Source organism: Tauraco erythrolophus, chromosome 2 (assembly GCF_009769465.1).
Source record: "Tauraco erythrolophus isolate bTauEry1 chromosome 2, bTauEry1.pri, whole genome shotgun sequence".
NCBI lineage: Eukaryota > Metazoa > Chordata > Aves > Musophagiformes > Musophagidae > Tauraco > Tauraco erythrolophus.
Window position 1 is genome coordinate 8,626,264 of NC_141466.1, and position 144,179 is coordinate 8,770,442.

The 144,179-nt window shown below is 40.0% G+C and overlaps 2 protein-coding genes across 8 annotated transcripts; one reads left to right on the forward strand and one right to left on the reverse strand.

Annotated features, from left to right (window-relative positions):
• Positions 1–11,527: 11,527 nt before the first annotated feature.
• Positions 11,528–56,734, reverse strand: ENPP3 (ectonucleotide pyrophosphatase/phosphodiesterase 3). Its single transcript, XM_086632078.1, has 25 exons — positions 56,591–56,734; positions 53,057–53,135; positions 51,550–51,672; positions 49,222–49,347; positions 46,819–46,879; positions 44,406–44,503; positions 41,740–41,819; positions 41,054–41,173; positions 38,687–38,796; positions 37,279–37,344; positions 36,331–36,403; positions 33,816–33,924; positions 33,528–33,656; positions 32,174–32,205; positions 28,438–28,565; positions 26,521–26,587; positions 24,566–24,653; positions 23,621–23,790; positions 23,459–23,510; positions 22,592–22,746; positions 17,898–18,033; positions 17,310–17,387; positions 15,750–15,882; positions 13,671–13,827; positions 11,528–11,701 (listed from the first exon to the last, which is right to left on the reverse strand). The coding sequence occupies exons 1-25, from the start codon at positions 56,732–56,734 to the stop codon at positions 11,528–11,530; spliced, it is 2,688 nt and encodes an 895-aa protein (XP_086488204.1).
• Positions 56,735–63,992: 7,258 nt separating this feature from the next.
• MED23 (mediator complex subunit 23) lies at positions 63,993–103,910 on the forward strand. 7 transcript variants are annotated; one of them, XM_086631237.1, is made up of 30 exons: positions 63,993–64,083; positions 65,764–65,795; positions 65,905–65,992; positions 66,739–66,863; positions 67,009–67,120; positions 67,898–67,996; positions 68,541–68,642; positions 69,613–69,682; positions 72,175–72,287; positions 73,500–73,595; positions 74,185–74,202; positions 80,804–81,004; positions 82,484–82,627; positions 84,430–84,575; positions 85,131–85,376; positions 85,556–85,698; positions 86,458–86,632; positions 88,303–88,466; positions 89,774–89,898; positions 90,375–90,580; positions 91,555–91,735; positions 92,703–92,873; positions 94,097–94,313; positions 95,138–95,374; positions 96,750–96,915; positions 97,906–97,978; positions 98,975–99,189; positions 100,036–100,156; positions 102,097–102,228; positions 102,938–103,910. In XM_086631237.1, exons 1-30 carry the CDS (start codon positions 64,024–64,026, stop codon positions 103,109–103,111), a joined length of 4,152 nt encoding a protein of 1,383 aa, XP_086487363.1. In that variant the 5' UTR covers positions 63,993–64,023; the 3' UTR covers positions 103,112–103,910. The 7 variants fall into 7 exon arrangements, with proteins under 7 accessions (XP_086487363.1, XP_086487367.1, XP_086487365.1 ...); XM_086631241.1 differs by having other exon boundaries at positions 80,963–81,004; XM_086631239.1 differs by lacking the exon at positions 74,185–74,202.
• Positions 103,911–144,179: the final 40,269 nt, after the last annotated feature.

A 144,179-nucleotide genomic window follows, 5' to 3' on the forward strand; every position in this document is an offset into this window, starting at 1 on the left:
CAAACACAGCTGGAAGTAAAGCAAGTAGGGACCAATTTTCCTATCCAAATGTTCAGGAAGATGATTCACAAGCAGTGAAAGCAGAGCAGGAGCTAAGACTGCTGAAATGGCAGCACAAGCAGTGCTCATACAAATCCTGGCAAAACAGATATTTTTTATTTAAATTGCTATAAACCCAGGTAAGTTTCTCAGGTTCCTGGCCATGAGGACTTTCAGTGTTAATCTCTGTTAAATATCCTTGAGCACTGTCTCAATCAAACAGATCTTGCATTACCTTTCTATAATAAAAATGCCTTTTTTTTGTCTTTCCTTTAATCAGTATTCATTGAGGCAAAGAGCTCAGATCCAATTGAGTCATTGAGGCAGTTCCCTGTTATCATGGGTAACTGTGGTAATTCAGGCAGATTCATAAACTGACCAAGCTTTTTCTTAAAAGTATTCTTGTTTACTCCATGCGATTTCCATTGAGTAGCTGTTCCAGAAGCTTACTGGTGAGAATCTGTCTTCCGATTTCCAGCTGGAATCTACTGCTGGCAAATTTATATATAATTCTAATTATTTGCTGTCAACATTGTTCTATACCTCAGACAGCTTTTTTTTTTTTTTCTCTCCCTGCAGTTCATCACGGCTATCACTCCTAGCAATATAGCTAGAAAAAGTGGGTTTTCTCCTCTCAGATTCTGGGTTTGCTCTGCTAAACAAGACAAGCTTTTAAAATCTTGTGTTGTTTGGGAAGAGATTAGAGTAGGTAAGAATATAGAGACTTAATTTTCCATATCGTAACAGGAGCCTTCCTTCACTCCTGCTCCAAATTGAAATCACCTCTTCAGTAATTGGAATTACAATGTTCCCTTACAGTTTGAAGCCCCCTTCACATACTGAACAGCAGCAAACATGTATCATCAATGCCCTTTAGCCAGCCTTACATCAGCTCTGCTCTGTCTCTACCTGCAACAAGTACCTTTGGAGACCATGTGGACAGCTGTTTGACAAGCTGTTTAGCTACTGACAACTAGCCATCCAAGGCGAGGAGGTGTCACCAGTGACAGTCGCACCCTTTTTCACTTTGAAGCAAGCTTTTGGTTAGGTAAGAGACAGCTGCAGCTCTGGGTGAACTCTTTACAGGCTTCAGGATGAATAAGACCACTTTCTTGGAAGTTTAATTGCCACTGATGGTCATTCCAGGTCTAAAACACAATCCTTGTGCCATGTAGTCTGAGCTAGACAAACCTGTAGGTGGCTGTATGTGAAACCACTCGGAATTAATATCTAAAGAAGAAATTATGTGATTCTTTGTTTCCTCTCCTCTGCTTGGCCATTAGGGCATCACTGCAGTTGTCACTCAGTCCAGCCAAACCCATGTGACTACGTAAACACCAATACACATGGAACACCTCACTTGTGTTCAAAGTGACACGTAGAAGTTGACAGCAGTTCACAAATGACACCGAGTAGTTAAAAAGCAGATGGATTATCACAGACCAGGAGGAAATAATTGTTTTCTTCAGTTTAACCTCAAACCTCAGGAAACAATCCAAGATGTCACACAGGAAAATCCCTGAGCATAAACAGCACACTGGTGCATCATATCCCGTATATCATTATCCCATGCTATAGCTGTCCAGAATGCTGTGCAGCTTGGTTGGACAAGAAGTAGACTGTGGATTCAGTGATTCATAAAGCAGAAGCTTTAGCCAGAACATACAAAGTTTGTCAGTGCTATTTTTCTCTGCAGTTATTCTGCATTAATCACAGTATAGAAACATAGAAACATATAATAAAAAATAAAAAATTCCTATGAGAAATTTTAATCTTTCTTACAGTTGGATTCCTAAAGTTCCTGAGACATTCCAGAAATCAGTTAAACAACTTGCCTTTTGACTTTATGTCATTCATCAATTGTGTTTCACAAGGACCCATTTTTTACAACAATCAATCGCAAAATCTGTCAAGCAATATTACAACAACCTGTCCATGGTTGTATTAGGTTGTTCATGACTGGCAGAGAGGGAGCTTTCCATAACTGCACTAACAGCAGGTATCAATTTCTGCCTGCTGCTTTGAAATATTCACTGCTTGTCTTTGTGTGAGATAAAAAAATACTTTATTTTATTTCTATTTCTAGAAATAGAAAAAGCTTTCACATTGCTTTTATGCGTATCTTTTAACATTTGATAGCTTTTAATAATGAGAATATTTGGTAGTACCACTGACAACATTTCCGCTGGATTATTTCTCTTAAACATTTTGCGTGTGAGAAAGACACTGAAAGAAAGACTATATACTTCTGTAACTCATACAGTTTTACAGCATTTCTCATACAGTGGTGTCTTAGAAGTTCTCACCCACAAGTCATTCAGACCAACAGAAACTTTCTGTCTAAGAGTCTTTACACCAGTACATTAAATTAAATCAGTACCTCAGAGAGTAGTTATAATGATATAGATGTTATCATAAAATCTTCAAGTCTTTTGTTATTGAAAATGCTTGTTTCTGGACTTCTCATAGGTCATCCTATTCCTTTGGCAGAAACCATGTGATTTTAATGACTAAATACAACACTTTTACACTAAGATATCTGAAAGTCCAGCATTGCAGAAGCAGCATTATTTCTGGTCTGAGAAAGCACAGATGGCAGTGATCACAGTCCCAAAGATCGGGCAGGGAGCTGGTTTACATGCTGGTTTTATTTCAAATTGTTTAGGGAGTATGGTTGGCGCATGAACAGTTGGGGCAAACGTGAAGGGCCAATCGGAGAAAGGAATGGGGACTCCTTTCAGGGCAAGTGGCAACAGCTGGAGAAGCTAAAGATCGCATTAAGCCACAGGTGCTGAGGAGGAACATTACTGGGGCTGGGAAGAGAAAAAGACACACGTTGGAGTAAGAGGAACCATGGGAAAAGGAAGATGCTGGGCAGTAGATACAGCTGGTAACACACTACGCAAAAAATAGAAACTGATGTGGTTGCTTCTTATACCCAATGTTGTGGGTCAGCTACAAAGAGGGGTACCACTGGCCAGTCCTTGTGCCCTCCACAGACCACAGTCTCCTAGGGAAACATTACCAGTCCTTTTTGAATCATGTCTCGCTACCATCTCCTTCTCTTTTCTCATTCCTCTGCTTTCTCACCAGACAGCATCCTGTTTGCTTTCGCTCCGTCTGACTGTGCCTTTAGGAACCAGGATTATGGGGAATTATTTGCTGCCAAACCCCCAGAAGCACGTTTGATACACCAAACAGAGCCTGAAAGTTGTTGGCAGTGTTTATAAATAAAAATTTGCTAAAACAAGTACGAAATAATATAATGTGTTTTTTCTAAGCCTATACAGCCAAACTGTTCCCAAAACTGTGTACTACTCATAAGATTAAGTCGCATACCACATAAAAGGTGATCTAACTCATAACTGAGGAAAGGAAATGAGGCGAGATTTCTCATTCTGTGGAAAGAATTAGAGTAAGCAACAGTTTAAACTCACCTTTCCCATGGGTCTGCAGTTAAGCTTTTAAAAATGCCAAGGAACCAAAACTTGAAAATCATATTTTTTTCTGCATTCAGACAGTGCTTCTTTTCTGCCCTTCTCCCTCCTTGTAAGTGAAGGCTGATCTGAAATGCTTAACAGTGCTAGGGAGATATCCAGCATCTGTAATCTGAAAAAAAATTTAGAAGAATATAAACTGGTGAGATGAAAAGATGTGGACAATGCCCCTTAGGGAAGAGTGGAAAGGAGGACTGCAAACTAATCTCTTTGGAATCTGCTGCTGCATGAAAATGTGCTCCCAGATACAGAAAAGGCATCCTTTTGCCTAAAATGGAGTAGAAATTCATAAGAAGAAATTAAAAACAACTATCATTTCTGAAGCACTTTTTGCATTCTTGGATGGGAATATCCTTCAAATGTTCTAGAGATGATAGAAATGATATTCACAGCTGTAGTTTTGGTAGTTAGACACAAATCTATCAGCTTTTCTCTTGAAAACAAATGGCAATGGGAAAAAAAATCCAAGCTAGAACAGCTGAATAGATGGAAATTACATTCATTGACTTGGCTGCAAAGCAAAAGGAGCATTCCTTTCCAAGGTGCTTTTTCTCAGCCATTCCCCACCAGCCCTCTTTCTTCCTCTGGAGAACTGGTTACTTCTGAGATTCAAGAGAGAATTCTATGGCATGTCCTGCATACCATAACAAGAGAAGGTAAAAAAGAGTTAGAATCATTCTATGATTCTAAGAGAAGGAAAAAAAAGATAGTTAGTTCCCATAGTTATGAAAAGGTTTTTTTGTTTGATCAAATTGAGTGGTTTATATTCACAGCGAACGGGTGTAGTTTCCATCTGTGCTGATGAGCGTTATCTGAAATGCAGAACTTCAAGAAAACTCTTTTGTCCTGCCTACAGAATAACAGGTTTGTATTCTGCCACCAAGAAAATTTCATAACAATAAATAAAACCACTGGTTACAAAAAACATTCCTGTAAAAGAAAATTTGAGGCATCCCCATTGCTGAGTAGTCACTGGTGGTCTATGCTGGGTCTGATAGTGCTCAACACCTTTATTAATCATCTGGATGATGAAGCAGAGTGTACCCTCAGAAAGTTTGCTGATGACACAAAATGAGGAATAGTCACATGCCAGAAAGTCATGCTGCCATTCAGAGGAACCTCAACAGTCTGGAGAAATGGGCTGACAGGAGCCTCATGAAGTTCAACAAGTAGAAGTGCAGAGTCCTGCACCTGAGTAGGATCAACTCCATGCACCAGTGTAAGCTGGACGCCACCCAACTGGAAAGCAGCTTGGCCGAAAAGGGCCTGGGGGTCCTGGTGGACACCAAGTTGAACACGAGCCAGCAATGCGCTCCAGTGACAAAGGCGGCCAATAGTACCCTGGGCTGTATTAGGAAGAGTGTTGCCAGCAGATCAAAGGAGGTGATCCTTCCCCTCTACTCAGCACTGGTGATGCCACACCTGGAATTCTGAGTCTGGTTCTGGGCTCCCCAGTACAGGAAAGACATGGACATACCAGAGAAAGTCCAGCGAAGGGCTGCTACAGTGATTAAGGGACTGGAGCATCTCTTCTACAAGTAAAGGCTGAGAGAGCTGGAACTGTTCAGCCTGATGAAGAAAAGGCTCAAGGGGATCTTATCAATGTGTACAAATACCTTAAGGGAAAGTGCAAAGAGAATGGACCCAGGCTCTTTTCAGTGGTGCCCAGTGACAGGATGAGAGGCGATGGGCACAAACCGAAACACAGGAAATTCAACTTAAACATAAGAAGAAGCTTAATCGATGTATTAAGATCCACTATGTTTGCAATGATCTAGAAAATGCATCTAGACTAACTTTCAAGTTACAGGTCTTTTCAGGTTTTTCCTCCATCTTACCCTGTAAGCAGTCCTTGTAGGCACTCAGAGATCCTCCTGAATTACTGCAAATATCCTGCTTGGAACCTGCTTAGAAGAACATGGATTGCTAAAGGGTAGAACTACCAAAAAAAAAGCTGTGTGTTTTGTTTTTAAGGAAATGAAAGACTTTGGCTTGTCATGCCCCCATTAAAGTGTGGAGCCTAACCATTAGCTCATTTCTCTTTCAGCTACACGGCACTACAGATAGTCACGCAAATGATTGAAAAACCCTTAGTTGCCTTTTTCATATGCCTTGCAAGCACAGCTGGAGTTGGTATGGTTGGCATATCTGTTTGTGAATTGCTGATCTTGCTGAAGTCACAATGTGGTCAAAATGCACTTGTCCAGCCACAGCTCTCTTAAGATAGTGGTTTCTAGGCACTGGAACAGGTTGCCCAGAGAAGTTGTAGATGCCCCATCCCTGGAAGTGTTCAAGGCCAGGTTGGATGAGGCTTTGGGCAACCTGGTGTAGTGGAGGGTTTCCCTGCCCATGGCAGGGGGGTTGGAACTAGATGATCTTTAAGGTCCCTTCCAACCCAAACCATTCTATGATTCTGTGATTCTATGATTCTATGATTCTAAATCATCTCCTGCTGTCATTGTAACTGTGAACAACATCTGTCGTTGAGGTACAACCAGCCAGAGAAATGACTTCCTTACTGCTAAATATCAGATTCCTTACTGCTAAATATCAGATTAGTTGAGCCTCTTCTTTGGTAGGAAGGAAAGACTGTGCCCACCAACTGCCCAGATGAGACCATCCTGCCTCTTAGCTTGTAACACCACTCTCTGCAGTCCCTAATCTTGAGCAAAACCACACATGCCTTTGGGGAGTTGTTCCGTTAGACAGCAACTTGACTCGGTGATAAGAGGCAAGCTAGATGGCAAACAAAACTCTGCAAGTTTGCCTTTCCTCAGAGGACCTCTGGAAAGCCAAAGTCCTCTTCTCGCCAGCAACATTTCTCTCACATGGAGTAAGACCTGGAGATCTGCCCTTCCTTGCAGCCAGTTTTGGGAAGCACTTGCTCTCTTTCCAACTTCCAACCATTACAGGCAAAGCAGTCTGTGGCTGAGTTTCCTGGCCAGCCGGCAGTTTGGTTTATGTGCCACATCAGCTGCCAGGTCTCCTTAATATGCATCCATAAGTAATTTGGGTCCTCAGCAAAAGACTCCACCCGCTTCACATCTGGTTGATCTCAAACCCAAAGCTGTCCTAAGCCCTGATCCTGGCTGACGCCAAATCACGTTCCACCCACCACTTTTCATCCTTCTGAGGACACTCCTGTTCTTTGGTTTCTGCTCCAGAGACTGGGAAGGATTCAAATTCCCTGCTATTTCCAGACTATGAGGAGGAAAGTCATTCCAGTAGTCTTCATTTTCCCCTCCCCAGGTAAACGTGACGGGTCAGGGAGGTGCTGCTTGATTAAGAGGACACTTCTGAACCTCCGCTTTTGCCAAGACATCAGGTCCAGAGTCATGACAGATTTGTCTGCCTCCTTAGTGACAACCCTTCACCCAGGGGTGGGAACTCCATGCACTGCACAGAAATGGCACTGTTAGGGTAGAAAAAATCTATACTTATAAACACGATTGCATATTTTGCATATGAAAAATTCCATTATCCTATGTACAAACATTGCAGGACTACTGTGTGAAGTAATCTGAAAAAACAGCCCTTTCTATATCCAGTAATACTATTTTCCTTAAGGAAAAATGTCCAAGGTAGGAGTCGAGGGTGTTCTGTGCCATTTAAATGTCTGCACTCAACTTTGAAGGTAGCCTTCAGTGAGGTATTGACAAAAAGCCAGCAGTCTCTATCAGAATTATTAAGAAAAAAAAAAAAGTTTGTTTTCTATGCTGATGATCTCGCAAAGCCAGGGCATGGTGTTAGGGAAGCAGTAGTGCTTGCTAAAAAAATCCAATAATCGGTTAAGCTTCTCCTTGCTTTGGCTGTAGGACTTTCTGGAACAGAGTAGGCTGTATTTCCCTTGCCTGCTCTCTTTTATTATTATTCTACCTTGCTATAGACTAGCTATAGGTAAGGCCACATTTCTGTATTTGCTTACAGGTTTGGTTTTAATACTCTAAAATTAAAAAAAAAAAATAAAAACAAGCATAAGAGAGGGAAACAGCCAGATCCTCCTGAGTTCGGATTTTCAGTGGCTACAGGAGTGCTCAGTTTCTCAGCTTCAGTAGTGGTCTATGGAAAATCATGTCTTACAGAATTTACATTTTTAATTCTTATATATAAGGCGGCTACGAGAGCTGGGACTCAGCAACGTTTGCTTTTACAATCAGCAGATTGATTTACGCCTATTGCACTCCAGCTTCATACTTATGGGTCCCAAAACTGGCTAAAAAAACCCCAGAAACAAAGGGCTTGCCATTTTTGGGAAGTTACATCTCCTAGGAAATAGAAGAAGTTTTAAACTTTCAGAAACAGCATTATTTCTTAGTTCTCAGGACAAAGCAGAGTGGTTATCAAAGGAGGAGTATGTTTATAAATTAAATATTTGCCATAAGCTGATTTTACCATGTGTTATTGTTTATTCGTTGCTACTTTTACTGTTTCTTTATTTTAACTTGTGAATTTCTCAGCATTTCTGAGTAAAAAAAAATAATTTTATACATGCAGTCGACTGTTCTTGTGTTTTGTATAGTAAAGAATGTGCTCCAAGTAGACTTCTGACAATATCACATACAGTTTCACTGCCATTGAACTACAAGATAGAACTTATTCCCCTCCTACTCTCCTCTACATACCAGAACTTCCCTGTATTTGATAACTTTAATGAAGAATAAGTATTCTTTGCTTTTGAAATGCAAACTAGGACAACTAGCTGAGAGTCTTGAAACGTAAGTGGCTGAAATGTTCCAGGTCAATATTATTTGAGTAAAACACAATTTTTAGATTTTTGGAATGACTCTGCTGTAGTTTGTTGCTTTGGTGGCACATGAATTCTGTTTGAGGCAGCTGTTCATTTCCATCTCCATGCAAATTGCAGAAATTACTCTATTTCAAAAAGGAAAAGATCCACACAAATGTCTTAGGGAACTGCATAAGTTTCAGGTTATATCTCTGCAGGTAATGCAATCATATGTACACAGTATCAAATATCTTCTTAGGAACTGGCAAGATTTTTTTTTATTTTTTATTTCTATGAATGAATAAGGCATTATATTTATTTTCAAATTAGATCAAATAAATTTTCAAATTTATTTTCAAATTAGAATCTATGATTCTAAATTCAAACAAAAATGCCTGTGCAAGCCTATGAACCTGTTAAACATCTTAGATAAGGTCATCAAAGCCCAAACACCAATGAATTTCCCTTGCATAAATCTCCAGGGTTTGAGAGCTGCGCTTCCTCCCATGTGCAACTTTAATTATGTGGTACAAGAGTGGCACACAGAGCCAAACCTGTCCCCTAATCATCATTCCTCCAGCTCCACCAGTTCTCCAAATTCCACTGCAGGCACTGGCTCATGTAATTAGGGAAGGGAAAGCAAGAAACATTAGCCCACAGTTTTGCACTAAATCAGTCAGAAATCCAGATGTGTTCTAAAGCAGGTGATGACTAGGCTCCCTGGCTGAACTTAGTAGTGATGGGGGAAAGAAAACTTCCCATGATTGCTCCCATAGGTAACAAAAAATGCAACAGGTTTAAGGAGGCCGGTGAAACCCCAAGATCAGCAGATGGGCATTACAGCCTCTGGGGAGAGGGAGAAACACAACGCTGACTGTACCAGTTTGTAGCAGAGTTTGTGTCATGAGGTGTGACAGGAGCTGTATGACACTGCATAGAGAATTGGCCCTGGGAAAGCTGGACACTCTGCAACATGAAGAGAGTACCCAGGCATTGGTGCCAAGGGAAGAATAAAGGGCTAAGGCCAAGTGATTTACTTGCAGAAAATTTTCAGTTAGATATTCCTATGCAATCTCCATACTTCTATCTGTAAATGACCCACTACATTTTTGAACGCTAGATATTACGACAGCTGAATGAAGAGCAGGGGAAATAAACGTGACTTTAGCAAGACCACTCTCATGCTTGCTTTCTTAGAGTAACTGTAACTTCAGACTCCATTACCACAAAATTTTATGTAAAACCCAAATATGGGATCAGGATTCTTTTGTGCTAGATGCTGTACAAATACTGAAGGAGAAATGCAGTTTTTGTGAGCCTGATAGACAGGGATCTTTACGCAGAAGGGGCCAACTTTTAACATCAGGGTGGGGTGCTTTTGGAGGGGAAGCTAGACATTTTGATAAAGAAGAATATTAAAGAATCTTGTGAAGGAGGATAGTGAATTAATCTTGCTGCTGTTTAAGTCCAGTAGCTGTCATGTGAGAGCATGGATGAAATTAATTTTCAGAAGTCTGGGCAAACCTCAGAGACATTATTTCATTATGCAGAGATATACATAATTCAAACATGAGCATAACTGTTCACAAAGGCATATCTACACCAGAAATTTGCTTTCATATTTGAACTAGAGTATTGGCCTGAAGCTTGTACTGCTGTCATGGTTGGTGATACAGGGGTTAATACAAATTTAAACATATCAAGTCATAACAATATCACATCAGTCAAGCTAGTTCTACTTTAAATTGCCAATGTAGAGGTAGCAAATATTACACTTCATTGACTAGATTTAGGGTATGATTCACTACGCGGTGAAAAATCGGTTGTATCTTTAATTGAGGCAGTTCAGCAGAAGTCTCTGGTTTAGATGGACAGACTGAGAAGCCACAGTGTTGCAGGGTGAAATACAATTCCATGTTCAAGGAAACGGTGTAATGGTTTAACCAAAGATACAAATCTTGACATTCAGCTTGATCCCACATCTTAATGGAAGATGAATATTGCTAAGCTGCATTTGTAATATATGTGCATACACTGATCATCTAAGACATGGGGAAAAAATGTCCTGTGGTGGTTTTGATTTTTTTTTTTTTTTTTTGTATAGGCTTTTAAAGCTTTCTTTTTTAAACAGGTATATCTCCTTCAGTCGACAGTTAGTTACAGATTGAAACGCTCTTTGACATGTTTCTTTAAAACTCCCCCACTGTGCCTATAAATAAAACAAATGGTCAATTGTCTGCTGTTACTCATACCTGCACTTAGCAGCATTTTCAGTGGAGAAAATCAGCTCAACACTCAATAACACATGACATTTCTCAAATAGCAGAATCTGGGAATTTCCACTGTCCCACTTATCTGCCCTCAGTAGTAACTTGTGTGCAAGCACAGTAGGAGTTAGAGAGTCCCTGTGTATAATGTCACTACAGAAAGGAACACTGACTATTTTTCATATGTCATCACTAATTTTGTGCTCTAATCTCAGGTTTAAGTATTTAAAAATAGACACAAACATTCAGGTATTGCCAGGCATTTGGAAATCATTGCAAATACAGCTAAATATCCAGACAAAACTCTTCTGGCTAGAGTATTTATTTTACCTCTTCATGTCCAGAATGCTTCAAGATTTCTGAAGGGTACAGAACATAGCTCCTTTACTGCACTTCACTTTTTACTAGCACAATGAATTAATCCAAGTGGAAAACACAGGGGATGATCATAGAGGACACTTCAACTATATACAAACTCCTCGAAAGTGTGAATATGTTTTTCAAATACATAGCAGTTTCCACTGAATTAATAGGTGAGAAAGAGAAATTCAGAATATTTCAGGACATACAAGTATTAGATAACCATAACCTCTCTGATAAACACAAGGAACAAACCACATACACTCCTCTCAAACTCTTTCACTTTCCACCTCCTTCATAGAAATATTTTCAACACAATTTACAATTTTGGGGTCTGTCTACTATAAAAACATGTTCCTTTTGCAGTGTTTTTTTCAAACCACTACTAATAAAATATTCTCTATTTTGAAAGTCTGGCTCAGCAGTGATGATTTAATCTAGGTAATTTTTGTTCAGTTGGCCCAAAATACTTTACCAAAGAACACTAATTTGAAAAAAAAAAAATAGCTCCTCTAAGTGTGGGGGTTTTTTTCCTATAGAAGAGTTGTAGTCATGTTTCGTACATGCTTTAGCAAGGAAAAAAGTTAAATCACTTAAATTTGCTTTCTTCTAAGCAGCGACACTTTTTTAACAGATACTCAGTTAATTTCAGTCTCAAATATTGGCAAAAATGTCTTTAGCTGTAAGATGTCAGAGATGGATTCCTCTCTTTCCTGGTAAAAGTCAAGCCCAGTTAGCAGCTCCACATCCCGAACACGTGCAGAATGAGCCTGAACCCTTTCTTCAACCCATTCGGAAAGTGTCTTATTTTCCTGCCAAAACAAACAAGAACAATGTTCAAACACATAAAACACACTGTGTTGTTTGGTGGTGCTGTTAGACAATAGCCAGTGATTGAACTGTTTTGACAGACCAAAGGCCTCCAGTTGGTAAAACTTCATTCAGGTTTTCTTAGACATCTTTACGGCCTTGCATTTAGGGATCTCACTCAAACATAATCAAATGCATGTCTCGTCTCCCTCCAAAGAGACAGAGAGCAAAATTATGCTGAAATGGCAAGTATGACTTTTAACTGCAAAGTAGTTTAGTCATGTTTTAAACACACAAGTAAGGACAGTTTATATGGTATATATAAACTAGCTGCAGTGCTCAGGCTAGCCAGACAACAGGTACCTGACAACCTGAACAAAGTCCTTACAGCAGCTCAGTCTTGATTGTTGGACAGCAATAATAATTGCTGGACAGACAGGGAAAATAAGAGAAATTTAAGCACTACTAAATCATAAATATTATTGTTCAATTCTTTTACTACAAAGTGTTTTTTAGCAAACAGATGGTAATTTGCTTTTCTGTTACCAATATCTGCCTCTGACACAAATGATTCACTAAATTTATATCACTGCAAGACGCAATGAATATAAAGTCCAATGATACTTGGGGTTTGTTGATAAACGTTAGAAAAAACAGATGTTAATTTCTAAACTACAAAGACTAATTCATTCAAATTATTTATTTTGTATATTTAGTCAAGTCTCAACTACCAAACAGATCCCTGGGCAGTTGTGGATTAACCACACCACAAATGAGGAGACACCCAAGTTGTTTCTAAGCAGCAGAAGCTTGCACCTGTCTGGAGTTATGAGTTCAAAGTTATAAATAAACTAAATAAACACAATTGTATTGCTTTGAGGGCCAATTCAAGTCTGTGCTGCTACACTTGTGTGTTGGAAGACACCATAATACACACACTGAGCTAAGGAACCTTCTGCATCCCAGAGGTTATGGAATAGACACTCCGCTGGCTGAACGATACATATTACACTCAGCTGATTTATTTTGTGTGTTGCAAAACAGGAGATTTACACTGTTAGTGGTAAGCATAGATCTTATTTAATTCAAGTATGAATTTCAAGTGCAGAACCATCCATCAAATGCCTACTGTTTAATTTCTGATAAATCATAGAACAGTTTGGGTTGGAAGGGACCTTAAAGATCATCAAGTTCCAACCCCCCTGCCATGGGCAGGGACATCTTCCACCAGGCTAGGTTGCTCAAAGCCTCATCCAACCCGGCCTTGAACAGTTCCAGGGAGGGCGCAGCCACAGCTTCTCCAGGCAACCTGTTCCAGTGCCTCACCACCCTCAGAGGGAAGAATTTCTTCCTTATATCTAACCTAAGTCTACTCTCTCAGTTTAAAGCCATTGCCCCTTGTCCTATCACTACATGCCCTTGTTAGAAGTCCCTCTCCAGCTTTCTGGTAGGTGCCCTTTAAGTACTGGAAGGTTACTCTAAGGTCTCTCTGGAGCCTTCTCTTCTCCAGGCTGAACAACTCCAACTGTCTCAGCCTGTCTTCATTAGGAGAGGTGCTCCATAAAACTGCAATGAAGGATTGAAGGAGTTTTTTTAGCTACACTGAAGGGAGTAACACTCAAAGTCCTCCGGAGTAAGTTTATCCTGCAGTCTTCCATAAAGCTACCTCATCACCCTGTTTGTCCTGTGCTGCTGTTCTCAGCCCTTCGCAGGTGACAGCATTTCCAAGTCCTCTTATCAAACCCTCCTTTCTTCTTCTTTCTTGCCTCCTATCAGCTCATTAGTTTCCAGCTACCTCTCCTGGATCTTCTTGCTCTCTTAGTCATCTCTTTAGCTCTCAGCTCACTCTCAACTTATGGGGAATGAATTAATTAAACATTTAGACTTTTAAAGATTATCCAGATGACTAGATTCCACTCGGAATCAGTTCACAAAGCTCATTGGCACACAAAAGCATAGAACTATACTTACAGCACAGCTTTCAGTATTGTCAGGTCGATGAGGAAGGATAAAAGACAAAGCATCCAAGGAGCCTGAACAGTTCAGTGGTGTGTAGGACTTGTTCTTGCAGCTAGTCAGAACCACAAAGTAATGGGTTGGGACAGGGATTTCTGTATTGTTTACATGCCTACAAAACAAAAATTAATTAAGGGATTTATCTAGATATCAAGTACTGAAGCCACTGATAGAATCATAGAATCATAGAATCATAGACTGGTTAGAGTTGGAAGGGACCTTAAAGATCATCTAGTTCCAACCCCCCGCCATGGGCAGGGAAACCCTCCACTACACCAGGTTGCCCAAAGCCTCATCCAACCTGGCCTTGAACACTTCCAGGGATGGGGCATCCACAACTTCTCTGGGCAACCTGTTCCACTGCCTCACCATCCTCAATGTAAAAAATTTCTTCCTTATATGATGCCACTAGGAATTTACAGAACTTATCTCAGCACAGATCTGTCACTACTATATGACTTTTACTTATTTTATAATCGAAATAAATACCTGATGGAACAGACAGCCTCACTATCTGTTTCATGAACAGTCAAACACAAATTGATGAGTCCTTCTGCTACAAGCAGTCCCACTGAAACCAACAAGATTGCTTAGGCGGTCAACACTCTATTTTGCCAAAGCCAGAGATTTCTATATCTGGAAGAAGCAGGACAGAGCATTGCATTTGCCCTTTGTTAAGAAATTAAGAATTTCAACCACATGAAACTGAATTGGAGAACTGTGACAAGAAAATTAGCTTCTGGTTCCTTGCCAGCAAGAAACGCCAGAATGGTGACTTGTGGCTATGTGCTATAGAAAGCAGTTTAGGATACGTGATTGAAAATGTCTTTGCCTCCCCTTTCTGCCTATTTCTGGCTATTCCACAAACATGATCACTTTACTGTATAAACTTATGAGCAGCTGAATGCTTCCCAAATTTGCTGTGTGTCTTCAGTATTCAACAAAACACCATCACTGAAATCATTATACTGCTTCATATGACTGACTAACCATGCTGAATAAAACATGCTTATTCCAAACTGTAGACAACATTATGTGGTCAACTGGGTATTACAGCATTCTGCTTGGAAGGAAGTTCCAGTCTCTCCTCCCTTCCACCCTCCTACTTCGTGGCAGAGCTGATTTTCCTATTCTCAAACCATTTTTGACAGATGTGGTATTAAGTCTAGCCTTGAATAAAACATCTTCAGTGACAGATTCAGCTCTGCAGATTTCCCAGCACTTTTCTACTACATAAGCATTCTTACCGTCACAAGGCATTTTCCCTATGTTTGGAACAAAGTTGTTTGTTCTTTTTATTCTTATTCTGTTTTTTTTTTTGTCCTTCTGTTGACATTCCCTAACATAAATAATTGGTCTTTATCTCTTATATTTCTCTTCTATAGAATTGTTTTTTGTAAGTCTTCTCTTATTCCTGTTTCTATACATAGATGAAATTTTAAAATGTATTTTGTTATGCTACCAGAGCTCACTAAAATGTACCTGGAACTTGTCAGACCTTCAAGTGACTTGTGTAAGCCATAGCTATGCAAAGATACCACTCAGAAATGTTTCATGTTACATTCCCAGTTACATGATTCAGTGAAGGCAAACACAGAAATCTGATCTTTGATAAAACACATCAGTTTGAAACAACAGGGAGAAACAACAAGCATGTGAGTGAGAACATCAAAGTGAGAAAATAATGCTTAAATACATCTGCATATTTAGATGTCATATATTCTCCCAGTATTTCTGTTGCAGAGGCCCAAAAATCTAAGCATAAGCTTGAGAAGTAGGTTACTGGTCTGTATCTGTCCATGTGTACATGCAACTGCAAAGCTTTCTTCTCTTTACTGGAACTTCAACTTCCACAATGCTCTGTTTGCAAGAGTATTTGCTGTTGTATGAGTAACAGTGGATGTAGTATTGTAAAGGGAATACTCCATTCTCCATGATACTCGTTTCTTGTTGTTTTTTAATAGAAATTTGTTTGTGTGGAAACACATTGGGAAATAATCTGGAGTTTCACTTCTGGCTTTTCCATGTACTTACAGCTTAATTTCGTCAAGAGTATCAAAATGGCCATCGTAATTGTAATCAAACACTGGTCCACTGACAACATTTACTCCATTCCTTTCTCTAGCATACTCTTGAAGAAGTACATTATGAAAATAGTCCCATATATCTGTCATTAAAAGAAAATATAAGCGTACTTAACATAAATTTGAAGTTATTTCCCCTCTAAATAAAAAGAACACACTTCCTTTTTTGCTATAGATGAATAATAAAACTGTCTGTAAAATCAACTCTGTTTCACAAAATTTGGAATTCATCAGACAGGACATACTCTTACTCACCATTGAAAGAGGCATGGTGAATGTTATTATAGCTCTGCAAGGTCCATTGCACTACTGGAGATAATGCACTCGATCTGAAGCTGAAGCTACAGCTCTAGAGCTGAGAGGTCATTAATTTCTGGCCTATCTGCTAGCACCTGCAACTGTGCCAATCAGTAGGAACTGAGATGATGGTTTTGTGAGAGGATTATTCACCATTTGAGAGTTAATCTGATTCTACAGAACTCATGTCAAATATCAGTAGGCAATTTGGCTTATTTCACAGATGTTATTTGAGAAAAATACAATTTGTAGGATATAAGCTAGTGAGACTATTTGAATATTTACAGCTATCATGGGAAAAAAAAAAAAAAACAAACAGATGAATTTGAGAGCTTGAGGGCATCCCCTACTGATTCGCCTCTTGCTTACAGTCTAGAGTAACTTCTTGTAAGTTTAAATCTCTTGTAGAGTTTTCCTTGGAAAATTAGATTTTTCATAATGTCTTTGACTTACTGTGAAGATTAAAGCTACTTAGGTTTGCTGGATCTCTGGTTTTTATATGACATGACTGAATGAATAAATGAGGTCTGAATGCATTAGAAAGGTAGTTACATCATTGCTTTCCATCCAGCTTTTTGCTTACGGAATTCCTTTTGTCTAAGAAAATAAGTCTAGACCTAAGAGTAAAAAAGGATGATAAGCAGTTATAGAAAATGTCTTATCAGTGATTACGAACAAATGTGAATCAGGCTGGATGGAAAGAGATAATGTAGCTTACTGCACTTGCATAATAGAAACATCTGTCTGAACTAAGATTAATATTCTCTGGTTTGAGTTTCTGTTTGATGAAACAGACACCAGATCAGGGCATTGGTTACAAACTTCGGGCAGTCTTGAGACATTGCAAAAGGAAAGAAAAAGTGTCATTCTCATTCACCTTGAGCATTTCCCCAAGGGGATATGTTCATGACAGTTTCATAGCCAGCATTTCATGTTAGGGCAGCACACAGGAGATGAAGAGGATATTTAAAAGCGAACAGGTATGCTTAAGCAGAGGTCAGACAGGACTATATGCAGAAAAAAAATTAGCTTACATAAGTGTGTTTTAAAATTTCACACATCTACTTTTAAAAAGTTTTAAATATGTTTGCACAGGATCTGGATATACTGCAGGCCAAGCATTAATGTTTTTAAATCCTTGTCATAGATTTATCAAATCCAGAAGCATAATTACAGAAAATTAATTAAAATTCATCAAACCTTTGCAACTTACCTCTGAAAGCTCTATACATGGGAACAATATTGCTGGTGAGTAAGGCATCATACTGTTCAACAGCAGATGAATTGAAATCTATACAAAAGAACAAAGTATAAATGAATAAAATACTATACAAAGATTAATTTGATTAATATGTCACTATAAATTGCAGGTATATGCAATTCAATTACATTTTATATTTGAGCACGAGTGTATGATCCTACTGCAAATATATCTCCAAAGTTATTTGTACAATCAGTTCGATAAAGTAATTAGCAAATTTGACAATAGGCAATTAATATTCATCAGAGGAAGAGGGACAGCCCTTCACTCCAACCCGTTACATCTTTCCAACCAGTTTCCATCACATTCAAGCTGTTCCATTTTCTACAGAAACATTTAAATGTTCTAAACTGAAAATACTTAGATACAAGTAGCAGTTGCCCTGCATTTGGTCAGTCTACAAACACTGGAAACCTTTTTCTGCCCAACATGCTGATCCGAATACGTTTGTTTTGGTGTTTGGGTATATGTTTAAACATAAACCCACATCCAGCTGATTAAGACTTTCTAAGCTCTAGCTATAAAAAGAACCGTGCTCACTGGGAGGGTAGAGGAAACTGCGGGTGAAGGTCAGCCCTTCTGGGTAGTTGGAACAATTTTGGCTCTGAGCAACAGGGATTCTAACATCAGCCCGCAGACAGTCTGAAACAGTGGGAGGAAGAGGAGATGTGTCTTCCTGTGAAAAGGGAAAAAAAAAAAGTATTACACCCACAGCTGTGGCTAACCCAATGCTTTGTATGATTTTAACTTTCTAGAACGGACTTCTTTGAATCTTCTCCTATTTTCATAGTGAATCAGGTCAATACAAGTAATGGACACTAACCGATGTTTTCTGCCTAGTGTTTTTCCTCTACTTCTGTTTTTAGGTAATTCAGGGAAATCCTTATGGAGCATGTAAAATTGTAGTAGCAAAATAAGGTTATACCTTAGGCAAAAGAGGTGACAAGTTTGGCTCATTCGTCACTTTTACGTATTTCTGGCAACACAAACTTGATGTCACATCCTCCTGGAAAGGAGGTAGTGTATAAAGATGACACTATCACCTCATCTTAGCATCTGAGGATGCTGTCTCCATAATAAGAGTCTGTGCTGCTGAAGAGCTAAAGCTAAATAAATTAATAGTAAATTCAGTACATTTTACTGGCTAGCTTCACTAACCTCAACGAGACATGCCAACATGCACGCTAGCTAAGATCTGGCCAAAAGTGATTCTGATGAGTATAATTGTTTCTGTAACCTTTACCTTTTTTCCTGTAAACTCTTCTATAACCTTTATAATAATCTTATGATAGCATTAACTAAAACAACAAAATGTGCTTTTATGTCTTTAACTGCATTTTCTTTTTCATACTCATTTACATGCGATTTATTTTCATTTTGGTAAGAATGGAATATATTTAGTTGTTTTATACCTTTATAAACAGTAGTTAAACATCTAAATTGATTTTCAGTAGATTGTTTATTTTGATTGAATAAAACCAAGCAGAAGTAAAGAACTGGAATGTTCTTTTGCCTCTTGATTTAGTTTCTTTACTTACTTTTATTAGAAATCCTGTAGATGCCCATATTATGGTCATGTTGTATATTAACGGAAAATACATGGAATGACATATAAAAGAAAAAAGACTGCCTTTGCCATCTGGGCAGACAAGCTGCCATTGTCAAGCAAATGTAAATGCCAATACAAACTGACATCCAATTTGTTTGAGCAATTTGCCCTTTCTAGTGTCCAAATCAATATGGCAGGGTTACTGGATCAGCATAACGGAAGAAACCAATGTTTTAAACTTAATGATTGCGTTGTGATATTCAACAATGGCTTCAACTTTTTTATGGCCTCTGAAGGGACATCTGAATCAAAGTTCTGAGTAAACACGCCAAGGGCTGTCCTGAAGAGAATTTCATCCTTCTCACTAAATACAGTGGGCACACCTAATGTTATCCAAATACAGCAGGGAATTTACTTTTGGCCTATATCATGGATCTGGGTTATTAATAGCATTCACATTTTCTCCAACCTGAAGCAGTGAGGACACCACTCAACTCTTCTCGGTATTTCACATTTCTTGAAGCTAACTTATGAGCTATAAGCTTGAATGCCAGCACCAAGGCAGGACAGTGTTTTAGAGCTGTCTGTTCATTACATATGTAAGACATCATATAACCTGTATTTTCACAAACAGTCCCATACATTTAGGAGATGAAGGCTGCTCACGGCTATTTCCATTGGACATCACAGGAGAAAATTCTCCAACTGAAGAAATAATGAACCTGTGAACTTTTAACATACTGAAAAATCAACCACTCAAGAATATTTCATCTTGGTTTTTTTTAAGAATCTACAAGTCAGCAAGAAAACAATATCAAAAGCTGCTGAGAGATGAGAAAGGCTATGTCTGTGTCACCTTTTAGTACGAGATCAACAGTTAACGCAACCTCAGATTGCAAGCTGTATTGCCAACGCTCTGAACTAATACACTCACTCTGCTACAACCTCTCTTCATTTCTTTTCCTCAGAATAGAGGAATAAGCTATTTTAAAAAAGATTGTCTATCAATAAGTATAGGACGATTCTCAAAGAAGCTGTTGAAAGTGCTCATTTATTAAGAAATGAGATCTTGACAGTGAGACCCACTGCCTCAAAACTTCAGAACCAGAAAAAAACATTCATCACCAATTCAACAGCTTTAGCCCTTTGGCTCCTTGTCTTTCAGGTCAAAGTGTCTTCTGAAGAAAACAGTTACAACTTAAAAAATGGCTTTGCCTATCACATCATGCATTACCTTTTCTGATGCAGGTAATTGTCTTTCAACAAGCTAGTAATTAATGTCAAGAAGCATGAGTTATTTGCATTACATGACAGACTCTAAGCATCTGCTGTGGTCTTCAGCCACCTCCAGGAATCTTTTTTCAGTAGTCAAGAAGAAAAAATACTAAACCACAAAAAACAGAACTCCCATAATCCCCAGTGCACTGAGCTTTAGTTCAAAAAATCCCAGTGATTTATGCAAGTCTCATTGCTGTTTTCATCCCATTGCAGGATAGACTAGATTGTTATACATTTTAATATATTTTTTATAGTAACCTTCAGTGATTCTATATAGCAAAGCTATTTAAATTCCAAGGTGTCTGCAGGTAGGTTGAGGGACCATCTTCTTGCGAGAAAATCTGCCTTCCTCCCTAGCAGATGAGTATAAAACCTCAAGAAAATAAATGTTCTTCAATCTTAAATTTTTCTTTGACTGAGAATACTAAGCAATGAAAACTCTATCTGATAGAGTTTATTTAAGATCTGTGACTGTATTTTATTCGTAATACCCCTGATTCTGATATCACATGCAGGCACAATAATACTGTGAGGACTTGATCAGCCAGCCCAGTTTGAAAACTTCCAAATCACACAAAAACAGCAAAACTCCAGTCTGTATCATCTATTTTACTGTTTAAGCCCTTCTTTATAGCTAACTAATGTCAAGAAATGCCCTACCTTACAAATCGTGTAAATCAACGCACAGGTTTTATCCACAACATAAATAACCTAGGATACAATAAAAATTCTGTAGTAATTGCAATTTTCTGTCATTGGCAAGTATTGCAGCCAGAGCTTGCAGTCAAAGGCACTAGCTCTATCCCTCTTTCCTTCCACTGCTGTTAGAATTTATAAAGCTTTTTCCTCTTGATCAGTACATGTTGTAATAAAAAATCACGATGTCAGCTAACTGTGTAAGGTAAGTCAGTGGGTGAGCTCTTACACTTACAGCCTTTCACCATTATGTCTCTCAGAGTATTACAGAGGAAATTTATTCTTTCTTATTCAGGTTGGATGGAGCCTTGAGTAGCCTGATCTAGTTGAGAGGCGTCCCTGCCCATGACAGGGAGGTTGGATTAGATGATCTCTGAGGTCCCTTCCAGCCTATGCCATTCTATGATTCTATGATTCTATGATTCTTTCTGTAGAAAACATACCTCATTGTATTAGAGTCTGCTGTGAACTATACCCTCCAGTACTTCAGTCTCAATCATTCGCTCCTTCCCACAATGTTGCATAAACTACTATAAGAAACTTCCACAAATATGTATTTTGGTTGATTAAGATGTTATATTGGGCAAGAACTTTCTTTATGTGCTTTTTTCCCAACAGCGAATTTGGTTTTCAGCAAACGAAAATGTCTGAACAGTTATTTGCTTTTTTTTGAGCTTTTTGCTGCCAGTGCTAAAATATTAAAAAGACTCCAGCTCTGGTGAGACTTCATAATCTTTTAAAAACAAAATCAGAAGAAAAATCTGCCCACAATTAACTGGTTTTCATTAGGGCAGTGGACTTTCATAGTACAGTATAAGAGCAGATCTTTAAATATGACTAAGCAAAACCAATCTTTGTTGAAATTGACATATGTTTCACTAAACTTTAAGCCTTCTTAGGGTTGGACTTGTGATTCTTCACTCAGATTGTGAAAAATCAGTAGGAAGTATGGAGTAAAACTTTCTGAAATACTAACATCCTAGCAGCATATATTTGATTAAAATAATTTCCCCACATTTGTACTGATAAAATAAGAAATCAATAGACATCAATAACAGTTCAGACAGAAAAAAATCAATGTAAAAGTTATTTCCTCAGGGAAACCTGGAAAAAGGTATAAATTTTAGGGGGAATTAAGCCCATGAATGTCCACTAGTTTACTGACCCTAAAACCAAACAATTTATTCCAGAGACATATACCCTTGAACTCTAAGAGGTTCATTCAGCTATAATTATATTTTTCAGAAGTTATATAATGTAATAGAGAGCAAATAAACAGAACATTCAGAAATATGCATTAATGCAAACTGTCTTGCAGAGCTGTACAAAGGTTTGTTAATATGATATTCATAGGAAAGCTTAAAAGCTTCTGATTTTGGAAATGACAGCCTCAGGAACTTACAGGCAAGTTGGAGCACTGTCTTGACAGCTTATCCCTTATACAGAACAGGCTTAATGGAACCAGCTTACCAGCAGCTCTATTCTTCTATATCTCTTGTGCCCCTAACAGATGGCCATTCCCACTTTTTCAAACAACATTTTAAGATAGTTGTAACTTAAAAGACATCAAAAACATTTTTTCTTTTTCAGACATAAGGGCCTTAGTCACATGATATCCATCAGCCCTTAACCAGGATTCCTGATGAACGAGCCACATTTTCAATCCTTTACATTACATATTTAAGAATAGTAAGGACATTTGATAACCTACAGGCTTATTCACAGTGTATGCAGTCCACAGTGGCATCCAGATACCATAGCTGTATCCACTCACATACTGATGATGGGAAAGGAGGCAGTAGACGTTTTCCTTCTGAAGAACTTTAGGTCTCCCATATGGTAAATGATTTGAGTTTGCCACCTTTACTAGAATTTAAACAATAATTATTGATTCATTCTTCTATAATATTTTGGATAGCACAAAGGTTTAAGAGAGCAGAGAAATAAAGTAAATCAAAACATTAATAAATACAAACAAAACCAACAGTAAACATGAGCAAGTTTCTTTAAGCTCTTAGCTTATGAGGGAATAAAAAAATGTAGAAAATAGTTTCTACGTTATGCTTAACCTACAAAAGTCAATGTAATATATCAGGCTTGAAAATTCTTGTTTCTTGCCAGTGGAGTGAAATTTATATCTTATTTAGAAAGGAAGCACTACAATGCTCCCTAAAATTTCCAGAAACCCCATAAAAAAGCACACAAATATCTATGGGAATTTTTGATCAGAGAAAGGCAAATTTATGGTTACAAGGTGGAGAACAAGAGTTGTGGCATATAGCCTGGAAGGGCTCAGGCTTACTCCAAAGACCACTGAAACCTGTATGTTTTTTTCCAAGATTCTAATGGGACTCAGATCAAATTCCTATGAATAAATGTTGCTATAACAGTATCAATCAGCATTTTTTAAAGAAATGCAAAGAAAAAAGAAAAAAAGATATGCTTCTGACTTGGCCTTCCTACTTCCCTTTAAATGGTAATTAACATTGCAAAAATTCCCACTGAAATTAATTATATAAAATCTAAACCAGGCATAGATTTTAAAATATTGCTGTCCTTTTTGTTTCTTGCTACTTACTTTCTTCTGTGGTGAGATTTAACCTCTCATTTAGTACTGAAACATTTGATATCTGTAAAATAGAAGAGAATCATCCAGAATGAATCTGTAATTTAGAAAAAACAAATCAAAAAGGAGATACTTGAAAAAGATGAATGAAAGATCCCAGAAGCCTCTACTTACATGCTGGCATGTACATTGTAATTCATCTATGGGAGTCAGATGGGAAAATGGACATGAAGAAGGAGATGATTCTTCTGTTGCATGTGCAGGATTGTAAAAAGGGTTTTTTAAGAGGTGATTCAAGCTGCCATGTGTTCCATTGTTTGGTGCTGGTGTAATATGCAGCAAATCTGTTGAAACATTTGAAATTTGTAAACATATTTTAAGACTAAAATGGCATTTTAAAAAGTCTTTATCCTTCCAATTCTATGCATTTCCTATGCATTCATTCTAAATATAGAAGAAATATCTTATTCCATTATCTAAACTGTTATGGTAACTACTAGCATCAACTTGCATTTTCTAGGTGTGAAGGTTCATTGCTGTCTTCCACTGCATCAAGATTTGGTAATTATGTATTTGAGTACTGTTGATACAGTTTTATACATTGCCATAACTTTCATAAGATTAGATGATTTAATGCCGAGTATGAATGTGATTGCAAATGCATCACATTGTGAAGAGTACTAGCCTATTGCATTTTTGTGTGATGCCTTAATCCGTATTTTCTGATGCACATGCTTCCTAATTGCTCACTGCCAGGACTGCAATGGTCCATCTTGAGTAGTCAGCAAGAGTGGTAACTCAAAACGAGGTTGATATCCCACAATTATTCCACAGGCATCATTTCAACAGCAAGCCTGTGTGGAAGGAGGGCTTCTCTCTGATTCTTTGGTGGAATCCTTCTGCAATCAGAAACAATCTTCAAAGCAGAACAATTTTGGCAGTTAATCTTTCAGCGCTGTTCAGAAGGCAAAAGAGCATGGCTTCACTGTTTTGTGTGAAAAACTTAGCTTTTGAATGAACTCACTCACTTTTTAGTTACTCTTCTTTTAGCTCTTGCAACACCAGTATTTGAAAACACTATTGGTTTATCATCTAAGGTGCTGGACTGGTTCTACTCACCACAGATAAGGTTGTAAACCTCAATGTTTTCAAAAGCATCCACTTCTGTTTTCTCTTTAAAGCTTGGGCCATATGCTAAGAATATAGCCTAGATTGTAACAAAACAAAAGTTGTTATCTAAAGGAATCCTAATTAAAAACCAATTCAGTTGCATTTTACAGAAACAAGGACACTGGAACAAAATACAGTCTTTTCACAGTCATACAAGTCAGAATACAGGATTGTTCTGATAAAGAAGGCAAATCTCGCCCATTGCAAATAATCTAAAGAAAAATGCAAAACATAAATTCATTTCTCAGGATACTTTAAACTATATAATGAATCCGGGTGGGGGTGTGTTCTTTAATATTTTGATGCATACTTACCAAAATTACTGTTTCCTGTGTTTCAGATTCACACTTTTTTATGTTTTCATTGTAACAGCCAGTAACAATGCCATTTCAACCAATGCAGAATTCAGTGTCCTATAGCTAAACATGGTATGCTTGGTTTACTGTAGTCTCTCTGGCTCCATGGAGTTAAGGTGAGCCCAGATGAGTGCACCCTCAGCAAGTTTGCAGATGACACCAAGTTGTGTGGTGTTGTGGACACGCTGGAGGGAAGAGATGCCATCCAGAGGGACCGTGACAGGCTGGAGAGGTGGGCCTGTGAGAACCTCATGAAGTTCAACAAGGCTAAGTGCAAGGTCCTGCACATGGGTCGGGGCAATCCCATGCACAAGTACAGGCTGGGCGGAGAATGGATTGAGAGCAGCCCTGAGCAAAAGGACTTGGGAGTGCTGGTGGATGAGAAGCTCAACATGAGCCAGCAATGTGCGCTGGCAGCCCAGAAAGCCAACCGTATCCTGGGCTGTATCAAAAGGAGCGTGGCCAGCAGGTCGAGGGAAGTGATTCTGCCCCTCTACTCAACTCTCGTGAGACCCCACCTGGAATACTGCGTTCAGCTCTGGAGTCCCCAACATAAGAAGGACATGGAGCTGCTGGAACGAGTCCAGAGGAGGGCCATGAAGATGATCCAAGGGCTGGAACACCTCTGCGATGAAGACAGGCTGAGAGAGTTGGGGCTGTTCAGCCTGGAGAAGAGAAGGCTCCGGGGTGATCTCATAGCAGCTTTCCAGTACCTAAAGGGGGCCTACAGGAAAGCTGGAGAGGGACTTTTTACAAGGGCGTGTAGTGATAGGACAAGGGGCAATGGATTTAAACTGAAAGAGGGCAGATTTAGGTTAGATATAAGGAAGAAATTTTTTACGTTGAGCGTGGTGAGGCAGTGGAACAGGTTGCCCGGAGAAGTTGTGGATGCCCCATCCCTGGAAGTGTTCAAGGCTAGGTTGGATGAGGCTTTGGGCAACCTGGTGTAGTGGAGGATTTCTCTGCCCATGGCAGGGGGGTTGGAACTAGATGATCTTTAAGGTCCCTTCCAACCCTAACCATTCTATGATTCTATGATTCTGTGGTAAGTTTCACTACAGGATCCCAAGGAAGGATCGACACTACAGGATCGATAGGACAAGGGGTAATGGTTTTAAAATAGAGGGAGGTAGATTCAGATTGGATATTAGGAAAAAATTTTTTACCACGAGAGTTGTAGAACACTGGAACAGGTTGCCCAGAGAGGTGGTGGATGCTCCATCCCTGGAGACGTTCAAGGCCAGGTTGGACGAGGCCCTGAGCAACCTGATCTAGTTGGAGATATCCCTGTTCCTTGCAGGGGGGGTGGACTAGATGACCTTTGAAGGTCCCTTCCAGCCCCTAAGCATTCTATGATTCTATGATTCTATGAAGCAGGCCTTGTACGCATTGATGAAAGGCAATACAAATATGTGGACCCAGTTTGTGCTCACAGTTTACACGACTGAGTGACATAGAAGAAAAAGCACACTACAAAAACTATCATAATTCTATATTTTGGTGGTTCACCTAGCACATCTCGATTGACGTGAATAGAAATCATCTTACCTCCATACTTTTAAATTCATTGTTATAGCCATGGTTACCCCCATCACAATATGTGTAACTTTCATCCCTAAGGAGAAACCGTCATAAAGTGTAAATAAAAATGGCAAAAATAGAACCAGTTAATAACAGTCATTGTGACTCAATGGACTCTGGATCATGTTTTAAGAACTGACTCTGGCATAACGTTGTAGTACTTTCTGCTCATCCAGTGTCCACTTTTACGAAAATCTCTTTCTCTGTAACAGAGATTGCTAGGAACATAAATAAATTATCCTAGGTAGCTACTGAATGTACAGTGAATCAGTGTGTTCAAAATAAATTGAAAAAATGGCTATTTTTGAACTGAGGTCTTCACGTAGCTACATTTCAGAAAAAGTGTAATTTGTGTAGAAGAATTCCTCAGTTATATTCTGTGGGATCTGCACTTTAATAGAAAACTTGTAATGGGAGAACTCTGCTGTTAGCCTCTAGAACAACGTGAATAAGACTGCAAGGGAATTTGCCTTAAAAGACAGTGCATTTTTATCATGGATTCTAAAGGATGAAGGAGAGATGTGGATGTGTGTGGAGGGGTTACAGAATTAATAACATCAGAATAGTTTGACTTACAATGGCTAACACTTGTTTTAATTTACCCGTTGCTGAGATACATGGAAAGATAAAGGGATAGTCATTCCATACTGATTCAATGCACAGCTGTCAAGCATGTGTCCTGTTTTCAGAGGCACAAGAATATTTGAGCACATTTTAAAAAAAGGGTGAGTATGAGATTTTTCAGTGAGCATTTCTTTTTATATATGCAGGACAATTATTTAGTTGCATCAAAGCAAACTGTCAAGTCATATGCTGATTGGACATTTTCCACTATTTGAATAGCCTTGAAATTCCAAGTCACCTCATGCTTCTCCTATTGCAACACTGTAGCTCAGTAAATACAATATTGCTACTAACACCTCAGGCTTTTTGTCGAGTTTTCAAAGCCTCAGGACTAAGGCTTATCTGAACTGCTCTTGACTTACTCAGAGATATTTTTTTGTTGTTTAGCTCTAACAGCAATTTTTTGTGATGACAAGGTGGTTGTGTCTAATTTATTATCTTATCAGCTTATCTTTGCATGGCAAAGACAGTTTTTATACAGATAGCAGTAAAATTAGTTATTCTATGTAGAATGGAGACCTCAAGGCTAGAAACAACTCACCAACAGTCAGTTCAGGAAACGCAGATCTGGAACTGAGCAAAACCAGACTTAGAGATAAGAAAGAGAATAAAGAGCAAATATCTAACACATGTAGAATGCACCATATCTAGTGAACTGAGGTGTAACGTTAACTTGCAAGCCAGTGAAGAAGGAGCAAGCTGTAGTGTTAGCATACTTATGGGAAGGGCTCATTTGCATCACATAGTGAGGAAGAAGAAACCTCGACAACGTATTTCTCTGGATGAAGGACTCATAATGCTGATTACTGGCCATATCCATACTGTGTCCATATAAGCACCAGACTAAAGCCATCAAGACCCAGAAGGTCAGTGGAAGGGTTGCTGTAACACTAGGAAAAGGGCTAGATACTAGGAAGGCTTTGTATAACAATTTAACTGAACTATTTTTGAGACTTTTCCCGTGTATTAGCATTTCTTTCTTCTTTTTTTTCCCTTCCTTTTTTTTTTTTTTCCTGAAAATATTTGGTCTGGAGTAATGATGATTCTTTTATTAGACTGTTACGAGTTGAATTGTACCAATGACACATTCTTGGTTTTATGTATAAGGAGTGTTTCCTTTTTACACACAGTAAGATTTTAAAGGTAACAAACATGGAAATGTAACAAGTCTAAAGAAAAGCAGGAAATGAGGCATCTGTGAAGGAAATTAAAAGGATGAGAATGGGAGGAAAAAGACAGCAGTCACACAAATCATGTTACCTCACAGCCAGCCACTGTCGATCCACCAAAAGATGAACTTTATCAATACGAATGTTGTTGGCATAGTGGAACCGTTTCGGCAAGTCAGGCGTCAGGTAAGGCTTGAAGTGCTGAGGGGATCTTCTGCACTGTGCAAGAGGAAAGAGCCCAGTCATGACTTTTGTTCAGCATCAAAAATAAACCCATCGTTCAAAATTATCGCAAACATCTTAGTGACAGGAATGTAAGCACAAAGCACGTTATTCACAGATAGCTTCTTGGATAAATTACATATCCCATTTTTGGCCTAAGAAGCAATGGAAGGAAGAGTGGCTTTTTGGGAACTGTTTGAAAATATACTGCTATAATATGTATAGCAAGTTCACAAATTCTGTGGTAAAAGTACTCCTAAGGCAAAAAGACTTTTAGTAGTACTGTTTAGCCTGTATGTCCATACTAATATCACTGCCGTCTAGTATGGAAGATTGCACTCTACGAGAGAAAGTTCCCTGGCAGTTTATTTCTGCCATCTTCTATTACTTTACCATTCACTAAACAACAAAGAAAACCAAGTATACATAAGGTAGCACAGTCATAGAATCATAGAATCATAGAATGGTTAGGGCTGGAAGGGACCTTCAAAGGTCATCTAGTCCAACCCCCCTGCAAGGAACAGGGATATCTCCAACTAGATCAGGTTGCTCAGGGCCTTGTCCAACCTGGCCTTGAACGTCTCCAGGGATGGAGCATCCACCACCTCTCTGGGCAACCTGTTCCAGTGTTCTACCACTCTCATAGTAAAAAATTTTTACCTAATATCCAACCTGAACCTACCTCCCTCTATTTTAAAACCATTACCCCTTGTCCTAACTAGTCTAGGGTTTTAGTTGCAAGACTCAACATGCACTCTCATGCCAAGTAAATATCCAGTGCTCAGGTGTTAGATAAAGGCCACAGCTTTTACATCCACATTTAATGCGTTATCGTAACTGTTGTGTTAGCAGGCATGCCATGACTGGCACTAAGAGCCTAATGACAACCACGTGCAATGATTTAACTGCATACGGCCATCAGGAGCTGTTCCAGCTGGCTGCAAGCATCACAGCAATGTTTCAGAAGTGTTGCTCCTGAGCAGGAATCCAGAACTGGGACAACACAGAACATGTAAAACGCTGAGGGAAGAGCTGCTAGGGAGCTGGGTGAGCACACAGGCAGTACAAACTATGGCATGCTTGGAGTCTGACATCTTCACCTCTAAGTACTAGAACTGTATACTCTGCACAGAATGACATTAACATCTGAAATGAGAATAAGTTTCATAGATTTCTAGGTTGGAAAAGACCTTAGAGATCATCCAGTCCAACCGTCCCTAATCTCCCATTAAACCATATCCTTAAGTAGTTCATCCACCCTTTTCTTAAACACATCCAGGGATGGGGACTCAACCACCTCCCTGGGCAGCCTATTCCAGTGGCTGACAACCCTTTCAGAGAAGAAATACTTCCTAACATCCAACCTGAATCTCCCCTGACTAAGCTTATATCCATTTCCTCTTGTCCTATCACTCATCACTAATGTAAAGAGCCCTTCCCCCACCTCCCCACCATCCCTTCTCAAGTATTTGTAGGCTGTAATCAGGTCTGCCCTCAGCCTCCTCTTCTCCAGGCTAAACAGCCCCAACTCCCTCAGCCACTCCCCATAAGTTTTATTTTCCAGCCCCTTGACCAGTTTAGTTGCCCTTCTCTGGACCCGCTCCAGTTTGCCTGGATAGTCATCAAAGAAGCATAGTGGAACACAGGAACATGAAAAATAAGAATTCAATGGGCTTGCTAGCCAAGAAGAGGAGGTCATTCTACATAGAATAGTCTAATTAAAGGGAAAAATAGAGGAAATCAACAAATACTACGATTTTATGTCTATTGATTAGTAATTAATATATAACACACAACTCCCTTCTCTGTCCAAAACCATTGTTCTAAGAACTTAAAAGGTACAAAATACACAAACTCTGACTAGTCATGAATAGAGAAGGAAAGAGAAAGTGTCCTGATACCAGCCTATTCCTGTAAGGCAGAGATCTCACACCTCTGTAACTATGAGTAGTTGCAGTTTTAACTGGGGTTGAGAACAGGCACATTGTGTTATTCCCCTCACGCTAATGGTCTTTGACATGACAGGCTCCACATCATACAATGGAGTAGGGGATGTAGCATTGAAAAAGCTCCCTCTGCTGTTCCCGACCATTGAATATCCTATGCCTGCATCTGCTTTGGATGCTGAGGAATAAAGGATGTGTTCTTAGGTACTCAGAATCAAGAAAAAATTAAACAGGAACATTAACTGCCCTTTGGACTCAGCAGCAGGCAAAAGCTACGTGTAATATTGCACAACTGAGTTGTTCCACAGGTTAAAGGAAGACCTCTAGTGGTGATTTATCAGCAATATATCCAGCTGAGACAGCCCAAAATTTTTTCAATATGAGTGCACTTATTATAAAAGTATGAGAATATCTGTCTGCTGCTTGGACTAGGACTAGTCACAGAATAGAAAACAAAGTGGCAATGAATGGAAGAAGGGAAAATTATGACAATACATAGAGAGCAAGCAGTTTAAATGTTTAACTCACTGTAAATTATAAATGCAAAGAAATACAAAAAGACAACTTTCATACAAGCATTTTAACTTGTCTACCAGATGCATCCCACATGTATTAAAGTGTACCTTGAGCACTAAAAAAAAAAGGCAGCAACAGCGAATTATCTATCTAAAAAAGTATAAAGAGGAACATGCACTGTCACATCTTACCACCTTTCAGTAAAAGAAATAGGCTTGGTCTTCCTTTGTTTTGCACTCGTTCTGCACACCTTTGTTTACACCCTTCAGAGATCAGCTGTCACAGTGTACCCACAAGGAGCAAAGGTCTACATGGGAGACAGACAAGCTTGGACCTGCCTCGAGGTCCTACATCCACACAGTATGGCAGAGATCCAAGCAGAACTATCAGTGTGGGACCCAGTGGTAGTTCAGCATACCTAAAAGCACTACAAGCTTTCAGTGATAAATAAAAGATCCTAAAAGAGCCATGCTGCCTCACGCCAAAGGTCCGTCTTGCCTACTACTCTGTTTCCAATCCCAAAATCAGATACTTAGAGAAAGTGTGCAAGAACAAGCCAAACTATTGAATGAACTTTCTTTCTTGTACCTGCTTAGTTTCCTCTAGGCTTCAGGGATTTAAGTTAGAAGTTGCTTGTGGATGATGTTTAATAGCCCTTAAAGGCCTGTCCTCCATTAATTTGTCTAAAAGCTCCCCTTCTTATTCATATTTCCAGCCTCTACAACACTCCGTAGCAAAGTGCTCTACAAAGTCATTATCTGTTGTGTGGAAAAGTTGCTTTAACCTAGCCTGGGTGCAGTGCTTGTGCTCCAGAGCTGACAGATGCCTGTTATCTAAAGCATCTCTGTGTTGTATTGTGTTCTATAATGAAGATATACCCTACTTGCTCTATGTGAAGTCAGACACTTCTCTTTCAAAGTGAAATACAGAAAACTCTTTTGCTCTGAACAGAGATCCCCCATGGCAAACCTTTGTGCACCGTCTTGGAACAACTTCCAGAACTGCCTCCTATAGTACACCGGAGTCAGTATGTTATTTAAACTGGCGTTGTAGTCTCAATTTTTCACAAATCGTGCTTTTTGACCAAATTCATATTAAGAGGACTATGAGGAAAAATGAAAAATTATTAAAATATTTACTCACTGTGAGGTTTTTAACAATTCCTTCTGAGTCAACTGTTAAAAAGAGAAGAGGAATTAACATATATTCAAACAGCTGACAGTCCAAAGTCTCATGAGGAAAAAATTATTAAAATGCTTTTTGTCTGTAAAATTTAATTTCTTTATTAGCCTGTGAAGATTATAGTAACCATAACCTTCCATGGGTAGGAACGTTATGTGGTAGCCTGTGGAAGTACCTTAGCACGTCAGGTACATCTAGAAAACTGCCGTGGTGATGACTGCCTACACCTAAAGCAGACATATCAACAGAACCAAATTTTCTTCTCCTGCCTAATCCGTTTGAAGTACAACCTCTTTTACATTGAACTACACCTGGGGCGCTTGTCTTGTATTCCACTTCGAGCAACTGTCACAGAGAAAAATCCATTTCGTCTTAGTACTTTCACCTTCCACATTTTCAAAGAGTGACTTTAACCTTTTAACGTTAGCTTTCTAAAAAACAAATCTGAGCACTTCACAGAAGGAAAACTCCTTCAGAAAAATTAAGACCATTAGAGGAAATGAGTCAACAGTTATACTGAGATTTAGACATATACAACCATCATTACTCTCTGCTTACTACTCTGCTCCTGTCTGACTTAGACTGTCTTCTACTTAAATCAAGGAAAGTCAAAGAAAAATAAAAAGTACAATAGGATCCCACCTCTTATTTGAGATCTGCAAGAATTATGTCTTTTAGAATACTTTATGAATTCTATAAACTCACTAAATAGAGCACTTCCATAGTTTTACCCCTCTTTTCACTTTTGCCTGATAGAGAAAGTTTTGGGATGTCTTTTTTTTCACTCAGGTAGCACAGTATCTATTCCAAGCCAGAGTCAGCTCACATGGTTTCAATTCTGTGTTCTTTTATGATACTAGCTAAAGATCTCAACCAAGGCTTAGATTCCACTGTGCTAAAATTCAGACTCCGTAGCTTTGTATACACAGTTAGAAATAGTCACTGTTTCAAAGATTGTTTCTGCCAATGTTGTACAAGAAATCTGTGAAGAAAAATACACTTATGAAAGAACTGACATTCCAGTTCAAAACAATAAAACTATTTTTACTTGATCTTTCCATAAGCCAAGAAATGCAAATCAGAGTCTGCAACAAGCTTTTCTAAACTTCAATTTCATCTAAAGGGGTCATTGTTATGAAAAAAGACCACCTCAACTTCCATGGATGTTTAAGACAGGTTAAGTGAAACAGAAGACTGTTCATTCTGCTGATTACCACTGATTATCCATTTTCCCTATTTATTTATTTATCTATCTATTTATTTATTTATTTCCTGATATATTGATTGTGCAATCCCAGGATTGGTCCACACTTACAGGTAAAATAGTCATTTGGAACATTTCTTGCTCGAATGCGAGCTGAAGGCCCAGCATATATGTAGAAATCAATCTGCTCGAAGTAATCAGTCATATATTCTAACTGTCTGCAGTAGGTGTTCTCCATTCCTAAAGGACAATACAGAAACCGTTATTTTTTATACACAATATATGGCAAGGAAGATAAAGTGGATTATAAAATAGATTAAAACTAGTAAGCACACATACTACACAGAGGAAGAAAATAATGAGTAAAATTTAGATTGAAAAAAGAACTATATACATTACCATGATCAGCTAAAACGATGAGGTTTACACATCTGTGCAGGTTTCTTTGTTTAAGTCCATCCATTAGCATCCCCAGAGCTTCATCTACTATCTGTAAGGCTTTGATTACCTGTGAGATGAACCAGTTTCATTAGAATTTTTATTTCTGACTTCAAGTTCTCACTTAAATGCAATGATCAAAGTCAGAAAAAAGTGAGGTTTTCTGTCAGTTTTCAGGTTCTTAATATTGCTTCTTCTTTTCTTTTTCCATGACCACTAAAGTATAGATGTGCAGAATTCCACTACTCTCCCACAAAATATGTGACTTAAAAAAAGACTCGCAATTAAGTTTTTCTACCTTTGAAAAAATGAATTTTAAAATGTTTATTGAAAGAAAAATATTAACACATTTAGATCAAACTTGATCCTCACTCCCAAATTTATATAAATTTCAGACTTATAACATTAAATACATTTTTTTCTGTAGTTTAAACATGTCACTGTATTAACAAGAAGCGTTTCAAAGACGTTTACACACACATCTGTAAGACCAGTGTAGCATCCTACGGTAAAGATGATACCAAACTGAATCTGAGGACTCCACTTCTGACCACTTGTGCCTTTCTTGTTCCCCTGACTCTGCTGCACTCTCTTGAATGTCTTGCATGCATGGACAATGTACACGTATGCAGTCATGCATACAGTAATGGGGTTTTAAGCCCTTTATGTACAAAGAGAAATGTAGTTCACTTCCCAATTAGAGAGCCTAAAACTATCCTACAAGGATCAGTTTTTGTGTCCTTGCCCACTACAACACTTCTTTTGCTGAAGATCATCTTCAAGTAATTAGAGAATACCATTCGAGGAAGGTGATTCTGCCCCTCTACTCTGCTCTCCTGAGAACCCACCTGGAATACTGTGTTCAGCTCTGGAGTCCCCAACACAAGAAGGACATGGAGCTGCTGGAACGGGTCCAGAGGAGGACTACAAAGATGATCAGAGGGCTGGAGCACCTCTGCTATGAAGACAGGCTGAGAGAGTTGGGGCTGTTCAGCCTGGAGAAGAGAAGGCTCCGGGGTGATCTTATTGCAGCTTTCCAGTACCTAAAGGGGGCCTACAGGAAAGCTGGAGAGGGACTTTCATAGATTCATAGATTCATAGATTTCTAGGTTGGAAAAGACCTTAGAGATCATCGAGTCCAACCATCCCTAATCCCCATTAAACCATATCCTCAAGTAGATCATCCACCCTATTCTTAAACACATCCAGGGATGGGGACTCAACCACCTCCCTGGGCAGCCTATTCCAGTGGCTGACAACCCTTTCAGAGAAGAAATACTTCCTAACATCCAACCTGAATCTCCCCTGACTAAGCTTATGCCCATTTCCTCTTGTCCTATCACTCATCACTAATGTAAAGAGTCCTTCCCCCACCTCCCCACCATCTTTTCTCAAGTATTTATAGGCCGTAATCAGGTCTCCCCTCAGCCTCCTCTTCTCCAGGCTAAACAGCCCCAACTCCCTCAGCCGCTCCTCATAAGTTTTATTTTCCAGCCCCGTGACCAGTTTAGTCGCCCTTCTTTGGACTCGCTCCAGGAGCTCAATATCTCTCTCAAAGCGAGGGGCCCAAAACTGGACACAATATTCCAGGTGCGGCCTCACCAGTGCCGAGTACAGGGGCAGGATCACTTCCCTGCTCCTGCTGGTCACACTATTCTTGATACACGCCAGTATCCCATTGGCCTTTTTGGCCACCTGGGCACACTGCTTTCTACAAGGGCGTGTAGTGATAGGACAAAGGGCAATGGATTTAAACTGAAAGAGGGCAGATTTAGATAAGATATAAGGAAAAAAATTTTCACTCTGAGGGTGGTGAGGCACTGGAACAGGTTGCCCAGAGAAGTTGTGGATGCCCCATCCCTGGAAATGTTCAAGGCCAGGTTGGATGAGGCTTTGGGCAACCTGGTGTGGTGGAGGGTTTCTCTGCCCATGGCAAGGGAGTTGGAACTAGATGATCTTTAAGGTCCCTTCCAACCCTAACCATTCTATAATTCTATGATTTTATGATTCCAGGAAGGAGATGATATGGTAAATCCTAAACTCCTTAGAGACTGAATTTTTTGCCTGCATGCAAGAAAAATGTAATATTTTTGGGTTACAAATAAACAGGTATTGAAGTACACTATTAGGAATAAATAAATGACAGTTCTGATGATTTGCCAGGACACATGCTTCCAAATATAATTTGGCAATAAAAATAAAGTTCAGTCTAAATATAACCATTAATATTAATTCTAATAGTATGATCTGAAATTATTTTCTACCAGTCTATTTGGTTTACAGCTCTTTTGATTCACACAGTGTTGGAATCATAACAATGGGCTCAACCACCAGCAAGAGTTTTTAACAAAAACTCATAAAACAGTCATGGTAATTTTGATCTACTATCCTTTCCAAGTTAATTAGTTCGTTAAGTTCATAGTACAGCACCATTTTTAGTGAGATTTAGTTTCAGAAGAATACAAAAACTACTTACACCACCACTAACTGGTCCAAATGAATGTCCAGAACTATCTGGTTCTTCAATATATAAAGTGTAGAAATCAGGCCTCGAGTTAGAAATAAGCGAGAATGGAATATTATGAGAATTTGGAGATGGCATTTCAAAAGTACACTTTCATTTAAAAAAAATAAAACGAAACTTAAAACGGAATTATAAATAACTTCTTTAAACCTTAATAAAAGTCCATACAGCAAACATAATCATTCAGCTTCTTCTGAGTTTTGTAATTAATCAACATGGACTATTTGAAGTTACATTTTCAGAAACAGTATCCAATGTCTTTAATTATTATCCAGAAACCACTCTGAAAAACTTCAAGATCTCAGACAGCAGAGCAAGCTGTTCCTTTTTGAGATGTAAGTGGAACTGCCACCTAAAGGATCTCTTCCCGATTAATCAGTGAGGCTCTAGAGAGCATCTCCTAACTGCAAATATATTAGGAATTTTTTAACAAATTATCATATAAAAGATTTCAATTGTTTACATGTCACATAGTTGAGCACCACAATCAGTACTGACATCTACTTTTCATCCTGAATTACTGCCTGCAATTGCTTTCATATATTTAACCTTTCTTGTGCAATATCTTTCATATCATATCAAATCTTTCATCCATACACTTAGACTAGAAACTGAATGTTTCATGTTTCCTCTGGGCCATGCACCACGAAAAAGGACACAACAATGAAAGCAAACTTATACAACAGTACATCCATTCAGAGATATGTGCACTTTTTCATCTTTTGTATCTACAATCTTATCCTGAAAATAGCTATACTTATAGAATAGGCTTAAGTTCAGCACATTATCATTTGAGATGGTGAGAGAGATTCCTTGTTTCATGAACACCAACTAAAGCTAAGCATTAAAACCTTTCTAAGGTATGATCTCACAAACCAGCTAGATATTACTAAATGTTACCTCTCAGATTTGGAATAATCAAGCCATTTCAATATTCCAGTAATTCTCTCTTCATATGTAACTGAACTGGTGAGGAAAAAAAAAAAGATATGATGTTAACAAGGCTTTTCTGATAAGTCCTTCTAATTCCAAGACACAGAGAAAGCATCCACTCTCTAGTCTTATAGTAAAGTCACAGAGTCGGATTTCAAGAATGATGCATCTTAATAAGGTACCAGCAATCAGTTTTTTTACTCTCATTTTTGGTTGAATGTAACTCACTCCTAATGGAAAATTAGACAGATCCTGACTTTGCAAACACAAACCTGATGTTGATGGGAGTAGTCGTATATTTCTAATTAAATACATGCAAAAAAGATATTTCAAGTTCAGGACAGAAATCTGAACTACAAGCCAGAATAATTTTTATTCTTTCCAGCATGTATAAACCTTGGACTTTCATATTTTAAAAACAAGTAAATTCCAAAGAAAATCTTTGTGAGGTCATGCTTTGTTTCCTATGAAGGAATTCACCCATTAATAGCTTTGCTTTCCCCCAAAGTCATGCACAAGCTTTATACTAGTTACCTACAGTACTTGGGTGTTTTCTGAGTACCAGTCATAAACATCACTACAAAATCTTTATCTACAGAGACTTACAGTTATACACTTGCTTTTGATTATCTTTGTAAATGTGAAGAATAATGGGAGATTTACTGAAAACATCATGAAAATTTAGAAATAATTTACTAATATCAATGCCTTTCATAAGAAAAAAAATACTGTGAAGGCAATTGCTAGACAAAATGTACAGAACTATGATTCAGCAGCAGTGTGCACATTATCACACACACAAGCAAGACCAGAGGGAATTGATCTAGAGCTCGCCTTCCTTCAGTAACTTCCCTATCCAGCGTCTTCTCTCCAATTAGTTTCTGCCTTCTGTAGCCTCTTCTGTAGCTTCCAAGTTTGTGTTCATTATTTTAGGGTATAGGTTATCTGAAAGCTTATTCTCAAGTACAAGTATTTTTAAAGCGTTATATAGTGTGTGTAGATTGTATGTGTGGAAATACACTACTCACTGGTACAGCTTAGCAGTGGCTACTAATCAGTTATAGGTCACTTTCCCAGTGGGAGATCAGTGGTTTGCATTTGACTGAAACTATCAAAACTGTCTAGGAGAGCAGAATATGCAATACCCTTTGACTTCCTCATTGTGAATCCCCTAAATGGTTTTGAAAATTTCAGCTCTTCATGGTAGTTCCATGGCAAAACCAGGGCAATGTCACATGGCATTTATCTCTCAGACTGTTGTTTAAAACTCTTGTAGTTTACAAATCTGGTATTTCATTTCCTTCAACTGCCATATGGCAATTTGGATTTTTGGAGTAATTTACGGGAATTTACTACAAGCCCTATAAAAACTTACCCGTTGTATATATTGTACAAGGTGGGATATGTTCCATTAATCGGAACATCAGAGCCTGGCCAAAAGTACGTGCCTGCTTTCAAATTTTGATACATTGCTGTCAGCCAGACCTATGGGTAAAGATGCAAACAAATGGCTTTATGGCATTTACACCACTGGAAGACTTCAGATTACCAAAGTAAAAATACATAATTGGATTAGAAGTATGGGCTGCAAGCATGCATTTCTCTTTCTTCTTTCACACATTACATAGTTGCCTAATGACCATATCTGATTTGAAATTCGTTTTCTACATACACATTCTGAAGATAAATTAGTCTTTTTTTCTGTGGCAAATGCCAGTAGAATAGATCATGAGGATGCAAGAACGGTTCAAAGCTGCATCAGGGATGTTCAGACTTGACATTAGAAAGCATTTCTTTACCAAGATGGTGGTCAAACACTGGAACAGGCTTCCTAGAGAGGCAGTTGATAACCCAAGCCTGTCAGTGTTTAAGGGGCATTTGAACTACACAGACATCTATGTGTACACACACAAACACACATGCAAATAAATATGTAAATGTATATTAAGTAGATATACTATATACTACATGTGTATTTTTTTTATATTTTTGTACCATTATTACAGCTTGATATTTCTGAATAATATTAATCATAACGATAGGGCCACGAAGGGCCCTAATAATAATAAGGGCCACGAAGATGATAAGAGGGCTGGAGCACCTTTCCTATGAGGACAGGCTGAAAGAGTTGGGGCTGTTCAGCCTGGAGAAGAGGAGGCTCCCGGGTGACCTTATAGCGGTCTTCCAGTACCTCAAGGGGGCCTACAAGAAAGATGGGGAGAGGCTGTTCAGGAGGGCCAGTTGTGATAGGACAAGGGGTAATGGTTTTAAAATAGAGGAAGGTAGATTCAGGTTGGATATTAGGAAAAAATTTTTTACCATGAGAGTTGTAGAACACTGGAACAGGTTGCCCAGAGAGGTGGTGGATGCTCCATCCCTGGAACGTTCAAGGCCCGGTTGCATGAGGCCCTGAGCAACCTGATCTAGTTGGAGATATCCCTGTTCCTTGCAGAGGGGTTGGACTAGATGACCTTTGAAGGTCCCTTCCAGCCCTAACGATTCTATGATTCTATGATTCTATGATAGGTACAATCAGGGTGAGGTTTTTTTATGAAATGCGCCATATGTTACATATAAGTGTTCATTTTGCTGGAAATTAAGCTCTTTGCTATTCATAGATTTCTAAGTTGCAAAAGACCTTAGAGATCATTGAGTCCAACCGTCCCTAGTCCCCATTAAACCATATCCCTAAGCAGTTCATCCACCCTATTCTTAAACACATCCAGGGATGGGGACTCAACCACCTCCCTGGGCAGCCTATTCCAGTGGCTGACAACCCTTTCAGAGAAGAAATACTTCCTAACATCCAACCTGAATCTCCCCTGACTAAGCTTATACACATTTCCTCTTGTTCTATCACCCAAAACCAATGTAAGAGCCCTTCCCCTACCTCCCCACCATCCCTTCTCAAGTATTTGTAGGCTGTAATCAGGTCTCCCCTCAGCCTCCTCTTCTCCAGGCTAAACAGCCCCAACTCCCTCAGCCGCTCCTCATAAGTTTTATTTTCCAGCCCCGTGACCAGTTTAGTCGCTCTTCTTTGGACTCGCTCCAGGAGCTCAATATCTCTCTCAAAGCGAGGGGCCCAAAACTGGACACAATATTCCAGGTGCGGCCTCACCAGTGCCGAGTACAGGGGCAGGATCACTTCCCTGCTCCTGCTGGTTACACTATTCTTGATACACGCCAGTATCCCATTGGCCTTTTTGGCCACCTGGGCACACTGCTGGCTCATATCAAGCCGGTAGTCAACCAACACCCCCAGGTCCTTCTCCGCCAGGCAGCTCTCCAGCCAATTCTCTTCCTCGCTTTTATATGCCTGGATTTTGTGAGTGTATTTGTAAATGCATATAATTTGGAAGTAGATTTTCAGACTTCATTTTGTAGCTAGTTGTCAAAAGACAAAGAAAAAAATACTCCACGATAAAACCACATCAAAAATTTACTGTGGCTTTCTGTGGCAAGAGATCCATTCCAATACTAGTCAAAATATTTAAGTCTTTTTTACTAACTGCCACATGAAGTGAAATTTTGAAGTCTTAGAATTAACATTTTAAGAATTCTTTTACTTTCATAAAAAGCAAACTGTTTTGTAGGCAGCCTGTAATATGAAGCCTACAGGATATTTAGCACGTACTGCAAATAGATGACACAGCTTTGCATTTTATTCTCTTGTTTTGTTTTATAGTATGGTACATAAGCCACTCGAGACATAAAGGAATAATATGATGAGAAATAAACTTACTGGCTGTCCCTTCCACCATGAAGGTTGGAATTTTTCTGTCCCCGAAAGCGAGAAATGCTTGTTCAAGTCTACGTCATACATGTTGTTGTCAATAATACCATGAGATTCTGGATACAATCCCTGCAAAATGAAAATAAACAAAAAAACCTCACTGAATCTTGAAATCAAATGGAGCCTAAACCATGTTGCAATGCACACTGTTGCAGTGTTGCAATTATTTTTAGGGCTGTTTTATCACAGAAGCAGAACACGCTTTTCTAACTCACATAGATAATATGATTCCTGCCAATGAATTCGGCGTGCCTGTCGAGTTCCCTTCAGTTTGCCTATTTTCTCTCCAGCCGAATTACATCCTGATGTGCTATAGATTAAGTACCATATGTGTCAGGTGGCTGTATATCAGCTGCCAAACCCACCCTAACACACACTCTTGTCAAATGCCTGTGTCCTCACCCGTACTCACCCATTTCCAATTAGACTGACAAAGATCAGGAACAACCAGTTGGCAGGCCGGAATCCGATAGCATACATATAGAGCCACATAGATCATGCCTGTGTGTACTCTTTTAGCATCTCCTTTCTCTCTTTTACTCCTGTAGCTTGAATTCCCATGTCCCACAAAAAGACTGGCACTACAAAATCCTTTCTATGTTGTCCAGATAATGAAAAGGAAAATTCTCACTTACTGTGACAATAGTATAGTGGTTTGGAAAGGTTTTTGTGGGGTAAACAGCTCTCATGTATTTTGAATGTGTACCACATGTTTCTGCAACAGATCATGGAATTAATAAAAATTTGCTTATAATTTTTTTTAATTCAAAACTAAGTTTTAAAACCAAACAAAAAAAAATCGGCACAGTCAGTTGCTGTGGTATTACAGAGGTAATGTGACTCCAAACTAAGACGCATACATTCTGGTGTCTCCTTGTGAGCTAGGCCTACCGTCCCCTTGCAGTCAATGGTCCTGGGACACTCAGTTCAGTTGCCTAACCCCTATACACCTAGGGCCATTTGAGATATCTTTAATGATCCTGCCTGGCCTTCAGATGCTGCTCCTACATCCTGTCTGCCAACCCAAATGAGTGTCTCAGATACTTCCGAGACCCAAAATGGCACTACACATATATGTTTACACAATGAGACTGAAGCCTTAGGTCAGCCCAGGCAAGATATTCTGCAGAGCTGTCTGGTGACCAGATGCATGGGAAGGACTCAGGACTCAGTTGCTTAAGCGCTGGAGTCCGGTGCCATTTGAGATACCCTCAGATATCCAAGACACCTGCATGAAAGTTGGCAGTTTTGAGGCAAGATCACCAGATCTGTGTCCTCCTGACACAGCTGCTGAAGGACACCTAGGACATGCCACAGCACTCTGAAGTATACTAGAAACATAAGTTAAGGCAACAATTTGTCCTGTGGCAGCCTCTGTCTGTCAGTTGAGCTGACTTGCTCTCTAGGCTCTTGGACTGTGCTGTACAGACAGTACTTGACTATAAATGACCTGACTACAATCAGCATGTAGACATCTCGCATGTAGACACTTCCAGGAACTTCCAAGATAAATGTAAGTGTCCTGCTCTGGAGTGAATACCATCCCAGGTGTCCTACCTTTATCTCCAAACATTGCATTGCTTTTCAGCAATCTAAGGCACTTACCACACCTGAACATCTGTAATAACTAAATCCACTGTAGTATCCAACTTATTTGACCACAAAACAAAGGTGTGAAGACCGGAAGACGCCTTAATGCCATATTTAATTTGGCATCTCCATTTTAACTCACATGGAGAAACTATTCTGTATTAAGCCGTAGTCAGATGGTTATTTGATTCATACTCAAACACACTTTATTCTTTGATTTACAGTGTTTCAGTCAAAGAACAGAAACTGATTTTAACTAAACAACCTCAACTAAACAATGAAAGGCTGAAATTATTCAATAAAACTGTTCCAGTATGGTACAGGACAAAAGGCTTAAAGAGTGTTTGAAGAAGGGCTGAATAATTGACAAAGACATGAGAAAATCAGCATAATTTTTAATGGATTTCTCTTGAATGGTAAAGGAGCTACATTAATAGTGTACATATTCTATAACAACTAGCTTGATGAGCTCTACTGAAATCCTAGGTTAAGGGAGTTAATAGAGAGGAAATATTTTATGCCACAAATCAGCATTAGGTTTTCTCTTTTGCAAAGAAAGAGATTTCCCACTGCAGATTTCTGAGAAGCACAAGCATGAATATGCATAAGCAGTTGTTAAAATTGACCACAAATATGTTAAATCTGTTCTCATTTGAAAGGATTTTTCAGAAACATACATATGAACTGAACACTGAAATTCCGCATGCATGATTTCTTCACTGATTCAAGTTTCTGCCAAAGTCAGAATGACATCAAAGAGTATTTGCACAGACGTTTGGTTCACACACTGCTTTAAGTTCAGGCTTCAGGATACCCTCATTATCCACAAACAAGATTGGTAATTATTCAGTAAAATGTTTGTACTTTGTAACATCCATGCGAAGTTTTCAAATGAGCACAATAGAAAAAGAATATGATATATTCAGAACAGATATGAACACTGTCAAGTTAGACTGTCACTGCTGAGCAGAAATGAAAAAATATGCAGACATTTTGTCCAGGTAGAAAGTATCTTGAGAGCTAAGCTCTAAAATACTCAGGAAATTTCAACAAAGCATGCATTCACTTTTTAGAGTCCTTTACAGGACAAGCTAAAGATTTTCAGCTTACTCTTTCTTCCAATATTCAGAAATACTGGGAAACAGTCAACTGAATCTTACTGCAATCATATCGATATATTCAATTGTATCAATATGTAAATTACATTGCATTTAAGTCTAATATAATAATATTCACTAACATACTTTTAAATATACAGCTTCTCTTCAATGGCTTAAAATACCTGACTTGAAGAAGTGCATCTTAAAGGAAAATTTCCCAATAACCCAATGCATTTTCTCTTTGTATTATACTTTAATGATGATCTCCTCATAAGCTAGAATTTTTCAATGAAGTACAGAGAATGCAGGAAATCCTTCTCTGGAACTTTTTTCAGTCTTTAACTGTATTTGAATGTATATTTCATACTATTTATTTAAGAAAAAGCTGCTAACCAGTATTAGAGGCCTTGTTAAAAATGTCATGTTTGCTATGCACTCAAATACAAGACTTAATGTACACTAATAACAAACATATACAACTGATGAGGGAGACCTTGATTGGTGATTTTCTTATTGCTGAGCAACACACACGCATGACAACAGCAAAAGGGACTGGAGAGGTTGCGTGCACACTTTTAAAGAAAATAGTCAAAGCACTCTTGGTAACTTACTGAGTTTTTCAATATTTGGCAGCAAAGAACTCCAAGTTTCCAAGTATTCTGCTCTGAACCCATCCATTGAAAAAAGGATAAGTGGTGGCAGATCAAACCTACAAGAAAACATGAGTTTGTCATTGTAAAGGAGTTTGGAGAGTTGGTGTCGTGTTAAGATCTTTGACAACATAAATTCTACTTTTAAAAGCAGGATCCAGAATTTCCATGTACTTCCCAGAATTAATATCACAGTGTGAGATAAATAGTTCAATTTTGAGAGCAAATACACAATCATCCTGAAAAAAAACCTCACAAACACTAGAGGAATAAAATACAATCTACTTGGTATACATAGAACCTAGAAAAAGAAATTTGGGTTAGTTAATATTTTAATTACCAATATTTAATTACAAATGCATACAAATGCTGGAGACTAGCATCCATATACAAACTCAGGGTACAGAACAGCCAAAGTACCTCTGTACATAGTAATGGGTTGAATTCTGTCTCCTGTCTCGTAATGTATCTTAAAAAATCTCCCAGGGCAGCTGCACAAGGACTGTAAAAGTACAGCAGACACCCAGCAAGCAGTTAGGGTCAATTGGCCTCTGTGCTGAGAAACGTAATTTCTTTGCAATGCCAGGTTTGTGCTAACTCCTTACCTGACCACATTTCCTTTGTGAAGAACTCCCTAAGCAGTCCATGTTCTTTGTGGATTCTATCTTTCCAGTTTCCCAGCTCTCACGGAGCTGGAAAACACTTCTCTCCCTCAAGACCTCTGACAAACTGCGCTCAAAGCTACAAAAGGAATGCAGTAGCTGCTAATGTACCTAAGATAAGACTTTATATAAAGAAACAAGGATAAAAGCCTCAGATCTGGGTTCATACAGTAGGTATGATAAAGTAGGCAATAACTGAAGCTGATCTCTAAAGCAGTGTTTACATTCTTGTTATAAAAATTCTAAGTAGAAGGTGATAGCTGTGAAAATAAACTTCAAAGTTATTAAACATGCTTTCTCTTAACCAACCTAAAAGGACTCCTAAAGAAAAATGCATTAGCAGTTTTAAAGTGCTGGTGCTATAGCACCTTTTTTCATAACATCAGGTGACAAAATCAGTAGGAGCAAGTTGTCTAGTTCTGCAAATTCAGTGCTTTTGTTAACCATCATTATATATTCCACAGTATCCTTAGAAACATACAAAGAAATAAAACTAAAAAAAGTTTACAAAAACTATAAACATAGAATTAAATTGAAAATGTAGTTTAAAGTAGGCGTCACTACACCTAGTATCTTAAAAAAAAACCCCAACTATTTGTAATTTATAGGAATGATTCACTACATAAGCCTGGAAAATATTTGGGGAGAAAATGATTGATAAAATGCAGTTACTAATAACTACTCCATTTTTTGGACTAATACTTTGAGTGATAACTATTAAAGAAAAAGTTATATATTCACATCAGGTGATAATCACTATCCCAAGTTGTTTCTCATTCACAGTCATCTTTCCAAAACAGAGAAGTACACTGGCATCGACACTTTGTATAAAAACAGTTTGTACAAAACAGCTTCCTGACTTGAAACTGAAATTAAATGGAGCTTTATACAGCAATGCTGTTTACAGCACTTAAAGGATCCCTTCTGTGATTCTGTTAACTGTGTTAACTCAGCAAGTTACCTGTTAAACCAAAAAGTATATTTTTATACCTGTGTTGGGACGTGCACGCAGGAACCCGTGAAGAGGCCACAATGCTAAAGGTTTAATTGCTATAATTAAACTAAACTGGCAGTAAGATAGATAGAACAATGGATAACATCACAAATAGCATAACTGAACCAGAAAATAATCCATTTAACAACTTCTAAACTGTGTTTCTGCCTAGACTATAATTCTGCAATACTGCACAAATAGCAAAATATCTACAGCTGGACATCAGAATTACTATGTAGATACACGGCTACTTTCATAGCTTCACTTTTAACACACCTTTCTCCCCGCAGATAACTCAAGAAAAAAAAAACACCCTGTTACTTAGAAAAATAATTGCAGTCACAGATTCTAACAGTTATTACAGCTTGCATAAGGTGATTTATCTGAATAGTCACAGATATAATACAGTAACATAAAATGGACTATGAACAATTCATGACATATGAACCTTGAGACAACTCTAGCAATTCTTCCAGGTCTTTGCAAATGGACTTTCAATCTAGATTTGAACTCCTGTACTCTGCTCTAAACTGTAAATGATAAATGAATGTGCAACAAAATGACAAAGGTTTTAGAAAGAAAAAACATTGCTAGCCACAAACCACTTCTATAGAGTATTCTTCAGGGCAGGAACCTTATTCTCAGTAAATATGCTTCAGGCCACTAGCGTATTTCTGACCATCACAATGATTTTATTTGCTAAATTATTTTATCCTACCCATCTGGACACTGAGGAGTTTCAAGTGATACACATGGTTCTTCTACCCAAGGTATTTCACCTAAAAGGACAAAAGAAAATACTGAGTCAGTGTGAAAAAGTCCCACACAAACAACAAAGAGGTTTACTAGCTGACCTTTATAGAACTTTTTCTGTTACCTTTTCTGCTTCAATACAGAATTGCAGAAACGTCAGGCTAAAGATATCTGTAGAAATCATTTAGTGTAACCTATTAGGCCCTCAAACCCTGAAAGGTCTAATGCTTACAATTGTAAGTTAAAGACCAGTACATATCCTACATAGACAAGCAAACAAGTAAAATAGAGAAGAAATCTCTATAGAATCATAGAATCGTCTGGTTGGAAGAGACCTGCAAGATCATCGAGTCCAACCATTCACCCTGCACTGTCAGAGTCCCTAAACCATGTTGCTCAACACCAAATCCACACGGTTTTTAAACACCTCCAGGGATGGGGACTCCACCACCTCCCTGGGCAGCCTGTTCCAATACTTCACAACCCTCTCTGTAAAGAAATTCTTCCTGATATCTAAGCTTAGCCTCAGTTTTATCTGGTTTGAAATGGAAAATATTTAAACTGTATTCTGTTCACACCAGATTACTGCCTTCTTTTTTTGCAGATACCACTTACATATTTAGAGATGATTGTCATGGCTCCCTTTAGCCTTTTTTTTTTTCTCTGTAAAGACCTCAAACTCCTTCAATCTTTCCTTGTTAACCATGGCTTTAAAGTTTCAATTCCTTCTGTTCTCCTTTGAATATTCTCCACCTGCTTCACAGCTATACTCATTTATGATAATGTTTGCCCATCTCTTTGGAAGAAATAAGGGAAGTCAACAAGAGAAGAAAGAAGGAAAGTATCCGAGGAAGCAAAAAATATAAAGAAAAGAGAAGAAGCAGTGGCTGTTGAAGTTCTCGGCTCACCATAGCTTCTCTCCAGTAAGCAGCCAAAGGCAGGGATGTAGAGTGACGTTAACGATATCAGCTCAATCAATTTAACACCTAGTCAAACTTCTGACTGCTTTTAGGTTTAATTTGCGTTTAGGTGGCAAAAATAATTTTGCAGGAGTTGCCTTAAATGTCTGCCACTCCACAATATAAAGGAATTCTGATAACAGATACCATGTTTTATGCCACTGTATACTCCTCAGGTATCATTCCTGCAATTTGATTTTACCAGTCATATTCTTTACATGTTTAGCTGGAGTCTGTAAGAAACAATCTGTCATGAATAAAGATATTCAGAAATAAGAAATCCAATCTGAAAATTGATTTCTAATAAAAAGGAAAATCATAGAATCATAGAATGGCATAGGCTGGAAGGGACCTTAGAGATCATCTAATCCAACCTCCCTGTCATGGGCAGGGATGCCTCTCAACTAGACCAGGCTACTCAAGGCTCCATCCAACCTGGCCTTGAACACCTCCAGGGAGGGGGCATCCACAACTTCTCTGGGCAATTTATTCCAAAGTCTCACCACCCTCGTACTGAAGAATTTCTTCCTAAGATCTAATCTAAATCTGTTCTCCTTCAACTTAAACCCATTTCCCCTTGTCCTATCAGTGGACACTCTCGTAAAAAGTCCCTCCCCAGCCTTCCTGTAGGTTCCCTTCAGGTATTGGAAGGCAGTTATTAGGTCCCCCCGAAGTCTTCTCTTTTCAAGGCTGAACAATCCCAGCTCCCGCAATTTGTCCTCATAGCAGAGGTGCTCCAGCCCCTGGATCATCTTTGTGGCCCTCCTCTGAACATGCTCCAACAGATCTATGTCTCTCTTATGGTGGGGACACCAGAATTGGATGCAGTATTCGAGGTGGGGTCTCACAAGAGCAGAGTAAAGGGGGAGAATCACCTCTCTTGACCTGCTGACCACGCTTCTCTTGAAGCATCCCAGGATGTGGTTGACCTTCTGGGCCGTATGAGCGCACTGCCGGCTCATGCTGAGCTTCTCATCTATAAACACCCCCAAAGCCTTCTCTTCAGGGCTACTCTCAACCCACCTTGTGCCCAGTTTGTATTTGTGCCTATTTAATCTTAAATTAGAGATGATTACTACAATATGTACTTTGGATTGCACGACGTTTGAAGCAGAAAACATGCCTCCATTGATTTTGGGAAAAAAAAAAAAAAAAAAAGAAACAACCCCAAAACCCTACATTTGGTATACTGCTACAATATTCAAAATATTTTTATGAATGACACACATTCACTTTTCCCATCCAAAAATACCAAAAGCTTCACCTCGAAACATCTTCATTTTCCAAAACGTCACTGTAAGACTCTAATCTGCAGAAACAAATGTATCTACATTTATACTTGCCATGATTGCCCATCTATTTATTTGACTGGGCAACTTACATATAAATCTTTTTTACTTTTAATTTACCTTTGCAAACGCTATTGTAGTTTACACAGCAGTCTTTTTTCTGCAAGCAATCATCAGAACAAGAGCAGTAAGTTTCAGATATCCGTGTCTCACCACAACGGAAATTAGTGCACCTCCAAGACCGGGCTGAAAATTGGAAGAAAAAGATTATGATTAGATTATGATTCAGTTCACAGAATCTTATGTAAACTCCTTTGTGTGGAAATCCCCCAAACAGGTAAAAAAAAAAATAAAAAAATTGTTAAGCTATGACCTGCTTGAGTTACTTTAGAAGTTTTACCTGAAAGGAAAACTCAAGATTTCGTTTAACACATAAAGCCTATTTCTGCAACCATCGAATGGTAACACAGAGTCACAGAATAACTTATTTTACAAAGGTCTCCCCAAAGTCACCCTCTTCAATGCCTTCAACCCTTCCAGGAAGTTTTCTTAAAAAATAATCAAACCTACATTTGTCCTACAGAAGAGAAAGAGAAGGAAATGGATCTTTCTCCTGCTCCTGCATGTGATTCCCAGCAGACAGCAAAAAAAGAGATTTAAGGGCTGAAGTGGACAGAAAAAAACGATAAGGATGAAGAAACATCTGAGCAGCCACCAGGAGAGCCGAGAGAGCAACTGGAGAAGAGTCTGGCCTCGACGCAGAGCCAGGCCAGTTCCCTGGAAGATGAGCACACCCCTCCGACCCCAGGCCGTCATGGAGCGCTGCACGAGGCCGGGAAACAACCGCTCATTTTCAAAAGCGCAAGAACTGGCACAGTGACATTGTTTTAGGGCCAGGTCAAAGATAACCTGCGATTTCCGCTTATGTTCTTCCACAGCTTTATCTGGGCCAGGAAATACGCACTGCAAATGCTTTGGTTATCCACAGGGGACGAAAATACAGGGATCTGACTTGAGAAAGACGCAGGAAGATTGCGTGTCTTGCCAGGTCCCCAAGTGATGTCCCTCTAGCCATGTGAGTGCAGCAGCAGCTCCACACTGCCACGTCCTTCTCACCCTGAGGGAATGGGACATAACTTCCATATATCTGTGCAAATACAAGAATTTTTCCTTTTCCTATTACTATCATGTGAAAAAACAAACCCAAAATAAAATGGAAACCAGTGAGCACTGCCTGTAAAGGAATGTTGTCATGGTTTGATGTGGAGGGGGTGGGGGTTCTGGTGGCAGGAGAGGGGTTTTGGCCCCTGTGACCTCCCCGGTTTTGGAACCGGGTCAGACCTGGTTCTGGCCACCAGATCGGACTCCTGTCCCCCTCAGGGTTGAGCCAATAGGGCGCCTCTGCGAATTGCCCTATTTAAGTCGGGACAAAGGAACCGGAAAAGGTGCTTTGCCCAGGATCGAGGAGAGGAGGAGGGCACTGCCCCTGCTCCCTGGCTCCCGGCCGGGCGGCTGCCTGCGTCGGGCCGGCGCCACTCACTGAGGATGGCGGTGGCGGAGCCGGCTGGGGAACTCGGGGGCACCCCACTCCCGGGGTGCCCACTGGGCTGAGTTCACCTGGAGAGGACTGAGATCTGAGAGAAATGGCCACATCGACAGCAGGTCAGTGAGGATGGAGCGGGAGGAGGTGTGCCGGAGCCGAGTTTCCCCTGCAGCCGGTGGTGAGATGGCAGGTGGCCCCCCTGCAGCCAGGACGGCCTCGGTGGAGCAGAGACCCACTCTCAGCCCGTGGAGGGAAGACGCCTGAGCCTGAGGATGGTCGTGTTGGGATGCACAACAAGGCAGAGAGGCATCTGGAGTCTGCGTGACGACCCACGCCGGAGCAAGTGGCTACAACTCCCTAAGAATCCGAGATTGTGGTAAAGCCCACACTGGAGCAATCTGTGGGGAAGGATTGTTTCCAGTGGGCTGGACTCATGCTGGAGAAGTTTGTGGATTTTTCCTCGTGGGTAGGGGATCCACTGGAGCAGGGGAAAAGGGTGTAAGGACTCCTTTTCCTTTAAGAAAGAAGCAGCAGTAACAGCACGGAATGAACTGACCTGCACTCCCCCAGTCCCTGCCCCCTGTGCTGCTGGGGGGAGGAGACAGAGCCGGGAGGAAAAGGAAAGGGGGGGGGGAAGGTGTCGGTTTTAAGATCTGGTTTTGTTTCTTTCTGTCCTCTCGAGTAACCGGTTTTGTTTCCCTTTGTCCTTCTAAGCAACCATTAATAAACTGTTTTGCTTTGAGAAAGCCCTGTCTGGTTTGCCCGGGACCATGGTTGGTGGGTGCTCCCTCTTGTCTCAACCCTCAGTCCCTTTTATTTTTTTTTTCTCCTCTCTACTTTACTGGAGAAAGAGCGACTGTGTGAGTTTTAGTTGCTGGATCAGCCTAAAACCACGACAAACGTACTTGGCTCCACGCAGGTGTCCTCGTAGTCCCAGCAGCAGTCCTGACGTTCCCTGCAGTCACTGTCGCACCGGCAGCCAGACGCCGCTTTCCCATGCGGCTCATCGCACTGGTGTCTGCAGCTGACTGTAAGGAGAAGGCAGTGAGTCTGAGCGCTCGGATAACCCTGTCCCAGACTGGTCAGCTGAATGGATCATGGGCATGGGATGCACGTTTAAGGAGAAATGTGCTGAATAATTTCACAAATCCATTTCCCCAAGTCATCTCCCAACGCAGTCACTAGCCCACAGGTTGCCAAGGCAAAACGAAAGCCATAGGAAGTCCTCTGGATGCTGAAGGACCTGGTGGGTGTTTGTGCCCAGGGCCTGTGGCAGGGCTGTTCCCGCAGCGGGACAGGTGGCACAGAAGGCAATGCCCAGGTGTCTCACCCTCCTGGCACGAGGAGGGGAAAACTGGCATCGGCCCTGCTCATTTCTGGGTCTGGGATGCAAGAGGAAGAGCAACTCCTACTTTGGACATTTCCTAGCGTTCCTGCCAGGGAGCTGAATGGGATGGGGGCTTCCTCAGGGCCGGGTGCCCAGGGCCATGGGCTCCCTGGGGGCGGTGGGCAGAGTGGGCAGCCAGGGCCTGTCCCACTGCCCTGGCTGGGAGCAGGGCAGTGGGGGGCACCAGGGCAGCCCCAGCCTAGGCACCAGGCACCTCCCAGGGGACAGGGACGGGCCAACGCTGTGATGTTGGCTGCGAACAAGCTTGGCTCGGCGGGACCCATGGCCAGTACAACGTTCTGTGCAAAAATACATGGATATCCACAGCTTTAGTCTTCCCTGTGACATACACCTGAGGAATTTGGTCATATGAAAAACCAGGACAGTTGATTAGGAATGAGAAAGAGACTGTGCTTCCTTGAATTCCTCCGGTATGAGATTACGATTGTTTCGATTTCTAAATGAAGTGATTTAATTAATTCACCCTGTGGTTTGTTTATTCTCACCTGGCTTGACCTCCTGATATGAAAATGCTACTTTGTTTTTCTAACTGAAAAATAACCTTCCACCAAATGAAAGCACTATTCCCTTTTTACCATAGTTTCACAGAAACCAAAGTTTTCAGAGAAAATTTATAATCGGTTTTGACATTGTCCACCTGAACTATGCCAAATGGCCTGAAGTGTGAGTCCCGAAGATGGTCCAATGATGTTTCATCTACAAAATATATTGCACTCCTATCTCAAATTTCCTAAAAGTGTTATTATAAGAAAATTTCCAAACCTGTTGTGATCTAGGTTTAACACTTCTGGAAAGAGAAGCACGGCACTCAGTGGTTTAGGATACGTTTTTCAAGTAGATTGCAAGAGTACAGTTTTTATACAACTCAACCTGAAAAACGCAAGATCTTTATTTTCAGAGGTGATAAGTTTTCACAGAGCATTTACATCATGCTATAAAAGAGTCTCTGCTGAAGGCCTTTACCAGACCTAGCCTCAATTATGCTGAAATTATCATAAACATACCTCGCTCCTGGCCTCCACGGTTTAGTCCTAATCCTAAGCCTAGTCCCAGGGATACAACCACCAAAGCACACAGCAGAACCTGTCACATAGACACACAAAAATTAAAGTTCACAATTGTGGTAAATTGTTACGTTTGTTAGAAATTAATTGTGTGATTACTTCTATGAACGTGTGATGTCTTATGAAGTATTCATTTCTCTGAATTTGTTCATCAAAAAATTGGAGACATTCTGAGCCTGAAGATAGGAGAGGCACAAGAATGATAATCCTCTGAACTGCTTACAAGCCAAGGCCTTAATATTGCACTTTTAACCTATGGCCATGTTGCAATCTGGCAGTCTTTGCTGGGAAAAAGATAGCAGGAAGTAATCAATATATTTCCTCATTTTGCAAACTCTTTGTCTGTGTAAAAAGAAGGCAATTCATTTTATTTAGCATGTGTATTTTCCTGAAATGCTCACAGGGATTTCTTAAGAGACTGAGCTAGATTGAGGCTGCAAGTGTCACATTTTCATCCACATGCCAGTTTCTCGTAATAAGTCACTCCACTAGTGAGGTTAAGAGGAAATTGGGAAAAGACAAACCGCTGAAGGAGATCTCATCACAGAAAGCAGCATAATGTTTGGGAAAATAACTGAGGAGACCTCTATCAGCTTAACAGACACTCAAGAAGAATGGCGATGTACGCTGGCTGAAGGGCAGAGTGAAAAGTGACAACCCTCTCAGAGTACTTCGCACTGTGTGCGCTCTCCCCTTCACTTAGGCAACGATGGGAAAGAAGATGCGTATCACAGAAAAGTACCATAAACCAGACCAGTTTTCTTTCCATTTTTGCCTCAGAGCTTTCTTTTGTCTTCTGCCATTTCCAGGAACCACCAGGCACTAGCAAATACTAAGATTCAAAATAAAGTAGAAATAAGAGATGCTTACCCTCATGCCCAGTATCACTGTAATGGAGCCTCTTAACTGAGACTACAGCAATTATAAGGAGCTGAAAAAAAACTGTACCTATGGGTAGGATATAATCAAGTGCACATATGCTGTCCTGTTACATTTTGCCCATCTCTGCTCACAAAAACACTCTAAAAACCTCTCTTTTGTTACCACCCATCCTGCCTTGCAGGTGCCGGGCAGCAGTGTGGCTGCAGGGAGGGCTGTGCAATTCTCAGCCATGGGTGTACAATTTATCCATGGAGCAGCTCCACGCTGGGACAGTCTTAAGCGCTCATTATTCCTTCCCATAGACCAAGAAGATCCAGGCGTGCAATCCAGAAAGTCAGGAGTGTGGCATGCTCCAACTAGCCCTCTAACAGGGACAACCAGGAGAGCTAACTGTGAGTCTGGTGCAGCACATACCTCTTCCTCTGGACAGGAACAGTTGGAAGGGCTCCTCCCAGATCCCACACTTTTTCTTCCTGCTGCTATGATCCCTGCGATCATGCTCAAAAATTTCCTGTTTCTCCCTTGCTGCCCACCTTCTCCAGCCTTACGTCACTGATTTTTTCCCAAGCAACACCAAACACCAGCAACACCAAAGCTACTTCCTTCAGACTTTCTCTCTCCTACTTCTACTATCTTCTTGCTGCTCACTCCCTGTTTTTTGTACAGGAAAAAGTAGGAATGGGAATGGAAATGCTATTGGTGAGATAACTGGGTAGGATAAATAGATGGGATAAGTGTGTTTGGAAAGTTTGTCCAAAAAGGCAGAAATACTCAAGTCTCTTGAAGACAGACCCCAGGTGTGAAGGCAGCAGTTTAATCCTACATCCAGTCAGCAAGGACTGAGAATCAGGGGGTGCATTTGGGCTAGGACAGTGGCCACTCTTTCTGGGCAGGGACGATAATGCTGCCAGGGTAACCTAACAGGTCTTGTTTCCCTGAGCACAGATCAGCCCAATCACCAGGACATGCACTTTTCACCTTAAAGTCCACTACGGTTTTACCCTCCATTTTCATTAAAAACTCATATTTGTAATTGAAATAAACAGATGATACTAAATTGAAGGTACAGCTAATACAGCAGCAAACGTTTCCACTGCTGCAAGCAATGAGAGCTGAAGTAAAACCCCAAAACTCATAGCAAGTGTACAGATGAGATGCTGCATTTATTATAGCACTTACACAAAGATCCCTGATTTTGGGATATTCATCCTCAAGGTGAAATAACATTGCTAGTACCTACTCAAATCTTCAGACTCTCCACAGCTAACTTCTATGTCTAAATTCAGGACTACAGCTAATTATTCATAAAAAAGTTGCTCCTAACGCATATGCTCTGTTCTGTGGAGGACTTATTAGACACTGTGACTACTGTTTGTGAATATAAAATTCTCTGCCTAAGCTTTCAGGAGAAAGTTGCCAAGGAAGTACTTCATGCATACAGTTTATCAAAAGGGCAGATAAACTGTGTAGAACATTAACAGTTTACACCTCCATTATTTAGATTTTGATTTTTCACAGGCAGGCATTTGAAAACTAGTGCTTTTGGAAGAATGAACCTGTTTTAGGATACTTAAAATTCTCACTTCACTCTTCCAAGAACCTCTTAAAAGTATAATTTAATTTCCATAATAGTTAGGTATTTTCCCACATTGTTCCTCATGATTCATTTATTTGTACTCAAGACTTAAGGAAAAAATGTCTGTTATATTATCTTCTCTTTTTTTTTCTCAATTTCCAATATTTCCCTTATATTTTACACAATCCTTGCACAATGCAGCACTAAATAGGAAGTTGTGCTATGTGAATTGTTCTGATGACACAGAGCTAAAGAGTATCATAACCTGACTCTCTTTTTCATAAAGCTGTTTTCAAAATTAAGTTTTAAGTCATTCAGTACCTGTTTAAATTCCAATTTACAAATGCAAGAGCTTGTGCAAACATATACACGTTCATATATATATCTCCCCCCATTTAATGTTTCTTCTGTGGTCACGAACAGAAGCTTTAAACTGTGTACTGGCTACAACAAAAGATTTAAAAAACATAAGAAAAGCCCTACACATTATTATTTACAATTAAAGCCCTACGGAAGACAGAAAGAGTTGACACAATGTTTGAGATGTGGGACTGACAATACTGTACAAAATGGTTCATTAGACTTTTCCCACGATTTGATTCCTGATTGCTTTTCACCAACGCTTTGCCTACATGTTCTGTTTTGTTAATGACAAATCCAAAGGTTAAAAAGTAAGCCAAAAGGAACTGTGGCTCCTTTGGCCACAAACACACCTGTTTTAAAAAAAAAAAATTCATAAATTAAGTATTGAAGCAATGTCTTTACTGCACAAAAGAACTGTCAAGTTATTGTAGCAAAACAAGAAGTGCAGTTAATCTCCAGAAAAAAAAAAAACCCACACAAATTTGCTTGATAAGTACTAGAAGAACTTTAGAAATCTGCCAGACAAGTTAGTGCATTCATGCTGTAAAACTTCAAGTGCCCTGAATGATGATATAAATACAATGAAACTTGTAAAAATTCTGCAGATTTGAGAATTGCTAAAATAGCAGCCCTGAAGAACAGCAGCTACTTACAGCACAGATGGCTTTGTATTTCTGGAGGTGTTTTTTCTTCACATACTCTGCTGGTTTTAAAGACACCTCGTCCAAATGTCCGCTTTGATGCCTGATGATATCCTGAAGCTCCATTTTGCCGAGATCTGCCTCGTGGCTGCACATATGCTGCATTCCGCAGCCTGCCCAGCTGGGTTAGCTGCGACTAAGACGCTACTCCTGCTTCAAGTGTGTACATACCTTGTTCACAGGTTTTTTATGAGATCCTAGCTTTTGCATCAGTGATAGGTTTGCAGGAAGCCAAAGCAAGCAGAAAGACGACTCGGAATGGTCAAAGGCTGAAAAGCATATCTGTGACACTGAACCTGCCTGTCATATTTCGAGATAAGGATGGCGTTAGGCAAACTCTTAACTGGAGATTAGGAGTAATATGTTGCTAAGCAATAAAATGCAAAAATGACACAAATTCAAGTACTCAACTATTTGGTTAAAAGCTTGTCATCCAGAGTATTTCTTATCTTCAAAGAAAGTGTTAAATACATTAAACAAAACCAAAATGAAAGTAGACAGTTTGGTAACTCCTGCTCTGTTTCACGACTATGTTTTCAGGTCCCTTCTCTTAGCAACAGAGGATTCCTCCTGTTTAGTTTCAAGCCTTCCTTGTCACATATTTCTTTCATCTTGTTACATGTTTTTTAAGTAGTGGTAGATGTACTCATTAAAAACAAACGATATACAGCCAAACTAAATTCAATAAAAAATAGAAAGGTTTTGTTCAAGTACAATTTGAAACCTATTTGGTTTTCAATTTGGTGGTTAATGGAAGGGTTGTTTGTTATGAAAATGTACCTTCAGAGCCTACTAGAGTTATGCAAGTGTAACTACAAAAATTTGATCTGATTCTAAAGTTGAGCACCGCATGAGCTGTAATTTATAATAAATAAATTTATAATATTTATAATTATAAAAAGAAATCCAAATATAGTATTATACGAGCTGGTATGAAGAAAAATAACTACATCCCAGCCCAAATCAGTACAATCTCTACCCCTTATTCTATACCATTTGTGTCAATGCTTGGGTCCCACATTATCCAATATATCCCCACTAACCACGTCCCTTCCCTTCTTTCACCCTCCCTCCATCATTCTCTTAGTCTCTGGGCCACCCCTGTAAAATGTCCTTTGAGTTCACTTCTTCTGTGACCTTGGTTCCAGCTGTTACAGTGGTTGCTCAGGACAGGAGAGCCAGTGTGTTTTGTGGAGTTGTTGACTGCCAAAACCTGTTCAGGTTGGGTCGCACTTGCAGGGCTTCTTGTGAGGCTTGTCCCATGTTCAGCTGGTTTCTGCTATTGTAATTCCTATAACATGCAACTCAAATAACAGGTTACAACAATTTAAAGTTATACCCATTACGGTCTCCACAGCCGGTCCCTTTGAACCAGGCTATAAGGTTTAATATTGCAATGAACTCCTCCCCTTGCCCGCAGTCCAGTATTGAGTTAGCCACAGGCTGCAGTCCCTTTCCATGGCTGGAAAGCTGCCTGGTGGAAAAGGACTGGGTGCCTGGTTGACAGCCAGATGAATACAAGCCGGCAGTGTGCCCAGGTGGCCAAGAAGGCCAACAGCATGCTGGCTTGTATCAGAAATAATGTGGCCAGCAGGACTATGGAAGCGATGGTGCCCCTGTACTTGGCACTGGTGAGGCTGCACCTCAAACGCTGTGTTCAGTTTTGAGCCCTTCACTACAAGAAAGACACTGAGGTGCTGGAGCGTGTCCAAAGAAGGACTATGAAGATGGTGAAGGGTCTAGAGCACAAGTCTTATAAAGAGTATCTGAGGAAACTGGGGTTGTTTAGCCTGGAGAAAAGGAGGCTGAGAGGGGACCTTATCACTCTCTAAAACTACCTAAAAGGAGGTTGTAGCAAGGTGGGTGCTGGTCTCTTTTCCCAAGTAACAAGCGATAGAGCAAGAGAAAATGGCCTCAACATTTGCCAGAGGATGTTTAGATTGGATATCAGGGAAAATTTCTTCACTGAAAGGGTTGTCAAGCATCGGAATAGGTTGCCCAGGGAAGTGGTTGAATCACCATCCCTGGAGGTATTTGAGAGACATGTAGATGTGGTGCTTAGGGACATGGTTTAGTGGTGGACTTGGCAGTGTGAGGTTCACAGTTGGACTTGGTGATCTTAAAGGTCCTTTCCAACCTAAATAGTTCTATGATTCTGTGATTCAGTGGTGTACCTGCTCCACTGTGGACCCATCCACAGCCACAGATGCTTTGGAGTGTGTCTGCTCCAGCATGGAGTTACTCACAAGTCACAGACCCTTCAACTGGAGTTCAGATTGTAGTTACAGCATGCCTTCTACAGCAGCACAGGAACAGCAGCAATGTCCTGCCCAGACACGTGGCCAGTGCTGTTATCGAAATGTTCCCAGGCACAGCAAAGTAAGATGATAAGCAGCACAGCAAACAGCAGCCACTAACAATCACTAGACTCTAAAAAACAGCAAAGCAAGCAAGTCCCGCGGCCAGCGCAGGAGCCTGCCGATTAACAGATAAACAGCTGTAGCAGCTATAAATCTGGTTTAGCACATTCCGATCATATCTGTCACCATCTCGAACCTCTCTGGCCCTGCACTGGGTGCTAAAAAGCACTCTTGTGGGATAACTCCAGTAGGCAGCTCAGCCCCACACTGCCCCTTGCTCATTTCCCCGCAGTGGGATTGAGGAGAGAATCGGAAGGGTAAGAGTGTGAAAACTTGTGAGTTGAGACAAAGAGAGTTTAATAGGTAAAGCAAAAGCCGCACATGCAAGGTCAAAGCAAAATCAGGAATTCATCACTACTTCCTACGGGCAGGCAGGTGTTCAGGCAGTTCCAGGAAAGCATGGCTCCATCACGCGTAACAACTACTTGGGAAGAAAAATGCCACCACTCCGACAGTCCCCCCTTCCTCCTTTTCTTCCCCCAAAGTTTTATTGCTGAGCACAGCGTCATACAGTGTGAGGTATCCTTTTGGTCAGTTGGGGTCAGCTGTCCCAGCTGTGCCCCCTCCCAACCTCTTGTGAACCCCCAGCCTACTTTTGGAGAAGGCCTTGAGGCTGTGTAAGCACCATTCAGCAACAGCTAAAACAAGGGGGGGTTATCAAGACTGTTTTCATCACAAATTCAAAAGATAGCACCAGACAAGCTACTATGAAAAAAATTAACTCTATCTCAGCTAAAACCAAAACATAAATTTACAGAAGTAGAAAAATTGACCTCTGAGAGTGTGAATCATCGGTGTAGGCACCCAGGGTGAATTTCTGCTCTTATTGATATAAAAGAAAACAATTTAGCAAATAGAACAGGATGTGATCTCACATATTTGATTTTGCTGCTTTTACCTAATCATTGCTCTGATTTTACAAACATCACTGCTCACATGATGAATTTCTATGAAATTTCTCGCTGATAAAATAAGAGTAGAAAACTTCCTGAACATTGACCAAGAGCCCAGACTTTTCTGTTTAAAGATCAAGGGCCTCATACATTTAAAAATACTTCTTTTCATCCTTATCAAAAGACAATTCACATGAAAAAAGCAATCCATATGATCAATACTTAAGAGAAAAGAAAACAACACGGAAGAAGGAAACAAGTATCAATTATACTTTCTGTTCTCAGTTACTGAATTGTAAATTTACATGACCTCTTTGTACAGTCTGACACTATACCAATGCATGGCGAGGAAAAAATTCATTCCCCTATAGCCAAATTGCAGTCCTCAGTTCATCTGCCACTTCCAGAAACGGGCAGTTTTAGAGAACGCAGGCAGGATACCTCTGCCATATACGTGGTAACAAGCACCTTTGGGAAATAGGGAGAGCGTTTGTGGATAGCATTGTGTTGCAGTCACTTTTAATTTTCACTAAATTTCCTGTCATTTTAAGCTATAGATACAAAGTAGCTGAAAGTCCTCTAAGGCCGGCAAGAACTAGGCAGGACTTACATAGCATCAATTAACAGACGCCTTCATACTCCTTTGTCATCCGTCTTCTAAAATGAATGGCACTCACTTGGGGAAAAAGAAAAACAACAACCCGAAGCTTAACCATTTCTCTCATAAATGTTTATCATCCTTAAACAAATGGTAATTTTGATGAAGGCTTTTTGTCAGAGTAACATGACATTTAAAATAATTTTGAGAAGTGCATTTCCTTTTCTGTCTCTGGATGAAGAGGCTCATTTCTTCCTCAATACAAACTCTGCTTTTCTTCCTTGTTTGGTGAGGCTTGTGGCTCTGTGTTCCCTAATACAGAGTCCGACAGGGCTTTGTACCTTGGCAGAGACACCTACGTGCAATCCCTGCACACAGGATCTGAACCGTTCCTTCTCTGGGACATTCGGTTCCCTTAGGCGAAGCAGGATGACCATCCTTTAGGCCTGATCTGCTGTGGCATTCCTGGCCCTCAGCTCCACCCCAATGGCCAGATTCTCTGCCAAAGGTAGGATCATACATAGTTGAGTTTTGTTAAAATGAGATCTGTTTAGACGAAGTGTTAATCACCGTTGAGAGGTCTTAGGGGATTCAAGGCTATCACATGGTCCAGTTTTAAAACTCAAAATCAGGTATAGTATTTGGACCAAGCTGTGGACCAGGACCCTAGTTAAGGTTAGACTAAGGCTGTCTAATAAAGGTAACCAGCTAGATTTGGGCTGCCATGGTAAGTACGGTCTAGAATTAATGCTGATTAATGACCTAAAATCAAGATAAAGTCATATTAGGCACAAAGTTGTGGACAGATTGTGGCTCGGTACATACTAAAGTTGGATCAAGATCTGAAACCCAAGGCATGGTTAGGAATGGCTGTTACCCTGTGAGCATGACTGAGCACTGAAGCAGATAAAAATAAGAATAGTGGACAGGTCTTCAAAATAAGGATAAGATATAATGATAAGTAAAACGACCTCTTTCAGGCTCCGTTTCCAGTCCTGTTATGGGTTACTATAGGAATGGATTAGGAGCTTGGCATAGAACTACAGTAGACACCTATCCTGGCTGTTGCCATTTTGATAAAATGAGCTGATCTGCCCAGGGTGGACAAGTACTGACACTAGATGTTGACTGGACATGCAAGGGCATGTCAGATAGCACCGCAACACACTTTGAATAAGCACACAGTGGGGAGTATAATGAACATTTCTTACAGAATAAATAGTTTTGTGTTAAGACTGAGGGCAACCCAATTATAAGAGCAACACAAGCAAGTACAAATAGACCTTCAGTTATATCCTTTTTCCAATGATGATTCACTCCATGTATATGTAGGTAAATAATATACAGGTATGCACTATTTGTTTCCCAAGCAGGTATATCCTGTTACTGACAAAAATGCACTGACTTCAGTCATGTGTACTACCACCTGTTGGCTGGTGGCCAACATATCTCAGTTCCCTGGGGTACTTCCTAAGTTTATTTATGATATTTCTTATTGCTTAAGTTGTTCTTAACGCCTGTATCCTTCTAGGCCTGTTTACAGAAAAGCTGTTCACGTCTACAACAAATAATCCTCTACCCAATTCCATGTGAGCTTTTCCCCTATGGGTACACCCTACTATTTTTCACCCAACTCCACGCCTGAAAATTAATATCTTGCTGTGCTCTGAGGCCTTCATCTATCAGCTAGAATTTGGGATGATCACCTTTATTTCTCTCCTGTAGACCTCAGTTTGTATCACCAGCACTAGCTGAATTTAGGTCCAGTGCTCTTCCAGGAAACTACGTGCCCAGACAGCCACAGACAGATTGGAAAACACACTGTCAACGTCAGAGAGCCACAAAACTTTAAAACTGACTCGATTTGGCATTTTGCATTTATTTGTAATCTAAAACCCACTGCACGTTTATAACGTATCCTCAGATGTTTTCAGCTAAATGAATTTTCAGTTTATTCTGCATTTATGACTTTCAATGGGAATAATTCTAATTTTATAGTAATTACAGCAAACTATAGTCCCATAATGACGTAAAGGATCCTTACTGTAAGAACCAGAACATGTAAGCTGGAGAGGGACTTTTTACAAGGGTGTGTAGCGACAGGACAAGGGGCAATGGATTTAAACTGAAAGAGGGGAGATTTAGATTAGATCTAAGGAAGAAATTTTTCACTCAGAGGGTGGTGAGGCAGTGGAACAGGTTGCCCAGAGAAGTTGTAGATGCCCCATCCCTGGCAGTGTTCAAGGCCAGGTTGGATGAGGCTTTGGGCAGCCTGGTGTAGTGGAGGGTTTCCCTGCCCGTGGCAGGGGGGATGGAACTAGATGATCTTTGAGGTCCCTTCCAACTCAAACCATTCTATGATTCTATGATTTTGTCAAATTATTCTAATAATAGATATTCAAAAAAAAACAAATAAGTTTAAGCAAATATTTTCGTAAAAAAACCCTAACTGTTACTGATACTTAGAATTTTAGTAATTAGAATTTAATCAATAGTTTGTAATTAATATAGTTTGCAATTCATTTTAATAATATAAAGCTATAATAAATATTTCAATGAAAAGTATGCTCGTACAGTAACCAGATGCTGCTATGAAAGTCTTTGTATAATCCTGTACCAAGACCAAAGGGATAAGTTAGAATCATGTAGAAATTAGATAACAAGTACAAGTTGACCTACCAATTGATTTATGATACTTACATAGAACTAGAAGAATGCATGTAGCTATCAAGGTTTGGGTTAATGAGAATGAAGGCCAGCCTTAACGAGTTATGGGTACTTGCCAAGAAACCATGAGGTAATTACCAGAAACCGTGAACTTAAGCAAAATGTAATTCCGGCAGGGGGAGATCGCGACCACCGACTCATAGACCACCTACCCATATTATACCCCAGACTCATTTCCAGATGATTCTAAATTTTATTGCGCAGAATCGGAAATAGGGGAAGAATATGCTAATGATTTTCGGGAAATAATTTGTTTATGCATGTGTAAGCTCTATATAAGAAGTTTAATTTTGGTGCAAGGTGTGCACGCTAGGAGGAGATATCCCCCGTGCACCCGGCGCCGCAATAAAGAAGTGTCTGCTTCTCTACATCCCATTGGTGTTGATAAGTTTTTTATTCCGGATTTTCGGTAACATAACGACCCCCCAAAACCCACCAAAACAAAACAAAACCACACACACAAAAACACCAGATCCCAAATTTTAAATGGCAGTTGCTGTCCTCCTTTCGCCCTCGGTCCCCGCTTTCCCGCTCCGCAGGAAGCGCCGCAGCCCGCCAGCCGCCGCGCCCCGCAGCGGGCCGGGACAATCCCTCGGCGCCGCCCGGAACGCGGCGGCCGCCGGAACGGCCGTGCCGAGCCGCCGCCATCCGGGGAGCGGGATCGGGGACGGCGCTTCCGGCGGGGGAGTTGGGCGCCGCGCCGCCGTCTGCGCCGGACAAAGGGCCGGCCGGGCCCAGCCCGGCGCCATGGCGATCCCCATGGTGCCTATGGAGACGCAGCTACAGAGCATCTTCGAGGAGGTGGTGGTGAGTCCGTCCTCGGAGCGCCGCCGCGGGGTGGGGGCGGGGGGCAGCGCCGTGGGCGGGCCGGGCCGGGCCGGGCCCGGGGCTTGGCTGGGACCCCGCGGCCCGCACTGGGGTCTGGGGAGGCATCCTGAAGAAGATAAAAACGGGAGTAAGAGGTTTTTGGTTTTCCTGGCGCGCTTGGGGCGTTGAAACCCGGGGCGGGGGAGGGGGGCCGGGGTGAGGCAGCGCCGTCGTCGGCACTTCTGCTCTGGGCACCGGCGGGTCCATCCGGGGTGCGCCCGGGAGATCTGTGGCGGGGAGGTGGTTTCTCGGAGCCTTCTCTCTTCCCTTCCTCTCCTGAGTCTTTATAGGAAGCTGACGCGGAGTAGGACTGGGCATAAAACGGGGGAGGCAGATTGCTTACCCCAAACCAATTTATAGTGCGGTGAGTTTACTGTAGAATAAACAGTTCAGTATCAAGACAGTATGAAAAGCTTTACTAAAATCCAGAAAAATTACATCCACTGCCTTCCCTTCATCCGCTGAGCTGGTGACCTTATCATAGATCCAGAAAAATTACATCCACTGCCTTCCCTTCATCCGCTGAGCTGGTGACCTTATCATAGATCCAGAAAAATTACATCCACTGCCTTCCCTTCATCCGCTGAGCCGGTGACCCTATCAAGGAGGATATCAAATGAGTTAAAACGGGAGAACCCAAGTCATAGTTTTGTAGAGCAGGAAGGAGCGAGCTTCTTGGTAGGTATGAGCAGTTCGTGGTCTGAGACACGGGAGTGACAGTAGGTGGTAAGGTCCTGCACAGAAGCCTGATGGACGTGTTGGACAGAAGAGACTGGTCAGACTGAGCTGGAAAGAGTATGTAGGTCTCCTAGAGAAGTGTAACTGAAAATGATGTCCATCTGATGAATTTCAGTAGAGGGAGGGTTGGTTGTTTTTTTTTTTTTTCCTGTTTTAAGTTTGTATTATAGAATGCACAATGTACTTTTCTTTGAATGGTTTAAAGTTGCTTGTAGCATATTAATTGCCCGTACCTGATGGATTTCTCATTTTCACAAGAATAATACGAAATTCTTATAGAAGGTAAAAACAGTTGTAGGATAGTATTTTCCAGAACCTCTTTGCTGGTGTATTGGAATAGTGATGTAGAAGCCTTTGAGCAAAACGGAGATTCAAAAAAAGGGAATGTTTTAGACAAGATAAATTGGATGTTCATATATAGTCTTGCACCTAGTCAAAGACCGGATAGTTGTTCAATGGAGTTTAAAAAGCCATAGATCTAAACTCAGATGAGAAAGTAACTGTATGTAGTTGATCTGTGTAACTGAGTATCGTGGAACATAAGTGGGACAAAAACTTAACAGGATTCAAAAATATTAATTTTTTCAAAGTATGGAAAAAAAAAAGCTGCAGTAACAGAATCCAACAAATTCTTCAACTTTGCAAAGTAAATTAATCTCTAGGTGTTTAGAAGAAAAAAACAATAAAGAGCTTTAATCACGATCCACAAGGTATGTTGTTTATATGAAAACAAAGCAATCTCAACCTCGAAAGTCTAGTGTAGCAGAAGAAATACATACCGTCTCTGATAGAGTCCCATAACAATACGACTGTTGTGCTTTTGTGCTTCATCCTGATGGTGTGATACCCCACAGTAGCTCACTCATGGTTTTTCTCTTACAGAAAACAGAAGTAATTGAAGAAGCTTTTCCTGGGTGAGTGTAACGTTAGTTTATTTGTGCAAGACTTTCTGTATACATTTATTTTTCTACTTGTGCTCTTTCACTGGGTATTGCTAATAACTAATGTTCTTATTTGCATCAGTATGTTTATGGACACCCCTGAAGACGAGAGGACCAAACTGATCAGCTGCCTGGGCGCTTTTAGACAGTTCTGGAGCAGTCTTTCCCAGGTTAACATTTAATTTGTTGGTTACATGTACTTATATAGTTTTTTAATACAGTGAAACCTTGTCTAGTAGACAAACACTTAAGCTACAAGGTCTGTGTCCAGTCATTCAGAATCTAGTTTCAGATATGGTGCAGTAAAAAATATAGGAGGACTTTGCAAGAAAAAAGATTGGTTTTGACATTTATAAGATTATATAGTCGTTCAGTAGAGGTTGGTGTGCAGTGCAAATAAGGATAAGCAAATGGAAGCGTAGCAGTAAAAAAATAAACAAAAAAAGGTAGTTTGTTACAGGATTTCTGGTAGAAGTGAATAAGTGGGGGGGGAAGTAGATGTTTATGTTCAAAAATTACCTTCCAAAAGTTACCTCTAGGCACTCTTCTGTAGCTGGAGACCTGGTCATCTTTGTGTTCACTGAATTTGAGTATAACTGTGAAAAGGAAAGAATAATATAGAACAGTTCTATTTTATTCTATTCTGTGCTGAGTTAGATGTGAAAAACAAAGTTGACTATAGAAATCAAGGTTTCACCTAGGAGGTGTTTCCAGTACTGGACATCTTCTGTTAAACAATGGACTTCAAAATAAGATCAAAAGACTTGTAGGGAAAACTATGTGTTGGACAACTTCTACCATTTATAATTTTGTTCTTTCGTTAGTTTAATTTCTTCATATTAGGCTAGTATCTGAATTTTACAGTTTGTTTCACTGCCTGTAAATGCATTCTTTCTTCTCTCTACTGCTTTTTCAGGAATCCCATGAACAGTGTGTCCAGTGGATTGTAAGATTCATTCATAGCCAACATAGTCCTAAAAGAATTTCTTTTCTTTACGACTGTTTAGCAATGGCAGTAGAAACTGGACTTTTGCCACCCAGGTGAGCTTTACTGGAATAAATCAATAAACAGGATGCATGGAAGTTGTAATATTGGAGGGTGTTTTACGATGACATTGTAATGTTAGTGCTGGAGAACATGTGCTTATTATCTGTCAGTCATTCTTGCATTGTCTTCTTCTGCTAGGATGGTTTGTGAATCTCTGATAAACTCTGATACGCTTGAATGGGAAAGGACACAGTTGTGGGCATTAACATTTAAATTGGTCCGGAAGATTATTGGAGGTGTAGACTACAAGGTATCTTCCCCTCATTCCTTTCTTCATGACAAGACATTTTATTTTCTGACTTTGTTTTTATGATTTTTTATCAGAGACATCTGGTGTTTCAAAGACTGCTTTGATTATGAAAGAAAAAAATAATTCAGTGACATCAGTTTTAATGCTTTTTCACAGCTGAGCTTTACCTTAATAGATAATTCTGTATGGACAATGTGACTCCTGTTGTTCTTTTCTGTATTACACAGTCATCTTCCACTCCTTTTTCAGTTACCGGCTAAATTACCCTAATGCAGTTGCGGAAGTGGTACACATGGAAAAGTAGTACTTACTATCAAGCATTAAGGCTGAAGTTCTCACATCTGCTCTAACCACTGTTGCTACGTAGGAAAAAGGTCCTGAGAGCTGAGTCTTTGGCAGGGTACAGCTCTAATGGACAGAGTAGGGAATGATGCATCCCTTGCAGAGAACCACCTCACCAGCATTGGTGAGCGTGTTAGAGCAAAATACGTAAGATTCAACATTGTGCTTTGGTCAATCTGCATTCTAGGTTGGATGCCTCTAGATGCACATGAAAATTTCAACAGTTGCTTTCCCATCTAGGGGATCCTAAGATTGAGAAGTTCCATAAGGAGTTTAATGTCATTAGTGTTCACTTTCTCAGTAGCAGTCTGTCTTCTGGCACTTAGCAATAAACAGCAAATTTATCTGTCAAAATGCTGTCTGACCATATTGTGTAATCTTTCTGCCAGAAATAAAGAATATCTGAGAACTTTAATTTTGTGTGCTTTCTCTTAGGGTGTGCGTGATCTGTTGAAAGTGATCCTAGAGAAAATCGTGACAATTCCAAACACTGTGAGCTCAGCTGTTGTACAGCAGCTTTTAGCAGCAAGAGAGGTAACTATCTGAATTTTCTGTTGTCATGATAGAGGAAGGTATGTCTCACTCTTTTGTCATTAATGAGTTTCTAGTAACTGGGGTAGCTCTCTTTTGAAAGTTAGTACAGTTCAACAGCAAAGACTTAACTCTTTGTGCTCTTCATTCTTTTCTGTAATTGCATTTTATATAGTAACCAAAGAGATTTTGGGGGATATTGTAGGTAAGCACTAAAGTCTGTAACAGGAGAGTCAAGCCCAGTGTTTGACTTACCTCAGGTAAGATGTATGAGATGAATTTCTTTATTTTTTTTCTTAGTGGATAAAAATAGTAATAGGCAGACATAGAGGCATAGTTTTACTTAGGCTTAAACAGTGTAACTTATGCTTGTACAGTTAAAAACAGGTTCTAAACTAATGTAATGGTATCAGAATACAACTTAAGAAGAAGTATTTTAATTCTTATATCTGTTTCCATGGGCTGCCTCAGACTAGTAGACAGAGTACACCTTTATTTACCTTATGCAAAGTCTTTTACACTGATGTATTTTTTTTTTTATTTATAGGTGGTAGCCTACATTTTGGAAAGAAACGCATGTTTGTTACCTGCCTACTTTGCGGTTACAGAAATCAGAAAACTATATCCTGAAGGAAAGCTTCCCCATTGGGTAATGATTTGATATCAAAGCATGTCATCTGGAGTTTTGTTCCACACAAAACAAAATTTCTTTTTTTTTTTTTTTAATAAAATTTAAATAAAGATTTAAAATCTACTGTTCAACAGTAAGCTGTATTTAGGCATATAAATTAAGGTACAGGCTTGATGTGATTGCAGCAGCAGCTCTATGTGTTCTTGCATGAAATTGATACAGTTTTGACCTATGGCCTGATGTTTGAAATTCTTGAAGCACTGAGTTTGTTTTGTTGAATAAATGTAGAAATGCAGTAAGTACAATAAGGTTGCACTTACCTACCGGATTGTGCTTTCTCTATGAGTTCAAGATAAGAAAAATCACTTTAAATTGCTGACCAGTGTTTTCTTTCTGTTCAAGTTCAGTTATGCAGAAATATTTGGGGATCTGGTGCAGTGAAAATGGTCACTGTTTCTAATGGATCCAGTTTTTAATTTTGTATTCTGTTAAAATAACTAGGTGTCAGGAAAAGGATAAAATCCTGACTCCCTTGAATTAATAGGAAAACTGTTACTGACTTCGTTTGAGCCAAGAGTTAATTCCAAGTGTACTACTCTAGATCCTTTGTCTTTGTGGAATTGTTACCCAGAGGCAAACACAGTTTTGTTAATGAACAGAAATTCTAAAGCCTGTCTTAAATCATCTGTTATCTAGTAGTATGTACTGAAATAATATAGTACGCATAGAAGAAACACTTATATAAACTCTCATGTGAGTGCAAACTGAGAAATGTGCTTCCTGCCCCTTTATTTTATAAAGTCACGTTTTTCCCTTTTGTAGTTTTAGGTTCTGGGTGATTTTTCTGACTTGTTGAAATGTGTAGGAAGTGAGTTATGTTAGTAGATTCCTATATATTTTATTCAAATGTATAAACTGTTTTTAATTCTTAAATATACCTTATCAGTATCTGCAACTTAAACCACTTTTTTCTCCTCTTCTCACCCAGTTACTAGGTAATTTAGTATCGGATTTTGTGGATACCTTCAGACCTACAGCAAGAATAAATTCCATTTGTGGTAAGAGAATGACTTCATGAATGACTTCAAAATAAATTAATTTATTTTGAACTATTTTGTTTCTTAGAACCTTTTGGGGTGTATATTCATCTAAGCAAAATGATTCAGAGCTTATGTTTCACGTGATATCTTTACTCTTGTCACTTTGTTCTCAGACTTGCTTCTCTTCAGTTTTTGCTTTGAAGGGGAAAATTCGTATTGATGAGATCAAGTAATTTTATGCTACAAGCTGGTAGTGGAAGTGTACTACTTGTTATGTGGCCATATGGTTTCTAACTACAGGAAAACCATGGAGTTTCTGTGCTCAGGGGTTTTGAGTTAATACAGATCCACTGGTATGCTAGCCACGGAGTGTTTTCTGCCCTCAGTTTGCATTGGGGCTCTTGTAGCTGCTCAGCCTTATCCCTATTGTTGTAGGCTTCTGTGTGAACATTGCCTAGTTCAGATGAGTACTAGCTGTCCCCTTCTGTGAAAGAAAAACTCACCTTTTTTATTGCTAGAGATCTGAAGATTAAAATTTGGCTGTTTTAATTGGGATACCTGTTACATTTTTCTTTAAAAAGATAAAATGTCTTATGTTTGCTTTGAGAATTACGTAGCTTAATAACAGCTGCATTTTATCTTAGACTTGAGCAAGCTTTATTGCAACTGAGCTTCTTCAATGCAGAGATTAAAAAATGTAAATTCCTCTGTAGTGCTCCAAAGCATTTCGTGTTTCAGAAGCATGTAGTTATTTTTCTGTTGAAAGTGTGGCGTAGCTTTTATGAATATGACTCACAGGGATCACACACAAATTTTTACAAGTCTTGTATGTAAAAAGATACGTGTATGTATCACGAAGATGATAAGAGGGCTGGAGCACCTTTCCTATGAGGACAGGCTGAAAGAGTTGGGGCTGTTCAGCCTGGAGAAGAGGAGGCTCCGGGGTGACCTTATAGCGGTCTTCCAGTACCTCAAGGGGGCCTACAAGAAAGATGGGGAGAGGCTGTTCAGGAGGGCCTGTTGTGATAGGACAAGGGGTAATGGTTTTAAAATAGAGGGAGGTAGATTCAGATTGGATATTAGGAAAAAATTTTTTACCATGAGAGTTGTAGAACACTGGAACAGGTTGCCCAGAGAGGTGGTGGATGCTCCATCCCTGGAGACATTCAAGGCCCGGTTGGACGAGGCCCTGAGCAACCTGATCTAGTTGGAGATATCCCTGTTTGTTGCCGGGGGGTTGGACTAGATGACCTTTGAAGGTCCCTTCCAGCCCTAACCATTCTATGATTCTATGTGTAAAAGACCTCTATAGATACAGTTGAAGGGAAGAAAGAAGTATTTGTTTACTTCTTGTTTTATCTGTTAGTAATAGACAGGCTGAGAGTGTTCGGGCCGTTCAGCCTGGAGAAGAGAAGGCTCCGGGGTGATCTCATAGCAGCTTTCCAGTATCTAAAGGGGGCCTACAGGAAAGCTGGAGAGGGGCTTTTTACAAGGGCATGTAGTGATAGGACAAGGGGCAATGGCTTTAAACTGAAAGAGGGGAGATTTAGGTTAGATATAAGGAAGAATTTTTTTCACTGTGAGGGTGGTGAGGCACTGAAACAGTTTGCCCAGAGAAGTAGTAGATGCCCCATCCCTGGAAGTGTTCAAGGCCAGGTTGGATGAGGCTTTGGGCAACCTGGTGTAGTGGAGGGTTTCCCTGCCCATGGCAGGGGGGTTGGAACTAGATGATCTTTGAGGTCCCTTCCAACCTGAACCATTCTATGATTCTATAATATGTCCAATCTGGACAATGGAAGTCATGGATTTTGAATTGACAGGGAGATCTAGGTCAAAGCTGAGGCACCTGAACTTAGATGCTGATACACAGATGCGCTAGGGGCTCAGTTCAGATGCCTATGTTTAAGCAACTGAAATAAATCCCAGATGTCTAATCTACACTGAATAAGAAGTAAATTCACCCTACAGGAAGCTTCATATGTGATTAGCTGAATCACATTGGCCTACACTGACTGAATTGAGTAGATGTCCATTGACTGTAATTGGAGTGCAGATGCTTGTATTTCACTAGTTTACTGGACAGAATCCTGCCTTCAGTTTGTCTTACAAGTTGAATGAATTGAAATCAAAAGACTAGACTATATACTTAGGTTAGTAATACCAGTTTCTTTGTGGAAAGGGTCAGTGTACTAAAACTAAATCCCTAGGTCAAGCAATGGCAATGGAACAGTCTTCTGATAACCTAAAAGGGCACTTTTAGATTAATATTTGCACATACTTCTGATACTTCTATGTCTGAACAAATGGGGATTTTACTCCTTAGGTATTTTATTACTTGAAAATTAGTTAGAAAAATAAAATCAACCTGAAGCAATCCTATGGTAAAAAGCTTTAAACAGTGGAAGTTTAAGAAGAACATAAAAGTGGCTGAGGCCAGTTTTTGCATCAGAATGATTAAACAATAGGCCAGTTTCACTGTTTTAGAATTTATAATGTTTCATTGCATGTAGGTCGCTGTAGTCTTCTTCCTGTGGTAAATAACTCAGGTGCCATGTGTAACTCATGGAAGCTGGATCCTACAACCCTTCGCTTTCCTTTGAAAGGTCTCTTACCGTATGATAAGGTATGCCTTACTAAACTTCCTAAAAATGTTACATTCAATAAATACAAAGCTTTTATATCATTAAGGGGAAGAGAATCATTTCAACTGTGAATATCCAATTGTTCCAGCTAGGCTAATATTGAGGATGTAGATGTTTTCACTGTGTTACGAATTTCAATGATTCCAAGTTACATGCGAAGGACCTTTAAATTTGTGTGTGGTGTAACTGTTGCCCGTGACGCTTGAGGAACATGAGATGTTTGATGTGCTTTGTGGGTGTGTGTGTGTGAGAGAGCAAGAGAATTAATTGCAGAATTAATTTAGCAGTGGGGAGATGAAAGAGAATGAGAAGGTAGTTTCTTCTTTTCTGTGCTCCTTGCTATTCCATAGAAAAGATAATTTTACAATTCAAATGTAAATGTAAGTTATTTAAACTTAAAACTCTGAGTGTGAAATAGTGGTGTACTGAAAGAATTTAAAAACTGTAAAGGATCAGGACAAAAATCCACATTGTCCAGGATCCCATTCCCCATATCCTAGATGTCTAAGGAAGGATACAAAGATGTTATATCTAATGACATACATAGCGTTCACACTCTACAGCCATTACCATTTTGAGTGTTTCCTGAGACAGATTTGGTTTCCGTATAGTTAGCAAACCTTCCTCTTCCAAATATTTCTTCAGTCTCCTCTTGAGACCGTGTAAGCATTTAGCATCCTCAACATCCCTTTGACAAGGAGTTCCATATTTCAACTTCATGTTGCATGAGGAATCAGCTCCTTCTCTTTGTTTTGAACCTAGCTTTGGATAACATTTTTCTTTATTCAGTTATTGGAAGATAGAGTGAGCAGTCATTCCATAGCTGCTTTCTTCATACTACTCAGGATTTTTATGCATCTTGGTCATGTATTTCCTCAGTTGTCTTACCTGGCTTCCTTTGAGTTCTTGATAGTCTTCCAGTATTTCGGGGCTGTTTCAAAGAGTGTGGCATCCTTTTATTGGATGAAGAATGTTCTACTTGGTCTCTGTAAAATCTGTCATTTCCTAAGAGCTTTGATTATTTCTTCCTTTCTTTTGGGTAGGGGAAGGCAGAAGGATTTGCCAGACAATAAATACCTGTGTAAATTAAACATTCATTCTTACATTGTTTAACTCAGTTAAACATAAACTCAGTATTAAGCATAATCTTGAGGCAATATATGTTTGTATGTGATTGCTTTTTTTTTTTTAAGGATCTATTTGAGCCACAGACTGCTTTGTTGAGATATGTGCTGGAACAACCGTATTCAAGGGATATGGTCTGCAATATGCTAGGTCTGAATAAGCAGGTACTGTACTATGCTGTAACACGTGGTTTAATTCTGCATAGAATCTGCACTATTCTTTTTCTCTTTTCTTTGCTATAGCTAACTAAGCAAAACACTCTAGGTCCAGAGAGTGAATTTTTTATTTTTATTTATTTTATTTTTATTTTTTTATGAGATCATATTAGGTTAATTGGACACTGTTGTTCCTATCATTTGTATATTGCTTTACGAATGTTGAATTGAAAAGTAGAGATTTAAAATATGATTTTTTTTTTGCATTGCTTTTTTTTCCTATAAGGCCAGCCTCAAGTACACCTTTGACAGACAGTAGGAGACTGCTAGCTCAAGCAATAAAAATGGTTATTGTTCATGTCATTAGTTTTTAAAGCATTGTTGTACTCTGTTATATTGACATGTTATAGTACTAGAATAGTGAAAAGCTGGGTTTTGTTTTGTTACATTTTTTCTTTTTATACCTTAGAACGGGAGGGCTTAGTCTGACTTGGGGATCCTTGAGGCTGGCCTCATAGTCACTGTTTTGTCTTTTCTTTTTTTCTTCCTTTATTTTTGTTCTGTCCTGTCTTGTCCTGCCCATCCTCCAATGCTCTAGACCTTGAACATTGCTCAGGTATGTTCACAACCTTACTGTTGTATTGTGACTAACGATACGCTGGCCGCTTTGTAGCCACTGATTCCAGTTAGAGAATACATGTACAGTCAGGGCTTGAAATTGGCAGGACTGTTAGTCAAGGGCAAATTCTCACTACGAATCTCTAGAGATACGAGAAATGTAGCATATAGCTGACAGTCAGTGGTCCATTGGTCCTAAAATTTTTGTTGGAATGGACTGCTGTCGTTTCCCTTACCAGTCATAAGAACTTCTACTTTGTCTGCTGGAATTTTCAGATGAGGAGAGATTCTTAGTTCAAAATTTCTTTCCTTATGCCAGTGTAAAAACGTCCACTGCACTTGATTGTAAAATTATAAAGCTTTAAATACTTCTTTCCTTTTTATTTTTTTTTTAAAAAAAAGCTTTACTAGTGGAATTTTCTTACCATTAGGAAGCCCCTGTAACAAAAGTCCCAACAGGCAATTATAATACTCTCCAAGCTAAGTGAAAGAAAGGTAGTGCAGAATACCATATGAAAAATAGTTCCTTAAAATTTGACTACTTGTTTAAATAAATAAACGCCTGAGCAGATCAACCAAGTGGACTTATGCTTGAAATTTGAATTATGAGTGTGATATTTACAGTCGATTCCTGTTACGATAATCAATTCCACACCTACTTTAAAAAAACATTGTTTAAGATTTATAAAATAGCGTTGCTGTTTGCAATACTATAGTGAAGGTTGTGTCAGTGTTTCCATTTAAGAAACTTTTTTCAGATTTGTAACTTGACTATAAAATTTACGAGATCCTGAAACCTTGTGTATATTTCTTATTGCAAGTGAAATACACCAGTGCTTTTTCTGGATTGGGACAATATTTTTGAATGTGCAGATTCCTACATCTTGGAACACTACTCTGTGTTGTATATTACAGTCTTTTGTAAGACTTAAAGCAGCTGAAATGTTAAACCTTGGAAACGAGCTGCTAGGTTTAGTGTTGAAATGAGTAATATTTGTATTCTGTGTCTACATTCAGTTAATAAATCAAACTCTTCCTCTATGCATCTTGTAGCTGACAAATAATACAAGATCTAGAAAAAAAAAAAATTGAACCCATTTTATTCTTCTAACTATGAATGCTCTGTGCCTTCAGGCCAAAAAAGCATTGATGATAAAAATGCTTGGTTTTAACTCCTACTTTACTGTCCTCTAAAAGTAATCAAAATTTAAATGAAGTAATGAAATATATTGAACTACACTAGTTAAAATATGTTTACTAGTATATAAATTCCTACACAAAGTTTCAACCTGGCGTGAATTTTTATGGCCGAGCAACAAACTTGAAGAATGTAGCTTATAAAGGAAATGCTGACAGAACATGAACTATAGCTGTGCTACTACAATTACACCAGCATAAAGATGTTTGGACTGTTTAAAATTTGTGAGTTAAAACTATAAACATAGAATAGGATGGCGTAGTGGTATAGAACAGGAAATAATGTTCCATTTAAACATTAATATACTCGGTTTAAAACTGTGGAAAACATTAAAATTTTACTTGCTTTTGGGTACAAATTAACTTCATGTTATAGCTGAATTTGTTAATGCAGCCACCTGGCGAGAAGTAGTAGCATGCTTTTCAGATGTTGTGTAACTGTATCGATGCTTTCAGTAAAATGGTGGATAATTTTATATTTCATTATTAGAACTGAACTAACCTGCAGAAATGAATTGTCAGTATAACAGAAGACGCTTAGAAATGCAAATAGTGCCAAGTTTGTTTTAAAAGAAATACAGAAACACCTCAAAGCAATGATCATTATTTATTTATGATCATTAATTATTTACGTGAAGCTGCTTGTATGCCCTGTCAACTATTTATGCAGATCCAGTTGCAGGATTGGAGCCTTCATTTGAATCTTTTGGCATCACAAACTAGGTATGGTTCAGCTAAATTTGGCTTAGTTCTCAAATATTCTTAAAGATGAACAATGAAATTTTCTGGTTCAATCTTAACTAAGCAGATCTATGTTAGAAAAATTCACTCAAACCATCTCTGAGTTGAGAAAAAAAAAATTACAAATCTAGCTGTCTTGTTAAGCTTGCAGAGAGAAAAATGAAGGTAAAATTTCATATATTTATGGATTCATATGTTCCTTTCAGGATTCTAAGTTTTGCTGTGGGATTTTGTTGTGGGATGAGGTTTTCTAATACCTTTATCAAGTATATGGCTTTAAGTCCAGATGTAATAATAAGGACTTCAAAACATTCCTTCTGTTGGATCCCGGGGATTTTTATCTTTTACTACTGTGTACTTCTGTGTGGGACAGTACTTTCTCTTGTGTACCTGTTTGAACTGGTCTCTAGGGAGTAGAGATTTAAATTATATTTTATCATGTACGTTATCTTGGTTTGTGGTTGGACTTGATGATCTTAAGGATCTTTTCCAACCTAAATAATCCTATGATTCTGTGTCAATTTATATTCTGCTGAAAGCTGGAGTGATACTTTCAATAATTAATTATCTTTTAAATAATTTGTTGAGGTATGTAACAGTCTGTTTTTTGGAAAAGGATTGACAGTTCAAAGCGTCTTAATACACTGATGCCAAGTTAAAATTCAGTTTAGGGGTCTTACAGTTGGTTCTTAAAATTGAGCTTTAGTAATGTCTTAAAGACATGAAGTCACTTTGAGTGTTTTGATTTATATCTTTACCTTCTCTTTATGTGCAGTCTTGCATGAAGAATAAAATGCCATTTTTGCTTGCATAAGTGCAGTCAGGATTGTGTTGCAGTCCTCTAAACAGTGAAAAACTGTTAAACTTTGATTTCTCTGGTTTGGGGAATATTTGAAAGAGGAGCTAACTGTCAGGTGTCTTGTTTCTGTAACGTTATACAAACCTTTAATTAGCAGCTATTATATTAATAGATTTACTCTTTAAACAGTATATTTTGGCTGATCACCTTTTAAGCCAGCAGTGGTGATCTGCAGCTTGAAGTAGGAAATTACCTATGCCATACTGTTTGGGTGGATGTGTAGTTGTATTCTCTCCTAGCAAAAACCAGGATAGTTTGCTTGGGGCAGATGTTTATTTCATGTCCATCCATGCATTGTGTAAGCAGAATCATTAAGTGAAAGGAATGACACAATGCAATATTAAAAAATTGTCTTTCCTTTCTTTTTTATTTTTAAAATATGGTAGATTGATGCTGGGAACTAACAATCCAATATTATTAGTGTTAACATGGCAAAGTACTTAAAAATTAAGGGATGTGATTATTTGTTATAGATTTGTGACTGTGAGAGTGTGCATTGAGAACACTTGAGTGCAACTTCCTTGTTGAAAGCTACTCCATTGTTTAATGAGAAAAACTTGAGAATGCCCACCAAACTTGGTAGAGATAGAATGAGGCATAATAGAAACAACAAGCTTTAAGGTTTTGTGTCTTGGTGGGGTGCTGTTTTCAAAAATGGAACTGAGGGGGGTGGCTAAAGTTCTGTCTTAATGTATTAACTCCTTCAGGCATTTGACTTACACATTTTGAATTGGACTTTTGGAGACACCGTTTACTCTTGCAGGGATCTTGGGCTCCGGAGTTTGGTCTTCTGAATCCATTTCATAAGTGTAGATATTTATTAAATATTTTTCAGCTAAATGTGTTTTGCTTAAAATATTCAAAAACTGTAACAGCTTGCAGCTAGCCTTACTGACTTCTTAAAATACTTTTCTTTAGGGAACACTTTTAACACTACCCTCCCCTCCCCAAAAAAACCCGCAAACCCAATTGAAGCTTTGATCCACTTAAAAAAGTATCATTGGTCCATCAGAGGGCTGATCTCCACATTTTACTATCAAGTTGTCATGGTAGCGCTTTTTTCCCCCCTATATTCTTTTATGGTTTAATAATGTTTTCAATGAGATTATGTGTTTTTCAGATCTTTAAAACTTATTTTCAGGGCAAAATAGAGAATATGTATTTACATAACCAAATTACAAACATTTGAATAATGTTCTGTCTAGGAAAAAAAAACATAGTGATTTTGAATGCTCTATTTTTCCATAAATAATCCAAAAGAGTGGTTTTGGTTGGGTTTTTATATTTATTTTGTTTAACTCATACCAAAACATGAATTCCTAGTTATTTGTGAGAGGAATCAGCTCTCACCTACATTTTCAGTCATCTCAGTATATACTGAGATATTCTTTCAGTTATGAGCAATTTAATAAAACAAGACCCCAATCCTGCAAATTTTTATGCAGCACAGTATTTTATTTCTGAGTGCTCCCAAACCGTAGATACAAAATTTGTGCAAAAACATATATTCACTGAAAATACAGAAAAAATGCCAGAAAAGTAAATAAATAAAATGTGAAGTACTGCTATATTTCTTATTGAAAATCGTTCTTAAAGCAATAAAAGCATGATTTTCAGAATAAAAGAGTGAATTTATTTCTTCCATTTCCTGGCTCGTAAACTTTTTCCAATCTTAAAATTATTCAGAATTGTGAAAATTCCTACTGGAAATTCTGGCTTTCTTTTTAACAGTAATATTTTCCTGTTGTATTCTCTGAATAACTTTATTCTAAATTAATATAGCCTAACGTGATTAGGCTTTTGGACATTAACGCAGTGCTTAGCAAACTATTAAATTTCAAGCCCTGTACATAGTAGTTTTGCATGCTGGATTATAAACTAGTCTGTAGTGTTGTCTGTTGCACCTTGCTCTGCTTCATAAGTAGTTGCTCTGGGAGGGGGAAAAAAAACGAAAACCACAAAAGCCCCGAGGTATTCTCCACTGGTGATGTTAATTCCGCTCTCTGTAAACCTGTCACGTGGTTGATCCGTGGTAATGGCGTTGCGTACTGGAGGAGAAGGTGAAACTGTAACCGGTGCTCTCTGTCCCAGAGGTTTGTGTGAAGCATGCTTCAGGAAAGCACAGCTAGAATTGTAGCTTTCGGCAGTTTCGAGCTGGTGAAGAGCATGCAACAGGGGATGCTGTTCGCTCTATTTTGTCAACTTTTCCCATTCTTGCATTTTGTTCTGAATTGAGGAGAATCTCTTTTTTTTTTTTCATGGCAAAAGAGTTCCATCGATGAAGGTAGAACAAGCATCTCCTTTCAGCATCTCTCTTTCCTATTATTATTTCTTTCTTTATTAGTTAAAAGGGTTTTTTTAGGCTGCCTGGCTAGTAAGTCAAAGAACTCATCTAAGGCATCCCTAAATCATTTTACGAGTATTTGGGCGATATTTTCAAACTTTTTTACATACACCTTTTTGCCTCTAGAAAGGGATACTGCATTTTCATGATTAGTGTTTGAGCAGCTCAGTTCCTTTTCTTTTGAATCATTAAAGTAATAATGTTTTCTTTAAGGCTGCATTATGTTACAGGCATCAGGTGTTAAAAAAAAACCAAAAAAAAACCCCGAAAAACACACACACAAACCCAAACCAAACAAAAAAAAAAACAACCCACAAAACAGAAAACTCTGATCATTCCTGAGTAGAGATTGTAATGAAACAAACAGAGGTTAGATATTTCCAAAGTGCTCGATTTCTGTTTGAAATAAGTTTAAATTCCACGCAGCTTTTTACCCTTAGTAATAGTAATTTATACAAGTGTAACTATGTGAATGCAGGGTAGTAAGAGGTTGTTGCACTAAAGAACTTGTGATATGTGACATCATACTTGATGATCTTCAATTTAAGATTTATAGTCTTGAGTTCCAAACCACTGGTAGTGAGCCTGCTTTACATAGATCTGTACTAACATTTCTATCTGAACATACAATGCATTCCTTGATCATTATTAAAAGTCATCAGGGAAGGTGTGTATTTTAAATTATTTCTGTATTTGCATAGCTCAATGTGGAGATTGTGGCAATCTGAACCTAAACTCTAAAGAGCTCATCATTATGATATATAATTTCTATTCTATTCAAAAGATGTAGAACATACCACTTTTATCAGGTTAGTTTCAAGTCTTTTTGATCTTGCTTTGTACCAGGTCATGCTGTGTCAGCACCTAATTATATTAACCAGATGTTAATTCTGCTTCTAGTGTAGGTGAGCTCAAAATGAGAGAGAAAAAGAAAATAGTCATTAAACCCTTACATATTGGGATATTTCCTCTCAGTTTGGTGGTTTGATTGATACATGTTTTTCTTTATGGTGATCTCTACTTTTGAAATGAACTTAAAGGAGGAAAGAAGGAAGAAAAAAACAAAAAACAACCCAAACCAAACAACTTCCACCAGTGTGTTAAAAGAACGGACTTGATTTTCCATGAATGCAAGATCAGAGAAATAACATTCTGCGTGAATTTAAAAAACAAAACAAAACAAAACCACAAACAAAATCCGCCAGATGTTATTTGTGCATTGATGATCTGTGTTTTGGAACTGAGTAGGGAATCATGTATGTGTGATAAAATGAGAAAATCGTTGTGACCTGTAACATAGTGCAGCTTTAATACACTGGCTTATCCTTAACTTAAGTTCAGACTTCATTTCATGCTTCCCAGCCTTCTGTCAAAATACTGTACTGTAACTGCAGCTGTGTGAGTTCTGAAGTTAATGGCAAGGCTTTTGGAATACTGTATCTGATTTCTGCCTTACAGCACAAGCAGCGCTGCCCTGTGCTAGAGGACCAGCTGGTGGATCTTGTGGTGTATGCCATGGAACGGTCTGAGACTGAAGAGAAGTTTGATGACGGTGGAACCAGTCAGCTTCTGTGGCAGCATCTCTCCAGCCAGCTCATTTTCTTTGTGCTCTTTCAGTTTGCAAGTTTTCCTCATATGGTCCTGTCACTCCATCAAAAGGTAAATTGTTTGTATCACTCACATGTGGTAAGAGATTTTAAAAGCAAACCAGAACAAGTTTAAAAGAAAAGGTCTCTTGCCCCTGCAAGAGGTACCTTATGTGTAAGAATTAAATTTTTGATCCTTGTGCTCTGTAGTAAGTCAAATTCTCAAGTTACGTTGCTTTGAGCTAGGTCTGTTTCTAGTGTGATCAGTCACAGGATGTTGCATTCCATTTGGATTGAAAATGTGCTAGTAACTAGAATAAGGAGATAAACTGACATGATTCAGAAGGTCTGAGCACTGTACTGTTGCATCCAGTTTACAACCAACCTTCCAACAGAGCAAAAGCCCCGTTCAGTTTGTGAGCTAAAGAAACAGGCCGTGTAAATGGATGCAAGAACTTACAGTTTATTTGTCTGATCTAATCAAAGATCAGTTGTGCAATTACAGTGATATTGGCAATTACAGTCCAAAGTTATTATTACTTCCTAATAGTAATTACATTGAAACTGGTACGCTTTCTAGTATTTACGCTTTTCGCTGGTGTTCAATGCCTCTCTGAACTCTAAGGGTGGTAGTGCCAGTCTTCCATAAGAAAGGAGGGGTTACAGTAAGTCAGCAACATCCTGAGCATTTTGTTGAGAGAAAGTGTGACGTTGATGGTAGGAGAGGAGTGTCCTTCTCCTCAATATAGAGTTGGGGCTGTTTAGATACAGTTTCTAACACACACTACACATGACTCCGTCTTCATTCCGCAGTTCCATGTTACATCAAAATTTACCATCTATGTTATATTTTGTGATACATTCCAGTTCTCTGCTCTCTCTGGTATCTCTGAAATAGTTTTACTAAGGTTACACTCCTTGAATTATTAATGAACCATTGAAACAATAGACACTATGCAACACAGTTGCTCAAATCTAGTCTAAGACTAAAGCAAGCTAGGTAAGAGTCGAGGTTAAGAGTAGAGTACTGGTTAGTAGAGAATTGCTGTTACAGATAAAGAAGTTAAATAAATAAATAGATAGATAAATAAATAAATAGATTAATAAATGAATATCCAGACAGGTCCAGATGAAGGAAGCCCAAGTTGTTCTGGTTCAGAGACTTCCTTTATAGATAGAGTTGATAAAACCCGTGGCCTGCTGCTAGCAATGGCAACGCTGTACTTGTACTACAGAGCTACAATGTGACAATTTAAATCCAATATTTAAGAGTTGCTAATTTTTCGAAACAGTGATCCTCAAGAGCTAAATTAATTTTAAATCTTACTTTTAGTTGTTGTGGCTCTCCCGGAATCTGTTTCTATGTTACAACTAATGTACCTGTGGCCATCTTTCTGAAAACACAACATACATTTCTACTTAAGTCCTGCTATAAAATTCTGAGTAATCTCTGATGGAACTGTTTTAGTCTGCCCTTGTAATTTAATAGCTATCTTTGCAGTGATTTTTCTTCCGCATGCAGTATTTGTCTGTTTCTGAGTGTTTTTGACAGTTGGCAGGCCGTGGTCTCATTAAAGGAAGAGATCATCTGATGTGGGTGCTACTCCAGTTCATCTCTGGCAGCATCCAGAAGAATGCACTGGCTGACTTCCTCCCGGTTATGAAGCTTTTTGACCTCCTTTATCCTGAGAAAGAAGTAAGTCTTCTCTCTGAAATTAAAAGTTTTAATTTAATTTGAGACCTTCATATGTCAATATTGCTGTTGTTCTTGAGTCATTGTTACAGCAGTGTGCTGCATGGTTGGAGAAAGATGTTTCACAATTAAATTTTTAAGGATTTCCTAGCTATATTTTCCCAGTAACCATGTTTGTGCATTGTTTTTAGGGGCAAAAAGGACTTCTGTTAAATGTCTCTTCCTTGGCTTTGGTTTGACTAAGGTTTTGAGGAGTTTATGTTAGAGAATTGAGGACACTATTAAGGAATAATATGGAATTTTATTGTTACATCTGGGTGGTAACAGAATAATACACTGAGAGAGGCTTTTAGGTGCAAAGAACTGAACAAGACACTTTTAAAATTTGTTTTGTATTAATGGTTACTTAAAATTCATTCTGTGATAGCAAATCAAATCCTGGTCATGCTTTGTACATTCTTCTAGAATGAAGGTTCCTGAGGGAAGGGGGAGTTAGAGGAAGTTCTTAAACTTCCCTTGTGTCAGCGTGAAGTTCTGATTGCTTGCTTTTTTATCATAGTGCCTTCTATTTTGGGTCAGTAGACATGTTAACATAAATTTGTGGTGTACCAAACTGATATGTACCAATTTTTCCCCCACTTAAGTTAGTTTCGACCCACAGAAATTCTTCAGTACAATTTGTTACATGAGCTCAGAATTGATTTCGTCAGCACAAAATACTGGAAGAGTGATGGGACTATTCACTTTAACTGTAGTGATGGGCTCTGAGTTACACTTCTTTCAAGTGCTTGTGGGACTAGGGCATTTCTGAGGATTCAATTTCCCAAGCAGCCTAAGTGTTATCTGTGGCAGTTGATCTTTGAGAGAATCTCTCTTGCTATCCCCTTGATTATCCATTGCTGCTGTCTCACTTGTGCTGTCAGTGGTGCTCAGCAGTAGTAACTGTACCAAAGGGAAAAAAAAATGCAAATCTTGGCAAAAGGAGAGAGCCAGAGTGCGTTTTCCAATGGCAGTAATATACTTGAGTCTGTAGCCAAAACCTTTTGAATTTGAGGGTGTACCAGTTCCTTTTCGTAGGAAGTGTATTCATCTTTAACAAGTAACTTAGGCAAGTTAGATTTTTCAGAAAACGTTGGTGAACCCATGTAATGATAGGACAAGGGGCAATGGCTTTAAACTGAAAGAGGGGAGATTTAGATTAGAGATAAGGAAAAAATTTTTCACTCTGAGGTTGATGAGGCACTGGAACAGGTTGCCCAGAGAAGCTGTAGATGCCCCATCCCTGGAAGTGTTCAGGGCCAGGTTGGATGAGGCTTTGGGAAACCTGGTGTAGTGGAGGATTTCCCTGCCCATGGCAGGGGGGTTGGAACTAGATGATCTTTAAGGTCCTTTCCAACCCAAACCATTCTATGATTCTACTGTGGAAGCACATACCATAACTGATTTCTGAATAATGTATAACTTATTCTGAATAAGTGTGAGGCTGAGAGTAAAACTATATGCTTTGTAACTATATATGTCTTGAATTTGTATACTCTAAGGATGAACTTCCATTTGTTGACGTCTTAGATTATTTGTTCTGTTTGTTTTGGGGTTTTTTTGAGTAATTACTGAGGTTCAGGTCTCTTCTAGAGCTCTTGATTTAAAATTGCATACACAGATGAGGGTAGAATCTGTTCCTTAAAATTGTTGCTTATGGTGTTGCAAGTCAGAAAAAGACAAACTAGACATTGTGAATGCTGACTAAGTTGGTTTTCTGTTCATTAATACGTGCAATATGTCACATTTCTGTGTTTTTTCTTTAGTGTATTCCTGTACCTGATATTAACAAACCCCAGTCAACTCATGCTTTTGCAATGACCTGTATTTGGATTCATCTGAATCGGAAGGCTCATAGTGACAACTCCAAGTTACAGATTCCCATCCCTCATTCTCTTAAACTTCACCATGAGTGAGTTTTGGGGGTTTTGTTGTGTTTTGATTTGTCTTCAGACAGAATGGAGTAGGAAGCTCCAAGTCTGTATTCAGAATGTATTGTGTGATGGGATGCTGTGTAAGGGTTATCAAAGGAATAAAGCAGGACTATAAAAGAGCTCATAGTCAAAATACACTGTTGTTGTACAGCTAACAGAAATAATATATTACTTCTAAGAATAATAAGTCTTTTTTACTGACGGAGAATCTGAAAGCAAATTGACTGTTTTGTTTTATTATGCTGTGGTTTGGAAAGTGTGTGTAAGCAGGACGTTGGGTTATGTTGTGTTCAGAAAGGTGATTTTTAAAGTGTGTTTTTGTCCTGAGATGTTTCTCTGATACAGGAAAATTGTAACACAGTGTAACTGTGGCATAAGATGTAGTCTTTTTGATGTGATGCAGTTAATAATTTTTTTTCCTACTATTTTACAGTGCCTTTTTGACTGAGGTTATTGTAGCTGTAATCTTGGAATGCATGTATATTCTTCCGCTTGTTTCTTTCTACTTAATGTTTAATCTCTTTGTCATACAGGTTTTTGCAACAGAGTTTAAGAAATAAAAACTTACAGATGAATGACTACAAGATTGCCTTGTTGTGCAATGCTTATTCAACCAATTCAGAGTGTTTCACTTTGCCAATGGGTGTACTAGTAGAGACTATTTATGGAAATGGCAGCATGAGGATGCCTCTTCCAGGGACTAATTGCATGGCATCGGGGTCAATTACCCCGTTGCCAATGAACCTCTTGGACTCACTCACAGTTCATGCCAAAATGAGGTACAGTATGCAGCTAGCTTTTTTTTTTTTTTACCTGTGGACCTATGTGTAACTAATTATCATCAGGAGAGCTTTCCTGTGTCTGGACATGTCATGTATTACTGTTTATTTACTTAATAACTTACTTAACTTTCAAGTCCTTGTTTTTGATTGAAAAATACTTTCTCTCTTTCCTTCAGTCTGATTCATAGCATAGCTACAAGGGTGATTAAGTTGGCTCATGCAAAATCTAGTGTGGCCTTGGCTCCTGCTCTTGTGGAAACCTATAGTCGCCTGTTGGTTTATATGGAAATAGAGTCCTTGGGCATCAAAGGCTTTATCAGTAAGAAAGAAAACTTCTTTTTCTCCCCCTTCCTTTTGTTTAGTAGCAGTTTCTTTTAGTGGCAACTAGACACCATAATAAAAAAGAAAATCTAATGATGCAGCATGTTGAATACATGTATAAATTATTTTAATATGAAAGAAATTGTAATAGTTATCCTAGTGCTGCAGTAAATTTCAGATGTGTGCTGCTGTCCCTTTATGCCATCACTTTGATGATTAGTACCTTCCTAGTTACGCGGAGTTGTGCAAAAATGTGCTTAATGGAAAATCATAAACAAAGTTACTTAATTAGGTGCAAATAATACTTCATTGCACTCATTAAATTAATTTGCATGTCTGCTGTATCATAGAATCATAGAATGGTTAGGGCTGGAAGGGACCTTCAAAGGTCATCTAGTCCAACCCCCCTGCAACGAACAGGGATATTTCCAACTAGATCAGGTTGCTCAGGGCCTCGTTCAGCCTGGCCTTGAACGTCTCCAGGGATGGAGCATCCACCACCTCTCTGGGCAACCTGTTCCGGTGTTCTACAATTCTCATGGACAATGTATATGTCCATTCAAAAGATTATTGAGCTCTATACATTTACATTATCTTCAGACAGTGCTTGTGCATGCACTCTTTGGGGGTAGTAAAATTTTCAAATCAACTATCTGACTTGCAGCCTAATATAACCGCCTATCCACAGTGTACTCTGTAGTTGTATTTTAAAGTGTAACCACTTGGAAAACTTACTTCACAAACCCTTTTTCATAAGGTCAGCTCCTGCCAACAGTGTTCAAATCTCATGCGTGGGGAATTTTACACACTCTGCTAGAAATGTTTAGCTATCGAATGCATCACATCCAGCCTCATTACAGAGTCCAGCTGCTCAGCCACCTTCATTCCTTGGCTGCTGTGCCACAGACTAATCAGAACCAGCTTCATCTGTGGTAAGTGGTGGTTACCATCTTTAACCAAAAGTTAGATTCCTCCTTCATTCTATGTTGAAAGCTGTGTGAGAACCATGTTTAAATGGGACATAAGTACTTCCCAGTCTTAGTTCTGTGGCTAAATTGTTTTGTGGTGTCTCAGTAGGTCATGTTTCAGAAATACAGTTAGGCATTAGTAGCATGCCTCTTGCAGCAGTGTCATGGGTCAAAACACGAGAATGCTCACCAGAACCGTCATGTCAGGAAGTGCTGGAAAACTGTTGAGCTCTTTGGACTGGAGATAAAGGGCAATGCATGCTGCTTGTAGTCACAGTGATGGGCTTGTCTGCCAGTGGGACTGTGCATGCTTAATCCGGTAGAGGTGGTTTAATTCCGGTACAGGAGTTAAGTTAGTTCCACTTAATTCTGTAGTGAAGTTAATTTTTCTGGAAAACTTTCTGGAAAATTCAATTAGTCAGATCAGAGAAATAATCTGATTCGTCCTGCAGCTGTAAAGGAGTTGGTGCAAAGTTATGGTGGCTGTACATGAAGCTGAGTGGAGAAAGTGTCACTTCCATCGTGTGTGTGTCTTGTATCAGTGTAAACCACTTATAAAACAATGGCTAATTTGGATACAAGAAAGATGGAAAAGCTGGTTAAATAAGCTCTAGAGGTGATACGCAGATAATTCTAGGGAAAAGCTTTGAGTTTAACTTACTGTTAACAAAGTTGAAGGTTATAAGATTCAGTTTGCATGTAGAATCTGGGGTTTGTTATAGAAAAGTTGGGGAAAAGAGGTGTCCATTCAGTCTTAGAATAGAATACATCTCGTGGGGGTATGTGAAGGAGACAGAGGAACCTCATTATTTATCAGTTCATATCAAGAAAGCCTGATTACACAGTAATTTCTTAGTCCAAATTCACATTGCTTGGCTGCTTATCCTTTTTCAAGAATAAAGAGGAAAGTGAAGACCAGTTTCTCCTTTAATTCAAGGTCTTGCTCTTTTTGTTCACCTAAATCTTGTTTTGCCATCTTAGTCTGTAAAATATAGTTGTTAATCAGTCACTTTTGATAAGCACTGCATGCAGCTAGATTGCAGTAAACTAACCTATGGCGTTGGCATTTTGAAGACACAAGGTTATAAAAGTCTTTTGAATTACTTTACACTACACGATGTGGAAAGCGCTTGTGACTAGAGCACTGGAAAATAAAGTGCTTTTAATCAAAAGCAGTACTTCCTCATTTCTTTAATAAGGACAATTTAGTGCTGTCTTCTTCGAGGTGATAGGTAGCTTTGAAACTTCCCATGCATTATTCATGCCTTTTTTTCTGTTTTTGCATGTATTTATCTATGTATCCTTGTTTAGACAAAGATGTTCGAAAGATAACAAAAGGTGGGGGGGGGCTCTAAATTGGAGAGACTTCAGGCTCTTTTTCAGGGGCTCTGCACTTGGAATTTTCATTAAATCAACTTTTGAGATCTTTATTGGAAAATGAAGCACTTAAATAGGTGATAACATATTTGTTAAACAGTGGGGAAAAGTAAACTTTCCATGTTAAGAACATTGCATTCAAAACATTTGTTTTTGTATTATCTGAAGTGGAAAATGGAGGAAAAATAGGTATTTTTGGCATCTTAGAAGCAGTAGTATAAGCATTATTTGCTAACTGGACTGTTTCCTTCTTTCAGTGTTGAGAGTACTGCTCTAAGGCTCATCACAGCTTTGGGCAGCTCAGAAGTCCAACCACAGTTTACACGATTCCTGAGTGATCCCAAAACGGTTCTTTCAGCAGAATCAGAAGAACTCAACAGGGCTTTGATCTTAACACTAGCAAGGGCAACACATGTGACAGGTAATAGCAGTGCTGTGAGGTAACATCTAAGTGAAAGCTTTAATCAAGCTATTTCTCTAAAATACTGCTAGAATACTATCAAAATGACCCAGTCATAAAACATACCCTATATGCTTCTGATTTTGAAAAAAGTGTAATTTTAATTTCTTGCTTTTAGGTGGAAACATTATTAAAGCAATAGCAAAATCAGACATTGTTTAAAAGTTTATTTTTATACAGGAATACAGTGTGAGAATATTTTTTAGTGTCTTATTTTCAGTTTTGTTGTTTTAAATTTAAATCACAGAATCATAGAATGGTTTGGGTTGGAAGGAACCTTAAAGGTCATCTAGTTCCAACCCCCCTGCCATGAATGGGGACACCTTCCACTACACCAGGTTGCTCAAAGCCTGTTTGCTCAAAGTCAAATGTTTGGATTGATTACTGATACATGCCATTGAAAAAAAAAAAAACCACAAAAAAAAACCAACCAACAACAAACAAACAAACAAAAAAACCCAAAAACATGGGATGTTCACAGCAAGGATGTTGCTCATGTGGAAGCCACTCCCTTTACAGCTTACCTTTGAGAAAAAGTAGCATGTGTTTCTGGGTTTGCTTTCTTGGGGAAGGGAGAGAGGGAAGCTTTTATTGCATGTTTTAATGTTTTAGCAACGTACAGTGACATAGGTCAGGTTTTCGTTAGCTTTGAGGGGCATGTTTCCTCTGTCTGCTTTTTTTTATGATTCTAGTCTAGGCACTCACTGGAGAGTTAGAACAACTGATTTCACATAAACTGGTGGACGTGATTTGAAAGGGAAAGGACTTCTTTGTGTTAGTTTTTTTATTTTTTAACCTTTGTTCAACCTTTAATGTTAAATCAGCACTGGAGTTGGGAGGATGAGGCTCGTGTTTTATTGGGAAAGGTACTGCTGAGCAGCCTTTTTTAAAGCAATATAAAATGTCATCCGGGAATTTCATCATCATTATCTTCCTTGGGATTTTTTTTAAGTCTAATCAGTTAATCAGCAAAAGCTGGTCTTACTGTCATTACAGGAAAATAAACATAAAATCTAAAAATCCTGATTGTTTTATTTCTATCTGAAAATCTAAAATTTATTTTGTTTTTGTTAATACTATAAAAAAGATAATATCCTGCTTGTTGTATAGAGTAAATAAGATCCGGAGAAAGGAGATGGGAGAAGCTGGCTAAAAAGAAAACCCTGTTGAACTTGAGAAGCCTTTGATGCATGTGACTACAAAAGAAACACGAATAAGAAATGAGGCTTTTTGTCTGCAATTCTAATACCATCAATCTATTTTTCTAGACTTTTTCACAGGCTCTGATTCAATTCAGGGAACTTGGTGCAAGGATATATTACAGACTATCATGAGTTTTACTCCACATAACTGGGCATCACATACGCTAAGCTGTTTTCCAGCTCCTCTGCAGGTAATAGTTTCAAATTGATGGTTTTATAATTGAAAAAAAAAAACCCAGAGAATTTACTCTCTTTACAAGATCTTTTGTGTTTTGCTAGTTGGTGAGATTCTTCCCCTGTTCAGACTACATTAATCTCGAGTTCTTAAGGAGTGCAGCATGATTGCAACATTGCTATTTCTTCAGAAATGCATTAGCTTCTCCTAGGGTATTCTAAGGCCAAGTGTGGCCAACTGGTACCTCCAGAGGAAGGTAAATTAGATCTTTTAAAAGTGAAAATTAGAAAAAAAAAAAAGTAGGAGAAGCCTTTTTTTCTTGTGGCAATTTGTCATGTAGTTTTGCTAGTGGCAAAACAGTGACCAAAAAAGTGGTAGGTTTGTATTGTACACAGAAGTGGGAACTCATAACATGCCAAGTCAGGCAAAAGTTTGCTTGTTCAAATGTTTTGTTCTAGGCTTTCAGTCACAGCAAAGCCTACTTTGTTTCAGGTATTCTTCAAGCAGAATAACGTACCTCAGGAAAGCCGTTTTAACTTGAAGAAGAACGTGGAAGAAGAGTATCGGAAGTGGAAGTCCATGACCAGTGAGAATGACATAATCACACACTTTCCTGTGCAAAGTTCACCCCCGCTTTTCCTTTGTCTCCTGTGGAAGATGTTGTTAGAGACAGATCACATTAATCAAATTGGCTACCGGTGAGCTTCGAAGATGTGCTATTTCAAAGTTATTACAGCAGCGTTCTCAGTTCTGATGATGTAGGCTTTGGGCATTAACAGCTTGGTTTGTACTTTTTTAAAATTAATTCAGAGCGTGCAGAGCATGGGAAAAAAGAGTGGAGCTAGGTCTTAGCAAGCATATCATAATAGTTGTTGCAGTGTTTAAGATGGATTACACCACACAATGGTCTGCAATGCATATTCTTCCTGGAAAGAGACAGGATGTGAGGTGTTTAAATTGAGCAGTTTACTTGTAACGGGAGTGTTTCAGGCAATCTGAAAAAGCAAACAGAAAATATAAAGCGTTTATTTACTTGGCCTTTATACAGGAATAAAAGCCAAACATTTTTTTAAAAAACAAATGTTGCATTAAGACGAAAATTCATTATAGAAGCAGTAGTCCTACAATTTTTTTACTTGTTCTCAGTAGTAACAGCATCAAGTCCAGCTGTGAAAAATAGATTTTTTTTTTCTTTTCAGTCCTTGTTAGATCTGTTGAAACAATTGATATTTATGATAGCATGTGTTATTCTTCTGTGCAGTGAGGAAATACAAATGTTTTAATGCTATGGTTATCTTAAAACACCTACTGCAGGAAAACAAAGTTGAGTTGCAGAAGGTTGTCCTAAGAGTTGTATGACTAAAAATGCATGCCTAAAGCATAGCTTCTGGGCAGAATACTGTACCTAAGAATTGGTGAACTTGAAGCATTTCTTCTGATTAGTGTTCAGACTTTGGGATTTTGTTGCTCTTTGAGGTTTTTTTGCTTTGCTTTGAGGTTTTCTTCAGTTTGTTTAATAAAGGGAAGTTTTTTGTCTTTTCTTTAAGACAGTTGTATTAAAACCCACTGACTCTTACAAAATAGAGCAGTTTAAAATGTATTAAGAACAGTAACAATTGCTTGTTGATTTGTTTGTTTTTTTTTTTTCTTTTCTTTTCTTCTTTCCTGCTAGAGTGTTAGAAAGAATTGGGGCCAGAGCTCTGGTGGCACACGTCAGGACGTTTGCAGATTTCTTGGTGTATGAATTCTCTACCTCTGCAGGAGGCCAGCAGCTCAATAAATGTATCGAGATTCTCAATGACATGGTGTGGAAATACAACATCGTAACACTGGATAGGTTGATACTGTGTTTGGTAAGTATTGCCTTAAAAGATTAAGATGCCAATTCTTCCTACAGAGTCTGCTTTCTGAATTGCTTTTGTAGGAGCAATCTGTTTAAAAATGCATTGGTTTTAAATAGTGACTATTTGCTAACCCCATATCAAGTAAAATAATAGATTACTTCTGTAAGCAACGTAAACCTCAAAGTCTTGCAGTTCTCTGAGTCTTCAGGGGAAGCTCTTCTTGATTATTTAGTGGCAGCCATTGAATTGGTATTGTTAAATGTTGCTATTGGTGCTCTGGTTCTCTGACCTCAGAGCTATGCAATTATTTTTGCAGCCTTGAAAGGTAGAAGGTGTATGGCATGCCATGATTCAGAAGCAAATGGAAAATCTTGTACCCATTACAGAGTATGCTTTCTTTGCTTAGAATTCAGCCTGTTTCATCAGAAAAGTAGGAGAGAAATGATGTTCTGTGTCTTTTTAGATTATCTTAGAAAATAAACCAGAACTCACCTGAAGAGAAATACATTTTCATTCAGTAATTATCCTTTACTTATATTTTAAAATCTCATCTTAATGTAGAGCTGGTTGTTTGAATTTTAGTTTGGTTTTCAAACTGAAGTCCAAACATGTCAGAGTGGCCAGAAGTTTGAAGCAATCTTAACTTCGTTATCATTAATTGGTTATTTTCAGTAAGAGAACTGACAGCTAGAAGAGAGCTAGAATTCTTCGAGAACATGCTATTGCTGGAGAATTTGTAAGACTTTCTGCCTATGGAATAAAGAATGTGATGGGTACTTTTCACAGGAGATGATTGAACCTGCCTCTTAGGTGTCTTCACTTGAAAAATAAGAGTTGAAGGACCATATGTTCAGTGTGAATTTGTGTGCAGATGTACCTAATGTGCAGCCAAATTTTCTATCCGATGTTTAGGAGTTATAAAGCAGACAGAAGTGTCAACTGTAATTCCTTGTTTTTCTGATCCGTTTCGTTTAAGGCTATGCGTAGTCATGAAGGAAATGAAGCTCAAGTCTGTTATTTCATAATTCAGTTACTCTTACTGAAGCCTAACGATTTCAGAAACAGAGTGAGTGATTTTGTGAAGGAGAATTCTCCGGAGCACTGGCTGCAGAATGACTGGCATACTAAGCATATGAGTTATCACAAGGTATCAAAGCTAATAAAATTCTTTTATAGTAATACTTTGTCTGGAGTTGAGATCGACCGGAGAGTCTTTTGTCCCATAAAGAACATGATGGCGCTGTCAATTTTTGGAGTTACTTAAAAATAAATCACTATGTTATGTAATAACGTTAAAATTACAATGCAATGATATTCAAAGATAGAAGCAGATGAAGAGTTGGTTGGAAATTCATTCTTGCTCATCTAAATTGATCATTTTAAAATCTTGGTTTTACTGAAATTCATTTAGAACAGAGCTTTTGCGCATCAGGGAGAAGATATTTCCTTCTGGTGTTTTATGACTTGAACAATAGTTAAACCTATGTTTTCTCCTAATTGTTAAAGCTCCTTCCATCTCCTCTGTGGTGAGGACATGATATCCTGATATGTTAGGGAAGGGAATGGCTGAGATTTTAATGCTGCTGTAAACATAGTGTCTTCTGCGGGCTAGAAAAGGCTGTACCAGTGGAGAGTTCTGTCAAAAGATAAATCAACACTGAGATGAAATAGGTACAGGCAAACTCATGCAGCTAAACGCATACATTCTAGTTCTGATGCAGAAGCTTTTGGTCTGTATTAGCCCTCTGCATTAGCCACAGAGTGTCTCAACAGTGCCTAAAAGCGTAAGGGTAGCAGGGAAGCAAACTATGTTAGCCTGGGAAGTGCTCTGACACGGCTGCACAGTTACTAGACCCAATCTGGCATACAGACATGTCAGTGACAGGTAAAACACTAACATCAGCCTTCTACTGTGCTCAGCTGATATTTGAGTACACTCCAGTTCTTTGCCAGGGAGTTACTACGTGCCTATTATTTCTAGTGTTCTTATTCAGATTATGATGCAGAAAATTTCAGTAGTCGTAATTTCCCCTAGGTTTTCTCTTAAAATACTTGGCAAGGGACACATAAGCGCTGGCTGCTTTCAGCTTTGCCTTGGAATGCTTAATGTTCTCTTATGCCCACTGTGAGTGGTGGTGAAACTTTGTTTTGTTTTTCTCTGAAGAAGTTCTCTATTAGTCTAATAACTAACTAGTTTTACTCAGAGTTGAATTTTCTTCGGTAAGCTTTATAGTGAAATCATGTCACTGCATTCATATGTGATAACGAGGGTTATGAAGTGTGATTTTTAAAGCAATGTAGATGCTGAATGTTTAATGCACTGCTTTTAAGGAAAGAGCTTTTGATTTTGTTGGATTTCCTTCCTTCCAGAAATATCCTGAAAAGCTGTATTTCGAAGGCTTGGCAGAGCAAGTCAATCCCCCGGTTCAGATCCAGCCCCAGTACCTGCCAATTTATTTTGGAAATGTATGCCTGCGCTTTCTGCCAGTGTTTGACATTGTAATCCATAGATTTCTGGAATTGCTTCCGGTGTCCAAATCACTAGAAACTTTATTGGATCATCTGGGAGGTTTATACAAATTCCATGGTAAGTTATCTGAGAATACAGACTCTTATTCCTATTGCGATCATTCTATTCTTCATCTCCTTCATTCATAGTTTTCGTCTACTGCCACAGCAGCATTTTAATCCTTTCCTTTTCTGTAAGCCCTGTGTACATTTTCACAGAGAAGTACAATTCCCATTTAGTGAATTTAAGCCTACTAACAGTGAAATCGCTTTTATTCAAGTAGCTCTTGCTAATTCTTGCCTCCTTCTCACCTTTGCCTTTCACTCTGTTCTAGCAGTAAGTACTTGGACCTGTGTCCTAACAAGCTTTCCGTTGCCAAGACTGAAACAGCTAAAAAGCAGTTCCTCTGTCTGTCCTTCTTTAAGATTCAAATAACTTCACCTGATTTTTTTTTTAACACTTTTATAACTACGCTTATTATAATAAGTTTTTGTATAGATGCCATTGCTATGTTATGTCTAGACAATTTACAATATTCTTTCTTTACTGTGGCTTCTTACCTGGATTCTTCCTATTTAATGTCTTTTATATGAAGAAATGATTTAAACAGTTTACTTACAAATATGTTAGTATTATTAAGATATGTACTGTTAGTAATACTGACTTTCTTTGCTCGAGTTCTACCCTTGTGCACACACGTTATGTACAAGACAAAGGAAAACCAGTGTTGTAGAGTGTAGTGAAATAATGAATGTGAATCAATTCCATATGCTTTGTTCTTAAATACATACAACTTAGTCTCATAGACCCCTTGATTTTAATTTTATGTTTGCCACCATAAACATAATAGTGATGTTAGAAGTTATTTCTTGTTTTTATTCTTTTCCTTTTCTTCTTGGCAGACCGTCCAGTGACTTACCTGTACAACACTCTCCACTATTATGAGGTGCATCTCAGAGAGCGCACAAACCTCAAGAGGAAACTTGTTCATGCCATAATTGGCTCTCTCAAAGATAATCGCCCACTAGGCTGGTGTCTAAGTGACACTTACCTCAAATGTGCAATGAATGCCCGAGAAGAGAATCCATGGATTCCTGATGACATTTACTATTGCAAGCTCATTGGAAGACTAGTAGACAATATCCTTCTTAAAGTTTACACTAAGAAAGTTGTGCCAATATCTTGTAGCTTAATTTTTTCAAAATATAAAGTTCAATTACTGTCTATTTGGATATGGAATAAAGCTTGGAGTCTTTATTTAGCTGCATATATCAGTTTAAATTCATATTAGATTACTTCAATGTCCTTTTTTTTTATTGTTCTTCACAGGGACTGTGCTGCTCTAGTAAAAACATCTTGAAAGATACAGTGAAAATAAAGTACAGTACAGCTGTATAAATATTTCACTGTTGCATCACTTATAAATACAAATACTGATATTTATGCATTCTGAATTGAATTCTAATTGCCACATAAAATCAGCTTGATACAAAGCATGAGTATTTTAAAAAAATGTAGAAAATTAGGTTTCTTTTTCTAATGCCATCAATGAAATTATAAAAAATATTGTAAGCAGTGCCACATTTAAGATGGTATATAACTAGCTGTGTATAGTTGAAGATGGGTATATGTGCTGTTAGTAACTGCTGAGAATCTGATTTTTAGGAGGGAGAACTAGAAATTATGTTTTTAACACAAACCTACGTTTTCCTAATTGCTACCTTTTTATTAGTTTTTAGAATTATGACTACAGCTGATTTAAGTTTCTGTGGAAATAGCTGGTAAACCCATGCAGCTATGTTCTAGAGAATATCCCTAGTGGAATTTTCCTGGCTGTTGTCTTCTTTCTGGGTCAGCTTCACTGGAGTTGACCAATTTTCTGGATATTATCTGTCTTCCTTCACTGTGTAGCTTTAGAGAGACCTAATAAACTTTGTTCAAGAAAGCTAAAATTACACAAACCCCTTCTTTTATGCAAATGTTAACTGTGTTTGGAGATCTTTTCTATATATAGCTCAAATGAGTTAGTCTTGTTTGGGAATGTAGAGTCTTTTCAGAGACTAAGCAAGTGCTCGTTTTGCATAAACTGTCACCCTAGAAGTCTGCTAGAAGATCTTATATTGAAGCAAATTAATGGTTTCAGGTTACACAGAGTAGAAAATTCTTGTTATTTTCATCTTCTTGTCTTGGAAGCAGATGGTGAATGAGATGGTTGGTGGTGTTTTATTCCACCTCTTAATTGGGGAAATTTATCCTCTGCATGATCTTGTGTATGTGGTATATTTATAGCTATGCACTCATGCAGTCCTTCAGTGATTGAGTATCATTGCTTTATATTCATACTTTTGTCCATATGTCTTGTTTTTATGAACTGTCATTGATTTATTTGTTCTCAATAGCTTATCTTTTATTTCAGTTCAACTTAATATGTGTGCTGTATACATATATTTTTAAGCAGTGTGCTGCTTACAGTAGTCTGTGTTGAGGCATCTTTTTTTCCTTAATCATTGTCACCTATGGCAGGCAAATCACCTGGTCCATTTCCGAATTGTGACTGGAGATTCAACGAGTTTCCTAACCCAGCTGCCCACGCTCTCCATGTTACCTGTGTTGAGCTCATGGCTCTGACTGTTCCAGGGAAGGATGTGGGCAATGCACTACTGAATGTTGTGCTGAAGAGGTATGTTGGCTCTCTGAAACCGTTTTCTGCAATATATAATACGTAATTAGAGATTGCTAAGGTAGTCTGTGGTACTTATTTTCTTAGGATTTTGTTAATTTTTAATTTTGAATACTTTGTTTCATATATGAAATACTTTTGGAGGACAAACAAGCCTATAGGGATCAAGCAGAAAAATTACATGTTGGATTTCTGTACTGTAGTGGATTGTGTGTGCTTCAGGAACAGTTGATTCAGCATGGTCCTCTTAAAAGATGGAGGGAAGAACTTGCATGGGCTAAGAACTTAACCAGTGAGTTCAGTGACACAGAGCCTGGAAAAAGTCTGTTCTTTCAGCTGTGCTGGGAGGAGGACTTTTCATCAGTTAATATCACAGGATCTTTGAATGCAAAGAAGAGATAGAAGCATTGGCAGGACTGATGCTAATGTAAAATTGGAGGCACTTCGAAACAGTGTTGTGCCAAGGTGTGCCAGCCTTTTGCCATGATGCATTAAGTTTGACCCATGGCTCTGTTTCTTGCTCAGTCACTGCGAAAAAAAATGATATGAAGGAAAGGACCCAGTATTCTTGCAGTGACTCAGATGTCATCTTTGAGCAATGACGAACTGAAATGATTCGATTCCAGCCTCATTCAACTTATAATATATTATTGCTAGCTCTATTTGAGGCCCATGGAGGGAAGGAGTTAATAATGGGACAAGCAGCCCTTAAGCACTGAAGCCTGTGTGGAAGGACGAACAGTGTGATAACAGTCTTGGAAGAAGTCATGCTGTTAACACAAAATCATGCCTGAACAAAGTTTTGCAAGCAACATCACAATGACATTTATACTGTCTGTTGGCTCTCTCAAATACCTCTATTTGTTTTTTATAGTTCTTTCAACTTGAGAAATATTCTTTGCATAAGTACACCTGGTCTTTAGGTGCACCAGAAGCACAAATTGCAATTGTGAATTTCAGAGCTTTAGTTTTCTTTTTGTCTGTCTCTAGTCAGCCCCTGGTGCCAAGAGAGAATATCACAGCTTGGATGAATGCGATTGGACTAATTATCACAGCCTTACCAGTGAGTCAATATGTTGCATTTTAAAATAAAAAAATCTCTTCTTCCATGTAAGGTTTATCATCTTACTAGACTATGTTGTAAAAATTCCACAGCTATTCAGAAGTCTCCTTGCATGTTTGAGAAACATCTACTCCTCTAGTATGGAAAAAATGACCAAGTTTTCTGTTTTTCTGTTATTTTTTCAGGCTAGGATGAAATGAAGTAAATCACTCCTATTTAAGAACATAGTTAAATGCCGTGTGTGCAGTATTGAGAACTGGCACTATGAAATAAGATCTGTGAGGGTTCTGATGCAAAACTAATTTTCTATTAATGCTTGCACATCCTGTGTCTCTTAAACCATGTAAATGAGATGTGCCCAAGACTGTAAAAGCAAATATGTGCAGTGTTAAAGTTCGCCGGAGACTGCCTGACTAATTTTGATCTTGCTTGCCTGTTGCTTAATGTGCAGCAGTTATCCTTTCCTTGCGACTTCTCTTCCCCAACAAAATGGTTCCTTTTCTTGGAAGAAAGCCGACATGGATTTAATCCTTATTATTTTTATAATGCTTCTTATTATTCTTCCTATTCCTTCTCCTTGCATCTTTATCTGTATCCTTTGACTTTCGTACCTTTTTTTTTGTTGTTTCCTGTTTCCATCCTGGATTTTTGGTCCGTTCATGCCTGCACTCAGAAAACTTGGAACATTCTCAGTCTCCTTCCATTAAGGCTTTCTACCTCTGCTCTGCTTCTTTTGGAGACCTTTATATTAGCTATCTAAATAATTAAATTAATGAATTATGTCTTGATAATGCCACACCCTCGAATGTGCCACATCCACTAACGTGGATGCTTTCTGTATTATGCTTCTTAATTTTCATGTTTGTCAGACAGGGTTATAAACTACCATGTAGATGAAAACATTTTAGAAATGCAGTAACAGTAGAAAGAGTTGAGGAAGCATTGCCTTAGATGGTGTTCTTTTCAGAAGCAATTCCAGCTTTTTGTTTTTTCCAGGAGCCGTACTGGATCGTTCTCCATGATCGTATTGTGAGTGTTATCAATAGTCCCAGCTTGACGTCAGAGACAGAGTGGGTTGGTTACCCATTTCAGCTGTTTGACTTCACAGCATGTCACCAGTCTTATTCTGAGATGAGTTGTAGCTACACTCTGGCTTTGGCACATGCTGTCTGGCATCATTCTAGCATTGGACAGCTTTCTCTCATTCCCAAGTAGGTGTAATGATATTTGGTGATTTAATTTGTCTTTTAAATTCCATGCATTTTGTAGGTAACACAGCTGTACATGTAGCACTTATACCAGCAAATATGTACAGGGGAGCTCCAGAGAGATCACAAGTTTTTTTCCAGCTCCCTCTTCCACTGATATAACTCTTGTTATCTGTAAGCTTTGGGGCTTTCGTCTAGAGTGTGACTGGCTTGAATGACCCTTTTTTACCTTGATTAGCTTTTATGCTTTTATTAATGTCAATTTTTCTTAAACTATTGACTGTAGCATATTCCTAAAGCATCAACTGTAATCAATAAGTAATTAACTCTAGCAAGTACTCTCTACAAGTTGATATGCTTTGCTAACTGCAGGATGTGGTAGTGGTCCACTTAATCGTTAAAGCAAGTAAAAAATACCATTGCATTAAAAAGTTAATTAGACTTCCCCTAGTGCCCTGTTAATGAGAGAACTAACAGACTTCACTTACTAAGTCTTAAGACTTTGAATAAAAATGAAGGTAATATGATGTGTTTCTCTCAATCAATCCTGATCTTGATTTAAGGCTAGTTTTGAAAATGCCAGAGGATGGCTTTTTGACTGCGTGTAGCATTCTGCTGAGCCTAAAATTGTTGCCTGTTATAGTCCAGTAATAATGCCCAGAGATGCTCTAGAGCTTCACTGAAATAACTAATATTTGAAATAACTAATATTGGCAGAGCTACACTGTATTTTTTTAAATGCAGGCCCAAATCTGTGAGAAAGAATGGGGTATTTCGGCTAGAATTTGGGGTAGGGGAAAGAAGGGGGGGAAAAAAATCCAGTTGACGTATTAAGTGTCTCTACTACAGGTTCCTCACAGAAGTATTGATACCCATAGTGAAAACAGAGTTCCAGTTACTCTACGTTTACCACCTTGTTGGTCCTTTTCTACAACGGTTCCAGCAGGAGAGGACACGATGCATGATAGAGGTAAACTGTAACTCTTGGTCTACTTTATACATTATATATTATTTTAGCTTTGCAATTGTATTATAAAGGAGAATCTGCTAGAGATCTTTGATAAACATTCAGAATTAAATTCTGTACAAATTAAACAGTATTTTCAAGGGTCTGAATTGCTGAGTTGGTTATTCGGTTACTGAAATCTTGTCAGCTTAGTTCAGGATAAAACACCCAGCACTTCTTTTAAAAAAAAAGAACAAAAACATCAAACAAACAAATAGTACAACCCCAAAAATAGCAAGCAATACATGCTTTCTTTGGCTCTCAAACTGCATGCAAAACACGCATCAGACTTAGTGCCTGTTTTAAAAGCTTCTTTGTAAGAGAAGGAAGTATGTAAGAGCTGAATTGTGAGGATGGAGGAGGATAAGGGTAGGGGAGGAGGAAAGAGATGGACTGGCCAGTAGGCAGATGAGCTGAAAAATGGCTGGTAGCAGAGACCCTTCTAGAAAGAAGAGCTTAACTTGTGTATCCTAAGTCTTTAAATATCTGTGCTGTCGGTAAATATACACAAAGCCTGTATGTCAGGTATGCATCTTGTCTCCCTCTAGAGTCTGGCCAACTAACATACAGGTCTACCACCACTACTGATTACTTTTCCATCCCCAGTTACCAAAGTCTGTGATGGGGACTTCACTCTTAACGTTCTTAGGTCCCCATTAGTTCCTGTGCTGCAGCTCTCCCTGCCCCTGCTCCCGCCCTCAGTTCTTTCTAAAATGCTTAGTTTGCATACATTGTTTTGTGAGGAAGTCAGAAAGTGTAGGGATGTGCACACAGTGGGAGAAGAGCCTTGAAACTTTTATTCCCCTTTTTTTTTTTGATATATCACAAACACAGGATACTGTAAGAAACTGTATCAGGTAGTTAAATAATCATATGGCAGTGTTTCTGTATGCTTGTTTACGTATTTCCTTCAGTTTTACCCCTAAGTTATGGCCTTTTCTGATTCTTTTTAAGGGTACTTTGGAAATATGAAACAAAAAATACATACATAATTCTTTAGGAATGCTTTTTTTTTTTTCCTGTGTCTTAAAGCTACAATAAAAGTAACTCCAAAAAGTTTTTCATAAAGCAGTGTTTAAGTAAAAGTGTTGGAGAGCAACAGAAAGTACTGTTTAGGCAAGGATCAGCATCATCTTGTAGATTCCTGTGTAATACTATAAATTGCCAGTAAGTATTGCTTTGACTGGTTTCTTCCTTCCTCAGTCAGGAAGGAAGTTTTTTCTGTGCCTGCATTCTCTGTATTGAACCAAAATACAAGAGAAGTTAAAACGCTGTCGTCTTTCCGTGCTTCTTAACATTCCCATACCACTCCTTTTTCGTTGCAAGGAGTGGATCTCAGTGTGAGGAAATGGTGAGAAGTTGCTACCCTCAGAGGAGGCAACAACTATCGTGTGGCTTAAACAACCAAGCACAAAGTTCAAGTTTCACGTTGCCATCTTTAAATCGTCATGGGCACACGTGTTTGTACACAACACTTTCGTAATAAGTGTACTCAAACATTGCAGTTGTAAACTCTTTGCAGAGAATACTTGAACCTTGAACTTTGAAGACTCAAATCTTGTGCTAAACTTTTCCTAGTTATTTACTAAGGTCTACTTTTGCCGATTTTGTAGGCACTTACTCAAACCATGTTGCAGTCAATGACGTTTAAGCATTAATTATGTAGCATGTACCAAAATACCATCATTACGCTCACTGAACGTTAACTTTGGAAAATGGGATCATTTAGTTAAGCTAAAGGGATGAGTTAAACCTGCCCATTTGTCCTTGTAACTAACTAGTTAGGAATCACAGGTACTTGAAGAGCAGCACATATGCTTGTTACACTGTTTAACTATATTTCTACTCTAAAGCATTTTAAAACCTGTTTTCCTTTGGGGTGCTTTTTGTGTCTGTGGAAACAGATTGGAGTGGCATTTTATGAAATGCTCCTGAGTGCAGATCGGTACAGCTCACACTTGAACTACATGGATCCTATATGTGACTTCTTGTATCACGTGAAGTATATGTTTACAGGTGACAGTGTGAAAGACCAAGTGAGTAAACAGTAGATATTGATGCTTTAATTATCTATCTTCCCATATAGCAATTTAATCTTTTTATGAATTATTTTCATACGTAGCAGTACAACAAAATGCTCAACAGTTGACTAGTCTCTATATGCAAATTTGGAAGTTGGTGCACTTCTGCATATTTAAAAGCTTCAGATGCAGTAGACTAGATATCTCAGATTTCAAGATTAATTTCTGTAGTCTGAAATTTAAGATGTAACTTGAGGGTGCTTTAAGTACTGTTATTAAAGCAATCACTAGAAAGCTAGCTAATGGATGTTTAATAACTTTTCCTCATTTCAATCTATATCTTTTAAGTATTTACCTAATTTTTGATTCATTCATATAAGCTGATATGTGACAAAAGCAAGAATGCATCCATATTCAGTGAAAAATTGTTCACCCAATTTAAGTTTAGTTTATAATGGAATGCACTTTTTAAAAAGTGTTAGTTGTGTGAATTGTTTTGCAAAGCTTTGGTGTACAACTGTTACACCAGGAAGGGTATTTTTTTTTTAAGGTTAGCTATCAGAAGAGGTCCAAAAGTTAACATGGTAAATAAAATATTAACATAAATACCACTATTTACTATATCTTTTTTCCTTTTTTCATTGTGCTAATGTGCTGTTTGTGTACAGTAGTGGCATATGTCAGAATACTCCTGTTTTACCAAATGCGTTTCTGTCTTTAACAGGTTGAGAAAATAATTTGTAATTTAAGACCAGCTTTGAAACTTCGATTACGCTTCATAACACACATCAGCAAAATGGAACCAGCTGCTGTTCCACAGCAATCTCTCAATAATGGGTCACCAGCACAGCAGCCCAGCCAAGTGCCTGTTAATGTTGCTTTGCCAGTAACTCAGTGAAATGAGATGTTGGGCTGGCCTTGGTGTGAAGGCTTCTTTCTGTTGCTGATCAAGGTGAAACGTCATCTGATCTGAAATCTGGTATGCTGTATGGATACACGTACAGATTTCTGCTTCGTTTTCTTTTGCATAATGAAGCTGTCTAACTCCTGTGCATGCCAGTCATCTTACCTATTTATATCAGACACTAGATGAGGTATATGTTGCCTTTCTCTGGAAGGTATATGTTGCCTTTCTCTGGAAGCACAGAGTAAAGATTCTCTGCAAGCAAATACATGGATTTCTGAAGAGTTTACAGTATCCTGCTTCGTGTCCTGGTTTGAGACATCTGAATTTTTCCTTTCTTTTTCTGTGTGATATGAAAGGACATTCAATGTATGTAGCCTGGTAGAAAACGGCCTTTTTAAATTTGGGTTCCACCTTATTAAAAATTTCTATTCTTTTTGTCCAACAGAAGAATTTAAATTGTTTTTGTCTTTTGGGGAGACAAATTAAGCCCTTATACATAAATGCTCCTAGACAGAGAGATTGCATCAATTGTTTGGAATCAATTATAACATCTTTCTAACGACTGAGAACGAGCCTTTGAAAATATCTATAAATTTTGTATGTACAGTTTACATTCAACACTTGAGCAGTGGATTTGATCTAGCATCAGTTACAAGACTGGTAGATTACTACCCCGGAGACTGTCTCCGATGAATCTGCTGGAAGTCTGCATATTCAGTTCAAGCTGTCCTGGTTCATATTTTATCTTTCCTGTTTGGGAAATGGTGTTGTTTTTATTAAGTCAATCACATGAATTTTATGGATATCTTACTATATTTTAGATTTGTATAATATTCTACTTAAAGTTTTATGTGTACTGTGTTCAACTGGTTTTGATAACAGAATTGAAAGGCTCAATGTTTTGTAAATACTCATCTAGTTTGACAGACTTTTTTAATTAAAAACCCCACTTTAAAAGACTATGTTAGTAATGTTAAGCTTATTTATTTTCCATACCCATTACCTTAAAAATAAGAATTGACCCTAGCAAGTATACTTCCATGTCTGAAGTTCTCTGTCAGCTTTACAATAATGCCAGTTTTAACCTGTTACAAATAGAGTCCAGGTTAGTAAGGTCAGGTCTGATTTGTATCTCTGTAAAAGGAGTTGCTGATTCAATGGGTGGAAGTTTCTTTCGTCTATTTGTTTTTGAAGGACAGCAAACCTGGATTGCTGAAACTGCTGTCATTTGTATTGTACTTGGATCCTAAATTCTGCCGAGTGTAATGTGAGTAACAGAGAACTGTGAGTGCTCTTCAATGAATTTGTAGTCTGTTTGCCCATCGTGTGCTCTAGCTTTGGTTTAAAAGGCCTCTCTATTCTGTTCCAGAGTCAAGTGACTCTGATACTGTTTGGCTTGATTTCAACAAGAAAGCAAACATAGTTGGTGTCCAAAAATCCAGTGAGTTGTTCTGCAGAGGCCTTCCCAAGACTTTCTGGGGCAGCCCTGAGAAGGGAAATTCTGGTGTGGCTTTGCAAACTTCTCTCGGCAGTGAAACTCTGTTAAGACTACTTCTCTTCCTAAACAGTTTTTGGAGCACACCAAATAGAAAAGCCTGCAGAAACAGCACGTTCCACAGCTATTCCGCATGCGTGTTCCAACAGCTAATGCTAACACCACGGGCATCTTTCTGAATTGTTTTATTTCGTATTGAAGTATGTTGTGGGACACCCAGAGTACCCCTTTAACATGTAAACTAGCACCTGGTTTCAGTCACTGGGGTTTCAGAGAGAGCATTGAGGAAGTTGGTTAACTCTCTTCAGAAGCAAATCATGAGAGCTGTTGGGCTTCTTTAAAGCTTTGGGTGTTTCTAGTTTTGGTTTGTTCATTTCTTTTGTAGGTCTGGAAAATTAAATACTTTAGTGCTATGGCAAGCACCAGTGGTGTACAGAAACAGCTCCCTCCTTCAGCTTTGTGTCTTCACAACATGCCTGGTTCCGTCAGGAAGCTGACTGCAACACGCTGGCCTTGCGCTGTGTGGGTGACTTGCCACAGCTGGGCTGGCACTAGCAAATCACTGGAAAAACTTGTGTTTCGTCCATACTGGACTACATTTGCACTTCTGACGTAGGGCTTAAAGACTGTATGTCCCACTAACACTGCTGCAGCTCGGGACCCTGAGCCCTTACTTACCTTATAGAATTAGTGATTTAAGTGTTTTACATGTTACAAAGTGGAAAAGGAAGACTGTCCCTTCCTCTGAGCATGCACACTTGTTCTCTGCAAAACTCGACAGCTTTCTGAAGGCACTAAACCCTCACTAGTTGGAATAAGGTGTCTCTTCTGCTAAAATCTACACTTGCATCTTCAGCAGTACTGATCTAGAAATTAATTCTTAATGGTGCTTTCTTTGAGTTAAATAATTTACCCTTTAAAACCCAGCTAACCAAATTCACTTTCTAAAGTACTAGTACAGCAAGGCAAGATTCCAGTGTAATTCAGGCTTATGTTTGTAATTGATTATGGCTGTCATATGGCTGGTTTTTAAAATTCAAAGTATTTACTGCATTTAGCCCTCTGCTGGAACTCAGAGCAGTTGTGAGTAGGAGGGGGAGACTTAAGGCTGAGGTTTTGGGTTTGGCTTTAGCGTTTTTTTTTGTATTCCAAATTGCAGGTAGCCAGTATGAGATGGACACAATAGCACCAGGCTTCCCCCACCTCGTCTGACTTTATATATGAGAATATTTTTTTAATAAGATTTGAAGTCTGTTATAATATGGATGGCTGGCTGAGTCAACAGATGGTGAGAAAAGATTTGATGTCCCGCTTTAACCACCAGAGGGAGATTTCTTCAAAAATTTAATCCGATCTCAGCTGATCCTGTGTATAATGCAACATCCTGAACACTCTGGTATTCCTTGGATCTACCAATGTTTGATCCAAGATTTAACAGCTTTAGAAGCCATATTACATCGTTGTCCTTGATGTTTAAAATATGCTTTGTTATTTCTCTTCCTCATAAACAAGTTTGCTGGAGAACTCCCTAGAGCTGCGGGATTTGCAAAATCTTCCAAACAAATACAAAGATTTTTAATCTTTCAAAATTGTCACAGATTTTTTTTTTTTTAAGCCAGTCACTTGATGCTTGCAACAGTTACCAGAGTTGATGAGAAGTTTTGTACTTAATTTTTTTTTTTTTTTTTTGAGGTGATTAATAGAGAAGAACAGTGTATTTGACTTTGACTTTTAGCACTAAGACTTTTTAGGACATAAACGAGTGCTTGTGGCTTGGTAGACCATACCTGAAATCATGCAACCTTTTCTGAAGGTGCACGAAATGAGGATAATATCATTGTAAATGGCTGTTTTCACTGTTGAGTTCACTTACTCCTGCGACTCTCCACAAGACAGCCTTACCCCCACCATGCCTCCTGCTGAAAGTGATCTTACAAGAATGAATGAATATTCAAATAAAATGATCATGCAATATTTAACTTGTAGCACCCTCTGCAACCCCAAAAGGTGGAGAATGTCTTTGGTTTCCACCGTGCCTTTGTTCTTTCAGCAAGCACAAGCACAGTAAGGCACAAACTTCTTCTGGTTTAGAATTCAGAAACCCCATGTGGAGACGTTCCCATCAAACCCCCCTATTTCTTCACTTACGCATCTGCTATGAGCAGCGGTCAGAGGGACACCACTGTGTTTCTGCATCCATTCTTCTGATCATTTGAATCAAAAGAAAGGTTGGGGGTTTGTTGGGTTTTGTCTCCCCCCCCCCCCCCCCTTTTCCTTCCCTCCACATATGTCTGTTCTGTATAAACCCTTGTGAATTGTAGTGCTATTCAGGTCTGGTCCTCATTAGTGTTCCACACACTCTATGACTTGGTGGTGTGCATCTGATGTCAGATTTAATAGGAATGAGTTGTTTTAAAGATAAGCAGGAACCTTCTAATATTTTTTTTCTCCTGGAATGTGAGGGAATCCTGTCTGTAGCCTGGTGAGGGAAACGCGGTGGGTTCCTGTCAGCCATCAAAGGCAAAGGATCTATAGTTCTGCCCTAACCCTGTTTCAGCACTGAGGGGTCCCAGGCTGCTTTATAGTTTAACTTTTAATTAAAAAGCTGAAATGCCCCCACACCTAATTGCCCCCACATCAGTGCTGCATGGGAAATTTTTAAAGCAACACAGGTGCCTTTGGAGCAAAAGGCTGAGCTGTATGAAGGAGGAGAGACTGAGGGAGGCTGTGCAGGCACAGGGTAAAACCCCAACGTTATTAAATAGTTCCTGGGTATGTAATTTCTTCATTCTATACATAAATTGGAAGTTTGGCATTCCAGATTTAAGGTGGGACTCCTATTAGTGATTTTTGTTTATGAGCAGAGCTACATAGACTAACATATAGCAAATTGCAGTTGAGTGACATCAGGATTCAAGAAAGAAATTGGAAAAGAAAAAAAAATCATTTCATGGTAGTAAAGCTGCTGGTTTTTATTAGAGTTGCATCCATAAGCTCTACCTGGGGATTTATGCCCAGCTGTGGTGCTGTGAGCCCACAGATGCGAAGTGATCCTCTGTCACTGTACGCTGAGCCAAGTCAAACCAGCCTGCACAGCAAGAGCCGTTCTCACAGTCACTGCCTCTCAGGTGCCATTCCTTCATCACGTACATGAACCAAGATTCAGATGGTTTACATTTCTATGGTCCCCACGAGTATGGAATTTGGACACCTCCACCTCTTTACAGCATGTCTCTGTAAGGTGGGGGAGCTGAGAGGGAATGTTAAAGAGGCAATAAGGAGGGTGAGTAATGTGTTGTGGCTCCTCTGGAGCTGGAGGAGAGATGGTTGCCAGCCTCTATAGTTCAGTTCTTGCTCTGAACTGGCCTCTGGGAAGGAACCTGCCACTTTCCATTGACTGCTCACTGAGTCAAGGGAGACGGGCTGGCCAAACTAGGTGCTGGAGGCTGGACTGTATGAATACCATCCAGTCTAGTGCTGATAGGATAAAACACCTAGTGATCTCTAAGACACGTTAAATACAGCAAAACAATCAAGGAGAGGACGTACAAGTGTCCGTGAGTTCCATGATTCATGTCATTACAAGTAGATAACTGATGGCTACAAGCAGTGAAAAAGAAGCAGACAAAGAACTGTCTGACAGTCCTTCTGTGTAACACTTGTACTGAGATACAAGACTTGCAGGGCCTGCTCCACGCTAACATGAAATTATCTGTCATGACATTTCCTTTTTTTTTTTTTTGGATGAAGCATGTTTTCCCAATGCTACTCTTGAAAGCAACGGCAGATACGTTTAAAATTAGTAAAGTTCTACTGGAAGTTGTATAAAACACAATTAGCATGTTCAGTGTGAAATGACAGCATAGTATTATCTGTATGATTGCACTGGAGTTGAGAAACTTGGTGTTGATTCCCACTGCAGCTATAACTCAGGCATGCCATTAGTTATTAAATACTGTCAAAGTGAAGAGCACAAAACAAGGTCCTGAATGATCCAGTCCCTGCATTGAAGAGCTTGCAACCTATAAATGAAGGTGTGCAGAAAGAGAAAAATTGTATAGCTGAGAAAAAAATAACTTGTAGGGTTTTCTTGTTAGCATATCAATTTTCCTGTGAGTGCTGCAAAAGCAGGATGCATGTGTGATATCTTTGAATGACTTTATGGAGGTGTTTGGCAAATGGAGAAGGGCCTTAAGAGGTGACGATGAGATAAACAGATGGGAACGGAAACTGTTGATGTTCTCAGAAGAGTTGTGAGGTTGAATTCTCTAAGAAAATCCCCGTAGGCTCCTTCCTTCCTTGATGCTGTTTCTGCTAAAACATAATTTAGCAGAAAGGAGACCTGGCTGTAGCTTATCACATCATTATCTTTTTCTGTTATTTTTTTGTATTATCAAGCCCCAGCTGAACCAGCCTTTAAGGGCCCTTACAGGAGTAAATCCCCTCTTTTTTTACTTGCTTTCTTTAAAAACATAGATGAAATTATTAAAGGAGTGTAGAATAGATTGACTCCACACATGGCAGTAGAGGCAGATTGTCATCTGCCTTCAGCTGCTGCGTAGCTGCTTTTAATCAACAGCAGTGCTCTGACCATAGATAAAAAGGGGGAAGACAAAGAATGTATCCCCTCTGCCACTGCAGAATTAGCATTGCTCCAGGAGAAAAAGCCATGTTAAAATACATGATAACAAGAGTTCAGCAGTAATACTGGCTTCCACTTCTCCCTTCCAACCGATTCTACTTGTTCTTCCACTTCTCCCTTCCCACCTATTCTACTTGTTCTTCCACTTCTCCCTTCCCACCTATTCTACTTGTTCTTGCCCTCACTGACTCCCCTCGTCCCTAATTGCAGAACTTCCCTGTGAAAATAAAAATTATTTTCCCCTACAGGAGTGGATCTCGACTGGCAGTGGGCATGGGAGAGGCTTGGTGGGCACCAGGGCCGGGGGGAAGTTCAGCATTGTGAGCATCTCCCAGCCTGTGTACTGCAGGTAGCTGATGCAACTTGTGGTGAACGTGCTACCGGAGGGCTATCAGCATGAAACGAAGATGTAAGTGTTGAATGGGTATGTTTGGGCTACTTAGTAGCTTCAGAAGTAGATCAGTGATGGCGGAAGCTCTGCGAGGTTGGAAAGAAAGATTTGGGGTGCAGTTCTCCGCTAACTGAGCCACAGCACGGGCTGTAATTTCTAGTTGAATTGCAAAGGACCAAGCCCATGCTGGTAAAGGTTCTCTAGGCCTGGATGTGCCGATGCTTTGGAAGTGTTGTGCCACCTCCTCTTCTTTGGCGGCTTTATGCCCACTTTCCTCACGAGAGCTTGGCTGGACAATCAGAGCTTTCCAAAGAAAGGCCTTTTTTCAGAGGCGTTGAGTGCAAATGCTTAGAGCAGCTGAAAATAGGGCTCTTCCAGACCCTTTCCCACCTGTGATCTCAGATTAAGACCTATGGTGCCTTGCGAGTACCCTGGCCCTCCTGAGGACAGGATGGCAAGGATTTCACCTCTCCTGCTTCCTCCAGGCTGTTGGCCCATCCCCTGCTTGTCCCTTGGAGGGTACTCACTGTAGGTGTAGGAAAAAGGGTACCGAGGGCTCACACCTCACAGGTCAAGCTGAATTTTGACAGTGTGCAAATGAACTTGCACAATAAAGGCTTTCTGAGCCTTCCACCTCTATAATTAAAGGAACAACTGAGAGAAGTCTGAACAGCACCCAGACGTGGGCAATATGGTCTGGAGTCCCGTGGGCTTCAAATTTAACATGTCAGAAGCACTGTATGTGCTGTATCTAGATGAAGAAGTAACCACAAATAAGTTTTTTTTACTAGATTAAGGCAGCTGTGTGCCAGTTTCCACTCTTCAAGATAGTATTAGGATGAGTAAAACTCCCATGCTACAGATGCAAGAGAACAATGACCAGAGTAATTTCATTTTAACTCCTCTCTTTTTCTTAATAACAAGGCACATTTTAATATTTAGATTCAGTTTTACACATTTTAATAGCTGGTTTTGAGCTCTGCAAAGTTTGGGGTTTGGAGAAATAGGCCAAAAGAGGGGAGTGAGATGAGACACTGCTGAGCGGCCCAATCGCTCCGAACACGGGACAAAATTGACTCCTGATTTTGCCCGAACAATTTCTGTGTTAAGTTCAAAAAAAGGACAACAAATGTCAATCCTGAAAATAACATATATGAAAACCCCTTTTCCTCTTTTGCAGAAAAAACGTGGCTAAGAGTTTTCTATGTTTTCCACAAAGCTTCTTTTCTTTGCACAAAAGGAATGAACAGCCTTGGAGAAAGGTCACAGTCAGTGGCAACTTCATCATTTGCAGCCCTGCACACTCTGAGCAAAAGCGTTTCCAGATTGGTCTGACAAAAGCCAGAGATGCTGTTTACCTGTCCCTTTGAAAGAGGAGCTCCAATTATTCCAGCTCATGGCTTCAACTTGACACTCATAATGACACTTGTGACAGAGGTGAAGTTACTGTGAGGAGGAAATTTGATTTTCTTTCCAGCCACAGGAAAAAACAAATGCACAAACCCAGCAGCAGTTACTGCTTTCTTGTCCTTGAGCTTCTTGCAAGGCAGTAATTGTTCTACTGTTTTCTTAGACTCTTTATTTTCAGTCTTTCCTATGACTAAAATGCCTCTTTAGCAGTTTTTGAGAAATATATATTTCCATGACATACAATGCTGGGCAGCACCTCTTGGGTATCTTTGAAGGACAGAGCTTTCACAGAATACATCCTATCTCATGTTGTTATTTATAATTTAGGTCAATTCTTTTTGTTTTTCTTTTTTTTTTTTTTTTCCAACAGCTTCATTTTACTGTAGACAAAGGCCTTTAGAATCATAGAATGGTTTGGGTTGGAAGGGACCTCAAGGATCACCTACTTCCAACCTCCCTGCCATGGGCAGGGATACCCTCCAGTACACCAGGTTGCCCAAAGCCTCATCCAACCTGGCCTTGAACACTTCCAGGGATGGGGCATCCACAGCTTCTCTGGGCAACCTGTTCCACTGCCTCACTACCCTCAGAGTGAAGAATTTCTTTCTTATATCCAATCTAAATCTCCCCTCTTTCAGTTTAAAGTCATTGCCCCTTGTCCTATTACAGATATCACCCAGCTGGCTTGTATTGGTAATTACCTAATTAAGGTTTAGGCCCTGCCTACAAAGGGCGGGCCATTTCCTCCTGGCTGTGGGAGATGCAATGACATCCTTGGAGCTGCAGCCTGGGCTGGTGGGTGAGCAACATCTGGTGACCCTGACGTGATCCTCACGAGAGACTCTGAAGTCCTCGACCCCCGACTCCCTTGCCAGAGCCAGATCCGGAGCCAGAGCCGTAAGAGGCGGAGTGAGAAGTCCTTCGATAAAGAAAGTAAGAGGGAAGTGTGCTGGAGTCGGAATGAATGAACTGGGTCTCTGCTCACTGTAAAGCCTTCCTGAAAACAAAAAAAAACTGTAAAACAAAAAGGGGGAATTATGGATGTCATCCAGCTGGCTTGTATTGGTAATTACCTAATTAAGGTTTAGGCCCTGCCTACAAAAGGCGGGCCATTTCCTTCTGGCTGTGGGAGATGCAATGACATCCTTGGAGCTGCAGCCTGGGCTGGTGAGCATCATCCAGTCACTACATGCCCTTGTAAAAAGTCCCTCTCCATTTGCTTTAAAAGGATGGATAACCCTTGGCCAATAATAGCTCTGTCACCTCTGTACTCGGGCAACTATTTAAAATCCCCTTGGAGATTTCCTTGTGTTTTTCCTATCACCTTTTTTTTACTCAGCATTTTCTGACGGAAAAGAGAGACAAATCAAGGCCAGAGGATTCTCATGATTCCCCACAGTGCATTGGCATGTTTCAGAGAAAAATTCCTATGCTTCAGTATTTCCAAGAAACTCTATCCCAGACGCAGGGCACAACTGGGACAAGCACATACAGAGTGGGGACACGCAGCTCCTTTCCATGCCTGCCTTCCCAGGCTCCACCGCGTTCGGCTCCTGCACCCCTGAGCTTTCTCTTCTCTCAGTGAGCAAATGGAGAGATTTCAGACCAGCCCATGAAGAGTGACCCTGTCAGGAACCACTGCTGTGGAGTTTCTTGGTTTTCTGCAGTCTCCATGCCAGTGTTATCCCATTTCTGTCACTTTTCCATGATCCCACTCTCGCTGCTGTCATCACTGCTTTCCTCTGCAGAACCATGGCCACCGGCCATGGCTTCCGCTGGTTTCAGCCTCCCCCAGTTCTGAGCTCCTCAGCCCTGTGAGCACGGGAAGCAGCCAAGAGCTGAGCATGCATAAAGCCAATAGAAGTAACCGTTTGGTGAAGGCACAGGACTCTTTGCCTTTAAAAGAGAACAAAAGAAATGATAATAATCAAGAAAATAATAAGCACGTTCATTTTAATTTCTCATTATTATTTTCAGAGGAAATCTAAAAAAGCCCTTGAGAATTCTGGAAAATGAAAATAACCATATTTGTCACGCAGCTTTGATAAAAATTTATTTATTTAGGTGTTTTTTTCTCTGTCACCCTAACACGTGAGCATGATTAGGATATTTGCCACCTGCAAAGGAATGTCACTATGTAATTTTATTTTCCATAGCTTTCGGAGAGATGGGCTATCACATCAGCTGTGGCAACGGTCCAACATCCCAGCCTGCAAAGAGTTTTACTGAGCTTGTTGATGGTCCTTTCGCCTCTCTCAGAGGCAGTTTGGACCAACAATTTCTTCTCTTCAAAATGAATGTTTTAGCCAAAATGAAAATAACAGGGTGCTATAATTATATTCTCTTTTTCTCTTGATGCATGAAATCAACACTCAGGAAGATGTTGGCTTGATAACATTTCCAGCCAGTGTACAAGCAGAACCTGCAGTACTGCAAGCTGTGAAACAGATTTTTATACACACATTCCTCATCTGGGCCTTATTTACATTAAAAACATATGTAACTGTATGTAGTATATTCAAGCTGTCATGCACAGCAGGCTTTTCTAGTGTTGTATCCCAAAATACTGGTAAAGCCTTTAGGATAGTCCCTGCTCGAAGCACCTGCCCAGTGTTTCAGCTCATGTTAGAAAGCCTTCAAATGGAGACATTGCTCAAACATGTTCCTTCAGGTCCTTGGTCAAACTCTGGTGAAGGCCAGGGAAACCTTGTCATCACTTCACTGGGATTTGGACCTGGGATTTGGCCTTATCCTGGGACTGGCACCCACACCCCAGCCACCAGGTCTCCCTGGTGGGGTTGTTTAGCAGCCAGTTGCGAGCAAGGGGTGGCCCAAAGCAGGTTACATGACACGAATGTTCCATTTAAAACTTTTCAAATGTGTATCATATCAGCCCTAAACATTTAACTCGTGTGTGTGTGTGTATATATCTATTTTTTTTCAGCTTAAGCCATTGGAACATACGGAGTTCAGCTAACTCGAGGAAAACGCAGGATGGCTTGTTGTATGAATTAAAAATAGAGACGATCCTCTGGAGCATGTGCAATGCTTCTGAAGTGGCATCCTGTGCCAATCCTGCCAGAGAAAAGAAAGCCCTTTGAAAGGGATGGGACACCATAAAAATCCAATTTCCGAGATCCGTCAGCAAACTATTTCTTCTGCTGCAGCAGATGACAAGCTGACAAAGCTTGTTTTAAAGAACATTTTCAACTTGCTTAATAAATTATAAAAGGCAGCTTGCAAATGGCATATTTCATTTGCAGTGACATAAATCCCAAACAGATTTTTTAGTAGTGTTACGAATTATATTAAGTGATTTATAGGTTTCCTTGGCATCAGTTGTCTGTCTTTCTGCCTGAAATTAGACAAGCTAAAAGACAGAAAAGTAGGGCAGCATTAAAAAAGCATTAGGAGGAAACATCACAGAGTGGGAGAATTTGAGAAATTATTATATATTTAATTTCTCAAATTATTATTATTCAAATTATTATTATTATCAAATTATTATTCTTAATTTCTCTTAATGCTGACAAACCACCAAGGAATGATGAGCTTGTGGCTGAGGTGCAAGAAGGGACTGCAAGAACCTAGATTCGTTCTTCTCTGACACAGTCTTCTGAAGTCACTTTAGTCAAAGCTCTGAGATGCACTGTGCCTTTATTGTCCATGAGTAAAACGTGGCAAATAAGGCTTCCCTACCTCCCAACTGGGCCACGGAGGCTGTAAAGTACACATATATACGTAGCAACAATCAGGGCCATGTGATGGCCACACGAAAATAACAGGAAAAATCATGAACTAAACTGCTAAGAGCATCCTTTCTCTTGAACACTGTGTGCTTTGTCTTTGTGGAGGTTCCCAAACTTGTGCTCCTGTGCTGTCACCATTGTCCCTGTCATCAACTGCTGCCCTGGTTCCTGCATGTTACAGAAAGTTTTCAGTTGTTTGGTCAGCGTCTGTAGGATCTGAAATAATAGCTTATGCACTCCATACCAAATCTACCATAATTCGTGAGTCTCAGGACAAAATATAGAATGATAGTTAAGATGGAGGTGGATTTTGTTTTCCCCAGAGAAAGGAGGATAGAAAAGGAAGTTAGAGACAGAAACATAAGCATTCAAGGGACAGGACCGTATTTATGTTACAGATTTTTTTTTTTTTTAAATGAACTGTTCTATACGTCCCTTGTTTAGCCTAGTGGGTGACGTTTACTGCTAAAATCACTGTCCACAATCCTAGTTATCACCTCAGGACATGTGCCACCCTCTCTGGACTCAGATTGTGACAAGGAACCTCCCTCAGCAAGACAAGCAGCATGATGGCTCTTTTGCTCTGGAGTTCTTCATCCTGCAGCCAGGTGACAGAGAGAGAACAAAAAAAACACATTAACAAAGGTATGGGAAGACTGTTGACAACCCCCCAACAATTAAATTCATCTCCGTAGTAACTTAGTCAATCCTCTCAATTTGAAACAGTCAGAAGGTATTAGTCCAGAAGAGAACTAAGAGCTTGTATCCTTTGGCCAGGCTTGTGGGTTCCACATCTCCATAGCATGTACACTAGCGGATAAGTGATGCCCTTCATTAAGCTCTTCCACCTTGCAGCGAGATTTCTGTGCTTGTTCTTCCACGTGTTGTGCCAAGGCGTTTTTAAGCTTCTTTCAGCTCCTTGTTTACAAAGTGGTGAAGCAACATCACAGCTGTAAATGAGGAAAATTGGACTCTCATCATTTGCTCGGCTGTAGGTCAAGCTGTTTTTCCTGTAAACAGCACCCCTGCGGTACGACCGGGAGCCTGGTGAACAGGATACACAGGGAAGCAGGTATGAACCGTGAGCGTGGGCAGGCTGGGACTTAGCACTGCTCTGTAATCCCTGCCTGACGTCAGGTGTGGGGATGGTGTGAAGGCTCCTGCTGCCGCCAGAACAGGCACAACCTGTTAGTTACCCCTTCAAGTGAAAGGTGAGATGGGGGGTCTTCCCCTTCCCCTTCCCCACTGCCCCAGGTGGTGTGTCAGGCCTGGGCAGAACACTGATCACTCCATCCTGGTCCCCGGGCAGCCAATGACGCCCGCTGCAGTGCTGCTTGCACTCAATGCACTGAATTTTGGGATGCCCCTCCACGTTGCTGTCATAGCCCTGGCTAGTCTGGCAGGTCTCATGCAGGGCCAGTGAGGGTGCAAGGAGGAAGGTAGAACAGGGGCACCTGTGCCCACTGCCTCCCGCAACGGCAGGACCTTGAGCTCTGCTCTCAGGAGCCTGATGCTCTGAGGACAAAGCAATCCAGGCAAATAGACGACAGCAGGAATACAGCCCTGACTTTTGTGGTCACAGGGAGGTTTTCATGGAATAAAATGAAAGCTGAGATGTTTCTCCATCCCTGCTAAGTCCCAGGAGCACTGAAAGCAGCACCCTACTGAGACATGGGGAACCCAGGCTTTCACTCAGAAGCGTATGTAAATCCTATTATTGTAGGTTTATACATACAGATCCTAAACTTGCAATAATGTGCCTAGCTTAATGCATTGCAGCTAATCTCATTGCCTTCAGCACTTCAGATTAATATATTGAGTTTACGCAGCCATCACCGAGAACCAGAAGTGACAGTTACATCGGTGACAGCAAACTTCAAACCCTTTGGGCAACTAGAGCTTGTGTTTTTCCCCTATGTGCAAATATGCAAGACCACAGTGACCTGAAAAACTTCTCTTCTGATCGCATGAAGAGATGAGACTTGATTTCCCCAGTGTCTGCAAATTGCCTTCTCACCTCACTGTTACCAGTTGTTCAGAAAAAGGTATTGCTGGGTCTGCAGAGAAACCTTCTCTTCCACCACGTTAGTTCTCCTCCTTTCCTCCTCCCCCTGTCATAACAAAGACATTTTCATTATTTCTGAACATTCAGAAGAGCTCATTCACTTAGAACTGGGCCTTGCCAAAGTTCCTGCTTCCAAACCAGCAGCTGCTTGTATCAGCAAGCAATGAAAGGAAAAAAGGTTTGGGTGGTATCATGCAAACTTTGCGTGGAGGATCAGGAGTGTGTGAAGGAAGACAGATAACATATCGATGCTTTAGAAGTCCCAGTAGTTACACAGAAAAATTACAATCAGCTTTGCTATTCCCCTCAGTTTTCAAGTGAGATATTAAACTATCTTTCAACTTCAACCAATGCTCATACTAAATGTGATCATTTTACATTGGCCAAATTCCCCATATGTTTAGTGTGTTTGTCTATTGTGTCTCATCACATACGAGATCTAAAGCTCCCTGGGACAGAAACTCTCTTTCTTATTGCATCTATTCTCAGGAACTCATAAAACAGAGCTTTAATTCCTCTCAGAGGGGCTTTTAGGCACAACTACGCTGCCACAGTATGTGCTCTGAAGCCCTAGACCTTCAAAGTTGTAGAAATCTGCAGATTCTGACATTTACTTTTACTTGAGACGTCTACACAGTGCCTCTCAAGAGCTTTGCTTGTCCTGCTGGGGATGCTGTGAAATAGTCCACTGCTGTTCATATTTTTGGCTAAGATCCTTGAAACCAAATTGATAAATGGCAATTTAGAAGAATCTTTTATAAATGCCTGAGGAGGGGGAACTAAATGCAGGTATTTATACTAGCGTGACAACATTCATCACAATGCTGCTGCTTCAATGGAAATTCCTGACTTTCAGGTGACTGGATTTTGCCTCACTAAGAACATTTTAAAGGAATGAAACTGGGTACATGCTCCATTTCAGAATGCATGCTTTTTCAAAATGTTTTGCCCTTGTCATATAAACTCCCAGCAGATTATAGACGACAATTTAGACATAGAATCATAAAATCATAGAATGGTTTGGGTTGGAAGCGACATTAAAGATCATCTAGTTCCAACCCTCCTGCCATGGGCAGGGACACCTGCCACTAGATCAGGTTTCTCAAAGCCCCATCCAGCCTGGCCTTGAACACCCCCAGGGATGGGACGGGCACAACTTCTCTGGGCAACCTGTTCCAGTGCCTCACTACCATCAATGTGAAAAATGTCTTCCTTAGATCTAATCTAAATCTCCCCTCTTTCAATATAAATCCATTGCCCCTTGTCCTATCACTACATGCTCTTGTAAAAAGCCCCTCTCCAGCTTTCCTGTAGGCCCCCTTTAGGTACTGGAAGGCTGCTATAAGATCACCCCGGAGCCTTCTCTTCTCCAGATTGGACAGCCCCAACTCTCTCAGCCTGTCTTCAAAGGAATGGTGCTTCAACCCTCAGATCATCTTTGTGGCCCTCTTCTGGACCTGCTCCAACAGCTCCATGTCCTTATGTTGGGGACCCCAGAGCTGGATGCAGTACTCCATCCATGTGGGGTCTCAGGAGAGCAGAGTAGAGGGACAGAATCACTTCCCTCGACCTGCTCGCCACACTTCTTTGGATGCAGCCCCGGATACAGTTGGCTTTCTGGGCTGCCAGTGCACATTGCCAGCTCATGTTGAGCTTCTCATCAACCAAGACCCCCAAATCCTTTTCCTCGGGGCTGCTCTCATTTTAGGTATTCCAATGATCACTCATCCAGGCTTGGGTGTTCACTGAGTAGTGCTGTAGCCATAATAAACCTCCATGTGATAGTGCTCCAAAACCACATGGAATTTATTTTATCAAAGTAGAATTGTTGCATGGTATTCAGTAATACACAGAATTGTAATTTTATGCGTTAGAGTAAACAAGAGAATGAAAAAACCCCACAAAAGTAACAACTGCAAACCTGGAGTTTGTTCCAACAATGCAATTACAAAGGAGGAATGTCAGATGCATACGTTGAACAGCAGTCAAATTGTGACACAACGTAAAAATCCTACTTTAAAAATAAGAAAGTGTTTCACATGCAAGGTTTCGTACTCATGAGTTGTTTTTCTTGGTTTTATTTTAGCAATAAAGATCAGTGATGTTCTTTCCTGATTATTTGTCAGCTAGGGAAAGACTATTATAATTTTTCCAACTCCTAAAATGCTGCGATAGCACAGTGGGGGATTCACAAGTGCTTTGATTAGGATATAAAATGGCAAGGAAATTAAAAAAAAAATAGAAAAGCAGAAGGTGGCTTTTTGTAAGTGTGGTTTAAAATGAAACAGAGAAGAAGGTAAGATGCACTCTAGTGTTTTCTTGCTATGCAGAGACCTCCCCTGCAGCAGCTGGGGTCGGGAGAGCAAGGTGAGTAGAGCAGACCTTACAAGGCACTGGAGATGCTGTGGGTTAGTCTGCAGCCCACCTGAAAAACGTTTGGTCTGCGTAGCCTAAATAATTTCTCAGGCCCAATGGGAAGAAACATGTCTTCAAGGGAGACAGGCAGAGGGATAGGTAGTGCCTACCAGTCTCCCCAACCTAAGACAAGGACGGTGAGGTGGCACCAGGGGACCCGGGGTGAGAGACCACCCCAGTAAGGCTTAAAAAGAGCTGAGTTTGGTGCTGTTCCTTGCAGATCTAACCTGCTTCTGAGAGGCAGGCTGGAACGCCACATGGTAGTGCAGGACAGACAAACATGTGCTGCAGAAAACACAAGGGCAGTGCTTATTCATGCCCCTGTGACCCGCTATGCTTAGGGTCAACGACTACACGGCACATTGCCTGGTCCTGCCAAGCAGCACAGCCATAATGCTGCGTTCAGCCTACACCGGGTGAGTTTAACCGAGCACATCTTCCCTGCAATGTCCCCTGTACCAACCAGGAACTTCTGCCTTTTTGCCCTGACAAATGCAACGTAGCTTTACCAGGAGCCTTTTCTGCTACAGTGCCACTGCTACCGTACCCATCTCTGCAACGCTTCAATTCCCTATCAACAGAAAAGCTGTGGAAGGCAGAGTATGGAAAAGCTTTTGGAGGGCAAGAGAAAATTCTGGATTTTGAAGATCTTGTGATAATGTAGCAGGCCACAGGATGATGTCAGGATAGCAAAAGCCATCTCCAGAAGGGTTGTTTTTTTCCCCACCAACAGATGGACCAAAGTCAATGGTTTTAATACAGGCTTCTATCAGGAGGGGAAAAAGTCATATTTGTAGTAGAACTGAAATCCTATTTAAATATTTTATACCTTTATTTAAATAATTTAATAATTACATATTTAATATACAATATTAAATAATTCAATGTATGTCAATACTTTAATATATAAACAAAAAATCCCTTTAAAATATATATTCTACAGTGTTGCTGTGCAGAACAGCAGTGTAATAGATTAACATATGTTTAGACTTTACTTCTATTTTTGAATATATTAATACTGGGTTTGTGAGGGTAAAGTACTTCTCTATGTCCTCTTGTCCAGGATTGCTGCTGGCTCATCACAGAAACAGAAAGAGCCAGACTCTAGGAGACAGTAAAACAAAACATGCTCCTTTCCTTAGCGTATCCTCCTAGCATTCTTAATCTGCAGTTTGAAAATTTGCTGTTGAAAGTTTTGTTCATAGAGTTTTCTATAGTAATGATTAATGAATCGTGTCCAGTCCCTCTCCAAATCTATTTGTACGTCATGTAGACACATTCATATAGCCCTCAGTGTTGGAGCATCCTAGAACATCAGAAACAGCCCCAGATGCACCTCAGAAAACTCACATATAAATGGATCAGTTCTGTGTAATCTCTCCACCCGTAACATAGATCTGTAAAATGCCTCAACAGTAAAAAAAAAAAGGGACATGAAAACTAAGTCTTGGTTTGAAAATGTCAAAATGCTTCATGTTAATACTGTTGGACTAGAACGGTTTGATGTTTCATTCAAAACAACAGGTTTTAGTATAGAAAGGAAGCAAAATTAGAAAACAACATTAAAAGGAGTTTAATTACGCACAACATATTTTGTTTTAGTTGAATGAATCATCGATTTGTTTAGGTTACTTTCATCTGAGAGGATAATATTTGTTTTGGCTTAATTAAAGCTGTTTGTTTCCAAGAGTGGGGGAGGACAGGGTAGTTCCTACTGTTCACCTGTGGACTTAAATCCCTGCATTTATGCACCTGGTTCACTCTTCCTCTGTGCTCTTCCTGAAAACCTTTAAAAAAGCCTGGTTTTGGCCTCCTGGCCCTCTGGATCCCAATACCTCCCTGTAGTCTCTCCCTTCACTTTGGCTCTGCCATGCTTTCCATGAGTCCTACATCTCACCAACATGTTCCCATAGCCCTCACCTTTGGCTAACGGGCAATTGCAAACATGCAGAGTGTCCTTGGATTCATCAATGGTTACTATCCATGCAGCTTAAGAGTTTGTTTTAGCAAGTTTGTTTGCACAAAACTAATTCCTTAACAGTGGTTTCTGTGTATTTCTCTCATCCAAGCAAGATTAACCCCTCTGAAACCTGCCTGGGAAGGTCATTTTACCATCTAGCATTCTCTGTGATGCAACGTATTTTTTTTATTTGGCTTTTGGCAAAGAGGAGCAGGACAACAAAAGCACTGGTTCCAGTTCAGCTTTAAAAAAATGCAAGTAGGAAACTGCCTTATTTTTATCTTTGAATAATTTAGATCACAAACAGAGCAAATTATGTCAACAAGCAGCTACCTAGTGTGTTAATTAGCTGTGAATTTTCTAGTTTGAATTTATCAGCAGTCACACCACCATCAGCCAAAGACAGGAATGAACCTTTTATGTTAGTGTCCTAATATTCACGCTTTTTGCCTTAAATGAGAGAGAGAGATTGATTGACCTACTGACTGACTGCACCACGGTCTGGTGGTGAAGAAAAGCTATGAGGCTTTTATCGCTGCTTGGGAGTTGACACCAAATGCCAATGGTGTCATTCCCATTTGAGCTGGAAAACTGAAATCGCTTCATATGGACACAGGTACAGAGGGGAAGAATTTCACCTCTTTCTTCATAAGGTCCAGCAAAGGCAGATCAGGGATGACACTGGAGCTGTGAGTGTGAAAATGTACAGCACGCTAGGGAAATAAAGCTTTAGCGACTCAAGTGCTCCTGTAAGTACAGCATCTGAATGAGGAAAAAGGAATGAGGAATGTCCCACACAATCATTATAATGGCTCTTCTTTCTAAGTAGGTGGAGTTTTTTAAACTATTCTGAAGTCACCCAATAATGCCTAAGACTTGCTCTGTTACAAGGAGCATATGTATATATATTTTTTTTTAAATACTGCTGAAAAAGCTCTGCTTTTTTGCAAGACTCAATAAAACTGAAGTCTAGTTATGAAAAATATTTTCTATGGAAGTTCAGGAAGAATCGAGTGATAAAAAGTGATTTTTCACTTTCTCACAAACAATACATATATATTTCTTCACTCAGCACCTTTGAGATCAGTGGGATCAGGTGTAAATTGCCTTCTTTCCCGAAGAACTTTAATTCTTTAGGGCCTTCTGTTGAACATACCACAAAAGTTGGGAATTTTCATTGCATTAACCCTACTTGCATAAAATGCTAAGGATCTCCTTCAACATCTGGGTGGTAAGACTATTTCATGCTTTGTCAGTGCTGTGCATCTAAACGGCATCAAGTCTCATAGGAAGATGGTAGCTTCGCTGTGAAAGCTTTTGTGCTACAGGTTGGAAGGGGGTGGATCATCTTGTATTAAGGCACTAGATCAAAACTCAGAAGAGAGAGTTTACAGGTTGAAGACGTCGCTAGGAAACTTCCTAGCCTGGTACAGCCCACAGACTACTATCCTTTACTACTCTTCCATGTGGGTGGAGACGAAACCTAAACACGGAGTCCACGGTCAATCAAGAGGGATTTCGGGACCCTGGGACAGCTGGTAAGATGATCTGGGGCACAGGTAATCTTTTCATCCATCCTTCCAGTTGCGAGCAATGACACTGGAAGAAGCAAGTCCATTCAATCAATTAATAAGTGGCTCCATGGCTGGTGTCATCGCCACAATTTCGGCTTCTTTGACAGTGGCATGGGTCATATGGCACCAGGCCTACTGGCACCAGACAGAACTTGTCTTTCTCAGAGGGGAACGAGGGTCTTAGTGCAAAAGCTAGCAGGGCTCATTGACAGGGCTTTAAACTAGATTTGAAGGGGGAGGGGGGGAATATCAAGAATGATAAAGATATGCTGGAAGTACCTGTAGAACAGAAGAAGGGAATTCCAGCCGCTCCAGCCAGGAAGTCAGATTCATCTGGGGCCCAACTTAAATGCCTTTATGCCAATGCGCGCAGCATGGGGAATAAGCAAGAGGAGTTAGAAGTGTGTGCGCACCTGTCGGGATATGATCTTATTGGCATCACGGAGACGTGGTGGGATGAATCCTATGACTGGAGTGTCAGAATAGAAGGGTATAGGCTCTTTAGGAAGGATAGGCAGGGGAGAAGAGGAGGAGGAGTTGCCCTCTATGTCAAGGACCAGCTAGAGTGCATGGAGCTGCACCTGGGGACGAATGAGGTCCCGACTGAGAGCTTATGGGTTAGGATTAAAGGGAGAGCAGGGACAGGGGACGTAGTAGTAGGGTCTGCTACAGACCACCTGACCAGGAGGACTGGGTGGATGAGGCCCTCTACAGACAGATAGGAGCTGCCTCACGTTCACGAGCCCTGGTCCTCATGGGGGACTTCAACCATCCTGATATCTGTTGGAAGGACAACACAGCAGGGCATAGGCAATCCAGGAGGTTCCTGGAATGCATGGATGATAACTTCCTTCTCCAAGTGGCAGAGGAACCAACGAGGAGAGGTGCTTTGCTGGACCTTGTTCTCACCAACAATGAAGGGCTGGTGGGGACCTTGACAGGCTGGAGAGGTGGGCCTGTCAGAACCTCATGAAGTTCAACAAGGCCAAGTGCAAGGTCCTGCACGTGGGTTGGGAAAAGCACAAGCACAAGTACAGGCTGGGCGGAGAATGGATTGAGAGCAGCCCTGAGGAAAAGGACTTGGGAGTGCTGGTGGATGAGAAGCTCAACATGAGCTGGCAATGTGCACTGGCAGCCCAGAAAGCAAATCGTATCCTGGGCTGTATTAAAAGAAGTGTGGCGAGCAGATCGAGAGAGGTGATTCTGCCCCTCTACTCAGCTCTTGTGAGACCCCACCTGGAATACTGTGTTCAGCTCTGGAGTCCCCAACACAAGAAGGACATAGAGCTACTGGAGCGAGTCCAGAGGAGGGCCACGAAGATGATCCGAGGCCTGGAGCACCTCTGCTATGAAGACAGAGAGAGACAAGCTGAGAGAGTTGGGGCTGTTCAGCCTGGAGAAGAGGAGGCTCCGGGGTGATCTTATAGCAGCTTTCCAGTACCTAAAGGGGGCCTACAGGAAAGCTGGAGAGGGACTTTTTACAAGGGCGTGTAGTGATAGGACAAGGGGCAATGGAATCAAACTAAAAGAGGGGAGATTTCGATTAGATATAAGGAAGAAATTTTTTACATTGAGGGTGCTGAGGCACTGGAGCAGGTTGTCCAGAGAAGTTGTGGATACCCCATCCCTGGAGTTGTTCAAGGCCAGGTTGGATGAGGCTTTGGGCAACCTGGTGTAGCGGAGGATTTCTCTGCCCATGGCAGGGGAGTTGGAACTAGATGATCTTTGAGGTCCCTTCCAACACAAACCATTCTATGATTCTATGATTCTACATTGTTTACTCTTTCTCTGGAGCTGTATCTTGTCTCATACACCTCTCTTCTACAAGGGTGTTGTGAGGAGGGGTGCTTCACATGTTCGATCAGACACTGTATAAGGATTTTAAATTCAACTGAGTAAAAATTAGAACTTCAGCTAATTGACTCAATTGCCTTGAATTGGAAATTCAAGGTTTTCCTATATTCTTTCTTTGCACCTTCTACTCCAGGCCAACCAAAAATAACAAAATCAGAGCAATTCTAGTTGATGTGCTGATATTTTTCCTAGCTGAGAGGCTAAACTACTTTTTTCTTTCCCTGGAGGAGAAGCATTGAACAGTATTTAACTTGATCTATTTTCACTACATTTCTTTTATCCTTAAGTTAGCTAAATAGAGAGATTCTGTCTTCATCATTGCCAAGGCAGGTGTTCAGTAAAGACTCAGTCTGATAACTAATAAAATTCACAGGAGTCTCTCCACTGACTCTGATAGGAGACAGTGACTGAAATAAAAAACATCCTCAAAAGTTTCTGTATCCTCCAGCCCAGTGTCCTTACTTATAGGCAATTGGTCTTGCTGCCTAAGCTTGGAGTCAAAAGAAGTAGATTTCAATGGGACATTGAATGTCTCATACATGTGCTAGATATTTATGAGAAGCCTAGCACAAAGTGTCCAAAATACAGCAGCAGAGAGTAACAGAAAAATAAACTCTGAAATAAGTAACCAGTAATGAGCAGTACTCAGAATGGTAAAAAATTTATGGCGGCAAAGTAAACAGAGTCTGAAATTAATCCAGCCTGTTACAAGATGCAGGATTTACTTTCCATGCTAGACTTACTTTTTTTTTAGGGTTCGATTTTAAATGGCTCACAAAACACAAGAAAAGGAAAGCGCCACAACAGCTGTCATTTATACCTGGTGTGCTTTGTGAATACACGAGAAATACGCTTCTCTGAAACTCTTGTGCATCCCTTACAAAGAGAAAAAGATTAGTCTATTTCTCAAATTGTTTGTTTATTCACTCCTTCCAAAGGAACAACAACTTGCAGTCCTTCCCCCTAGGCACATCTCAGATCTCGGGTTGCAAATGCTATGATTCCTTCCCTGAACCTCCCAAACATCCCTCTTTCTTCTCCTCCAGCTACTCCTTTCTCTTGAAGGGCATAGCACAGAGCTTGGGGAACACCAGAGCAGTACTATGGCTACCACTTATTTGCATTTTCTCCTTGAAGCTGGGTGTCTCTGTACTTCTAGTGTTGAACGTGAGTCCCCTTTTGCCCTCTGCTATCAATGGTTTCTTGACAATCTACCTATAGAAATAATAATGAGCAAACCAAACAGTAAGAGTTCAGCCATCTCTTCACTGCTTCATGGTTTTGTTTCACATCCTCTGTTGACTTTGACAGTAGGACAAGATGTCAGTATCTTCCAGTTGTCTCCACTGCATTCTACTAGAGGGAGAAAGCTTCAAAATTGACAGGAGGGTTCTGCAATCTGAAACCAATATCCTTCTTATATTTACAAAAACTAAATTATTGTAAAAATAGATACCTAAACTGTAGCAAAATACTGAGAGATTCGAGATCAGGAACCCTAGTTTCAGCTGTCAAAATTTGACAATACCAATATGTAAATTCATAAATCCTCAAAAGTTTCTACTGAAGCCTGTTCCCTTGCATGCTTTATATGTTCTTTAGATAAATTACTCAACTGAGAACATTTTCTTTCCATTTTACAAAGGATCAGACTCCTTTCCAATTGTATAACTGTTCCCCTCTGCAGATGACATGAAAATGCAGAGAAATTTATTATTTACAGAGAACAAATATTAATAGTTCATGATTAATTTGATATGGTGGTTGTGACAGAAAGGTATCTGGGTAAAATAGCTACCTGACAACATCCTTTTTTGTTGCTTATGCTTTCACTGCTTAATATTCACTGTGTGACTTATACTCAATGGGAGTCGAGGAGGTTGGTTTCATTTTGACACCGGCAATGACTCCTAACGCACTGATTAACTAAAAGCAATGGCATCATTACTGAGTGTGTCATTAGCATCCTCAGAGAAGAGCATTAATGAGGAGGGAAAAAAAACAATTGCATAGAAAAAAAACACAAAGCACATGATAGAATATTTTCATTTGTTCAAAAATAGTTACTGCTTCCCTGCTCCTATAATTAAGGTTTTATTAATTTAGAATGGGAACAGATGAGAGCATGAAGTTTTGTGTGTCTGCGTCAGCTTGGGTGCATCTTGTAGCCCTGAAGAGAGACTCCAGTGAATCACAAGCACCACAGCCACTTCCAGGGGCAGAAGTTCCTTGGTGGTACAGGCTGTGGGAGAAATGAGTGCCAGCCTTCTCTGTATTGATGCCTATTTCTGTATCAGCTTTTTGCAGCATGCCCATATGGACAATGAGCAGACCTCAAAACTCTGACAGTTTAACCATGTTCAGTATAATTTATTTTCTGTAGGCTCCTAACAACAACCTACAAGTAATGAGCAAAAGAGGCAAAATTCTGTTCCTCTGCTTGTAAATGGGAATGGGCATTGGAGTATTACCAGGGTATCAACCATAATGTAATGATCTCCCAACGCCATTTTGAGTATATCTGCGTTGAAATTACCTCCAGAAAATTCTGACACAAAAAGCCACTGAAATTAAGGATGGATCCAATGTATTACAATTAATGAGGGCTGTATAAGGCTCCAAGTCTGGGCGTGGCAAAGGGATTTTTTTTTTTTTTTCCAAAAGTCTGGATTGACATCTTGAGATTCTCTGCAGAAGCACTGTACAGAAATTCAGAAATATAAATTTTCCTGGTTAATTCCACTGGGCATATTTAAAGGAAATAAAGCATGACCATGTCTTAGATTGTCCACTGTGGGGACACTGAAAATGACTTGCATGTTCAACATATCCAGAGAGGGATTATAACAATGAGTGAGCAAAGACTGAAGGCCCATCCCTGCCAGGTTCCATGTGCCTTGAATCACAGATTTAGGAAATCATAGAATAATTTAGGTGGGAAAAGCTTTCCTGAGGTCTCATGTACTCCAACCTCCTGCTCAGAGCAGGTCTAGTCATATCACCTTTCTCAGGGCTGTGTCCAATCAGATCTCCAAGAATGGAGGTTCCTTAACCTCCCTGGGCTCTATTCTAGTACTGGACCACCCTCATAGCAAAAAAAGGTTTTACGAATATCTAACAGGAATTTCTCATGTCTTCTGTCTTTTCATACCCTCCGATCAGGCAGCTGCAGACAGCCATAGCATCTCTCTTCAGCCTTCTCTTCTTCAAAGGCTTTTAAACAAAAGTACAGTGCATTCAGCTGCTACAGATTCAGGCTCTGCACTGCTGCCTAATTTCAGGCAGCGATCCATGTTGTCGGTAGCCAGACTGTGACATTACTCATTTCTACCCACTTTCCTCCTTTGTTTGTACCAGGTAATCTGTCTCTTTCAGAAATATTATTTTAAGGGAATCATGACTTTTAATCTAGTTGCTGCCATACCTGCCTCTACCCACAGGAAAGCATAGTAGCAACTGAGACAAGCACAAAAAGGCTGTGCCTGCTATTCTCATCCTATATTCCCCTGTGTGATGCTTGTCCGCTCCTGTGCGCATGGGGTTAACATCTGCAGAGAGACTCCTGTGAATCAAAGTGGGATTTGAGTCCAGCACCTTAGGTCCAGATTTAAGAAGCCTAAAATCCGTGTAAATCCCTGGGTCAAGAGTTTCCTATTGGCTCACTCTGCACTGTCAGGGCAAATATTAGGCCTGGGGATTTGGCTGAAAATAAAGTGTGATTTAGGATTTTGATCTTTTTGTGGCTAAGGCTTATTATGGGCTGTCCTGTACTCAAATCTCAAAAATTCCTGCATATTAACTACAATGATGTCTCAGTCCACGTGTGTTGAAATCTCAAGAAGAGAGCTATCTAGAATAGCTAATGAGTGGTACTCATCATTCCTTATCCCATGCAAAATGGTACAGTTCAAACCAAAAGGCTTGAGGAACCTTACCCCAGAGTATCTCACAGCTGCATTATCCACCAGTACATTGGAGATGTAGGTCTAACATCACTCAAACAGCACAGAGAATAACCCTGGTGTTCCTGTCTCAGATGAGACTTCTAATACATGGTTAAGGCAGTAAATAGGACAGGGTCCCAGCTGTGCCATTGTTTTTGTTTGCTAGATGTGGCAGAGTGATGGGCGCTCCGTACCAATCCCAGGGCCCAGATCAAGAGTGAGGAGGTAAGTCACCTCCCTGAGAAGAGGGCTTTGCGAGCCTTCGATGCCGCAAACAGGAACCCAAGGACCTTGTTTAGAGGGAGCACTAAAACCCAGGAACATAAGGTACTTTGAAGGTTGCGGTGATGAAGGTCTTTAAGAGCATATACCTTTTGGGGACAAGTAGGTAGCTAAATCCATCTGTGAAGTTAGTCTCCTTGTTTGGAATGGGCCCTCTTGGGCCCTCTTTATTATATTAATCAACAGATGAGTAAGTAGAATGTTGTTCTTCAATTACACGGCATAACATAAAGGGCTGGAGGGGAGAAAAGAATAATCTATCTCATAGCTTTTAAAACTTGCATAATTTTAGTAGAATCATATTTAAAATCCATTAATCATTTTATTGCATGATTGTCTTTTAAAGCGCTGGGTAATTTCCAGCATGTTGTCACGTAGTACTTTTTTATATTTTTGATACAAGAAAAAAGCATGTAAGTACTAAACCCAATGATTTTAGAGAGTAAAAGAGAAAGAAAGAGGAAGTAAAACCATCTCATCACTTCTATCCCTGAACATGAAAGTAGTTCAAACTGGTACCATTTTTTCTGAAAGTTTTGCAGACTTCTGTTTACCTTGAACTCTGGAACCCTGTACATTTGCACTTCAGTTTAGCCAACAGAAGCCTTGCTGTTCTCTTTGTTCAGAAAGGTTTAGTTCAGAATTAACACACTAATAAAATACTTTGCAATAAAGTTTTATAAAAATCTACGATGGGTCACTTTGCTACGTTGTCATGGTGATGAGAAGTGCCCATGTCAAATGCAAACTAGAAAGTGTTATATATGATCGTTTGATTTTGAAAAAGATTTTATTAAAGCAGCTTTCAGGGGGCTCAGATGTTCTTTCTTCCAACAGATTACTCAAACTTCAGTAGCTAGAGGCCCAATCCAGAGACCACCACACCCAATAACCCTCAGGCTGTGGGTTTCAGTGGGCTGAAATGGCTGTGGACATGGCCATTAGGAAGGTATCGATGTGAGACAAATGCATCAGTTTCCTCTTTGCACAGAGACAAATCTCTCCCGCACACTGAGGCCCTACAGCTGCCCAAAGTACATGCAAACGTGGTAAGTATTATTTTTAGATGGTTGTGTTTGATATATGGTAAACGGGGTGTTACTCTTGGTAAAGCTTTCTGTGATCTGAAGGGTATTTTAGAATGAAATCAAAATTAAAATTCTAATTTACTTAACCCAAGCGTAGAGTAAAAAGGTAACTTCATGTACAAATTGCCAGCGTATAGTACAAAATATGATGAGTGGCAATTTAAAAAGCAGCACTGATTATAATGAAGGCGAGGGAGAGCGGCCGCTGGTAAGTAGTGGCGTTGATCAGGGATGGAGTCCTTAACAAGGATGACAATGCCAAAGCCATTCCTTTCTTTCTGTTCTGCCTTTGTTCACATTTTTTAGTACTTTCTTTTTATTTCCTTTGTGCTCACACCACAAAGAATGTTTTCATACATGCGTTTGATATATGTTCTTTGTTTCTTTAGTTGTGACATAAAATTTGTGTTCTGTTCAGCTCTCAAGGTTGTATCCCTTCCATGACCTGTGCTTGTCTGGTTGATTTATATTTACATCCTGGGGCCCTCTGTTATGATGCCTCTCAAGGCCTCTGCCGTCACCCTTTGCTTGTACCCTTGGGGTCCACTACCGCTCTCTTGGTGGCATTATAAGTTCACAGAGCGAGTTGTCCCTCCAGGGCCCTCTGAGCTGGACACCCAAAGCACTTGCCCCTGGTGCAAGCCCTCCTAGCTCTGCCGGACCAGAGGAGGAGCTTAGTCTGTATCAGCACCATGTGCATTGACAAAGCATCTTACTGCCAGGTTGCCTTGACTCACCTTCTCAAGAACCACGTTAGCTGATGACTAGATACAGAGCAGTGCCAACCATGCCTAGCACTAAAATCCAGACAGGGCATCACGACCTTTCAGTTACATTTAAGGACTGACTTTTTACCTTGAGGATACACTCAGCTTCAGAGCAGAAGCTGCAATATGCAAACGGTAAGCGATCGTCTGATTTATCCAAGTTTCCGTCAGGAGGTCACATGCCTCTTATGCCTGGAATAATGGAGGAATAAATGCAAAGCTGAATTATTTCTTTACCTACTCTGTTTTTCGTATGAAAATGTATGTCCTGGTTTCGGCTGGGATAAGTTTAATTTTCTTCTTAGGAGCTAGAATAGTGCTGTGTTTTGGATTTAGTATGGTATTTGGTATAGGAGAATGGTGATAATGTACTGATGGTTTTAGTTGTTGCTAAGAACTCGAGGACTTTTTAACCCCCCATGCTTCATCAGTGTGCAGGCGCACAGCAAGCTGGGAGGAAACAGAGCTGGAACAACGGACTCACAATCCCTGGTTTAGGATGTCGGCTTAGGCCCAAATTGGGGAAGGGAATATTCCATATCATGCAACATCATGCTCAGTATATAGATCAGGGTTGGCTGGGAAGGTCTCTTGGCTGGAGAGGTGGGCCTGTGAGAACCTCATGAAGTTCAACAAGGCCAAGTGCAAGGTCCTGCACGTGGGTCAGGGCAATCTCAAGCACAAGTCCAGGCTGGGCGGAGAATGGATTGAGAGCAGCCCTGAGGAAAAGGACTTGGGAGTGCTGGTGGATGAGAAGCTCAACATGAGCCGGCAATGTGCACTGGCAGCCCAGAAAGCCAACCGTATCCTGGGCTGTATCAAAAGAAGTGTGGCCATCAGGCCGAGGGAGGTGATTATGCCCCTCTACTCAGCTCTTGTGAGACCCCACCTGGAATACTGTGTTCAGCTCTGGAGTCCCCAACATAAGAAGGACATGTATCTACTGGAACGAGTCCAGAGGAGGGCCACGAAGATGATCCGAGGGCTGGAGCACCTCTGCTATAAAGACAGGCTGAGAGAGTTGGGGCTGTTCAGCCTGGAGAAGAGAAGGCTCCGGGGTGATCTTATAGCAGCTTTCCAGTACCTAAAGGGGGCCTACAGGAAAGCTGGAGAGGGACTTTTCACAAGGGTGTGTAGTGATAGGACAAGGGGCAATGGATTCAAACTGAAAGAGGGGAGATTTCGATTAGATATAAGGAAGAAATTTTTTACATTGAGGGTTGGAACTAGATGATCTTTAAGGTCCCTTCCAACCCTAACCATTCTATGATTCTATGATTCTATGATTCCAAAATTTCTCACCTCTGGGATTGCTAGCCGGGGGCAGGCTGGCTCTTGGTCAGCAGATGGTGAGGAATTGCACTGTGCGTCATTTGTTTGTGCATTCTGTTTTTTTAAAAATTATTATTGTCATTATTGCTTTTAATTTTATTTTATTTCAATGTCCTAGGTCTGCTGCCAGTCCTTGTGAAGAGAAGCAGACATGACGACCACTGGCTCTGAAGACTAAGGCAAAGAGGACACGTGTCTGGCTGCTGCTCGCTTTGGTCCTGATAGAATCATAGAATCATGATAGAATCATAGAATCATAAATTCATTTGCACAGCTCAAAACCAGCAGTGGGTCAATGGCGGAAAAGTTTGGGACCAGTAGCCGTAAAGACCATCCACTCCCCACCTCAATCCCCGGTGTTGCTTACTTTGTTTTCCCAATGGGATCCACCCTGCCAGAAAGCCAAAACCTGCAGACAGCTCCAAGACCAGCAGCAGGTATATCTACGTGGTACATGACTGCGATCACACTTAAGGTGAAGGTGCCAGGGTGAAGGTGCCAGTCTTCACCCTGCAGCCTGTACTCCCTGCCCATACACACCATGTTCGCATGCCTAGGCATCAGCTGAAACATCTTTTGCTCCTGATGTTGACAGCAGCTACTATGAGCTGCCTCAGATTCTGCAGCACCTTTTCTGACTCTTGGATGTTATTTTTTAAGTGTGAAAAAAATTCCTGGCAGCATCTGCCTCAAGCACAGTTGGGATTTTGGGATACTCTCAGTGCAACATGGACACCACTCACAGGCATGTTACGGGCAATGAGAGGGACATGTGGAGTCACGTTAGCATCAGCTGGGCTTTTGAGCTCCAACCTCCTGAGATTTCATTGGAGGTTTTTTGCCCTGCCCAAGAGATGAGTTCTCAGCTGGACATAAACAATTCTACATGGTTAGTTGTGTGAACAGAGTGGGGTTTTGCCATCATCAGATCTTATGTATTGATGGTCATCTGTGTAGTGGTAAGAGAAAGAGTGGAGTCAAGACCAGAGGGATTTAGTAGAAATACTAGGAGTAAATGTCTAAATAATTTTAAAAGAGCTACAGTCCTCAAGGTTTTCTAGAACTTCCAGGTCCAGTGTTCTTTGGCTGAGAATATATTTGATTAGACAGCAGTTCAAAATGGTGCATTCTGGCTGCAGACGTTTCTTTCCCCCAACAATGATACTCTTTTATGTGGGCCACATTGTCCTGCCACAGCACATAGCATGGAGATCTGAGTTTCTTTTCCAGAGTTGTGTTTCCAAAAACTGTGATGATCACTGAGAATGGAAGAGAGGAGCATGTATTTCTCAGCAGAAATCTCAGAGATAAAGAGCGTGGTGGAAAAGCTCTTACAACAGGCTGTATGAACCAGAGGCATGTGTTTTGCATTAACCTGCACTGCTGTGAAAGAAAAAAAGTGATCTGAGCCTTCCCAGAAGCCCATGGAGATACTTGCAGGGACAACTCAGATCCAGCCAGGCTGATGTTTGGACAAAAACCCAGTGAGTGAAAATAATCTCATTGGGCAGGTGCACCAAAAGGAACTGAAAACGGCTCTAGAGGTCAGAGCCAATAAGTGGAAATCTCATACATTAATTCAAGTATGTTGGCCTCCACCACATTATTTCCAGGTAAGTAGAAATATGACTCATTTCCAAGACATAAAACTCATTTGGTAGAATGGCAAAGGAAGGTTTCAAAAGCAACTTGACTGTAAGTGCTCTGAAGACATTATCAGAAATATAGTTAGCTGACAATCTGAATTAACTTCTCTGTATACGCAATAGCATATTGCTTCATCCAGATGCTACTTTAGTAACCTGGCTTTTTGCGTTGCCTTTTCAGATAAGCCAAATGGCTTATCAGATATGGCCAAAAGCCTTAAGTGAAACAATGATCACTGGGATTTCAGTTTAAATCATTTCACCGTATAGGGCATAGTAGTAAGGCTGTAATTATTCACTAGATATTGGGTGATGGTCAGCTTCCGAAAAGAAGGGAAAACTTTGGCTGAGAGTACAGGCACTGCAGTGGACTTAGCAATGATGAGATGTGCCCTCTATTTTGGGCAATTGTCACAGCTGCTACCACAATTATGATCATTATTCCATCAGGGGAATATGCTCTTGATATGGAAGGAAAGGGGAAATCATTTGGTGATGGCTTAACTGTGAAAACTTGTTCCAAGGTCACAAGTTCAGTTCCAGCTCTCATGCTTCTCCTGGGTGAAAATTGTTGTTCAATCGCTCGTGTCTGTTAACTGTGTGAAAAAGTTGGTGTTCAAAGCCTGTTCTGCAATGGATTTTCAAACCCATGTTTTAGGATTCGACACCTTTGTTGGAGGGGTTAGCAGAAAGGAAAATTAAGACCTGCCATATTCTGGAAGGTACAAGAGACTTTCGCTGATGTCAGTGGAAATTTAAAGCAGCAAATACTTCAACTTCTTGAAGACTTCTGTTTTTAAGAAACAGCTTGAGATTTGCACTCGATGCAACCACAGGAAGAAGAAATCAATATTTAAAGCAACTATTCTACATTGAGTAATAACACCCAGCTCACCCATAATAAAGTATTTCATGAATAATCAAAGATAGATCTGCAATACACTGTATTCACTGCATTAGAAAACAGATTAAGGTCAGGTTCCTGAGTATCTGTACTACCAACTGCAGCTGTACGCAATCACATTTTGAAATAAGTAATTCAGTATATTACTTCAATTTTACAAGAAAGTACTTTTGAAGAGTCTCATTAGTGGGAACTAACTCAAGTTACAACTCTGTCACACCTCTGTGTAACACAAAAGGCTTTTGGTCATATTTTGCAAAAGTGATTTTCATCTGATGCTCAAGTACCTCAGCTTGTGACCACGGCAACTAGCCTCTGCAACTTTCCTCACTGCTAGCCTGCCTAGAGTGTTGTTAGAGGTTCAACTTTCCTGCTCTTAGAATCACAGAATCATAGAATGGTTTGGGTTGGAAGGGACCTCAAAGATGATCTAGTTCCAACCCCTCTGCCATGGGCACAGAAACCCTCCACCACACCAGGTTGCCCAAAGCTTCGTCCAACCTGGCCTTGAACGCTGCCAGGGATGGGACATCCACAACTTCTCTGGACAACCTGTTCCACTGCCTCACCACTCTCAGAGTGAAAAATTTCTTTCTTATATCTAACCTAAATCTGCCCTCTTTCAGTTTAAATCCATTGCCCCTTGTCCTATCACTACACACCCTTGTAAAAAGTCCCTCTCCAGCTTTCCTGTAGGCCCCCTTTAGGTACTGGAAGGCTGCTATAAGATCACCCCGGAGCCTTCTCTTCTCCAGGCTGAACAGCCCCAACTCTCTCAGCCTGTCTTCATCGCAGAGGTGCTCCAGCCCTCGGATCATCTTCGTGGCCCTCCTCTGGACTCATTCCAGTAGCTCTATGTCCTTCTTGTGTTGGGGACTCCAGAGCTGAACACAGTATTCCAGGTGGGGTCTTACAAGATCGGAGTAGAGGGGCAGAATCACTTCCCTCGACCTGATGGCCACGCTCCTTTTGATACAGCCCAGGATACGGTTGGCTTTCTGGGCTGCCAGCGCACATTGTCGGCTCATGTTGAGCTTCTCATCCACCAGCACTCCCAAGTCCTTCTCCTCAGGGCTGCTCTCAATCCATTCTCCACCCAGCCTGGACTTGTGCTTGGGATTGCCCCGACCCACGTGCAGGACCTTGCACTTGGCCTTGTTGAACTTCATGAGGTTCTCACAGGCCCACCTCTCCAGCCTGTCTAGGTCCCTCTGGATGGCATCCCTTCCCTCCAGCGTGTCCACAACACCACACAACTTGGTGTCATCTGCAAACTTGCTGAGGGTGCACTCAATCCCACTGTCCATGTCTCCAAAAAAAGATGTTAAATACCACTGGTCCCAGTACCGACCCCTGAGGAACACCACTTGTCACTGGCCTCCACGTGGACATTGAACCGTTGACCACAACTCTTTGAGTGCGACCATCCAGCCAATTCCTTATCCACTGAGTGGTCCACCCATCAAAACCACGTCTTTCCAGTTTAGAGATGAAGATGTGTTGTTAAAAGGAACAACTGTAGCACTTGTTCTATGAAAAGAGTCCTGCTGTCCTCGAAGACTGAAAGATTTTTCCTCTCTTTTCCAGTATGGATGAACACTAGATACCATACAGTACTGCAGAGCAGTGTCATTTCATATAATCATAGAATCATAGAATGGTTAGGGTTGGAAGGGACCTTAAAGATCATCTAGTTTTAACCCTCCTGCCATGGGCAGGGAAACCCTCCACTACACCAGGTTGCCCAAAGCCTCATTCAACCTGGCCTTGAACACTGCCAGGGATGGGGCATCCACAACTTCTCTGGGCAACCTTCATACAAATTTCATACTTTACTCCTTTGTAAAGTTATAAATTAAAATTTAACTGTCATTTGATGCATTGTATATCTCAGCAAACATGTTTCGAACCCTGAATTTCACGCTGATTTCTCTTTTCTGATGTCCATTAAAACACAGCGGCATATTTGCAAATTGTATGTCATAAAAAAGAGTTAAAGTTCAAACTTCCTTTGTTATTTATAATGTATTGTCTTGTGCAAACTTTGCACAAGGGCTTACACATAGTAAATGAAGACAACAAAAGCTTGCTGTAAGGATGGGCTTGCTGGCTGAACACAGCATAATCTTCCTGCTTTGCATTACTGCTGGGATGCATTCATGGAGAAGTCAAATTTCTTTACCAGCTGACTGCTATCCCTTTTGCACCTGATACTCTCTTTAAGATCTACATCTTCCAGAGTCCTCAAAACACAATGAAGTTTTTAAGGGTCCTTCCTCACAAAGAATATTTTTTCTTCCCCGGAAGGAAAACATAGTCTTTCTGGGATCACTTGTGTTAACTGTTATCACTTTAGATTCAGCTCCCTGCTGTGACATGAAGTCGTGTCTCCATCTCACTTGCAAGCTCTGCAGAACGTGAGACACGCATGGCCCCTGGCTGCCAGCACTGCTGCTGACATGGCTCTGCTGGCTTCGCTGAGGCCAGCTCACGGCTTCAACAGCGCCTTCTTGGGTTGCTTTGTTTCCCCAGTGCTTGTGCATGGGCAGGGCTTTTGAAATCAGAGTACAGTTTGCAAATCGGTAGGAGCAAAACTGGTGAGCTATTTCCTACCCAGACCAGCTAGGTTTCTAGAACCCATACTTCCAAAATTATTTGTGGTGAACAGGTAGCTGTGCTGGGTTTCACACAAAAAGACGAATTTTGCTTTATAAGGTGCGGAAGAGTTCAGGCTCTGAAAGAAGCTGGGCTAGCTGGGTGTCCTTCACTGCCTGCTGCTGCTGAAGCCTCTGTGTTTTGTCTGTACAGGCTCCTGAGACACCAGCTGGCACAGCTCAGCTCTTTCTCCAGACAGGAATGGCTTTGGTCGAGGCTGGTCGTTCTTGGAAAGATCTTCACTTTCTAGCTCAGACAGGTGCTGTGTATTCAGCACAGAGCCCAAGATGGGGGTTTGTGTCCCCCCGTAATCCCCAGGGCCACGAGTGGCTTGAGTGAGGGCTCACACTGCCTCTGCATTCTGGGTGATCTCGAGGAGTGTCATCCTGCAACATGCATGCTTATTCTACTACATTTATGTTATTTCAGGACACTGGTGACTAAGGAAAGCTTCTCTGTAACAGAGGGGTCCTGAATTTCTGAAGCCAAAGTTCAATCACAAAAAGCAGCTAGAGCTACGCTGAGGTTTAAAACCAAAGCAGACCACGTCACAATGGGAGGATGCTAAAGCAAAGTGGCTGTTGTACCTATCAATTACCATCCTTGGTCTATTCTGACCTAGTACACACTTCTGCCCACATAGATTAATTGCTACCTCTTTCACAAAGAGTGCAAAGTGCCTCTTTTCACAAACAGTGAAGGCATTTCCTTCATTTTACAGACTTGGTGTTCAAAGGTGTTAATTTTCTTTACACAGTAAGCAAATTACTCCTTTCACTGAATTGCTCTTGGCAATCACTTTTAAGAACAGTGGCAACCTTAGCAGTGATGTGCTGTATGTGTCTGTGGCTGCCTAGTTTGTGGATGCACATTTAACAAAATGAGCACTGTGGCAATGAACAGCAAGGAGAGCATCTCACCGAGAATTTCATTGCTGTGATGTAACTTCACCCAGTTACATAGTGAAGGGCAGCACTAACTCCTCAGAAACAGATGACCATTTCCTTTGGCTGTATGATCAGTCTTTGAGGGCACCTGTCAGTGGAATGGATGAGAAGTAATCTTGCAGAAGAAATTTCAAGAGACCTGCTGTGCCTGTAAAGAAGAGCGCATAGTACAGATACGAATAAGAAATATTATGACATCCATTTCAGAGCTTCACGATCTTCATTTGAAGGTTTAATGTTGATCTTTTGTCTCCTTGACACAGTTTATTACTTACCTTCTCTGCAGTGAATGTTGTAAGCAAATTATTGCCTTTCTCCTAGCAGCTACTCTTTCAAGGTACATAAAGACTCATGCCATATCCTTTCTGCTTCTTTTATTATCTAGGACAAACAACTTTTGTTCCTTTGAACTGTCTTTGCAGGCTATGCTTTCTAGATAATTGATAATTCACGTTGCTCTTTGGTGGACTTTCTCCCTTTGTTCGGTGGCTTTCCTGAAGTACCAAAACTGGACTTGGTTCTGCAGTTGGGTCTCACTAGTACTGAGTAAATCAAAGGAATTATGTTTTACTATAATAAAATCAATACTCCCTTTTTTACATTCTGGAACAATTTTCCTTTTTTTTTTTCCCAAGGATGATTATTATTTTTTAACTTACAATCAAGCTGTGATCAACTCTAGGACATCGTGTTTTCTGCAGGGCAGCTACTAACCAATGTCCCCTACTGTGTACGTGGGCAACTGCTTTCCTGTGCAGTATTCTTCACTTGTTAAATTGCAGTTGACTATTGTTTTTCTAAAAAGTATCTCAAATTTGTAGAGTTAATTTCTATTCTCCTCTTGTACTCCTCTGTGTTTCAGCTCTCCCTGTGCTGGAGTTGCTGTCTCTATCCCATCACATAGTCAGGAGTGCCAAAAGATTTAAAAATGACTGAATTTGCAGGGGAGAAATCTGCTTAGCTTCCCACAAGCGAAGAATGTTGATGCAGATGCCCACACAGAAAGGTTAGCTTCAACAGGACTAAGTTAATCAATCACCCTCCTTTCCCATACTGTGGAAACCAGAACATCACAAGTGTCCATCCGTGAACCCTGAGTGAAACCACCAAGGCCTTGGGCCTTTACCGTCTCTGAGGTGGAGCTGAGCTACTTGTCAAGTCCCAGATCAGGAGCTGGGTGTCATTTCTAGCCATGAGCTTCACCAGTAATACCAACAAGAGTTCAGCATGGCTAAGGAAATGGTTAAACGTACAGTCACTCAGAGGCCTTTCCAAAGGAAGAATAGAATGCTTTTGCAGGAGACCAAGACATATAGAGCCCTAATATAAAGTTAGATGTATCTCCTTAACTGCAACCTCTCCACGACAGCTCAGGCATGCCTGTCCCATCTGCAAGGAGGAGGCTGCATTGCCACAGGATGGTCCCTTTCTCCTGTGCTGATCTTCCCCATCTGTCAGTGTTTTCACTGATGCATCCTCGATGCTCTCTCAGCTCTTAGAAGTTTTAGGTCTCCTTTGATCCTGAAATTACCCTTGGGTAGTGCATTCTGTCCTAGCCTGGATAGAGCCAACTATTGTTTTTCTTAACATCTTTGAAGCTGTTTACCTGAGACACAATTTCCTTATTCTTCTTTTTCCTTCTTGTTCTTCTCCTTTTCATAGTCCCTGTGGACTCAGTTCTAGGCATTCAGCCAGGCAATAGAACAAAATTAGAGAAGAAAACAGAACCGCAAGTGCATTCAGACAAAGATACTACAGAGTTGCCAATCTGACACTTACCATTTGCTGCTTCTGTGACTACTAAGCATGATGTGATAAAGCATGAAGAGTTTGAAACTTTGGGGATTTGGTGAGCAGAAGACTGTAACAGCCTGAGAAGAAAGGCCACTGAAGAACTTTCAAAGGAAGGGAAGTTGAGACAACAAACATTGTCATCTTCTGCACTTAGCCTCCAAAAATACCTCTTGATCCTTGTCTGAGGCTCCAGCAGGAGTTTCTGGGTCTGCACCTGTACCTCCCAGAGAAGTTCACGGCACTCTCACAAGCTTAGTCTATTCCAGAGTGAAATCTCATGAGCAGAAACTCTCCAGCCTGCAGTTCAGTGGCTTGTATCTACTACTGTTCCCTGGAGATTCACATCCAAGAAACTGCAGTCTGATGTTCACTGTTTCTATAAAAGATATTGCCATGAAACCTAAGCACAGAACATCAAAGATTGCAAAGCATAAGTTATATATTCTTCTGCCTCCATATTTTGTTACCCCAAAAAAACAAACCCACAAACTCCTCTCTTCACTGTCACATTAAATATTACTGTGGAGAACTGCTGCTCTTAATGTAGTTCATCAATTTTACAGAAGGCCATGTCAGGAGGGGGTGTCTACATCTACATCATGACCTTCTGCAGATCACAAACCATAAAGATCACTCCATTTCCTTCCAATGAGCTCGGAGGCATGACCTGATACTTCAATCTTTCAAAAACAAAATGGTATGTGCTAAGCTGAGAGCCAGAGAGACCAGATGGTGCCAGTGCCCAAAGGCGCCTACAATAGCAAGAGTTCACTGTAGCCAGAGATCCCACAAAAAATGTGCCATGCTGTAGAGATTAATTGTGTCAATCCGATCTAGAGAAAAATGTGACACTAGAGCCATCAGCAGCAGTTTGTAAGTAAGGACGGGTTTTCTGCATCACCTCAGGGAGCTTGTCCACACAAGGACTTTCCCTGGTGGTCAGAGCACGTTTGCTGTCACCTTGACAAGAGAGTTGCTGTGTGTGAGATGGGCTTTAGAAAGGCATGGTACCCAGCAGGACATGAGCAAGGAGATCCCAGCCAATTGCAGTCAGACAGCTCTGAAGATTACTTCTCTGTCAGAAGTTGATAATTTCTCCCACGTATTTTGCACTGATTTCAACAAAAAGAATAGAAATGATTCACCATCAATTTGTTTTTTCCTTTCAAAATGAGATTTTGCTAGTTTTAAAAAATGTTGTTAACTTGTTAGACAAAATAAACATGGAATATTTTGTTAAAACCAAAACAAAATCACTGATAACCTTAGTTTTTTAAAAATTAATTTATTGGGAAATTCTGATCTCTTGGAGTTTGTTCTACCTCTGGTCAGGCTTGTGTTCTGATTTTGTGGCAATTTTTGTGAATCATAGAATCATAGAATGGTTCGAGTTGGAAGATCACCTAGTTCCAACCCCCCTGCCATGGGCAGGGACACCCTCCACTACACCAGGTTGCCCAAAGCCTCATCCAACCTGGCCTTGAACACCTCCAGGGATGGGGCATCTACAACTTCTCTGGGCAACCTGTTCCAGTGAAACGGGAAATCCATTTATTATCCATCCTTGAACTGGCCTGCTGACCAGGCTTTGACCCTGGTTTGTCTATAAAACTTCACCTGATGTGTTTCTGTGCTTTTAAAAAAAATACATTGATTTTGTTTCTGAAAAGTAGAGCTTTGATGTTATCCTACTGTTTCTTCCTGGTATGTTTCATATTTGCAAAACTAACAAAACCATCTATTTGGGAATTCTTTAGTATCACTTAAGAATTACTTCCAAGTAAAAGAAGAAAAATAATGTTATCATGTCATGTATTGATTTCATTTGGATAATAGCATGAGTGAATTGGAAGTCACCATGTAATTTTGGTAAAATGTTTAGTGGAGTACCAGAAGATAAGGAAGCATGGAGGTGGGGCTTTCGATGGGATAGAGTCTTTGACAATGGTTGTATTGTGGAGATTGGCACTTCCCACCATGCAACTAGTACATGCAGCCCAGATTTTTTAAATGAAATGACTGCATCTCTGGTTCAAGACCTGTTATTCTTTTTCCCAGAGCTGATAAAGCTGTGCTTGGTGAGCTAGCTAGGGTTTAGAAATGAACCATCAAGAAGGTTAGATCTTTCAAAAATTGGATCAAAATGGTGAGATGACCCTGAGTTTCCTTGTAAAGGGGCAATTTTGTCAAAAGGCATGATGATGTGAACATGCAGTGTGGCCTGAGAGCAGAACCAAGCTCTCAAGAGTGACTTCCCATTTTTCTTTGTAGCTCTTCTTTTCCTTTTGAATCTATTTTAGGAGCCTCAGTGCACAGTTCCCACCCCATGACAGCAAAAGAGTCTTTGTGTGGCGTAGGCTAGAACAGACTGCAGTGTAGGAGGACGGTGGATTACTGTAGCCTCATATTACAAGCAAATTTAGCAAGTGCTTTAAAAAGCCAACATAAGAAATAACATCAATAAGATCATGACCAAAAAAAGTCTAGAAATGTAAATCTGAGGCTTATTTTATTCTGAGAGCATATCTGAGTGGAGAGAAAGGGACTAGATACGAAGGGAAGAGCACATTATTACAATAGTAAGAAAGAAGGTCAGCCCAAATGAATGATTTCCTGGCTGACTCGCAATCTCTTACATTAATAGGATCATTGATTAATCTTTAACTAAATCCTCTTCTGCCTTTGTCTTTGTTTTAAACTATTTTTAAAGTTTAATGAGTTACGTTAGCTAGATAAACATGTGGTTAATGGACAGCGGGGTGAATAAAGGATTCAGACATTATTTATGACTATTTTGAATATCAGAGTTCTAGGAAGGGTTTAAAGGTTTGAAAGAGATGTAACCCTTTACTCCCTGATATGATACAGCCAATTGTTAAGGCAGGTTAAGTAACTTCCCCAGTGACCCATAACTCCCCAGTAACTGCTGGTTTGTCTGTGAATGAGCAACCTCTACTGAAAGAGTAAGAAAAGCAAAACCTGGCTTTGTCATTGAGTAGATGGTGTCCTTCCCTTCTCCTGAAGTTATGGCTCAAGCTGCTGATGCATTAGGTGCCATACTTCAGAAGTGATTTAAGTCTATGATTCTTCTACCTCTTGTGCCACCGCTGCTTGCTTTGTGTTTTCCAAAATTGGAACATTAACCCCTGTGCCCAGCCCAAGTCAGATTTTGTCTTGTTTGCTTCATTTATTTAAAACATCCCACCTTCTCACCTGATAAGGACGAGGCAACAATATATGAGGCTTGTGTTTACCAACATTTTGCTGTCAGTCCCCAGGAAAGAAACAGTATATGCATTGTGTGTGGTCTTGATATCTCCCTAGAAGTGGAGCTGCTGGTTTTCCATTGGGATGCAGCGCTGTTCTGAAATATCTCTCCCACTCAGGCACCAATACAGACTTCTCTCAGCTCTCTGACTTTATAGGATCTACATCTACATTGGGGGACTCCAAAGGGTCCAAAGGGTAAGTGCCCATGTCCTGGCACCCAACTTGACTAACTTTATTCCTGACCTGTGCTGGAGCAAGAACTAGGCATGTTCCAGCCTCCACCTGCCATCCTGCACCTTGGTTCCCATCAGAAGAAAACCTGACAATAGCTGTTCCTATCAAGTCCTTGATTTGGAATTTGCAGAAATTCTGAAGGCATGCAAGAGCATGCATCTCCTGCTTGGTCTGGAGACAGTCTGAGGGATGAGGTTTAAAGAATCAGAAAAGTTGCAACCAAAACACCAAGCTGTAAGACTAAGCTCAAGTATCAGGATGTAGCTGGAACTGCTAACAGGGCTTCCCAATAGCACCTGATGGACAGGGTGGATTTCTGGAAGGCTTTATTGAAAAGACAAAGAGACGTTTACCTCTTGTGGGAGGAAGAGTTGCTTGTTATATTGTAAGCTTATTTAATTTTGGGACACGTTTCTGGGCACACGAAGGAGAAGATGACTGAGAAAAGCCAGCATGGATTTACAGATGATAAATCATGCCTGAGCAACCCAATTGCCTTGCGGATGAGGCAAGAGCAGTGAATGTCATTTGCATTACTTCAGCAGGACTTTCAACTCTCTCTCCCACAATGACCTTGCATCCAAATTAGGCTATGAATGTCCGGATGGGCAAACAGCTGAGTAAAAAAGTGGTTGGATGAT

Coding starts and splice junctions, on each gene's coding strand:
- MED23 (XM_086631237.1), top strand. CDS start 64,024: ATGGCGATCCCCATGGTGCCTATGGAGACGCAGCTACAGAGCATCTTC. Junction 68,643..69,612: donor AAGGAAAGCTTCCCCATTGG/GTAATGATTTGA, acceptor CTTCTCACCCAG/TTACTAGGTAATTTAGTATC. Junction 91,736..92,702: donor ATAGGTTGATACTGTGTTTG/GTAAGTATTGCC, acceptor GTTTCGTTTAAG/GCTATGCGTAGTCATGAAGG.
- ENPP3 (XM_086632078.1), bottom strand. CDS start 56,734: ATGTGCAGCCACGAGGCAGATCTCGGCAAAATGGAGCTTCAGGATATC. Junction 36,404..37,278: donor GATTATTCCAAATCTGAGAG/GTAACATTTAGT, acceptor TTCTAACTCGAG/GCCTGATTTCTACACTTTAT. Junction 23,791..24,565: donor GGTTTACAACCTTATCTGTG/GTGAGTAGAACC, acceptor ATGTTTCAACAG/ATTTGCTGCATATTACACCA.